The sequence below is a fragment of the Eimeria acervulina genome, genomic scaffold (genome assembly GCF_000499425.1).
Source record: "Eimeria acervulina Houghton genomic scaffold, Eah_scaff42, whole genome shotgun sequence".
NCBI lineage: Eukaryota > Apicomplexa > Conoidasida > Eucoccidiorida > Eimeriidae > Eimeria > Eimeria acervulina.
Genome location: NW_013547332.1, coordinates 1 through 103,063, shown reverse-complemented (window position 1 = coordinate 103,063; position 103,063 = coordinate 1). Strand labels below are relative to the sequence as shown.

General features: G+C 51.0%; 14 protein-coding genes across 14 annotated transcripts; 6 read left to right on the top strand and 8 right to left on the bottom strand.

Moving 5' to 3' along the window:
* Positions 1-2,477: 2,477 nt before the first annotated feature.
* EAH_00008860 (DNA mismatch repair protein, putative) lies at positions 2,478-11,466 on the bottom strand (the record flags this gene model as incomplete). The annotated part of the gene is made up of 10 exons (XM_013392011.1): positions 2,478-5,651; positions 6,311-6,368; positions 6,668-6,757; positions 7,173-7,289; positions 7,983-8,123; positions 8,347-8,519; positions 8,997-9,131; positions 9,527-9,600; positions 9,975-10,061; positions 10,962-11,466. The coding sequence occupies 10 exons, from the start codon at positions 11,464-11,466 to the stop codon at positions 2,478-2,480; spliced, it is 4,554 nt and encodes a 1,517-aa protein (XP_013247465.1).
* A 1,803-nt stretch (positions 11,467-13,269) lies between these two features.
* Positions 13,270-15,366, bottom strand: EAH_00008850 (pyrroline-5-carboxylate reductase, putative; the record flags this gene model as incomplete). Its single annotated transcript, XM_013392010.1, has 7 exons — positions 13,270-13,313; positions 13,593-13,768; positions 13,884-13,956; positions 14,140-14,476; positions 14,942-15,000; positions 15,154-15,243; positions 15,324-15,366. The coding sequence occupies 7 exons, from the start codon at positions 15,364-15,366 to the stop codon at positions 13,270-13,272; spliced, it is 822 nt and encodes a 273-aa protein (XP_013247464.1).
* Positions 15,367-21,594: 6,228 nt separating this feature from the next.
* EAH_00008840 (kinesin heavy chain, putative) lies at positions 21,595-29,290 on the top strand (the record flags this gene model as incomplete). The annotated part of the gene is made up of 21 exons (XM_013392009.1): positions 21,595-21,702; positions 21,887-22,085; positions 22,282-22,377; positions 22,579-22,790; positions 22,932-23,122; positions 23,505-23,702; positions 23,850-23,967; positions 24,094-24,281; positions 24,466-24,565; positions 24,668-24,780; positions 25,012-25,174; positions 25,288-25,877; positions 26,044-26,391; positions 26,566-26,710; positions 26,841-26,960; positions 27,119-27,298; positions 27,466-27,664; positions 27,783-27,919; positions 28,036-28,254; positions 28,370-28,628; positions 28,821-29,290. 21 exons carry the CDS (start codon positions 21,595-21,597, stop codon positions 29,288-29,290), a joined length of 4,353 nt encoding a protein of 1,450 aa, XP_013247463.1.
* A 180-nt stretch (positions 29,291-29,470) lies between these two features.
* Positions 29,471-31,203, bottom strand: EAH_00008830 (Prolyl-tRNA synthetase, related; the record flags this gene model as incomplete). Its single annotated transcript, XM_013392008.1, has 3 exons — positions 29,471-30,136; positions 30,257-30,640; positions 30,805-31,203. The coding sequence occupies 3 exons, from the start codon at positions 31,201-31,203 to the stop codon at positions 29,471-29,473; spliced, it is 1,449 nt and encodes a 482-aa protein (XP_013247462.1).
* Positions 31,204-32,307: 1,104 nt separating this feature from the next.
* On the top strand, positions 32,308-35,117 carry EAH_00008820 (glycosyl transferase, group 1 domain containing protein, putative; the record flags this gene model as incomplete). Its single annotated transcript, XM_013392007.1, has 8 exons — positions 32,308-32,497; positions 32,957-33,033; positions 33,180-33,288; positions 33,724-33,796; positions 33,924-34,031; positions 34,189-34,313; positions 34,505-34,788; positions 34,974-35,117. The coding sequence occupies 8 exons, from the start codon at positions 32,308-32,310 to the stop codon at positions 35,115-35,117; spliced, it is 1,110 nt and encodes a 369-aa protein (XP_013247461.1).
* A 1,248-nt stretch (positions 35,118-36,365) lies between these two features.
* Positions 36,366-37,439, bottom strand: EAH_00008810 (hypothetical protein, conserved; the record flags this gene model as incomplete). The annotated part of the gene is made up of 1 exon (XM_013392006.1): positions 36,366-37,439. One exon carries the CDS (start codon positions 37,437-37,439, stop codon positions 36,366-36,368), a length of 1,074 nt encoding a protein of 357 aa, XP_013247460.1.
* An 803-nt stretch (positions 37,440-38,242) lies between these two features.
* Positions 38,243-43,223, top strand: EAH_00008800 (hypothetical protein, conserved; the record flags this gene model as incomplete). The annotated part of the gene is made up of 9 exons (XM_013392005.1): positions 38,243-39,820; positions 39,928-40,195; positions 40,330-40,667; positions 40,970-41,294; positions 41,438-41,540; positions 41,719-42,105; positions 42,227-42,414; positions 42,566-42,718; positions 42,916-43,223. 9 exons carry the CDS (start codon positions 38,243-38,245, stop codon positions 43,221-43,223), a joined length of 3,648 nt encoding a protein of 1,215 aa, XP_013247459.1.
* A 599-nt stretch (positions 43,224-43,822) lies between these two features.
* On the bottom strand, positions 43,823-49,323 carry EAH_00008790 (hypothetical protein, conserved; the record flags this gene model as incomplete). Its single annotated transcript, XM_013392004.1, has 13 exons — positions 43,823-44,092; positions 44,333-44,446; positions 44,639-44,911; positions 45,121-45,235; positions 45,773-45,869; positions 45,986-46,418; positions 46,559-46,744; positions 46,912-47,240; positions 47,474-47,522; positions 47,670-47,998; positions 48,288-48,366; positions 48,533-49,062; positions 49,173-49,323. The coding sequence occupies 13 exons, from the start codon at positions 49,321-49,323 to the stop codon at positions 43,823-43,825; spliced, it is 2,955 nt and encodes a 984-aa protein (XP_013247458.1).
* A 3,654-nt stretch (positions 49,324-52,977) lies between these two features.
* On the top strand, positions 52,978-58,473 carry EAH_00008780 (DNA repair protein rad54, putative; the record flags this gene model as incomplete). The annotated part of the gene is made up of 15 exons (XM_013392003.1): positions 52,978-53,198; positions 53,326-53,496; positions 53,957-53,986; positions 54,150-54,451; positions 54,675-54,862; positions 54,988-55,052; positions 55,240-55,375; positions 55,664-55,728; positions 56,055-56,217; positions 56,322-56,465; positions 56,815-56,882; positions 56,980-57,062; positions 57,279-57,341; positions 57,614-57,858; positions 58,084-58,473. The coding sequence occupies 15 exons, from the start codon at positions 52,978-52,980 to the stop codon at positions 58,471-58,473; spliced, it is 2,334 nt and encodes a 777-aa protein (XP_013247457.1).
* Positions 58,474-61,489: 3,016 nt separating this feature from the next.
* On the bottom strand, positions 61,490-62,302 carry EAH_00008770 (hypothetical protein, conserved; the record flags this gene model as incomplete). The annotated part of the gene is made up of 1 exon (XM_013392002.1): positions 61,490-62,302. The coding sequence occupies one exon, from the start codon at positions 62,300-62,302 to the stop codon at positions 61,490-61,492; it is 813 nt and encodes a 270-aa protein (XP_013247456.1).
* Positions 62,303-70,418: 8,116 nt separating this feature from the next.
* EAH_00008760 (hypothetical protein, conserved) lies at positions 70,419-71,807 on the bottom strand (the record flags this gene model as incomplete). Its single annotated transcript, XM_013392001.1, has 3 exons — positions 70,419-70,653; positions 70,857-70,942; positions 71,067-71,807. The coding sequence occupies 3 exons, from the start codon at positions 71,805-71,807 to the stop codon at positions 70,419-70,421; spliced, it is 1,062 nt and encodes a 353-aa protein (XP_013247455.1).
* A 4,320-nt stretch (positions 71,808-76,127) lies between these two features.
* Positions 76,128-80,710, top strand: EAH_00008750 (hypothetical protein, conserved; the record flags this gene model as incomplete). Its single annotated transcript, XM_013392000.1, has 8 exons — positions 76,128-76,947; positions 77,122-77,264; positions 77,832-78,027; positions 78,613-79,136; positions 79,512-79,578; positions 80,145-80,242; positions 80,354-80,461; positions 80,576-80,710. 8 exons carry the CDS (start codon positions 76,128-76,130, stop codon positions 80,708-80,710), a joined length of 2,091 nt encoding a protein of 696 aa, XP_013247454.1.
* A 1,642-nt stretch (positions 80,711-82,352) lies between these two features.
* Positions 82,353-92,496, top strand: EAH_00008740 (hypothetical protein, conserved; the record flags this gene model as incomplete). The annotated part of the gene is made up of 10 exons (XM_013391999.1): positions 82,353-82,512; positions 82,666-82,815; positions 82,969-84,168; positions 84,315-84,634; positions 84,789-84,879; positions 85,085-85,188; positions 85,301-85,430; positions 85,918-89,271; positions 89,426-89,578; positions 89,852-92,496. 10 exons carry the CDS (start codon positions 82,353-82,355, stop codon positions 92,494-92,496), a joined length of 8,307 nt encoding a protein of 2,768 aa, XP_013247453.1.
* A 575-nt stretch (positions 92,497-93,071) lies between these two features.
* EAH_00008730 (hypothetical protein, conserved) lies at positions 93,072-103,063 on the bottom strand (the record flags this gene model as incomplete). The annotated part of the gene is made up of 10 exons (XM_013391998.1): positions 93,072-93,460; positions 93,744-93,866; positions 94,007-94,130; positions 94,246-94,401; positions 94,614-94,735; positions 94,848-94,944; positions 95,106-95,216; positions 95,325-95,439; positions 95,648-95,690; positions 95,834-103,063. Coding segments are annotated over 10 exons (8,510 nt in total), but the record flags the coding sequence as incomplete, so codon positions are not given.

Below are 103,063 nucleotides of genomic sequence, written 5' to 3'. Positions count from 1 at the left end.
ATTTATATGTGTGTCGATGTATCTATAATATAGGCATCCATCATATTGTATGTCTATATAATATATGTGCATTATATTTATTCATACACATCTACATGTATATTTTATATATACGCATATATATGTGCTGATTACACATATATATACATATATATATATATATATATATATGTATATTTCTATATATATATATAGAAATATATATATATACATATCGTCAACAATCGCCCTCCTCCTACCTTCAATTGAATATGTTAACTAAATATATTTATTTATTTATGTTTTTGTTGTTTTTGTTGCAGGCAAGAGGAAGAGGAAGCATGCAGACTCTTCCCCTGATAGCACACGCGGCTGAGTGAAGCAAAATGCATTTTGTTAGAACCCCCAAGACCCTTTATTTTAATTTATTTAATTGTCTTGCTTTTCGTCTTTGTTGGAGGGCGTCAGGAAAGTAAGAAGGTGGCTCGAGCCCGAATGCGGTGTCTAGGGTTTAGGGTTTAGGGTTTAGACAACTGGGGTTGCTGATCTATGTAGAACGCACTGGGGGTGCTATATATATATATATATATATATATATATATATATTTAGGTATATTTAACCTTGCGTACGTAGATACATGTATGCGCCTGCGTTAGTATACGTAACAAATACGTGTATATGCATATACATATTTATATACTGTTGCATATACGAATGTATGTATATACCTTTTCATATACATATACATATATATATAGATGTATGTATATATGTATCTGCATTGTATTAGCAAGAAAGAAAGAGGGCCGTTTCATAAACCCAAGAGACAGCTCTTCACAGCCCGCGGTTTGTAGGAGCTGAGCAGGCGCCTCCAACAAACCCTAAACCCTAAACCCTAGTGCAAGGAGGAATGCATTGTGTTTCTGTTTAAATATTCAAACCGCCGTTACTCCGACTAAATGAAATGAAGAGGAATCTTCTGCTTAGTCAGCAGACGGCGAAAGAGAATAACAAAAGGAAGAATGAAGAAAAAGAATTTTAAAAAAGAAGAAAAAGAGAATTTAAAAAAGAGAGCTCCTTAATTGTAACACCTGGATCTGTTTTTAATGGCCATTATTTTATTTATTTGTTTTTCACTGTCTTCTTTTTTGATATTCTTCGCCTTTACACGGTGAAGACATCAGATTCTTTTAATTCAATTTAAAATACCTATATTTTCAGTGGTTTTCTATTGAATAGAATGTCTATATACGATCACAGCATAAGGTATATAATATAGTATATTCTATTTTATATACATATACCATTACTTTCTGTATGTATCTCTATATATTTGGATAATGCATAATAGAGATATGGATATAGATATAGATATATGGATATATAGATATAGATGTATAGGCATAGATATAGATATACATACACAGGTATAGATATAAATATATAGATGCAGCCATGGATATAGATATGTAGAGGTAGATGTAGATATAGATAGATATGTAGGTATAGATTAGATGTAGATATATAGATGTCGATATAGGTATAGATGCAGATATATACGTACAGATAGAGATACATAGGTGTACATGCAGACATACAGATACGCACAAACACATACATGCATAAACAGACACGTATACATATATATATATATATATATATGCATATAGATACAGACATATCTATAAATACATATATATATACATATATGCATGTACAAATCACAGTACTGTTTATATAATATACAACGGCATTAATAATACTATCCTCTCGAAATGCTATATTAGTTTTAGTGTTTAATATATTTCAGTGAGCCATCTCAAGCGCTGCCTCCTTTTCTACTGCTGAGCACTGCATATATTGAATGCTTGTCTGCAGCATCCTTCTAACCCTGCATGCATGCAGCATGCTCCTAATCCGGCGTGCATGTATGTATGCATGCATGCAGCATCAGGCGCTGCACCTGCTGCAGCAGCAGTTAGAGCAGCAAAGGTCCTCAAAAGCATCAAATTATAACTAATCAGGCGTTGGTTTGCGTGATGCATACGCCAGATGTGAGGTGTACGTACACTGCAGGTTGGCGCGGGGTGCATGCACGCGGAGGGTGCATGCAGCTGCAGCAGCAGCACACTGTCAGTTGAGCGTACAAATAAAGAAGAGTTTCTTCTACCACCTATCACTATAAAAAGACGCACTGAAACGATATTCCGAGAGCAGCTCTTGCTTTACACTGCATGCGCTGCGATGCATGAGAAAGAATTCAAAGAAACGAAGAATTCAACAAACAAGGATATCTGCATCCTTTCTTAATGAAGGAGGAAGCAGAGATAACAGCAAACCGCGCTGCGTCAGCTAACACAGCAGCAGCAGCAACAGCAATCAATGCCTGCAGCAGCTGCAACAGCAGCTCCTGCTGCTGCCGCCACTGCTTACAGCAGCCACTGCCTGCAGCAGCCACTGCCTGCAGCAGGTGCTGCTGCTGCTGCTGCTGCTGCTGCTACCCTATGAAGGTCAGGCGCAGGCCTGCAAGTCCCATATCTTCGTCTGAGCGTTGTGTTATTTCTTCCACCTCAAACACGTGCCCCTCTTTTTGTTGATATTGGGAGTCGCCGGAATCTGCTGCTGCTGCTGCTTCTGCTGCTTCCGCTGCTTCTGCTGCATCTGCTGCAGCAGCAGCAGCTTCATTGTCGTCCATGCCTTCGTCGTCAGAGAAGAGAGGAGGGTGTTGATAATCAGGAGAAGGCACGGGAGGAGCAGAGCCTGAACCGTCAGTGCTAGCTGTGCTGTTAGCAGCAGCAGGAGTTGCAGCAGCACTTGTATATTTGCTGCGTGCAGTTGGGGTGTCTAGGCAGGTAGGGGGTGTTTCTGCTGCAGGTGTGCAGACACGCACTTTAAATGCTTCCTGTGTTTCCTGAGAAGTTCGCTGCCCGGATGTTCTCTTTCGGTCTTGAGGCTTAAATTGTGGTTCTGCTTCTTCCTTGCTGCTGCTGCTGCTTGCTGGGCTCTCTACCGGCCTTAGCGCTGCGTTAGGATGTCCAGCTGCATAGTAGCGGCAGTTTTGCTGCAGTCTGTGGTCATCCTGTTGCATTTGCTGCTGCTGCTGCTGCTGCTGCTGAAGTGGCAGCAGGCGTTCCGGGCAGACGATGCTGCTGCGTTGCTGCTGCGATGTCGCTGTTGGTGCTGCTGCTGCTGCGCCAGCAGCAGCAGCAGTTGGTATATCTACGAGGTGCCTCATGGTGGGGCGTCCATGGGGACAGTTAAAAGGCAACTGCAGCAGCGCCATTCTCCTTAATATAGTTTGCTGCTTCTGAAGAGACAAAGGGTCTCCTATCATTACTGCGCTGCGGCAGGCCCTACTGGCGAGGATATTCCAAACACGCGAGGGTCGGTACTGCAGCACGCGGTGGTGAGTGCAGGAGCTTCCCTCCGTCTTTGCTGCTGCTCCTGCTGCTCCTGCTGCTGCTGCTGCTGCTGCAGGTGGGGGCATAGTTCCTTTCCAAAGGGCTTTTCCTTGATCTTCGCTGGCTAAGGCAGAGAGAAATTCAACAAAGTCGGCGGCAGTCAGCTGCTGGCCTTCAATGACCGGCACCCCAGTAAGGAAACACTGGCGACCTTCTTCTTCTTCCTCATCTTCATCTTCATCATCATCAGCAGCAGCAGGCGATGCAGCAGCAGCAGCAGCAGCAGGAGTAGTAGTAGGAGTTTCTCCTCCCGAGGATTTGCTTCGGGTCTTGTTTTTGTTTTCTGTTTCATTCGCTCTGTCGTCTGTCACCTCAGGTGAGGACTTGGCTTCAGCTGCATCGACAAGCTGCAGCTGTTTCTGCTGCTGCTGCTGCTGTTGCTGTTGCTGCTGGGTGCGTGGAGCAGCAGGAGCAGCTGCTACTGCTGGGCGCTGCTGCGAGGCAGCGGAGAGCAGGCAAAATTGTTGAGTGCCCTTCAGGGGCCTCGAAGGGCTACTGGGTCCCATAAAGATGCATGCAAATCCGTTGCTGCTGAGATGAGAAGAAAACATCTCCACTGCTGCTAGCAAATGTGCTGGCAACGAGAGACGCAGAGGCACCAGCAGCGGCTGCATGCGGGGCTTGAACTGGGAGTTTAAACCTTCAAATATTCTCTTCTCGTCGCTTGCATGCTGATCGATAATAAACAAACTCGTCACCATTTCCTCCCCGCTGCTGCTGCACAAGCTGCTGCTGCTGCTGCTGTTCCTGCTGCTGTTGTTGTTTTTGCATGCAGAGGGAGAACTCCCCTCCGCCTGAGATTGAGGCAGCAGCAATGAGGCTTTTTGTCTTCTTCTGCGAAGTGCAGCAATTATAAAGCCTTCATTAAACTGCCCCACAAGCGTCAGGTCACGGAAGAAGTTCTTTTCAAACAGAAAAAAACCTGATTTATTTCTTTCCTCCCCTTCAGCAGCAAAAGAGAAGGAGGGGGGGCCCCCAGGGGCCCCAGAGGATCCCCTCGCCTCCGCACTAACAGAGAAGTCTGTAGGGGCGTCAGGCCAGGGCTGAGAGGCATCATTAGAGGCAGCAGCATCAGCGCTATGTCTCAAGTCAGCGCATGCATCTCCTGCTGGAGGGGACGACCCCGCTGCAGAGGCTGGAGACGACCCCAATGCTGTAGACGATCCCAATGCTGCTACATGCGATCCCACACTGTACATCTCGCTCCAGTCGTAAGTGCATTCACCTACAGCTGCCCTCAGCACTTCTGCTACTACTGCGTCTTCTGCCTCATCCGTATCAGGAGGAGCCTCAGCAGCAGCAGAACCAGCAGCAACAGCAGCAGAAGCCGCAGCAGCAACGACAGCAGAAACAGCAGCCTCAGTGGGGCTCCACGACGAGGTTACCGAACGGCTGTCTCCTAAGCCGGTGTTGTTGGTGCTGCTTCTCCCTTCCTGCTGCAGCAGCTGAGCAGCAGCAACACCCCCTGCCTTGTCCCTGCTCTCCAGCTGCTGCTGCTCTCCACAAAGGGGCGCTGAGGGAGGAAGAGGCGCATGGTCTTGCAATGCATGCGGTGTATGCACACCTCGTTCAGAAGCAACTACAGCAACTCCGCGCTGCCGCCGCGACAGAAGGGGCTGCCGGATGCCCAGGCCCTCACCCAGAGGCAGGGAGCCGGAGGGCTTGGCTGCCGTTGCTGCTGTTGCGGCCGTTGCTGCTAGTGCTACTGGTGCTGGTGCTGGTGATGCTGCTGCACTTGTGGAGGCTGTTGCTGCTGCTGGCTCTGTTGCAGCAGCAGCAGAAACTGCAGCAGCAGTTTCTGCTGCTGCTGCCCCCTCGGATCCTTCCTTTCTATTTGCAGATTCAAGTGATTTCGAATCCAGAGCTGCTGCAGTTACTCCTGGCTGCTGCTGCTGCTGCTGTTGTTCGTTCTCGCTACCCTGTGAGGAGACGGAGACAGCATGCGCAATGGGCAGCTGCTGCTGACTGCCGTCCTCCTGCATGGTAGCTTGTTCGTCCCGTCCCTGCTGCTGCTGCTGCTGCTGCCCCGCCTCCTCCTGTTGCTGCTGCTGCTGCTGCTGCTGCTGCCCCTCCTGCTGTTGCTGCTGCTGCTGAGATGGCGCTTGCTGCGAAGCAGGAGGGTGAAATTGAATTTCGAGCTGCCGCTGCTTCTGCTGGGAATCGAACCCCATCGAGCTGACCGAAGGAGCCAACACTCTCCCTACTGCCTCCTGCACACCCCCAGCAACAACACCGCAGAGCCTCCCTGCACTAATATAAGAAATGTATGTATATACATTATCAAAGCATGAAGCATATGCATGCAAGTAGAATACACTACATAATTTCCTAATATAAACATAGGCCTAAAAGACATATATATCGTTATATTATATACATATTTACATATTTATTTATTTATTTATTAATATATATGTGTATATAAATGCATGCGATTGTTTAGGCGCCACCAAACGATTAGCACACGAGAAAATCTGGAGGGGCGAATGTGTGAGCAAGACAAAAGAGAGAAAAAAATAAATTAACGGATATATTAATGCGTGCATTAAAATATAAAAATATAAATCTATAAACATGGATATGTGGCTACGTAGTAAATTGAGAAATGAATTAATGAATAAACTAAGAAATATGCACATGCATATATGCATATATAAATGCATATACATGCATATACATATGCATGAATATATAAACATGAAAAGGAAAGAGTGAATGAATTAATTTATTATTTCACTGATGAGTTGACCAACTGGATAGATAACCAGTTAGTCAGTTAATTAATTAATTAATGCAATATAGCACAGGCGCCGCTGCAACAAGAAGAGGCGAAAAGACAGCTGGGCATCTCTGATGTGTTTTCCTTTACCAAGAGGGCCTGCGCCACATCTCTTTCTACAGCGAGAAGAACTTCTTGTTTGTCTTTCCTAAGCAAACGCATGCATGCAGCAGCAACTCGATCAAATCATTTTGCTGCTGTTGCTGCTGTTGCTGCTGTTGCTGCTGTTTCTGCCGGCTAATCGTGCCGTGCATGTACAAATGGGTCGCATAAGAATATGCAACACTATCAACACGCAAGCAGAAGAAAAGCAGCAGCAGCAACAGCAGCAGCAGACAGGCACAGAGACCGGCATATTAGCCCAGCAGCTCGTGCTGCTCCCTGCATGCAATATGAATGACAGCAGCAGAACACAGCAGCAAAAGATATAAATATAAACTTAATCACCTTAAATTTATATCCAAGAGCGAGGCATCCAGCTCCAGGAAGCCGAGACAAACAGGGAAAAGGCCCCTACTGCTGACTTCTTTCCACTTCCTGAACAAAACCCTAGACACTAAACCCTAGACCCTCAACCCTAAGCCCTTAACCCTAAGCCCTTAACTCTAGAGCCTAAACCCTAAACTCCTAGCCCTAAACCCTTAACCCTCAGCGCCAAACCCTAAATCCCTACTCCTAACCCCTTAATTCTAAACCCTAAATCCTATCCCCTAGCCATGGAAGGCGCTGAGGGGCAGCAAGAATTCTGGTCTGTGTGCACCCCCTCCTTCCCCCTGTATCGGTAGTGGCTTAGAGCGACTGCTGCAATTATTATAAAAGGCAGCAACATTCAGGTTACTTAAACCGAAGATATGGTGTATTTCAGGCGTGTAGGAGCTGTTGAGACACCACAAAGTTATAGGGGTTTTAGGGTTTATCAAGCAGATGTTTTATTAGGGTTTAAATGACCCACTTATTGAGGAGCTTCTGTAGAAGAGGCGGAAACACAACGGGTCTCCTCTTCACAAAAAACTGCTGCAGCGCCGTTGAACGAATGCCGTGGGGAGGCCGAGAGATAACAGCCTCCAGGCTGCAGCAGAAGCAGCAAAAGCAGCAACAGCACCAAATGCAGCGAAGGCAGCAAAGAGAGAGTAAAGTGGATTTGCTGTTAGCAACAGACGAGACGGTGCTGCAAGCAGCGAACAAAAATTCATGTGCAACACAAACGCAGCTGCCGCACTGTACAGACACCCCAACCACATCGACATACAGCAGCCCGCTGTATGTACACCTCAGCCTCTTTTCAAATCAATAAAGGCAACAAACTGCAAACGCCCAGCAGACTCGAACGCAAGCACGCCGCTGAGAGGGTGGGGTTGTACAGCAGCCAGGTACGGAGTTGTAGCAGCAGCAGCAAACAAACAAAAACGGAGTTTAGAAATGCCTTAATATAAATTAGGGCGAGCGCCCCTTGCTGCGCACTGGTGCAACAACAGCAGCAACTACAGCAACAGCTGCAGCAGCAACAGCAGCAGCAACAGCAAAACTTCCAAAAGGCCTTCCGCTGCATATTAGAGTCGCTTTCTGGCCATAGAAGAGTGAGCCACAACAGAAGGTGCAGCCGCAGCAAGAGGGGGAGCAGCAGCAGCAGCAGGTGCAGGAGCAGCAGCAACAGGAGCAGCAGCAACTGCTGTATCAGCAGCAACAACAGAAGCAATAACAAAAGCAGCACCAACAGCAACAGGAGCAGCAGCAGCAGCAGCAAAGGCCGTCCCTGGCTCACCGCCACTCCCTCCCGGGTTCGTCTCCTGACAAAGTTATTTCAGTGCATGTAGCCAGCTGCTTCGGTCCATAGACACTCAACGCAGCCTCCAGCAAACTCGCACTGGTCCCCTTAGTAGCCAAGAAAGTGGTGCGGCCTCCCCTGCATCAGCAGCAGCAGCAGCAACAACAGCAGCAGCGGCACCAGCAGCGCCTGAATAAACCCGAACCCAAGCACCATGGCCCCTGAAATTCAACTTCGCGCATGGAAGCGTGTGAATGCACCCCTCGAACCGCTGCTGCTGTTGCTGGGTGCTTCTGCTTCTGCTGCTGCTGCTGAAGCTGCAGGCTAAGTTTGCAGCCCCAAAATGTGTCCCCTTGTTTACGTTTTGGAGTCGAAGTTCGAGAGAACAAAACGACAAGACGTCGCATGCAGCAAAGCAATTCTCTGCAGTAGCGCCAGCGCGTCTTGCAGCTGCCGCTGCTTCGTCTGTTCCATCGTCCGCCGCCGAAGAGGCAAACGGCCAAAGACATCTTCCACGATCACCGTCGTTCCCACCTGTATGCATGCATGCATGTACGCATGCAAGTGTCCATGCATGCAAGTGCCCATGCATGTAAGTGAGCATGCATGGTGGTGTGAATGCATGCAGGTGTGCATGCAAGTGTTCATGCAAGTGTGCAAGTTTGCATGCATGCAAGCGTATGCGAACTTCCCCAAGCCCCGAAGCTGCAGCCTGGAATGCATGCTTGCATGCATGTAGCACTTAAGTACTGCCATCTTTCCACTGCACTTTCAAAAGGGCTGCCTGCTGCTGCAGTTTCGCGTGTCTGTAGACCGAGCGGAGAGCATCTGCTGCCGCCTAAGCTGGTGCTGCTGCCGCAGCTGCTGCTGCTGCTACTGCTGGTGCTGTGAGGTGCTGTCCGTTTTCTCTGTGGTGGAGGGAGAGGGGGGGACAGCATCGAGCCGGCGTTTGCGCTGCTGTTAAAAGCAGCAGCAGTTGCTGCTCCTGCTGCTGCTGCTGCTCCTGCTCACCTCTCTCGCCGTTGCTTCATGTGCAATTTGTTCTCCTTTGTGGTTAAAGACGACACGCGTTGCAAAGTCAGCAGCGCGGCAACGGGTGATGATAGATACGGAGGCCACGTAGCAGAGAGAGGATATCGCTTCTCCCTGCAGCAGCAGGAGCAGCAGCAGCAAGAAGTGAGACCCGGCTGCTCACTTTTAGTATCTGCAGCAGCGGCAGAAAGCTACACACTGTGCACGGCCACTTCGTAGTTTCAAGGGAAAACAAATATTGGAGGGGACAGGTTTGTTCATGAAAATGAAGCACACTCTACAATTCATGCAAGCAAATACATGCATGCATGCATTTGCTAGCATTCGCATGCACTTTCATACAGCTGCATGCGTTTGCATGCAGGGGCATGCAGTTGCATCCAGTTGCACGCAGGTGCACGCAGTTGCATGTATTTGTATGCATGCGTGCATGCGTGCATGCAGATGTATGCAATAAGATACGCTGGTACTGCCACGGAGAAATGAAGCTGTTTTATTTCTTTTCTCACTCGGAATCCCAAAGAATCCAATTTGCTGTAAACGTCTTCAAATGTCTTTATCTTGGAGGTCGCATGGCGACAGCCTGCAAACGAAGAAAAAACGCATGCAGGACGGAAACGCACAGCTAAAATGTATATAGATATTGATGCAGATACAGGTAGCGGTATGCACATATGCATATGGAGATGCATGTAAATATAAACAAAGATATATATGCATATATGTAATTATACAGGTTAGCTGTAGATATAGATAAATCTAGATATTGATATAGATATATGGATATACATAGAGATATATTGATATAGAGATAAATATATATATATATATATGTATACAGACGTAGATATAGATAGATATATAGATATGGATATATAGGCAGATAGATATACGTATATATATACATATATATATAAAGAAATATATATATATATATGTATATATATATAGACATACCAAGGAGCTTCAGGTCTTCAGGCGATATGCCACTGCCGTTGTCGCGGACCTCCACACCCCCCAACCCGCAATCCATCAAACGCACCTCTGCAAGATAAACACAAGAGAAAGAAATAAATAATTAATAAGAGAATTAAAAAAAAACATTTTCTAGAAAATATTAATAAATACAGGGCAAAACGTATAAATAACTAAAATAAACAATGTTCAAAACACATTAAAACAAGATAAATAAACAGGAGGCAAAAGAAGTGAAATAAAATAAACAAAAAAAGATGAAATAAAAACAGGACAGCTAATTCCATTCGTTCTTTAAGGGGTTGTTTAATTAGTTGTCAGTTGTATCTTTATTCTGCTTCTCTATTGAATAATTAGTTATTAAATTAGCTGCCCAATTATTATTATTACTATTATTATTATTATTATTGGCTGTTGCATCGCGTAATTCTTTGTTTATTTTGCTTGTCGGTTGTTTGTTCGTTTAAAAACTTGTTGTAGGACCTGTTTGCTGCTATTACGTTTATTGTGAGCTAGTTGTTTGTTTACCTAGCTGTCGAGTACTTGTTTGTTAATATTACATGTATATTTCTTGCGTTTATTTGTTATTGGTTGGTTAAAAACTTGTTTATCATTATTATTGTTGATACTCGTCAGTTGTTTATTTGTTGAATTGGCTCTTTGCTATTAGCATTAATAGCCAGTTGTTCGTTTGTCTATTTCGTTGTTTAATTCTTTTCTTGTGCTCATTATTCTATCCCTACTATTATTTTTATTCTTATTCAGGAGCTTTTCTGTCAATTTAGTTGCTTAAGTAGGTGTTCTCATTAGTGTTATTACTTGTTTTGTGCCTATTTTAAATTCGTTTTCAAGTGTACTCTCGAATCCGCCTTTGCAGCCAGAAGAAAAATTCATTTTCCTCTTTTTGTCTGAAAACAGTATTTACGTGCATTTTGCGGTGTATATGCAGCTAGCTAGCTGCGTCCTCACCTATAGACGTGGCGCCTGCATCAAGGGCGTTCTCTACGAGTTCTTTGCAAATACTTTTAAGGTCAACAACAACCTGCTGACTGCTGATTGCCGCTGCTGTCTCCCCCGATATGCGAGCAATGCGTCTCCCGCGTGCTGACGCTGGAGGCAGGACAGGAGGAGCAGAAGGAGCAGAGAAGGAAGAGAAATCCTTCATGTCAAACTCACCAGCAGACACGCTACTGCTGCCGTTGCTGCTGCTGCTGCTGCTGTTAGTGCAGCTGATGACTGCTGTACCTCCCCCACCTGCCACGTTAGGCCCCTCTGCAGCAGCATCAGCAGCAGAAGCGGTGTCGCGTGCATCGGGTCTGTTGTCTGCTCTACCGAGTGCTAGGGCCTCGGAGACAGGTGACCACTGGTCACCTCCCCGAGGAGTTGTGCTGCTGCCTGAGTCTTCTACTAGTGTTGCATGAGGCTCATTATTGCTGTTTCCCCCCATTTGTCCTGTTGGCGGTGCAGCTGCCATCAGAACCAACTCAGACTCTCTAACCTGGGCAGGCTGCTGCAGCTGCTGCTGCGCTGCATGCAGCAGTGCAGTCAAGCGCTGCGTCTCAGGCCGTTGAACAATGTGACAAGATGCAAAAAGAGAAGAAGACAGGCAGCATCGGGGTGAGGGGTGCTGACAAGAAAGAGAGTTGTTGCTTTATCGTATAGGGCGCGATTAGTTCGCTGCGCGCCCTCCACCGCCGCTTGCAGCCGCAAACCTGTTGAATTAAAATGTAACTCAGGGATTTTTAATAAGAAAAATGCAACTGAAGGGCAGACAGAGGCGGGATAGAGATGTACACACACAGGGGGTTCCGTTGTGGGAGAGCAACTGCCAGCTACTCCTCCTTCAAAGCGACTGAGTGGAGGCTTTTCCGTTTTAAATATCTCAATAGAATGCGCATGCAGAATTTAGAAAGGCGAACTAAAGGCTAATCTTACTAATAAAAGTTTCTGGCTTCCAAACCGCTGTCGTTCGCCTTCTTAAGGGGCCCCCCCAGGGGCCCCTCACCCACCCACCCCCGCGTGGTGGTCGCTGTGAGGACTGCGGGGAGTTAGGCGGGGCCCAGTTAGTAAAATAATCACGCGTTAAACAATAAACAATACAACCATGATGATTTAAACGGTAGAAAAATTCGTTGTTGATATTTAATAAAGACCGCGCTTTCTCCAGGAGCCTCGTTCACTCAGCGCCGTGTTAGTTGGTGATATGAGCACTGATTCTTTATCTAATTATCTTTCGAGTAGACTCGATGAGACTGCAAAACATGGAAGTGAACATACACCGTATATCCCTACTCGCCGCTCTAACGGAGCGGCGCACTCACTCACCTCTGATAATGACGGGCCTGCAGCCCTCCGCCCCCCAAAGCCGCACGTTTAAAAGGAGAACGAATAAAGCAATAACTGTCCTTTACTGCATTACTGCACCTCCAAAGAGCTCTGTTTGCTGTGCATGCAACGCAGGTGCGGCCTGTGGCACACCCCCGTCCAAATATAGATATATATATATATAAGAAACAAGACATACGAAATCTCCTATGGGTGCCTCGACAGCACACCGCCTACCATACTCAGGCCAGTTAGCTATTTCCGTCATTGATGTTAAAATTCCCAGACATGCGTTTGGCTATCCTCTTCATGACAACACAGCGACAAACAGACGATGTTATTCAGAATATGGAGACGCCGACTCTTCGCTCGCTGCTTGGTGAACAAAAACAGTACTGTTGAGACAGAAGACTGGGTTCCTGACAAGAACAAGAGAGCACTCAAACGGTGTTTACGCTGTGCTGTCAGGACTGAAACAGCTAAAATTACTTTGGCATGTGCACCTTTTTACTGCCTGTATCCCTGCAAATCTCGCTGATGCACAGCATTCACTAATCTCCTCCACTCAAATAAATGCGTAAAGTTTTTCAGCGCCCATTTCTCGCTGAAATAAACTGTCTTTGACTCTGTTGCCTTTTCGCATTGTCACAACCAATCGTTTGGCGGCTTCTCTGCATCGTCATTCCTGGCCAACCGGCCATCCAGCGCCGCCGCAATAACTTCAGCTGTTGTTGCCTTTTTTAATTGTGTCATTGAAGGGCCCCTGCGCTGTATAGCGTTTGCATGTAGACACACTTCCACGTGTATGACCAGCCAGGGGTGCCTGTGGTCATTGGATACGTAGTACAGACAGGCCTGGCGGAACGCCTCGATGCCTCTTTGCACCTATTCTCCCCGTTTTACTGCTGAGGAATCCTTGTTATCGAGGTTCTCTGTCATCTCCACCGAGCGTTCATAGGTGGCCTGCACCGCATCTGCGACTGCGCCCCACAAGCACTGCACGGCAAAACGCGCAACCATAAACCGTAAACCCTAGATTAGCCGTTCACAGCACACGAGGCAGGGGCGCCGCCCACAACCGAACTACGCAATAAGCCTGCACATTACAGCCATCTTTCTACGCGTTCATCGGCGAATAGACAGAAGAGAGCAGCGCCCCATCTTGGTGAAGCAACACTGACGTCGAGGTTTGCAGTACGATGCCGCAAAACCGGTAGTGTAAAGCATACTCTGTTTGCGTCGCATACCAGCTAGCTCGGCCATCCGTCTGCCTACCTGCAGCTCTAAAGGCCCTCCTCTCCATCGCCATCAGGCCGGCTATGGTTGTGCCCCCAGGTGTGGTGATCTCGTCGCGAATGAGGGCGGGGTGTATTTCCTTCTTTTGTACCAAAGTCGCTGTGCCGCGCACGGACTGCAGCGCCGCCTCGGTGGCCAACTGCCGCGGCAAGCCGCTGCGACAAATTCAGCAACGCACAGACAGCAGCAACTCTGTGCAGCAACTCATCCTGCGCTATGTTGATGCAGCGCCTGAGCAGCTACAGTAACTTCCTTATCACTTCCGCATACAAGAAGGCCGACACCCACCACTTGACCCCAGCATCAATGAGTGCCTCAATGAACGTGCAGACGAATGCAGGGCCTGCAGCATTCGCAAGAGCTCTGGATGCAGCCGCCCTAAACCGTAATGGCATAACAAAGTCGAGCTGTGCACTCTTAGTGCAGCAGCACAGCCGCAGGCCAGAGACTAAACAGCATGCTTTTCTTCAGTTGGCGTTGCCATTTTGGGGCACTTGCGAGTTAAGCGCTATCTTCACTTGTTTACTCGAGCCGCTAATTGCGCAGTACGCATCGAAGTAGCTTTCTGGAACAGAGTGTACACGGCCGAAGGCCCGCAGCGCCCGCAGCAGCACCGCCTCGTTGTCCGCAGTCAAATGCTTCCCACAGTAACAAGTGGAACCTTCACCAACAGCGCACAGTACATTCGGCATTATGCGCGCGACAGGGGAGTTTAGCGTCGTCTCCTCTAGCCTTGAAAGCGAGACCCCAGCGCAAGCAGAAACGAGGAACGGAAGAGCATTTGACTCCTCCCTCCACAATGCGAGGGAAGCAAGCACCTCAGGGACATTCCAAGGCTTCACAGTAAGAAACAACAAACCCGCCTGCGCCCAGCGCACCACCTAAGCACCACAACCCCCCCTCCCCACCAAACACACGCATACGCACACATATATACACACCAGTATGAAAATGAAAAACAGAAAAAACGCGGAAACGCCAAGTGGAGGACTCCCCAGGCAGGCAGCCGTAGCATATCCAACAGAGCAAAGCAACGCAGAGCTCAGAGCCAACTTCATCGTTCTACACAGGATGAGAGTGCGCAGGGCGGCCTTTGTTGCAGCCTCGTTGCTAGGGTATTCCAGCGGCCCACAAAGGAACAAAACCCCGAGACGTCAGAAGCGCAGCGTATCTACGCATAAACAAGTACACATATAGTTACATATAACACGCAAGCTCGCCTCTTCATTTGTTCGTGTCGAGTACCCGAGAGCGCTAATGGCCTGACAAGACGCTTCCGTGCGTGCGCTCATGCAGATGTCCTCAGCGGAGCAGACTCGAGCCCGTACCAGAGCCACAGCCATCGCCTTCGCCATTTTCCCCCCCCCTATAAACCCAACTTTAATCGCTGCGAGAGAAAACAGCGAAATATCTGCACAGCGGTTGCTCCTTAGAGGGAGCGGATGCGACTGATAGCAGCCGAAAACGACCAAAGATTCAGAAATATGATAAGAAATGACCCCACATGCATTCAACAGGAAATGGTGGGGGAAAGACTCACTTGATGACTCCTGAGCCATGGTGGACGACAGACGCCTTCCCAGTGGCGCGGGAGTGGGAAAATTGAGAGCAACAGCAGCCTTCACTGAATCTGGAATACAACAGAGAACAGAAGGCAGAAATAAAAACACTGGAGAATCTCGATGCAGCGACTCAAAGTGTGTTTAGCACCACGCAGTGGTCCAAACGGTGATCGGCTGGCGGGAATGTGCATATTGCTCGACGATCAGCTGAAGTGAAGCGCCCGTCTCTGCTGTCAAAAACATAGCTTTTAAATTGCTAGATTCAGAACAAAAGGTCGCTGATGTCAAGGAACCGCTTCATGCGGTGAAGTTCACTTCACGGGGAAGCACGACTTCACCTGCCCTGGAAACGGGGCGAAGAAGGGGGCGAAGAGGCGGGCTTTTTTTAGTACGATAAATATTTCTTAACATGCAGGAAGGTTTAAAATATGCTGGTCGTTGCCTTAACGTGAAGAAGGGTTCAAAACATATTAGCATTTGCCTCAATATGCAGGAAGGTTCGAAATATGTTGGTCGTTGTCTGAAAATCTGCAGCAAGGTTCGAAACATACGGAAAATGCACTTTTCGTCGACTACAGGCTGGCTACTGAAGGTCATGTAAGCGTTTAACGATTGTCTACGGCATTAGGGGAAAAATGAATGGGAGGGCTAGCACGTGGGGTTACCTTGCAGCAAGTTACAGCAAGCTGAGTGCTATAGCTCAAGGCAAGCAGTCGCCAATCCACGCCGGCAGCAGGCACTTGTGCTGCTATGAACGCAACTGCTGGAGACTGGAGTGTTGCGCCGGTGCTCGTTGGAACGCTTGTCTAATGAATTTCGACTCTATCGCAGCTCACAGCGATATGCGGCACCACTTGGTAGAGTGGGGTAGGAGCGGTGACCGCGTGCCGCGAACCCCCTCCCGAAAAGTGCTCATCAGTCTTGAAAGCGCCCTTCCTGAAAAGAGAGGCGAGGAGGGATATTTCGGTAATCTCGTGAAAATTCTCGTCAGTGTGTGGGCGTTTTCACCCCCCAAGAACCAAGGAAAGCTCGTAGGATCCTCCGTCCGAAAAAAAAGGTGGCTACCTTCCGCGCATCCATTTGCCTTGGATGGAGAGCTACTTCCGCAACCCGTTCAACTGAAGAGCTCTTCATCTCGCAAAAATTCATTAAAAATGCCACATCCTCGTGGATCGTCGAAATGTGCCTGGAGCGGCGACGGGGTGCAGTAGAGAAACTTTTCGCTCCTCATCAGGCATACTTTTGTCTCCATGTCGCACTCAGAGAGCTACGCTACCTAGGAGCATTCCCGTTTTTCTGAAATGGGTAGCACGATATGGTGGCTAAGAAGTTCTACCGCCTTCGTGCGAATCCTGTAAACAACTAAAGCTCTTCGACATGAGCTGCAGGGTAGATTTATCCCCAGGACGCCAAGGGAGAATCTATGGGGGAATTGAGACAAACTAAAGAAAAGAAGCTTTCGATAGGGCGCTGCATCTGGGAGGATCAATCCTTGGTGAGCAAAAACCCAACGGTGGACTCGGAACGCCTGTACCGATGGTTCTCAGGTCCGTATCCAGCTGGGCAGCCGATAAGGACGTAGGGAGTGAACGCCTGGGACACTCTGAGATGACGTACTGACGAAAAGAAGCAAGAGAAAACTCGACTTCCGCTGACCTACAAAAGAATGGAGTGGGAGGCTTTCGAAAGAGCCCAGATATAGTACCGATATATAACCGATGGATATTGGGACTGTGAATGCCAGCACCTTTCAGAAACAGTCAAGAAGCTATAAAATACGATGGCCTGAAAATCCGGCATTCAGGAAGCGGGGGCGATGTACCGAGCGGCGCATCTGCATTTTTGGCAACAAGCAAGGGCATATAGTTCGAGAATGCAGAACTAGGGAAAGCGCTAAGGAGGTGGGGAAAAACCATTTATGCAGTGTTGTCAGGTGAGGCAACAATTCGGTCAGGGAAATGCAACAGTCCCCACGGGAGGTGAGGCAAACTGTCTGGCCAAGAGAGTTGACAGCCGCACAGGAAGATCAGCTTTGGAGCAGCCCTGTCCTTTTCCAAGCCATTGTGTTATGACCACCAGCTGCTAGTCCTACTTGATACAGGGTGCAAAGTGGATTTGTTGACTGATGCTAAGGCGTGGAGGTGCAGCCTATCCACCTATTCATTGGCGCCGTCTCTGCGAATAAGCTGTGCCGTTGGAAAAAAGTGCACAAGCATCGGTATAGCTACTGGTAATAAGTGCGTGCTCAACTCTTTAATGGGTCGTAACACAGTGATGCTGGAATTCTACATTGGGTTAGTTTCGCACGACATTGTCCTACGCATGCCGTGGGTAACCCAGCGGTGAGAGTCCCTCTGGCCTCCAAACGGCTAGACAGTAGTGGGAAATATACGCCTGGAAGCTATGAAAGAGTGCACCACTCATCCCTCCTAACAGCAATTTTATTCTCAATGGTAGAGAGAGCAGTATTACCTTCCCACGAAGAAAGGGGAGGGGGTAAGCCAACGCTGTGCAAAGGCAGTGCCGGCAACGACTGAGAAACGCATTCACTCCGTCGTGATGACCTCAGAAGGACCACAGGTTGAAGGGATTCGATGCACTAAACTCGCGTAAAACACCAGAAGTGAGCCCAGGTGGGAGAAATGTCCTCACATGCACGAGATGCCAGCTGGCCCACCATCCGCTGGACACCGAATGCACCCCAGAACACACTCCACGCCTCAATCTTTGTTTTGGAGTAGAGACGAGCCCCATGTCCTTGTGAAAACCAAGGTGGTGCAGCAGGCGAATTGCTAGGAAAAGTCTGCGTTCAATCGTCAACTAGCGCATGTGCAGACAGCCCGTGGCTGGCGAAGGAAAAGGTGTGATGCACAAGCACTATGATGGTACTCAAATTGAAGATGTAGAGGTGTATCTGGCAGAGAGAGTGCAAATAGTACAGTAGTAGAAATAAATGAAGTCACTGTAGACAATAAAAAAGGCTAACAGGGGAAGACTGCTCAAAAGATGCCCCGAGTCTGAGGCAGGCTGTGAGACTGGGGTTCGAGCCGTGGCGCCGACCTTCTAGCATCAGCAGAAGCATTATTATTACTTCCTCCGTCGGAGGACCATTAGACCTGGATACGAACGAGACACTGTTTTTTGACATTTTTAGGCTATTTTACGAGATATGCGCTGCGTGTAGCGTCTACCTAGCGAATGTGCATTTGCCTAGTTACGCATAGGACCGATAAGCAGTAGCACCAGAATTCACTACAAAAGGACACCAGGTGGAGCGTGCGGGTCGGCTTCAAGCCCAAAAACAAACAGTATTTGTGGGTAAACGAAAGTTTCTGGAGAGCGTGCTTGGCGAATTACTTCCCCTCATGCAAGTTTTAGCAAGCTATCCACCGTCTGACTTCGCCGAAGCACAGTTGAAGATTCGAGTACATCACGATGGCAGGCACAAGACTGCGCTCCACATTCGCTCCAGCAAAACAGTCCATTTATGTTCCCTGTGGATTTGTGATTGTGCCTGCTGAACTGCATCGAGGCGTCACTCATCATTACTTGTAATTATTTTGCATTATTATTAGCAGTGAAAGTGGATGGCGCTTGTAGGTGGACACCGGTGTTCAGTCAGAATACACAGGGGCATTTGCAGCGCTTGGAGCATGCACTGCAACTACTACTCACAGTTTTCATGAAAACGATTAATTTTTAGGGCTTCGTATTTTCTCCGCAGGGTTCGAACCAGATCTAACGAAGATAAATGACGCTGAGTCGTGATTTGCATCCCTGCACACACTTACGGTAGTCGAAAATTTCCTCTGCCGCTGGTGGACCGCCGTGCCTTTATGCTCAGCTTCTGTTTCATTGCCCCTGCTTACGTAACCTAACATGGATGATAGTTCAGTTACAAATTCTCTTTTCTTTCACGCCTTCTGTTCTGCACTTCGCAGAATGTGCAGAATGTGCGCATTTTCACGAGCACAATACATCACCCGCCGCCATGACTGTACGAAGGTTCAACGCATCAAACTGAGAAACTGCAGGGATCTTGCTTCCTCCTGCCATGAGCAGTCGTTCTCTGGCCTCCTGAATTCATATTCCGGTGTCAGTCTGTTCGAGCACGATTCGTTGCAGATGTTTCAAGTCCGTGTCGCTTTACGGAGGCCTGCCAGTTGGGGCGATGCTTGGACATTAAACGCCTTCAATTCAGCTTGAGTGTTTATCCTCGAGGAGTACTGCAACCATATTTCGCAATTTATTCCAGCATTCGATTGTGTAGCATTATTATAGATGGATGCTTCTTTTACCCAGGACGCAAGGCGGTGCTCCGTGATCAGGCACCATGCATCGTAACACAAATTTAGTTCACTATACAAGCTAAACTAGATGCGATGCGGGCTGCCCCTAGTGTTGTTTTAGCAGCATGTAAGTTTCCGCATCAGAAGTCTTTCCGTTGCCTACTGATGCGAATCTAGCACCAATAGTACTCAAAAAGCAAGCTTCGGAAGTGGTGATTTTACTTAGAACTCCACAAAAGTTCGTTCTTCAAAATATCCAGAGACCCTGTGGGAAGCCCTTTCGTGATGAATGACCATCTTTTCTGTTGATACACAGCCATGTATACACATTTTCGTACAGCTAGTGCAGTTGATCATCGTTTATACGTGAAAACTAGCATACGTTGATATACCAACTGGCTACATTGAGGCTTGGAGTGACAACGGAAGGCGACAAACCACAGCTCGCCACTGCTTATCGGTCTGGGAGGGCTCTAGAAACCACTTATTTCTTACCTTCGTTATTTGACAGTATTATATCATGCCGTGTAATATGTGGCAAGAGCAAATCGAAGTTCTGATGAGGATATTATGGAGATATTCGTGCGCCCTCAGAGCCAGGTGGAATCGGATTGATTGGGTCTACGGGAGTATGTTGCCCACTCAACAAGCAGTAACTGCTAGTGTCTGCAGACATTGTTTCCATTAACAAACCTTGCTTTTCCTGCTGGCTGGCTTACTTCTCCGTATGTTGCGTTGGACTTAGCCAAACAGCCGTGCGGCCATGCCAAATGCCAAAGCAGTACTGCACACCACTCTGGTGTTCATGTGCGAGACCCCCTTATCTCGGTCTGCACCAGGCCAGCAATTATAGATCAACTTTTGAGTCGAGCTGCAGAGGCCTTGCACAGACACGCGTTGCACTGTGAAGCCCATTATTGCTGGACCAAAAGCGTAGACCCGTCCCTTGTTGCACCACTAGTGCTTTCCCTGCGTATCCATAGGGACAAAATGAGCTTCATGAGCCAACAAAGTAAGTCAGTGAGTGACTTGGAACTGCTATAGATGACCCCTTTGGTCATTGTCTCTTCCCTGCCCGCACAGGTGTTTGCAAGCAACGGCGCTGAGCAAACGGCGGCTCGTCGCGCGAACACATTGAGCAAATTATCGACGTATTTCCCGGAAAATTAGTTGCCTTGACAGCTTTAGGGGAGAATATTGCCCAAGTTATGATTTCGATGGAGGAGCCAAATCGCATGCTCTGCGCCGTCCAATGGACGTCAACAACCGCTCGCACGCAGGCGGTAACATGTATGTTTGGCCATGCCCTGCGCTGGAGCATTTCCTAGCTATCCCTATAGTGAAGAATGAAGAAAATTTACATAATTATGTGTACTGGAGGTGTTGTTTGACTCTCTACGTGGATCTTCCCGTGGGCCCCGTGAACAAGCACAGGTGGCGGAACGGCGCCTGGTAGCCGCTAGTGTACCAGCATGCCACCAATGGTCCATTCAGCAGACACCGACTCCCCGTCACTTTCGAGATTTGTTTAAATTAGTCTAAAACGGCAGAGGGTACTTAGTCAGCAGGGGCAGCAGAGACGGTGACTTGCTGTCCCGCGGTCCCATCTTCCCGCGTTTGCCGAGTCGGCTTGAAACGCTGGCTTCTCAAGCGCGTAGTTCCAAGGGGCACATCCACTTCCTTTCAGTGTCAGAAGTAAGCGGAATACAGCAGGCCTCCGTCCGCTTTTTTCCTAGCAGATGGTGCCCTCTGCATCCCTGCAGACGTCGATGCCTACAGGTAGGGCATCGTGACCGGGTTCCCTAAGGGAAGGAGAGACGCAGTACTTGCCCAACAGCAGTATTCAGAGCCTGAGGACATTCTATGGGTTCTTGCGTCATCAAGGTGTCATTCCAGATAGCCCTGGACGGAAGGCCTCTTTGGCAGCCCCAAGCGCAACGCAAAGCGCCAAGAGGCCCCATATAGGCTTCGCGCTGGAATAGCACCAATAGGGCCTGCTGCATGCCGCAAAGCAGTACTTAATGCTTCTTTGCCTTTTATCTGAAGGCGTTGAGTCCTGCGTAGGGCCATCAGGCGCCGCTCGCCGTCCATCGGGTTAACTGTCACATACATGAGGCTGCAACTTCCAGGATGGCACTCGTTAAGCAAGGAACGGCCAAGGGCCGTAAGCTCAGGCTGGCCGACGACGCCCTGGAAGGCACGAATCTAGAGCCGGAGTCAGTGGAAGAGAGCATCAGGGTCTGCACGCGTATGCGACCCCTGTTTCCAAAAGAGGTGAGATAGGTGTTTTGCTGGGAAGAGAGAGGAACAAACAAAGCAGCTGGACGCAGCACCGCAGTTTGTCTGTTTGACACGGAGTTGAGGGTTCTTCTTGGATATGCGATATTCAGGAGTGAGTATATCGATAGGGGGTGTATTTCAGGTGGAAAGCGGTCATATTAAGGCATGGAAGGTGGAACAGAAATCGATGCAGTTGATAGTGGAGCCTCCAACGCAGGCAGAGATTGAAGAAAGTCGTCAGGGAAAGACGTCCACATCTAAAAAGGTGGTGGAAAAGACGCAGGCGCAAAAGGATCAGGTGCAACGGTACTACGCTTTTGACAGGTGCTTCGATGACGAAGGTAGGCTTACAACAAAAGCCCTCTAGGAATTAGGCTCTTCTTACGCAAGAGTCTATTGAATGCGTAGGTAGACTTAGCAGTTGGCGTACAGCAATAAAACGGGGGTGCAGCAGCAGTAACACGCGGCGCTTGGGATGCGTGGCCTCGCAGCATGTTCAGCACCTCTTGCATTTGCACGTGATGTTTGCTTATGCAGCGGAGAATGATGAAGTGTTTGCCTATGTAGCACGAGACATCGTCTTGGACGCTTTTAAGGGGATCAATGGATGCGTCTTTGCCTACGGCCAAACTGGTGCTTTTGCCTATGGCATTCCTTCGATACGAGTTCCACTGCACACTGCATCCAGGAAAAATACAGGATTTTTTGTCTGCAGCGTTGGGGGCTAGCTATATATCTGGCTCCTTCACCTGTTGTACTATCTTCTTTCCTGCTGTTTGGGTTTTTGAGAATAGCTTGGACATGCATGTGGTCGTTGTTTGATGGGCTCTTTAGGCTCCGGGAAAACCCATTCAATTATGGGCGTCGCAGAAGATCCTGGCATTTTGCCGCGGTCTCTTGCAGAGTTTTTTGATTGCATGTCGGATTCCTCTCTGTTGAGGGAGGAAATGGAGGATGCTGCTGCTGAAAAAGAGGAAGACCCAGGGGAAACTCAACTTGCTACGATGGAGTCCCGATCAGAGGGCCTGGAGGAAGGCGAAAACCGAGTAGGCTTTCTTCTTCCCCTGGTTTTGTTGAGACGTTTGTACACTAGATACTGGAAGGGCTTTGCTTTGATGGAACGATGCAAGCGTTTGACTCTTAAGTAAAGGTTTTTGCACGTACTGCTTGCGTGCGGCGCATTTAAGGAATATCTCATGAGGGTGTCGTACGTCGAAATATACTTGGAGCGGGTGAACGACTTGCTGCAAGAAGGCCCTCGAGGAGGGGCTGTAGAAAACCTTGACGTCAAAGAAGACCCGAAGAAGGGATTTGTAGTGGTTGGACTGCATGAAGAAGCTGTTGCCTCTATGGAGGAAGTAATGAACCTTTTATCCAAGTGAGGCCGAAAGTATACGTAGAAGCGGCGTTTCCACAACCTGCCTGTTCCCACACAGAAGAATGACTATCCAGCAATCCCTCTCCGAGTGATACAGTTAAATCTCCGTTGTAGCTGAAGAGTTGCCGCATTGCTTCCTTATCAGTGGGTGAGACGCTTTTCTTTCAGCTTCTTTTTTTGTACTATACATGCGTGCTTTCTTCTTAGAGCTGAACAGCGGCGTCATTTTGCCAGGACGAATTTCAACGAGACTTCTTCAAGGTGGGTTTCTTCCCCTGTTGCGTCATGCATTTGCATTTGTCTAGCTGTTGTTTTCTTCTTTGACGCTTTGCAGGGGGGCGAACAATTCACCGTTGCGTTGGTTGCCTGCTGTCTGTGACAGATCCCATGTCGTTTTCTCGATAACACTAGAGTCCACAAGCACCTTTGAGGATGGAACAAATGTCAGCCGACGTGGAGAACTGAAGATAGTTGACCTAGCAGGCAACGAAAAGGCAGGCAGGGCTTCTGAAGGCGTGGAAAACGCCAAGCTTGTTCTCGAGGAGGGGAAGGCAATCAACAAGTCTCTTTTTCTTCTTTCGTATGTCTCAAGTTCCCCTTTAGAGCGCGTTTAGTGTTCCTTCTCCGACTGCTGATGGCGTTTGGTGGTAGGTTCCCCAGCAGGGATGAGACGGCTTCCAATTCTCACTCAGCATTGCTAACACGTTCATGAGATTGTCTTGTCCAGGGAGGTCATATCCAAGCTCTCGAAGCAGGCACAGCAAGGTGATGACAAGACCAAGAAGAAGGGGGAAAAGGAAGTGTACATTCCTTGGCGAGACTCGAAGCTCACTCGTCTTCTCCAGGTATGCTACTGTGGTGGACTCAGCCTCGGCAATTTTCCATTGGCTCGCATTCCCGATGAAAGCAAAACGGCATTCGGGGTGTGTGAAGTCCACAGCCCATTTTGTCTGTTGTTCCGCTTTGCTCAGAAAGCACTTGGAGGTAACAGCCGTGCTGCAGTGTTGGTGGCTGTCCACCCGTCGAGCCTCTACTTGGACACCTCTTTTTCAACCCTTCGCTTCGCAATGAAGTGCAAGGAAATCAAGAAGAAAGTCTGCGCAAATTTCTTTTCTCCAGAGCAGTCCCTTATTGCACAACAGAAGAAGTTAATTGCAATGTAAGGCAGTGGTTCTAGGAAGGCTCGTAGTATCCATGCCACCTCCGGTCAGACTGTTAATTGCTAGAAACTCCTAGGGTGCGCCATATTTTGCCTACGGTTACTTAACAAGTGTGAGCCAGTAACGTGACCCTTTCTGCCTTCCTAGTCACTGCATCGCTACTCAAATGGGTGGCGTATTCAGGCTTCATGCGCAGCTGAAAGAGTTGTCGGAGGGAGGGGTAGTTCCGGGTGTCAAGTCGCAAAGGAATGCGGAAAACGATGAACAAATTCAAATTCTAAAGGTACGCTGCCTCCTTTCAGCAATTAGGCTAGCGAAGAGGCAAGGAGATGCAACTTTTGACAGGTGCTGAGGCGCGCTGCATGGATATGCTTGTTGGATTCAGAGCGACTTGGAAAATAAAGTGGCAAAGTTCCAGCAGTTCATCATCAAGGCGACAGCTGCCCCAACGCAAGCGCCTCCTGGAGGGGGGCTGCAACGGGCACGTACCATGCGTCAGTAAGCCTGCTTCTACGTCAACGTAGTTCCAGTTCGGTCTCTGAAGTTGTTAAGTGCTCCAGTGTCTCTCGCCGAATGTTCTTTGGCTACATAGACCGTGTTCTCGCCAGGAGACCTTATGGCTCCTGTGTAACGGGCTAACTGCTGTCGTGCGTGATGCACTTCCTTGGTAGTTCTGTTGAGCGTAATCGAAGCGACTATGGAACTGCTGCTGTTTATACTCCTTCACAGGTCGTCTGCATTCAGAAGGATGGATACCCTGGCCGCAGCGCGCTATGGGTTGAGAGACATTGACGGACTGAACCAAGCCGACTCCGAGGATCCTGCTGTGAGGGCGTCTATGACTCATGCGCTGAGCTTGTTGGATCGTTTTGGTCAGGATATCAAAGGCGAAGTAAGGCAGCGACCCAAAGCTGTGTACGTGCCTAACACCACATTCACGCAGGCGCATGCTAGCTTGCATTGCGCGTATGAAACTGTGTGTTTCACTGCATTTGTGCTTTGAAGGGAGGTGGGAGTTTCCAGTCTTTGTCTAGTGGAGACAATTCTGGGGGGGCAGTTTTGCGGTTTGAGACCCTGGAGCATTCCATTGAGGGGGCGATACACGAACTTGAGTGTATAGATGAAAACCCTCTATCCGCGGGTGAAGAGTCTCTGACTTGCGAAGATTCATCGGCGAGTGACGTTTCCGATCATGAAGCACCACTGGAAGCTCACGCGGATGAAGGGGGGCCTCCTGAGCAACAGCCAGACGCAGGGATTAGTGAGCGCAAGCTCAAACCAACCAAAGTCATAGCTGCAGCTGCTAAGGCGAAGGCCACGCGGCCCAAAGGAGAGAAGAAACAGAAAGCGAAAACTGCGAAAGCTCCTAAAAAGGCGAAGCCATCCTCTCCTGTCAAGCAACACAGCGACGTATCGCCCGAGCCGCCTCCAGCCACAATTACCCCAGACGAGCCTGCGGAACAGGAGCGCGACAGTAGTGAGTCGCGGAAAATCAAGGCCTTAGTCCTTAAGCAAAAGGCAGAGAGGGAGAACTGGGCTGCTAGGCTTAGGAAGGCAAAAGAAATGGGGCTGGAAGTCATATCGAAGGTTCTTTTGTGAGTCGATGCATTAAAAAGCGTATCGGGCCGCAATGCCTAGCATTACCATGCCCTCATAGATGACGTATCAAAGAAACTGCCCAGCGTGTTATACATGTTTAGGCGGTGCACATTCGACTGCCCCGTTAGTGCATCGTTACTCTTTGTATTTCTTTCCTTTCAGCCGGATGCAAGATGAAAAGGAAGCGCTGGTCAAGTCTAGGAAGCGCACCGCAGAGTTGATGACCCAGATTCGTCATATATGTGCATTGATGCATCGGCTGGGGCTTTCAGTGCTCAGCACTGCCTCTGCACCAGGAAAAGGAAGGAACAATGAGTTGCCTGCTAGAGATCAAGACAGCGAGTCGCTTAAGTGTTTCCTCGATCGTGTGAAGAAGGAGAGGGATGCGGAGCCATTAAAACTTTCTCTAGGCATTGGTGACCCCGTGGGCCAGGCAGCAAAAGCCCAGGGCTTCCCTGATATTGATCAGATCCGCCCTTTAGCATGCGCTGCAATTAGTAATGCGTTGTCGTAAGTTCACTCATTTGAGACACGTCGCTCAAGAAGGGAGGATAAGGCCAGCTGCCAGCACCGAACGCGACGCCGTTCCGTTGTCAATCTTCGTCAACCATGATACAAGAAGTCTTCGTCCGGGCCGGAGAAGTTCATTTTTGGTAAGCCTGCCTTTGTGTGTGCTTCGTATAGACGTGTTATGCTGGCGGAGGTATTAGAAAGTACGCAAGACAACGGGGAAATTCAACGTACGGGGAGCGATTCAACTTCGCAGCCGCCTCTTATGGCATTAGCTGCTTCGGTTGCATCTTCGGGAATACCTGCTAAAAGTGAAGAAGTGCGCTTCCCCTCTGTCCCGTATGCTTTAAGAGTCGCGACAAGCACTGCCACGTAGGATCCTCCAACAGGGCAGCCAGTAGCTGTATCTACGCCCACGTTAAACCGTCCAGTTGCGAATTTTCGCTCAGGCAAATACTCCAAGGGTCCCACAAAATGAGGAGGAGGCGGTCAGTGCGTTGGAACTGATCTTCACTAAATCAGCTCCTACTGAGAGTAGCATGGCAACAGTCGACGCAGAGACGGCCCAAGTGCGTCCCCCTTTACATAAATAAATTATGTTTGCTTTAAGCCACTTCGCAGTGGCTCGAATGGCCAGCAGCGGCGGCCTCACCCACTGCGGTCTCGGCAAAACAGGGGGCTCCATTGACATCCTCCTCACAATGATTTGTATGTGGCTGCGTTTCAGATGGTGGAAGGCAAGAAGGAACAAACACTAGAGTCCATTTTGCAGATCCTCCCCCCATGGGAGCAGCATATGCTGGCGCTCCTGTACGAGCAGCAAGAAATGAGGAGGGCGCTCGGCCAACTTAGGGACCACTTTGTGCACAGGCTTAAGGAAATCCAAGTGTCAGTCAAGAAGGGACTGGTATGTCCAAGTCCTTTTGGCTGAAGAGAGACGGAAAGTTGCATGCGTCGTGCAATGAATCTTTTTGACTGCAGATACAGACAGATGCCTTAAGCAGGGCACTCAAACGCAATTCTGAATAGCTCACGTTTAATGCAGTATTTTATTTGCTGTTAGTGTGCGCTCAGCTGGAGAAGCTCGAGCTCACTGAGCACTGCGACAGAATGCTGGCTGCCCTATGGAGCTTCAAGGCAGAGCTAACCGACTCGAAGTCACCGAACCGCGTCGATGAAGACACAAATGCAAAGTTTGCAAAACTGATGGCCAAACTTGAGGAGCTTTCAATTCGCCTTGCTGAGCGGGACATCGACTACAAGTTACTCTCCGGTACGGTTCTTTGATACGCCCTACACTAGAACTCTGGCGGGAACGCCCATAGTGATGTATCCTATAGCTGTTTTGTCTGAACACTCAAACGATACATGCTTGTTCTTTATTTGGACAGAGGATTACTTGGCTGTCAAGCAGGAGAACGCAACTTTGCAAGAAACGACACGGAGGCTTAAGGAGGAGAACAGAAGCCTACTTATGATACCTAAGACAATGACAAATTGGGAGGAGCTAAAGGGCTATGATGATGTGGTACGGCACGTGTGTAGGCCGAAACCCATACTCGACCGAACAGCTTTGAGAACTGCTCATGGGAAAATGGTATGCCTTGAGAGTAGGAATCATCTATCTGATTACGCTTCTTTCAGGAGAAGAGAGCTTTGGCAAGAGACGTCCAAATGCTGCAGGGCTATGCCTCGCATTTGCGCATGAAGCTCGAGGAAGGCCGTGCTGTTGAGCTTGACGTGCGACGACTGAACCAGGCGCTCTACATGGAGCTTCTTGCTGCAAACACGACAATAGCGGATCTGCAGGATCAGATAAAATTCTACACGAGCGTAGACAGAAGAGAAGCGACGCTTCTAGAGGTCAGTAGTGTAGTGTTGAACCGCAGCCCAATATTTAGTTCATTTAGTCGTCGACATAGTCAGGAATCCTGGTCAGTTAATTGCACCCTATTTGGGACTGCTCGTACTTGTACAGGAGCAATTAGCTGCAGCGAATGAGGCGGAGGCGGAAAAGAGTGACAGAATTCGAGACCTGGAGGAGGAAGTTGCGACGTTAAAAGAGCAGCTTGCTGCAGCACTGTCCAAGCCGGAAGCTGAGGAAGCTGAAGTGGAACTGCCTGTTGAACCCGTAGAAGTGTCGGCTGAAACCGAACAACAGGGACCGACCAGACGCTCGGTGAAGAAGAGTGCGCTAACGGCGAACGCCAAGGCAAAGCCAAAAGCTACTTCCAGAGGTCTGTCGCATGCCTTTGTGCACTGTTTTTGCAATTGGATGCGTGATGCCCAAGAACAGAAATAGAGCGTGGTTTTTGCTGCGCTGCCGTTGCACCTGAAGCTGGATTTGTTAAACCCAGTAAGAGTGTGCGCCTTTGCCCGTTAATCGGCTCAGTGAGGAAGCTAGAGGCGTCGTTTGTTGCCTCTTTCAGGTCCTTCCATGGCTGTGACTCAAGCTGCCGCCATTTCGCCGGCAAAGCAAAAGTCCCTAGGAAAGCGCAGCATCACGACTTCAGCTGGAGTAGATCGGGGGTCGCTGAAGCGCGTACCGCGTGCCCCATCAAGAACGAGCATCGCGAAGCCAGAAAAGCCTACTTCCGCAAAGGGCGGAGAGGGCGTGAGACTTGTCAGGGTTGTTGAACCAGAAGGCCACTCTAGCTCGACACCCACTTCGAAGGCTACCTCCTCTGTGCAGCCCCCACAATCCCTTTCCAAGACAGTTTCAATCAGTCTCCCAGCCGAAGAGTCCCACGCTACCCCAGATGCTAATAGCTCGACCGCCGAAGCACCGACAAAAGTAACAGGAAGGGCTCCAGCTTTCACAGGTGACCCGCGCAATAAGGGGCTAACTAACATGATGGCTGCTCTAAGCGGGCGGAGGCGCAAAGGGGGTGGCATTTGAAGAACAGAGGCTCTACGCTTGCCACTCACAGAAACGCATTGCCTGATGAACTAACGCCGCTGGGTTCCTACACAAGTATTGCTAGTTACGGTGAAGCGCTTGCTAAGCTGAGTTTGCAACGAAGCCGGTTGCTCTACACACCAGTTGAGCAACCCAATTGTTACGACTGGTAGTTCCCAGTCATCGTTTGCTAGACATCGCCACACCGAAGAGGATATTTTCTAGCCTGTTCAAGGCAGCCCTAATAGGCAAGATATCCGCCTTGCCGGCTCCGCGTGAGATGTAGAGCACGCGAGCCTTGCCAGGCGTTCGGAGGAAGTCTTCTTTTATTATTAGCTGGTGGGGGATTCCCACAAGATCTGCATGCGACTGCATTTGACGAAGAGTGAGGCCATGCCGGTCGTCCAAGACAACGTCCGCAGGCCCCCCTGCTTTTGCGGCAGTCTTCTGCAGAATTCTGAACAAGGCTTTGCCTAGGCGGGCCGCCCATTGGCCATCATTCCAGCGCGCGGCAGGCTGAGGCAGAACTGCAACACAGAAGGGCGCCACTTGGGGTGGAAATAATAGGCCTTTTGAATCTTGATGCTGTAGTGCCAAATGAGCAAGAAGTCGAGAAACTCCAAGTCCATAGCTGTTCATCAGGGGCATCCTTAATGCACCCCGAGAATCCGTGAAACGGGCACGTGCTTCTTGGCAATACGTTTCGGGTAGCTGAAAGCAGTGTCCAACCTCCAAACTCGTGCAGCTCTGGGGCATCTCTGGCCCAACAGCGGGAGAGCTGTCTCTGCTTTTCTCCGGCCGATCCAGCCCCGCTACTGCACGGTCACTCCCAAGACTGCTGTACACCTGCAGCACTCGCAGGAAAGAATGTAATCTCCATTATCACTACTGTGAATGCGCAATAAAGAACGGGTAAGCGATGCCATACGCATTCCTCGACAAATTCAGTTATAAAGGGTTTCTCACGTGGTATTCATGGCTGCAGGGGCCCCCCATTGCACCAGAGTCCGCTCGAACTCTGTGAACCGGCCCTGTTCCCACCCGAGTGAGTATCCGCCTGAAACATTCATCCATTTTCTCGTAAGTAGCCTCTCTGCACATTGCGTCTTGGTGAAAAGAATAGACTTCTAGCATGACAAATTCACGAGCGCGGAGGCACCCTGCCCTTGGGCGGGCTTCATCTCGGAACTTTGGACCTATCTGGTAGAAAATCTGGGGCAAATCCCTATGGCTTCGGATGTTGCTAGCCACCAGCCACGCCGCCGCTTCCTCGGAAGTTGGGGGCAGGAAGAACTGCCGGCCACGACGATCTTGTAGTCTGTAGAGAGATGGCCCAAACGAGCGTATTCGCTGCGGAAAACAGCAACAGACGAATTACAGATACTTTCACAATTGAGCTTTCCGTCCCCACGAATAGGAAATGATCGTGTAAATTCGGAAAGCAATTAGTTGAGAAGTGCGCCATGGGGCTGATAAGATTGCAATGCTGTGACACCAGCAATGGCAGGACTCACGTCTGAGTTCTGCAGCCAGTGTATCGGCATAATGTTAGGCAAAGATAACGGTGAGGCCATTCCTGCAAGTTCTTGGTGACACACAGCCTCAATCTTCTTGAGCACACGGAACCCCAACGGTAATATGCAAAACATGCCGGAAGACGTAGCCTGCACCAAACGGGCCTTCTCGAGCAACTGCCCCGCAGCAGCAGCAGCAGTAGCGTTCCTGTCGTCAGCAGGCGTGGAAGCTGTTGAGCCGTTGCCCCTCTCCACAGCCGGTGCCGCTGAACTGCGCTTGAATTCTGAGAGAATGCATGAGGCCGAGTCCCTAGCTGAGAAATCCTCTACACAAGGCGTGAGTCGTTCGTCGTATGAAGCTGTGCTGGATCCCAACTCCGTATGTACGGCGCCCGGCATGACCACGTTGGTCGCCAGACAAGCGCGTGGCAAGCCACCGCAATAATACTCTGCGCCTGTAGGCCCCTCGTTCAAACCAAGCGCGAAAACAGAGCCATTGCGGCGGAAGCTTGCCTTAAACCTAATAACTAGCGATGCAGGGGCTGCCAGGATCCTCCGTAGACGGCGCTCACAACCAAGGTTGCGTCCAATACGCTGACAGCGCGCATCGTTTCTGAGAAACGGGGCAGAGGGCAGCCAGTTCACAAACCCCAGTGAGATCGGAACCTGCCCATCCTGTGCGCAAGGAACTTGAGATGCCGCTGCAAGAGAATGGCAGCGGCGGGGAGAGCAGGGTATAGCAAGCTTAAGGCAAGGAGTCAGCAATTCAGGCACGTCGGTTTTCGAGGTGCACGTGGCAACGAGCGATTGCCCCAGCGCCTCAACAGTAAGCAGCAGGAAAAATAATTTACTCCATGGAAGAAGCTTTGCAGAGGTACAAGAAGACCAACGGATGGATGACTTCACCATCCTTGCCTGCGGCACTGTAGAGGTGACCACTGCTACTCTCCATGGTAGAAGACGCTTGTTAAGCGCTCATGCGCTGCCTGGCACAAAACCCTCAGCAGCTAAGGCGCTTTTGTGGTTTTGATGATGAATGTCCCAGGCTGAGGTGAAGAGATCCGGCTGCCACAGCCAGTATACCGTGCAGTTGCCCCTCCGTCGAGGGCAAAGGCCATGCAAACCAATATGCCAAAGACATCCTGTGAAAAGCATAAAATTATTATTAGTAAACTGTCCCTGGTAAGAACTGATTTGGGGTTCAAGATGGAAAGTGGAGGCTAGTCCCTGGAGCGTTATTGACTCCTGTTCTGAACGTGGGTCAATTGTATGCTGACCGCATGCAGCAGACCATCCCAAGGCATATGTACTGTTTACAAGGAATCTGCCATAAAATTTTAAAACCTTGGTTGTTTCTGGCTGCAATCGATATTGGGTGCCACAGAGGAAGGCCCGCGCCCCCCAGCAGACGCCCCCCAGCAGACGCGGCGATTTTGGTTTTGTACTGCGGCTCCCACAGATGCTTCGCTGACACCCATGGAATAAACGATTCTCTGGGAACAAATGCCCGCAAGACCAGCGAGGATCGCTTTCTTCCACCTCGATCTGGGCGTTGGTGGCGCAGAGCAACTCGTTTTGCAAACTGCCATTCAAACGCACACGGTCATTGTGGACTCAAGGCGCTTGCCGTGTACAGTCGATATGTTTACCTCTTACTACGATAAACGTAGATCTCTCGAAGCATCAAGAGACCGTGAGCACTGCCATGGTGCAAGCAGACTTTACTTGTTCCCAAGACAAAGGGGGGAGGCACAGGATGAAGGCATTGGGCCCTCTCTTCAAGGCAGTCTACTTAGACTGTTTGCTGGGGGCCGTCTTCACACCTGATGCGGGAAGGCCCTGCAGTCAAATTGCACCAATCCCTTCAGATATGGGTAGAACTGCTTGTTGCGTATTTAGGACCGTAGCCCATAGCCATGAAGCATGAGCCCTGTGTGCCATTTTCAGCGAGACTAAATATACACGTGTTTGGATCGTTTTTGCCGCATGCGGTTTTGGGGCGGTTTCGCATCGCTTGCTCTATCTTGCGTATGCTCTACCTTGTACTTGCGGCCATAGTCACAGGTGGGTGACGGACAGCCGCTCGCGCTCTTCCTCAAAAGAGCTACCGAGCAAGTGACTTAATGCGCATAGTGTCTACTTCTTGCCACAGGATATGCGGGCTACGACCTTGTGTTTAATGACCAAGTGGCAGTAGTGAATCCTCTTCTCCGCCTGATTGGTAGGAAGGTGAGGCTAGGGCGTTGCTACAACTCCGTTATGCATGCAGCGAGAACTTCACATATTTGGCATACTAGCTATTTGGCGCGAGTCAGGAAGTGCGTTCCAGGGGTTGCAGGATTCATTTTTGTGTTCCTAACCACTGTGTGCACCAGGTCATTTTCTACGGTCATTTCCCTGACCTCTTACTTGCCAGCCGCCAGCCGTCGCTCCTGCGCCGCTTGTACCGCTACCCCTTCGATATGCTCGAATCCTTGACAACTGGTAAGGACACTGCGTGCCACTGACATAAGAGTGTACTTCTGTCCACAATTATTCATAAATTTTAAACGTGCATACAGGGGTGCATGTGGACAAGTTATATCGAGATTAATCCATCTGCAAAAGCGTGGGAAGACGTTTAGGCCGAATAACTACAGAATTTTTGACTTTCTGTCGCGCAGTGATTATGGAGTCAACTGCTGAATGTTTCCAAGCAGTTCACTGTGTAAGAACATATTGAACTCTTTCCCGTCAAGGGATCTCGGCAGTTTCTCTGGCTCACCTTGTTTCGACTTTGCTTGTGTTCCCGGAAGTGAAATGCTTTGCCATTATGCCTATAACACTGGATTGTGGTGTGTGCGGCCGTGCCTTTCCCAACGTTAGGACTGAATTTTGCCGCACAATAATTGCAGCACAACAGCTGGGGTGTCAATGCAGGGATGTGCGACTTGGTGCTGGTCAACTCCAAGTTCACCGCAGAAACATTCTCTGAAACATTCTCATCCTTCAGGTGCGAATCGCCTGAGCGCGTATTTCGCCACGTACACATTAGACGTATTCAACTGCGTCAATCTACAAGAGCACGTACTTCTGTTAGTCAAATGTTTGATTCCTATATAGCCTGCTCTAACTTGCAGGAAGGCCAAGCCCCGTGTTTTGTATCCGCCGATAAGCACGGAGGTGGAAGCATTCCGACTGCGCGGCGGTAATGGCGACTCCAATGTTTCCTTCAGTCAGCTAGAAGGGTAGGTGCGTGGACTGGGAGGACTTTCAAGTATTGGCTTCTACGGTGTAGGGCATAGTTTTTTTGAGCCCCTTGTAACTTGTTCAAGCCTAGATATCCAGAGAAGTGTCGTTTTCGAATATATGCGTTTACCATGCAAATACGTCCCGTTGTCGCAGATTTGACCTATCGGTACCCTTTGCGGTTTCGCTGAATCGCTTCGAAGAAAAGAAGAATGTCGAGCTTGCAATAAGGGCCGTGGCAAGTCTTCCGGGACACAGAAAGTGCAACATGGTTGTAGCAGGTGACTCGTCAACCCTTTACAATGTTTAAACCAGCTCGGGTTCATCGAGACTGCATGGTATTTTCTTGTGTGTAGACCCAAAAGCTTGCCGTGCGAAAGGGTGAAGAAACACTAACCAGATTCGGCGGCGCTATCTGTCTTCCTTAGAGTGCCACAAGGGGGTCTGACTACATGCTAAGCATGACAGGCAGAATCTCCTGATGGGGTAGAGCTCTTGTATTCTGTAGGAGGCTTCGACCCGCGTCTACCTGAATGCAAGGACTATTTCCAGCGACTCGTTAATCTTTCAAGGGAGCTCAAGTTTCGCATTCTCAATTGTGAAGATGCTGTGGATGCCAAGCAAGCGGTCCAAGACAGTGGCTTAGGAGAGCGTTGTATTCTTTTCCTGAAGAATGTACCGTTGCCGTTGAAGTTGTTCTTGCTGGAAAAGAGTGTTTGCGTACTTTATACCCCTCCTGAGGAGCACTTCGGAATTGTGAGTGATGCGAACTCTGTCGCGGCGGACCTTTGCCCCACGCCGCAGCAGGGTTCCGACGTCCTTGCAGTGGAGTTTGAACACTCTTGGCCCTTTAGGAGCTTTTCAATACGGCAAACCCTTCGACTTGAAAACGTGTACAGTGCAGTTTTATGTGAATGAGTATTCCGTGTGTTCTGTATCAGGTGCCTTGTGAAGCAATGTTCATCGGTAGCCTGCCCGTGGCGTGCAATAGCGGTGGACCCCGAGAAACCATTATCGACGGGGCAACAGTAAGTATGAGACTCTACGGAAATGCCAGCTGCGTCGTCTCACGCTTGCTTTCATGATGCTTGGGAGAGGAAAAGCAAAAGGCGCAGATCCACGTATGTACGTAAGTGTATACACGACGTGGCTATTCAGAGCTTCTTGGTGCAAGGCATGCATACTTTCTCCTTTGAACGCTTCTGTCGTGTACAGGGCTTCCTCTGCTCCCCAACACCGGAGGCCTTCTGTGCTGCTCTCGAACACATTTTGTTGCTTTCGTTGCAGAAACCTGAAGAGCTGGCTGTAAGAAGTTAATGCACAGGGCTACCTGCCACGGTTACCATATGCCACCATATCCCTGCATCGGTGCACACCAGCTGGCCGGCCAGTGCGTTTTCAAAATTGCCCTCAGGCCCTGCGTTCCAAAGCTCAAACACATGCAGCAAGTTGTTTCTCACCAGGTGTGTATCAGCTCACGTTTCCTCTCCATGCACTCCCCTGGTGCATTTTTCGAAGGGTCCCTCTGCCATAGTAGACAATGCTCATGGAAGAATCTTATCATTTTAGCTTGTACATTTGGTTCCCCGCAGATGTATTTCGCCGGTCCCTTAAAGCCATTATTGAAGACGTCACGGGAAACTGGGGTGAAAACTTGTTGGAACTTCCCAAGACACACTCCAGGCGAGATTTCACGCCTCAAAGGAAAGGGCGCATTGACTAGCCCTAGTAAAAGGCAGGGCTCTAACAACAAAGGCACAATTTTTTCAGCCAAGAGTTGCCTCTGAAGCCGACAAGTGCCGGACTCCATGCTTGTGTATTCACGGCTTAGCTTGAGCAGATTAAGGTCGGTGCCAAGCAAGGGTAGGCCTGGAGTGACGCTAAAATAAGGCGATTCAGGCATTTGTCTACTTGCGTTTTACCGCTCCTCCGTGTACTACCTGACCACAAAAGTCACGGGTCCAGTAGTCTGGGTGCTTCAAAATGCGTCCCCTACGACTGGGACAGACGCTGCGCCCGGCGGGAGCAAATCTAGAAAGGATGCTGGGCGCGCATGATCCACTGTGTATACAACCGCAGATTTGGCACCAGCTCGTCATGAATGGTATAATACAAAAAAAGACGTAGTCTATTATGCGAGACCTCGCACACCCAATACCCCAATTAGACGCTCATTGGAGCGTCTAAATTGGGGTACTGGCTGCTCTCCATTCATGCAACGGCGTGGCACCAACTGAACGCATATAGCAAGGCTGATGCAACATACTGTTTTCGCATATGCACCATATCTTTTCACTTTACGAAAAAGCGCAGGCAGCGCAATCACGGTGCCCCTAGACCAACTCATACGCCGCCCGCACATCGTCGACTGCTTTAGATACAGCAGGGACGGCTTCCAATAGCAAGAGCCGTACGTCGTAGAGAGCTTTGAGCCAGTCCGACAGTTTTGCCATAACTCCTTGTAGTTCTTTTTCTGCTTCTCCAGCGTCAGGTGGCCCCACCATTGGGATCCCTTCACCAGGTGCTGCAGGCTGGTCGTCGGGCTGCTGGGTAGGTTCCGCCATAGGTCCTTCGCCAAGCTCAAGGCGCATACGGACTGTTTCCATGTCCATCTGAAGCTTCGGGTCACGGAAAGGGTCCAGGATACACGTCTGCATCTCGTCCAGTACGCTATCCAAGCGAGAAGTCGCCTGGCTGTCAGATAGCGGACGCTGCAAAGCGTCTATAGCGTGGTCTATGCCTTTTGCGGGGGCCGCCAACTTGTCCGTCGCTCCCAAAAGGAGCGGGACGACTTCATCCACCACCGGCGACATTGAGTCTGAAGCACTGGGGCTGTTCAGTAGACCCAATGCTGCACTCCGCTTCTCCAGCGCTGCGCCAATGGCCCTGCCCAAGTCTGCAGAAATCGTCCTCAAGACGGACTGCAAAACCAAACTGCTGTCCACAGCATTGGTGTAGTGTGACTCATGAAGGCTATCTAAGTCCTCTGATTCAACAGAAACCTCAGCGCCGCCTCCCTGATTGCGTCCTTTCTTGAAGAATGGGAAAGGTGCGTTCGCTCTTGCACTCCATACAAAAAGCAATGCGGCAGCCGCTAAAGACGCGACTAACAGAATACCTGGGGGGAGGATGAACTGAAACCCATGACGGAGACGACTGGCTTCGGTGGACCATTCAACCAGCATAAAGGGCTCTTCATTCAGTTCCAGTGGAATGTTGTATGTCTTACTAGGCTTTTCGGCGACATACTCTACTGCCGGATATGCTGCACCCCCAAGCCGCTCATCAAAGTCATCACCGACAGTCTGGCCTAGAAGGAACAGAAGGGTAGCTGCGCTGAGCAACGGCCACCAGTGGAGCTGCGCTACAGTCCTCCTAAGTATCATTTCCCTTGTGACACGGCGCATTTGCATTGCCCTGGGCCATTTGGTCCCCTGATCCGTACATTAAAAGCTCCAGCTCTCTCTGCTAGTTCAGAAACGAGAGTTTATGGACCAGCTCAACCTTCATCTGCCACAAGAAAGCAGTTGAGCGAATCTCCGGAACTGCTCCACGGCATTCGAGGGTACACTGCCGAGCTTCCCGAAGTCGTGTAGCTGCTTCAGGCAGTTACAGGTGTCATTTCTACCAAAATTCCAAAGAAGAGTGAGAAGTTGCCTTCTTCATGAGTCAACATGAGTAGGTATTCTGGAAAGCCCCAAGTGGTCAAGGGTCAATCTGTCAGCCCCGTGGATCTCATGGGGGGTCCCATTAGAAGCTCCCAGGTACACATATATCATCTCATGCAGTTGTAGTTAGAACTACTGTGTAATTCATGCTAGGGTTGGTGAGGCTCCTGCCGGGGCAGACTATCCTCCATTGCCGTCCCCGGTGGATTCACGTGTCCCGCCGCCCTGGTCCAAACCCATCTGCATCACTATTTGCTTTCATACTTGTTCAAAGCACCTTTGCTTTTAATTTGGACACAATAGAGAGAGGAGTGTATCTGTGCGTGAGCTGTGTGAACAGAGACCCACTCGCTTGCTGCTGCAGTGCGCTCAATATGGCAACTCTGCGCACAATATCCGCTAAAGGATTGCCCTTTGATATTACCTGCCTCCAAATACCAGACATTCTGATCCACTAGAACGCCGTTGCCTATGGGTTCTCTCTAGATGGGGCTGGAGATAGCACGTAAACCCGTTCATGGCACCCGGTGAATTCCGCTTCAATGGAGTCGAACTCAGCTGCCAGTTCAGTACTTGTCACCCCCTTGGCAGTTGATGATGTGTTTCGTCATCGGACAGTCCCTGAGGTGCAGGAGCTGCTCCGGCAACTCCAGCTGCAGCAGGCAAACGACGTGGAGGAGTTGCGTTCCCTTTTAGGCGTCCGTTACCTTTCTTTTCTCGAGGGTCTGCCGGAGATTAACCGCATGCAACAGTCGGCTGAAGAGGCGTTAGAGGATGCTAGAGCTTTTGGCGCTGGCCTCCGCCGCCTTGCAAACGCTTTGGGCAGTGCTGCCGCCGAAGTGGGGGAGCAGCACTCGCGTGAGCACCAGCAGTTGCGCGTGGAGGAGGAGCTATCGCTGCAGAACAGCACTCCCCTAGATGACTTTCTCTTCTCCTGCGAAGTGGACGCCTCCCCACCCGTCGGTTACCCTCTTCCCCATCCAGATCAGAGGAATGAGCCAGCTTCCAGTTTTCGTGTTTACTCTTGCGTAAGGGAAGAACAAAGGGCTCTGCAGGGACGCGTAGATTCACTCCAATATTTGCAACAGCAGCTCCTACTGTTGCCTTCCCGAGTGTGGGAAGCCGCCAGATGCCAAAAGTTCCTCGGAGCGCTCCGCCTCATATACATTGAGGGGACCGAACAAGCGGCAGCCGCAAGAGCTGCAGTCCGTGAACTCCAGCAGCAGCACCAGCAGGGGCTGATACCAGCACAGCAGAGTTTAAAACGGCAGCTCTCAGGTTGCTGGGCTTTGGCCCAGCAGGCATCTCGCATGTTGCCCTCTCTCATTGCCTCTCTGCGTGCCCTCGCACTTCGTCAGCTGGCGTGTCCGGAATTATCACTTCCTGTGGTGGCAGATGCAGCTGCGGCAGCGACGCTCATCTACCTCTTGGAAAATAGGCGTGATGTGGGAGAGACTTGTCAGGAAGCAAGGAAAGTATTGAGCGAGTCAGCAGCGCGGTGGTTGCTTGGAGTTTTCTTTTCGGCACGTGCTCAGGCTTTGGAGTCCATCATGGCGAAAAAGGAAGATGGGAAGGCAGGAGCAATGCCTTCGCCGGCGCCTGCGGATCGTGAGGGAAGCGACGCTGACAGGCGCTCAGACACGATACGGCCAGCAGTTGACGCGGCAGAGTCTATGTTGGTGGCTTTTTCTGCTTCTTTAGAGGCGGCATTTTTCCTCTTCTCTCCCGAAACAGCAAAAAGCCTTGTTCCGGGGACTGCCATTATGTCACGCGAAGATATGCCAGCCACTTGTGGTGTGGCAGACACCTTTGCAGCGATGCGTGCGGCGGAGGGTGCATTCGACGATGCCAATGTGGTCGACTCTCCCGATATCTCATGGGCATTGCGTGCTCTGTCAGGGGTCTTTGGCGTGTTTGCCGTCCAACCATGTTGCCAGAACGGCAACGAAAGGGAGTGGGGTTGCCCGTGCTGCTGCGGAAGCAACAGTGCTCTGTGCCCCAGAGCGAGGGTGGCCTCCTTTGTTGAACAGTGGAGCGCTTCGTTAAGGGTGCAGCTATGTTGTCTTCCCGCAGAAGACCCTCGGCGAAGTCTCAGGGACATCCGCGTCTTCTGGCTAATGGTGGGCTTTCCGAAGCACCTGCCTTTGCTGCCACAGAAAGAGGAAAGTAGAGTGACCGAGCATGAGTAAATAGCCTGCTCTTACCTGTTTATTTGTGCGTGTTTTAGCTTATGGAAAAACTTAAAAGACGCGGTACCCGGTGGCAGCTTCCCGAAGCTCCGCTGTTTTTGGTCGGCGAAGCTCCTCTTAGCCATTCCCCCATTTCCAGTACATCTCCGCGAGAGCACGACTGGGCCCTTTGTGACAGACCTCTCTGCCCCTCCGTTTTGAAGCTGCTGAACGCCCTTGGGGCGTCGTGTAGCAACACCTGTATTTCCATCTCGGAGAGATGTGTGAGAGCGTTGCCGCTTCTCAGCTGCAGCACACTACACGACGGTATGTCCGAAAGGAAGCGCTGCCGGAGGTCTACCCATCTCGAACCGTAGCAGTGGGATTTTCCCCCCATTCGAGCAGCAGCAAGTGAATATCTTGTTGGTGCGCAGGGGGTTCTGGGGTATCTACGCCTTTAGAAGTTAAGGATGAGCGGTCCCAAAATGTCTTTGAGAAGGGCCTTTGGCATCATTTGGTAGACATGGCTGAGCTGTGTGGAGGGGCAGAAGACTCACAGGATCGCCGAGCTGCTCTTCCACTTCGCGCTGCCATCGCTGCCTCATTTCTTCAGTCTTTGGAGGAATGTACGGCTCCCCTGGCAGGTAGAGCTAGCGCTGCTGTGGCAACAACTGTTGATTCACGGTCTAGCGATGGATATACACAAGTTAAAGACACGTGTTCAGCACTTATCGTGGATGCTCGAAGAGTTGAGTGGCTGTTTCTTGCTTATCGCGAAGCAGACACCCCTACAAACAATGTACGTCATAATCTTAACTTACCTCCTCCTGTCAGCTCCATTTGTTCTGGCCGCATGTTAGTTGTTGCCCTGGGTGAATCAGATACATTCTGCTCTCCTTGAAATTGCTTCTGCAGGAGGAGAGTGTCGTTTCAATTGAATTATCCGGTGTCTGGGGACAAGCATTGGAGGTATGTCTCATGAATTGGGGAAAACTGCTATTTTCACAGGCAGATTCAGTAGTCTGTGAGTTTCAGAGGTCCATCTGGACGAGTGAGTCGTGGTTATCTCATCGGATCCCGATGCCATTCTGACTGTTTCAGGATCCGAGCGGGGATGCCTGTCGACGGAAACTTGCCTCATTCCTGGCCGACTGGATATCTTCGGGCTCTCATCCCCAAGGTGTTCCAGAGGGACGCTCTGCAAGCCCCAATAACGGAGGCAGGGCAGATGAGGGGGAATGCTCCGACGTTGTCCAAGCGATTGCCGCCGCCAGGACTGCTGCGCATTCTCTCCTTCCTACCCTTTGCTTCTCATCATTTATTGGTTACGCTGTTGGGTTTTGGCCATTTGTGAGGAATTTGGTGGGAGAGTTGCAGAAATCATGGCAGTGGCATAGAAAAGTATCGGCTACTGTGGCTTTTGAAGGTGAGCCTTTGATATTCCTGTTTTCTTGATTCCATGCCGGCAGTCATCCTGATGAGTTGCGCTGAGAGTTTATTACTTCTTAATTTTGTTCGTTGCTGTTGGAAGATAATACCACGCGCCTTTTCCTGCATTGCTTGTCGCAGGTGCCGGCTCGGCCGGAGCATCTGCTGTAGACATATCAGGCGGTGCCATGTCATTCTTGCTGGAGCTTAATCGGCACCTATCATCAGTTTCACGGAGCGTGAGGTGCGAAGTAGCAGCAGAGGTTGTCTTCTACCGCAGAGATTGGGTGTTGGCACGACACTCCTGAACTTTAATCACCGCGTAGGGCTCAGAACTTGTGCAGCCGAGCCCTGGTTGAATTATGCATCGAAAGCAAAGAACACTTTCATTCCTGTGTCTATGCTGTGTGGTTTTGATGCAGAGTGGAGAGGATATCAGACTCGCCGCTCTTGTCCTTTGCAATGAAAGCTGTCGCTGCACAAGCAGTCGCGGAGGCTGCTTCTGCTGCAGTTGCTGAGATAAAGGACCTGGATCACCAGCAGCGGCAGGAAGGGGAGAATGCTTCGTCATCTTCTCAGAGCCACTTGCTGCAGTTACTAGTTGACATCGAATTGGTAGCCGAGGCATTGGATGAGTCATCACCGCTACAGCAGGCATATGGGCCTTCTTGTGGCGTTGGTGCGCTACCCCAGGCGCTACAAATGGCAATAAAGGCCGGGCTAGGCGGCGCGCGATGCGCAGATCCGTTAAGGAAAGCAGCAGAGGATGGACGGCAGTGGCTGCAGCCATCTTTTGCAAAAGTGCTAAAGTGAGAGCGTACCCTTGTGCTGCGGCAAATGCTACTGCGACAGTTCGCAAGCAGCCTTTTGTTGCACGTCGGCTGTGCTCACCCCGGGTTCTTGCCGTATGGTGCGTGGCAAAATCTTCAGGAGACGATTGGAGACGGGATTCACAGCGTCCAACTCTCTCATTTGGGGGCTATCGCTTCCAAGCAGATCTGAATCAGGCCGCATCCCAAGTGCCCCGACTAGCAGTAGAGGCACCGGAAGCGCCTTCCAGCTGCCACTCCTTGAGCCGCGTGAACGGCTCTCCCTCTTACCTGTTGCTCCACTTCCAGGTGAGACTTGTGCGTAGACCGGGAGGTTGCGTTACTTAAATAGATATTTTAGAAGCCGCAAACGAATCAAACCTTGGCTGTTGCAACCTTGCTGGCTGCGAATAACAGTATACTGGTGTCAGATGTTGCGTCCCCCTGTATATTTGCGCAGCCTTCGAGATGTTCCTTCGTTCATCGTCTTACGAAAAATGCGACACAGCGGCACAACATAAGCCTGCGGCATGCAATGCAAAGGATGAAGGGGAGCAGCAGCATGCGCCAAAAGAGGCGCCAAAACAGCTACACAGGCTGAGGCTGGATGACGGTATGATTTTGGCACTTGGTTTAACAGAATATGTAGATTCAGCACGTTATGTGACACGCAAACTAGACGGGAATTTTAGTTTAATGAGTGCCTCTGGTTCCGGCGCCGCAAATGTGTGTACATGTTTTGTGCTCCTGTGCTACAAATCTTGTTCAATTTTACAATCTAGTTTCTGTTCTGACATTGCTGTGCTGCAGCGGTGGACTCTGTATCGCGCGGTTTGCAGTCTTGGCTGAAGCGTGGATCTTCTGATACCGACGGCTCAGGCCTTTTCCCATCGAGGTTAGGAGGCAGTGCTTCTTCGGGTGCAAGCAAGGGTGTTACAGCTGTTGCTGCGGCTGGCAGCGGACTAGCAGAGGCGTGGGCTAAGCAGGTAGGGCACGTCAGTGCTCTCATCGGCCACCACGTCGAATCAGTGCAGAGAGCTTCGCAGGCAGCAGGCTCTGTGCAGAGGAATGGAAAGCAAGTCTCTGCAAACGTACCAGCAAGCCTAGCTGCCGAATAGGCGCAAGGCTGACCCGCCTGCCCAGGCTGCTGTTTGTGATGACTGGCACCAATTGAGAGAGCTGGTGAACAGGAATCTAAATTCAAAAAAAATGGATACTCCGCGCAAAGAGCACTGGCCGGGGAACCCCCACATGAACCTCAGGAGCAGGCGGCCTTACAACTGCTAAGCTTACTGGAAATGCGAAGACCAGCTCGCCTTTGCAGTGTTCCAGGTGGACTGCACTCAAGTGATGCTAGAGACAGTCAGTCATTGGCATACACAGAATACACATATCCTTCATCTGATCAGCAAGTACTACACGGTACTAAATACCCGAATGCGCACTAGTTGATACGCTTGCCTACATACGAATCCCATGCGTCGGGCTCGCCGAGCTTGTGCTCCTAGTGCAGCAGAAGCCTCAGAAGGGGAAGGCCTTACAAACGCTTTGGCAGGATAGTTACGCCAGATGTGCCGTTTTTACGCTACACTTGACACTGGCTGTTGAAGCCGTATGGGTAAAATGCCCCCTTTCATTCACCCGCGGCGAACCTTCCAGAGCGTCTTCAGTGAAACGTGATCACAGCTTAGACTGTAAAAAAGAATGGCCTATTGTCTCAAATCTCCGGCTCGTGGTGGTCCAACAGACTGCGTATTACTGACTTCACTACAGAAGCCTTCAGTGCCCGTTCTGCACTGCTTCTGCTGGGGCAATCAGCAGATACGTTCGGTAGCACGACATCTTGCAGCAGGGTGACAAGCGCCTCACATATGTCGCTCATTGACCCAAGGCATTTGAAATACGCAACTGCGGACTGTTCCCAGTCTTCCCTTGCTGGCAAGGGTGAGGCTGCTGCTGTGGGGCAGCACAGAAGCTCAACGCAGATCTGCAAGAGCGTGGACAGAATGCACGAAGCAAAAACATGCCAGCGTAGCATACGTATTCCTCGCCAAATCATCTATGAGCATCAGAGGTGGCAGGATAACCATGCACGCTATTCAAGTCAGTGCCTGAGATCACTAGACTGGTGGGCGAGCAGAACTCAAAATTCAAAGCAGTGGCCAGCATACACTTCAGCTAAACTGCTAAACATCTTTGCCGTTCCAAACCATCTGGAAAAACGTACCTCTCGCAGGAATATGCCAAGCTTTCCCGACAGTCCCATGGGGCCTTGCTTGTCTCCTGCGTTGTCGAAGTTCAAGAAACGGACGATGCGCAAATCCGCAACACCTAGCCGGATCTGAGATACAAAAACATACCAAATGGTAACGTGAGATGTGCCTACGGCAGTCTGCCACGAGTCCTACCACAACCGTTATGATAATGCCGCGCTCAGCAACCAGCAACCCAGCTTGTCCTGTTGAGGGGGGGCATAGGACCACGGGCTGGTTGGTTTTCTGTACCATTGCTTCAGTTAGACAAAATAGCTTACCAGGAATGCAGTGAGCTTTGCCAGGTTAAGAAGTCGTCTTACAGAGAATCCGTGGGCCGCCGAAGCCTGAGCAGCTAGCCCCCTTTGTATGGTGCGGCGGTAGCGAGCCGCTCCTTTCTCGTACATCAGGAAGCACTTGCATGCATTATTGCCATATTGCACCGCTTGGCATCCACAAATGCCACATAGGCGAGAAAGCACCATTCCGTAGAATTGGTTGTAAAATTTTTCTTGCAAGCAGCACTGCATCGCGACAGCAACCGTCTGAGTTATCTGCAAAATGCACAGAGCGCGACGAGGGTACCCGATAATGAGTAATGGACCTTGAAACTGATTCAGCTTCTACGCAAACGTGATGGCTTCCTGTTTGCTCTGGAACGATAAAATCAAGTGGTGTAGCCTATGGTTTTCTGTGGGAACATGTAGGCGCTCCTTTACGCTGCTCTACTTGCATATTGCACTGACTGGTTGGAAACACTTACAATGGGTTTTTTCATTGACAGGTGGCCGGAGTTCTGCAACAGTTGAAGGGCATCGTCAGGACTGTTCGCTGTAACGAAACACTCGAACAGGCTCTGTTGCAGCTCGGTGTTGAACCTGCGTGCAAGCGCAGTTAACGAAGCGCCACACGACCAACCTACAGGGGAATATTTGACCAGTTATCTTTGGCTATCAGGACGCCTTGAATACCGCCCACAACAACAAACTGCATCGGTACCTTTTCTACTCCTTTCATACCTAAGAAGTGCTGCCTGTTTCCGTATGATGTTCGCCGCAGCTCCACTTGCGAATGCATCTGGAGCGCTCTCAAAGTCTCCTGTTTGCAAGTGCTGCCGTTGCTGGCAGTGTGCAGCGGCGGCCGCTTTTGTTGATAATTTTGGTCGTTGTCCTTTCTCTAGTTCTTCCCATGATCCATCTATCTGGTACTGCGTTGAGAGAAAGCTGCGACCGAAAACAGTGTTGCTGCTCAACCAGCGCCTGCACCCTCCACAGCATGCTAATGGCGAAAGTGGCTATGGGACAAGAATTCTGAATGCAATTCCGTGGCAGGTACAGACAGCTACGCCTTCTATCTATACCCGCCAAGCCCACTGAGGGTAGCCAACCTCAAGAGCTCTTATTGCAACTTCTCACCTCAGGGCAGTCTGCGATGACTTGATAAGCATCAACCTTCCCTTTTGCTTTCCAGCATTTAGGTCCTGCAACTCTATAAGTAAAGATCTCAGACGGCCTGTGGGCTCAGCAGCACGACACAGATTGGCTGCAGAACCGTTAAGCAATCTTCATTTTCCGGCAACAGCAGGTCGTAGTTGCTGCAAAGGCACTGTGCAGGTTGTAACGTCTTACCCGCCTCACCCATGTCCCCCTTTAAAACTGCAAGGTGTTGCGGACGGCTGTTGTCTTGGCGCTGCACAAGACATACAAGCTCTTTCCATGTGTTGGTGAAGAGCGACGTGTCGTCGTGACGAAGCTTTTCGCCTCCCAGTCGGAGCAGCAGAAGCAGTAGTTCTATTCGGAAGTCTGAAAGCTCGATATTGTGCTCATCCACGGCCTTGGAACCCCTCCGGAGTCCAGAAATTCGCCAGATCAGCTCCACAAACAGACGTGGTGAGACGAAGCCAAAATCATACAAACAGCAAACCCCCACAACAACATGGCGAGTTGCCAACGAAGCTGTGCCTCCCGCTGAAGCCTCTCGCTGCTCACTGCGTTGCTCCAAGGCCCTCGCAAAGTGGCTGGAGAAGCAGACAGCCAGCGATCCCAGAAAGTCTAGGCACAGCTGAGCAAGCGCAGATACTCGCATTGATTGACTTCGGTTGAGACTGCTCTGGACTTGCGGCTAGAAAAAGCTGCATGCGCAAAAGTGTTGAAATCAAGGCACTTTACAGAGAAGGTAGAAGAGTTCCTCATCCTACTCACTTCAATATCCCACATCTTCCCAAGAGCGCAGCACATAGCTATTCGGGTAGCAATAAGCGAATTAGTTGAGGAAGGGCTGTGTATACACGACTGCACCAGCTGGTCACACAAGACCCCCCGCACGCCGGCAGTATAGATCCTCAACAACTCAGTCGCCTCTTCCTTGTTCTCCAGCAAGCGTCGAAGCTGCAGCAAGACAACTCAAACCAAAACCAGTAACAGCACTTGGCTGTAAATCCCGTCCTCCGGGGGCTCACGCACGTTACCACCTACAGGAATTACAGGATTTACTCTCCGTTCGCTATAGATTCAAAGTGAGAGGCATTCTTTAGACAGCACCGAGTTTCTGTCACCCAAAGTCTCTCCAGCGGTCCACTACTCACGTCAGCAGCACTTCTCCGTATGACATGCAGCAACTGACGAAAAACAGGATCCACATTGCCTTCAGAAACCCGGTTTAAAGCGCGTATGACCTCAATCTTGACCTTTTCCAGAGCCACAGCACTTGCGGCAGTCTCGGGGCCCTCTGTAGCTGTTTGGCGGCGGTGCGGGGCCACGTAGACCCTAGAAACAGATACGCCATCCTTTGTTTTGTTCTGTCGCACGGCTGTTCTAACATCGGACTCAGTTTCCTCAACCTCCACGAGCCCGTCGCTAAATACATCAGAAACGCAAGTAGACCCTGAGAGTGAATTGGCAGTCCCTCCAGAGGATCTGTTTGTGTCTGCCGCAGCCGCTCCGATATCTTTCGCCTCTGTAGCGCATCAAATGAAAGGCGACAACAGATAATAGGCTCGAGACCAAGCCTCATGGTTCATGCAGCTCCACCAGTGGTCCCTGTCCATACGACTCCGCTGCCCTTTTTCTGCGCATTTCTTCCTGAGCTTGACGTTTTCTGCCTTCAAGAGGGCTCACCAACAGATTCGCAGAGTTCGGAGCCTTCCACCCCCTCAGCGCCAATACCCTGCGAAAAAGTGGCAAAAAGTCACCCTGCAACTGTTAACGGGCCAGTGGCACCATGCCATTCAAAAAAGCGTTGCTCCGTGAACGCTTATAAATACACCAAAATAGCTCGAACTGCGTACAAGAAGCCAGACAAAGTGAAGCTCACTAGGATATTGTCCAGCACATCCTGCAGCTCCAAGTCAAAGCCATCTGCCTCCAGCTCCTGCCTCAGTTTTCTTCTTCTCTTTTCTCGGGCTTCCTTCGTCTTCCCTGAGCCACTCCGGCTTATGCCAAGCCGTTCTTCAAGTATGTTTAACTCCTCACGGAGGGGGTCGTCGCTTTGCGGCTGCTCTTTTTCCTGGTTCGATCTCATTGCCGCAGTCGCAACGTCAACATATCCACTATCCGGCGACGCTCCATACCTTACGCGCCCATCACCAGACACTCCCACTTCCTTCCATGTACGGAGGAAGGCCTTCCTGGAGGAATCGCCACCTGCGGAGGCAGACAGCCCAGGGGCATGGAGACGGAGCCGCATCAAAAGGCTTGCGGTAAAAAACGGCACAAAATGATGCAAAATAATTGTAGTTGAACTTGAAAGTAAAATAGGTGTAGCATCCCTTTGTGTCTTCATAGCATGGAGATCCTGGGTTTAAACAAGCAAGTTTCATTCTATCTTCCTCCCAGAGTTCCAAGAGCTTTGGGTACTGGGGCGATTATGTCTTATTCGTGCATGCGCCTTGAATGGCTATGTGCTTTTATATAAACCAGTGAAACGCCTAACCCGTATCTAGTCCTCGGTTGTTGTGCATACAGCTTTCGTTCACTGGATAACTAGCCATACCCGGGCTTTTGCTACCATCCTGCAAAGTAAAGCCGCAGCAGCACCACAGGCCCTCAGCTCACAGAGGTCGGTTGAATCTCAACAAGCATGCCACAAAATATGTCAGAGGGAGGAATCCACAGCGTGGAACAATACCGCTGATTTCCTCGCAGTGAAGATGAGTTGCAGAGTCACTGGGAGCGCACCAAGATGTCTTGTAGCTCTAAGTCAAAACCATCCGCCTCCAGCTCGTTTCTCAGTTTGGCCCTTGCTCGGGATGTTTTTACAGAGTCCCTTTTGCTGCTCCTAATGCCTAATTTTCTCTCAAGTGTCCGCAATTCATGCTGCAGCGCATCATCGCCGGATTGTTGCTGTTTCCGTACCTTCCGCAAAGCTGTTGCCATTACATCTATACTGCCGATGTCGTGTATCGCTCCAGAAGCGGAATACTTAGCGTCTAGACTGTTAACGCCTTCTTCATCAGCCTCTGTGAGCGCAGCACTCTTCGATCCCCCCGCTCGTTGCTGCTGCGGCTGTTCTTCCTCTCCCTTTCCACTAATTCGCCGCTGAGTGGTCACAGCACCAATTTCGTATTGAATTCTCTGCCTCTTTCTTAGCTCTTGATGCTCCTTTTTCTGCTGACGTTGCTGCGCGCGCAGCTGTTTTCTCCGCTCTTTTCGCGACAGCTGGGGGCGTTGCGCTGGCTGGGCGTAGGTCTGCGATGCCAGATCCGTTCCTGCAGCACGTGAGCCACACAATCACCAATGCTTGCATGGACTGCCCAGGCATGGGACGTATGAGGAGCAGCCCGTGGCATACAGTGGAAAGCGTCAAGTTCAGACTTGCCAGATGAGGATTCAGCAGAATCGTATCCGGCAATACTGTTCTCCAGATCTGCAAGTTCCTTGCGCAGAGATAAGGGAATGCGCGTAGAGTTAAGGCTTCTCTGAAGTGACTCTGCTCGCCCTCCCCGCGTGCGATTTCTCACAAACCCCATTGCCAGGATGCTTGATTGGGTTGCAAGAGCCAGAAGATAGGATGTTCCAGCCTAGTGGGGCTGCCAATTGCCTATTTAAAGGAAAATGCAAATGGTTGTATACCGGAGGCTGGAAGGATAGCACGCGTGTTAGTAAGGAAGAATGTCGATCCGCAATGCGTGAACCCAGCATTTAGACAACCTTATGCACAGAAGTACGTAATACTATGAAATCTTTGAAGCAAAGCATTTAAATAGAGAGCAAGGGGGGCAGAAAAGTTTTTTTCTAATGCCACACCAAGTGAAACTTTCCTTCGTTGGGCCCCTCTGCATGCACCACGATGTGACACCGATTCCAAGTCTGCTCATCATGTTTTTCTCGTAGCGTCACGAAACCCGATCTATTTCCGTTCTAAACGGCGGGGAGTTGGGATATATCTTAGAACAAGCTTTGCTCCTCTCCCATTCTGTCCCATTTCCGGGTTTTTCTCCCGGCGTGAGCCCGCGAACACTCCGCAAGGCTTGCGTCTCCTCTGGCACGTAGCAGTGGTAGAGATCCTCGGTGTAAATCGGCTAGCAATGAGATGCGCCGCAGTAATAGAATGGCCTCCCTGTTGAAGTACATTACATGTGCTGGCACAACCAAGGGTGGGCTTGTGCTCTGAACGGTGTGTTCTGAACGATGCGGGGGAAGGCAGTTTCAAAGTGTGAGGGAAATTACAGCTGTGGTATTAAGGAATTCTCATGGGGAGGAATGTGCAATAGCATATTCGGAAGGCAGCAAAGTACTAAAGAGCCTGGTCGCGCGTGTTAGTGTTATTGAATGGCGTGAAATGCTGGTGTTGTGATGCATTCACCGGTCAAGGCAAATTTCCACGCGAAAAAAAACTGGAGAAGTTGGCCTTCTAGAGGTTCACGCGGCGAATGAAGAGACGTGCACGGGTATGCTAAGTTGTGTAGAGCTTCGGTAGCTTGATATTTGGGTTCGCGTCCTATCCGTGGTAGTTTTCTGTTGCTTGTTTTTGGAAGACCCCTGGATTGTGCCTCTACAGCAAGTGGCCTCGGCTGTGGCTCTAATTTACCGTGCTGTTGCTGGCAAATGCTGGTGGGTAAGTTTTTGAGAAAACCCAACCTGCCTGTGGAATGGTGACTGCAACGGAGATGCTGCTCAATACTTCCCGCAATAACGAAAAACCAGATGCGTTCTGCCACCCTTATTATCCAGACCTGCAGCGCCGCTCCAGACGGGATATACTAAGATTGCAACAAACCACTATCTTCCACGAGGATACAATGCCACGGCATCTGCAGTGTAGCCATGTGCAGTACAGTGTAGATCTGCTTTTCCAACAACGATATCTCATTTTGTTTCAGAAACGATTGTTGTGTCTTTGAAAGGCTCGGGTTGTACTTGAAACCCGAGCCTTTCAAAGGCACAACAATCGTGTCTGTCTGCGTTCTGGAAATCATCTGTTGCCGTAGTCCACCAGAGTCATGTTCTGCTAGGGTACTAACGGGGCATGCCATTATGTGCCTGTTTTTTTCCGGTTAGAAGATCGCAGCGAATGCTCAGTATGTTGGCACCAGGTCAGATGGGCATCAATGACAGTGCAGGACAGAAAAGCGATTAGGTTTAGTTTGTAGAATGTGGCGCGCACATTCCTCCTTCCTGTATCTACGGAGGACTTGTTCAGTTGCTTTGGAATTCCCATCAGTTTAGACACGACGTTATGGCAGGTTCGACGCACGTGAGCAGTTATGGATTTCAGGGCCATACGTATTGCCACTGCTCACCAGCACAATTCCAAGGTACTTAGTCCGCCAAGAAATATTTGTGAATGACTAGAGAGTACTAATTATCCCCTATTTCCATTTCTGGTGGCACCAGTGTGCCACCTAGATGAGAGAGGCGGACGGCCTGACGAGACTGTTCTATCTTAGCCGAGCACCAATGTGAGCTGGGAAGACAAAATACGCCAGATAATTGTCCCCCAAAAGCAGCTAACCTCACTTGCAGTCTCCGGGAATGCTGTGCAGAGGGTCACACGCTCCTGGAGTTGGTGCGCAGAGCCTGCAATTTACTGCTGCGCACGTTGCATCAATTCTTGCTCCAAGTCAACCGCACACATACGCCTGCAGAAGCGTTACTTCCACACATTCACTAAAACCGCATACAACTGCACAACTCACTTGGCCCTCAGTAGCAGTCCCGCATGCAAGTAGGAATTTGCGTACAAACCTCTGACAGACCAAGCTACAAGAGCAGGTCCAGCACATGACAGTATAGCCGTTGCGGAAAATCTGCCGCTTCGAAGCTAACTGGCCCACTTCCAACTAATTTCTTTATATTTTCCAGGTAAATATTTGATGGCCGGGGCTGTGTTGCTATATTTGGCGGGCTGAGCCTTCACCTAGTGCATGTCATGTTTATCCCGCTAGTTCACCCCCCTAAGCGTGGGAGACAGGCCGCTGCTGTTGCCTATATGGAAGATAAGTCTACTATCAATGTCTGCCGCCTAAAATTCGATATTTTGGAGCAGCAGATGAATTACTTGAGGGCCCTAATTACGTGCATCACTACAGTGGTTTTGCTGCCCAGTGGTTTGAGGGGCCAAGAGGGGTCGGTGGGGTCGATGGTGTTTCCCAAGTTTCAAACTCTAGTGTTTCTCAAGAACCCCCTCACACAAAATAGCCCTCTTTTGTCAAAAACCATATATTAAGAAAGCAATATGGGCTATATCTGTTCGACTTTCCCCCCTCAGCTTTGTGGATGACCAGTTGCGCAGGGAACACTTTCACGGGCTTCTTCTACAGCTTCTAGTTTAGGCAACTTCTCCTCACGCAAAGAAAGAGATTGCAGTTCTGGCCTTTCTGGCGTGTCTTAAATGAGGGAGCCAGGCAAGGGACACGCAACTGTTTTTCCGAAACGCCGTCGGCATGCGAATAGTGGCACGGTTGGCGTCTGCAACTGAGGCTGAGAGCCATAAGAATGCATCACACGTAGTGTAATTCATTGCAACAGATAAGCTCTGCTGCAGCAGTAAAAGTGCTTAGACCTCGAGGGGACTCAGGGGCTTCGGCCTATCTCTTTTTTGCGTTTGCCGGACTTTCAAATGAAGTCGGTTTCTTTCTTTGCATTTCCGCCTGTTGGGTCCAGGAGGGTCGTTTAGCGGTTCAGCTCGAGCCGAAGCGCATCGACGACTCGTGCTCGGAAGGCTCCACCACCTTTTCAACAGGGAGATTCAATTTCACAATGCGGAGGGTCCTCAACCCCAAACCGACGTAAGTCATTAATTCCTTTCCCCGCATGCAGAAAGTCAGCAGAATGGTATCCCGAAACCTAGTTTTACTGTGTTTCCATGCTTCCTGTCCGTAGGGAGGGGGATGTGGCTCACAGCCGAGGAGCAGAGTCCGCTGGGATGTCGCTGTGCTTGATTAGAGCTCCATTAATGCCTCTTCTGACGGTCGAGGCCGGGTCTTCTATTTTATTCAAGCCCTTCAAGAGCCCCCTAAAGGGACATCATCCAGGCAAGCCATGAAGGGCCGCTGATTTTCCATCCCAACATGTGGAGGGTGATGTTACGGCCCATGAAGTCACTGTGAATGGATACCCTTTTTTCAGAAGGGTATATTTCATCACATACCAGATAGTCCTTGAACGGAGAAGTAGAAGACATGTGTGAGCTCGCAGGATGCAGCGAAGAGTCCCTTCGCAAGACGTTGGGGATCCGCATGAAACGTTCTGCATGCTTCCTTACCAACACCAAGCAATTCAAGAGTCCTCCGCCTCTTTCTGCGGCAGCCGCACCTGAAGTCCCCGCTGGCGAGCCCCTTATTCTTTATGAACCCAAGGAAGTAGGCGAACGTAAAGTGGAAGTTGACCCCATGCTGACGAGGTAGGCCCATTGCTCTGAGAGACGGTCATCTGTAGGAAGCTCCTGCCAGTGCCGTAGCAACCAATTTTTTGGGGGGTACAGAGGGCGCTTGATTTTATGGACCGTGACATATTCTCCGGGGGGTTAGATTAGACTCGCCTGGAGCACCGTATGCTGCAGCTGCTTGGTACCGTTTGCCTAATGCGGGACGTAGGTGGCTCCGCGAACATCAGAGGGAGGGCGTGCGCTTTATATTTGAATGCCTAATGGGACTCAAGGAATTCGACGGCTGCGGCTGCATCCTTGCGGACGATATGGGGTTAGGAAAGACTTTACAAAGCATTACAATCCTCTGGACTCTTCTGGAGCAGGGAATTGACGTAGTACCAGGCAAGCCGACAGATGCATGAACCAGGTGCTTCAACGCAAGCTCAGTAGGTGCCTATATGCACGTAAATGTGTGCACGGAAAGAACAACTGGACAAGCTGAGTTTTAGGAAGTGCCGTGAGTACATTGACGTTGGCTTCAAGCCGGGGGTGGAGGGTTTGTGCATCTGATGTGTTATGGCCTTAGCTGCAAGGCGAGCCGTGGTAGTGTGTCCTGCATCCCTTGTTAACAACTGGGCCGCGGAGCTGCAGAAGTGGCTACAGGGGAGATGCCCATGCACTGCTGTAGCTGACAGCTGCAAAGACAAAGTTGTTTCGAAATTTGAAGGCTTCAAATATGATCGCCAGGTACGAGAACGCTGCCATTGCATGGCTGTCGTTGTACTCACTAGGGTAAGGGCCTGTAACATTGCGATAGACCGGTAGCTCGTTGAATTTTGGGTTGCGAACTCCAGTAGCTTCCAACTCGAAGCGTAGGGTGTAGGGTGTTAACGACTCACACGAGGCAGTTTGAGCCCTCAAGATTGCCCGCGTGAAACAGGAGATACCTTCCCTATGTGCTTGTAGGCTGGTCGGTTTTACCAGGCATCTATACAGTTCAGTTAAGGTCAGGTGCCGAAGCTTTCCGTTGCATGCTTGCTCGCAGTCTCGCGTGCTCATTGCAAGCTACGAAACATTCAGAGCTCACGCACATCGTGTTGCATCCGTCCCAATTGATCTTATAATCTGTGACGAAGCTCATCGTCTGAAAAACGACAAAACGAAGACATCCGTCGCTATTAGCCAGCTTCCTGCCAAGCGCCGACTCCTTCTCAGTGGAACTCCTATTCAAAATGACTTGGACGAGTTTTACTCCCTAGTGTCCCTCTGCAACCCCAGTGTTCTTGGTAAGGACTCTGTAACTGCTCGGCACGTTTCTAAGAAACGCCCCTTCAGGCTTGTCTGGCCTTTCTCGGAACATCAGCCAAAGCCGCCACTAGCGAAATACACCAGTCAGTGAAGCCGATGATTATACGCGATTGCGTCTGCGTATCATCGCCGTCATTAGATCTGCAGGGACATACAAAGGAAGAGAAACATCGTTTGCTGCGAGGACACGCGTTTGTTTAGGGGATGCACATACATTTCGTCGACGGTATGCTTCCCCTATTCTAGTTGGAAGAGAGCCTGGGGCGACGGATTTTGAACAGGAACTGGCAGCTGAAAGACTAGCGGAACTCTCTTCTATCACGAACCTTTTTATTCTTCGACGCACGAATGCCCTACTTGCAAAAGTACTGCCCCCCAAGGTCATCATCGTGAGTTGCTCTCGCCGTAACCTGCTGTGCACGAAACATGAGTGCGTAGCCCCGTGAGAAGGCGTGTAGGCGTCCTTAGTAGCACTCGTAGGAGCGCCGGCATTTGTGTTACCTGTATGAAACAGAATTTGTTCTGCAACCTCACGCCACTGCAAGTTGCCTTCTACCAAGAATTTCTGAAGTCCAAATGGTGAGTTAAGCTCGTCACCGGCAGCGGAAATGGCAGGCCTTGGTGCCGGGATCAATGAAAGGCATTGCACCTTTTGATGCCCCTTGGAACAATTAAGCTGTGCTACCTTGTGGGCCACACCTATTTTGAAAGCGATGTATTGTAGAATAGTCTAGCCCCCTGCTGGTGCTTTTGGCCTGATACTTAGCTGCAGAAAGCTCTTAGACGCAGATGGGGGCGGTGGATCTTCGGCTGTCACCGGGAGGGTCCTATCATCAATACAAGGACTGATGAAGCTTTGTAACCATCCCACACTTGTTAAAAACCAGTCTCTGCTCCTCACGGTAAGCGAATTTAACAGACGTAGTGTTGCATGCTATGCCTTTCACCCACTGTTGCCTCTGGAAATACCAATGCCTCTTCCTGAATGGTGCACTAAGGTGTTTCATGCTTGCGCATCCATCCGATCACAATTGCCTAATGCGCTTGTACATAGTTTTATTGCCTGCAGTATATTCATCCTCAGCCTGCATTTCCGAGAAGTGCTTAGAGGAACTTTGGGCACTGATCTACCTGTGACTGCAATAAGGAATGTACTTGTGTTACTGCTCCGCTGTCCCTGTCTTCTGAAGGGATTCGAGAAGTGCGCAAAGCTCTTTGATGAGCTAGATATAGAGGGCACAAAGGCCCGTGTTCGGTCAATCCGGCCCGATATGTCTGGAAAGATGCTGCTTCTTGCAAGGCGAGTGCTCAGTTTGTGCCATTTTCCCCTCCACATTACACGAGCGTCAATGCTCTAGTGTATATGGCAGAGTGACAAAGGAACGCCTGCACACTGTTGCGGGCGGTCTGCAGACTGCAAGCCAAGCAAGCCCTACCACCCTTACGATGCTTGTGTGTGTCAGTGTTCTTCTCTACCGTCAGTATAGTATGGTGCAAGTGTGCATGCCCGGCTCCCGTGGCATTGGTGTTGGTGCCAGTGAGTTCAACTATTTTGCAGTTTGCGCGGTTTGTTTCCACCAGATTACTGCATGCCATTCGCGTGAATACGAGCGACAAGGTCGTCCTCATCAGTAACTACACGCAAACCCTCGACTTATTTGAGCGGCTGTGCAAGGATTCTGGATATCCTTGCGTTCGCCTGGACGGCTCGACATCTATTAAGAAGCGCCACGACCTTATCACCGTACGGCAGCTCCGTGGTGCTGTCTTCTGTATATTGTCTCCTCTCGGTGATTGGTATGCTTACCGCAGTGTTTTTACCCTTGCATGTGGACCGTACGTACGCAGAAGTTCAACGAACCTAGTGGCTCGGCAGCTACCAGCTTCGCGTTCTTGCTTAGCAGCAAGGCTGGGGGGTGTGGCGTTAATCTAGTGGGCGCCAACCGTCTCGTTCTTTTCGATCCAGACTGGAACCCGGCGAATGACAAGCAGGTATGCTTGCATTATCCAGGGAGAACTTTGTTGCCTAGGCAAGACAGCAGTCCTTCGCTCACTTGTTAGACTCAGGCTGCTAGAGCAAGTGGCCGAAGGTGATCCGCTGCACTGGGGACCGTGCGGATTATTGTGTTGCAAGGCTTTGGCTCGTGTTTGGAGAGACGGCCAGAAGAAGACGTGTTATATTTATCGACTTTTTAGCACGGGGACCATTGAAGAGAAGATCTACCAGGTTAGCTGACCTAATGCACAAAGCATTATGGCAAGTGGAATGCTACTAAACTGATGCAGTTTGCCGCGCAACTCCCATAAGGGACGCCGCTTGTATTGTGGACACCTTTTACAGAGGCAAATATGCAAAGACGGTCTGAGTGCCATGCTTGTCAGCGAAGGGGAAAACCAAATAAAGGACTCGTAAGCCATCGTTTTGCCCGCGTGACCCGCACCGCCGCCCCTGCATCTGCTTCGTTCGGCAGGCATTCGATCTCTGCATCACTCTGTTGGCGTGCAGGCTTTCGACCGACATAGTAAAAGACTTATTTCAGCTCCGCTCAACGCTATCTGATACGCACGACATGCTTCAATGTCAGCGCTGTAAACGTGAGGTTGCCCCCTGCCCGCTTACCTCGCTGCCACTGCTGAGTCCTGTGAAACCACACCTTTGAAATATGCAGCCGAGGCATTTACCTGTCCGGTGGAGGCGCAGTAGAAAATTTGCAAGGGCACTGCAAGCAGCTTGAGCTTGTCACTATGGACAAGCAGTTTTGGTTCTGCAAAGTTGTGAAGGCCGTGTGGAAGTACCATGCGCAGCTGATGAAGACAGTGAACCGCTGGGAATGGTCCCACAGCTCTCAGATGGCTTTGAAGAAGATGGTAAGAGAAAGCTAGAACCTCTTTTTTCACCAACGTCCCTTTCGTGTAGATGGTTAGAAAGAACTTGGTGGCTTTTGTCCCACGACCTAGCATCCCATCTTGAAAGATTGGGCAAGTTGATCATAGAACTGGACAGCACTGGAGAGCCATATGGGAAATGTTGGATTTTCTTTCTTCTAGTGGAGACTAAAAACGGTATACAGTTGGATAGGAGTTTACCGACTCTGCATAACGGATGGAATTGGGAATGTACCTTTGCGTTTTCTCTGCAGATCTCCTCACCTGGGCGCACCACGCGGATTTGAAGACAGTGCCTGATGCAATGCTGGTCAAGGCAATTGAGGCAGAGCAGGAGAATGCCCCAGAACATACAATGCTGGGACCAAGCATTTTCGAGGATGATAAAAGCTCCGGCAATCTGAAAGAGGCACCTGGCCATTTTCAACCGGTGTCATTCGCTATGTCTTGCAGGGTCGAATTTAATAGAGAGGCTGAAGAACATGTGGCACTCACTAAGGTGAGGATGTGGCACTGCGGCGTTAGTACCCAGTGGCTAACGTATGCTTTGAGCCCGATTGCACGTGCTTGGTTTTGCATGTAACACCAGATAAAAGTTCCTCAGCCGTGCTGGGATAGTTCTCGCATTACGCAGGGCACTAAAGGCGAACCTCAGATCATGCAACGGCGCATCGCATGCTAATAACTCGCAAGCACTTGCATGAGATGGTTGTGACTTTCGCAGGCAAATGCGAGTCAAGTACCCACGCTGAAGAAGAAGAAGAACGGAGATGGCTCTGGAGCAGCGGAGGCTAGGTCAAATTCAGCAGCATCAGCTCTTCTCGAGGCCGCTACGGGCCCAGCGGCGTCTGCGTGCTTAACGAATGCCCTCATTGCAAAGCCGGTTGAACGGAATAGTTCTGCAGCTTCGTCAGATGGCAGGGAGAACGCAGCTGGTGAAATATCCACAGCTTTGGGCCTAGCAGCAGCCCCTGCCGGAGAGCCCATCATTGATGATGGTAATGCCTCAGAACTTTCCAGCGCCAGTGAAGACACCACAACAAGTGAAGATGACACGCATACGGAGGACTCAGATGCGGTGATGGAAGATACCAGCGACAGCAGCTCCGATTAAACATACTTCTGCCGCTGTTACACGCGCCCGCGTCTTCCTTTTTGGCAGCACCTCCCGGGAACGGCACCCAGTAGTTTTTAGTAGGGAAGTCACGATACAACTCCTTTGGCATCAACAGTGTGCGGGGGTTTAAATGCAATTTCTTCAACAGTCTTCTTCTCAGGTTGCCCGGTTCCAGCGCACTGGGCGCATATACTGTAGGGCAAGAAAGACGAGCGGCGATTCTTAGCAACCTAGAATTCCTACAACAGCTGGCACTGTCGTGCTGAGACTAGCAACCGCATATTTGCCAGCTGAGTTGCTAAGTGCATGAGCTGCATTGTCGCTGCACGGATTTCTATTAGTTAGATCTAGAGAGCAGGAATGTATGCAACATGATTGTGTTGAATAAGCGCAGCGGTCGCGTAGACCACTGGTGCCACGCAGCATTCCACTTCAAAGGTGTGGAAGGCCCAGCAAGGGCAGCGTGTTGCGAGATTCAGCAGCCTTGCCCAAGAAGAGAGCGCAGGCAAGTAACAAGCTGAGTATGAAGGCATGATGACGCGGCAGCAACTCGTCAAGACCCATCTGAAGTGCATTATTACCTGGTCACCCCCATTCGTCATAGTTTTGGAAGTTGGCATTACAAAAGAACCCTCTAGACTGAGAAGATATTGCAAGCTTCTCTCCCTCTCAGAAACGAGCATTTACGACGCGCAGCCAGTAACCCATTGGGCTTATCGTAAGTGGTAGCATATTGTTGCACCACACTGCCCATCACCATCAGATGTTCTCAAGTCGCTCCAGAAATGGTGTTGTCCGTTTCCCGGTGCGGCAGAAGGATCAGCTCTGCCACTAAGAAATGACTTGGAGAGTAGGGTGCTGGCATCACAATGGCTGCCATGATGTGGCAGGGTCGTCAAAAGCAAGAGCGAAAATGTCTACTTGCTAGCATTACTCTCTGCTGGCTTTGTGGTAAACAATACTGACAACTCGACTGCGGGGAATCCTACCCGGTTGAGGCGCGCCTACTCATGCTGTCACTATCCAGTTATCGTCAACCACTTCAGAAAGATGGACGACTGGGCGTGCGACGGATTGGCAGTACGTTGCTTCTATGCAGTGAGAGAAGCACGCTCAACTCGACAAATCAACAACAGGGTGGCTCCACGCATGGAAAGAACTATAAAAAGAAGGGAAACTGTGGCAGGTGCGCATCGTAACATCGTAGACCTTGGGTTCACAGAAAAGGTCTGAATATGCAGTAGCCCGCCCAGCGGAGCAGCACAGAGCCGGGAAAGTCTTGAAAGTAGAGCTTTATAAGGAGAGGTAAGGAAGTTCTGGACAGGGCCGTCAAGAGCACATCGGCTCGTCCGTGTGAAATGGTTTTTGCGTTAAGTTGTGGGGCGAGGTTCTCCTTCGACGATCTCCAAGGCATGAAAACCTTCTAATGCGCACTTCGTTGTAACTCCCGTTAGAGCATCCTTGCCATATGGCGTTTCGTCGTCAAGTATTGCATGGCCAAATTGCGCATTCAAGTAGTGAGAAGCTCCTGAATGGCCCGCAAGTCAATGGCTGAAGCTCTCATCAGAAACGGTGACTGTAGAAAGTTGCCATCAGAAAGAGTACTGTAGTACAAGTGGCGGAGGGTACACAACACAATAATTAGCTGGATAGCCATATGTATCGGTTTCTTTCCAGTGCGCATGGTACCATTAGTACGAGGTGCATACTACCATTAGCATTATCTTTGCATAGCAGTGAGAGGGAAATTGTCCACTCTACTTTCAAGCTTTGGGAATAAATGATGCTCAAGCACTCCGTAGGGTGCAACAACTTCAGAGCCAGCATCTTTGCTTGCTGGCTTGTGCTCAATTATCACAGATGCCCCAAGGCAAGGCAGCATGATGGCCATTAAAGGAGGCGTTACCTGCAAGTGAACATAAAGAAGTCGAACTGTTCTGCACGACGGCCTCGCCCATTTACCGATAATTCGCTTAAGTGCTGTGAACTACTTTGAGGAGCCCTGCTCGCAGGTGGCTATCCTGCAGGAAGCTCCCTAATTTGAGAGAACCACGAAGTTCTTCGCAGACAGGCAGCTGGAAATGCCCTGCAAAACCTAGCTGTGGAGAATATACAATAGATGGCACATTTTGATCACTTATTAAAGGTTATACTGCACTATTTTCCAGTGAATGCTGAGTCCGTTTATTAAGTAGATTTCTTCGTGGCTGTCAAGCTGGGGGATACCTTAGCTGGAAGAAATTGGCAAATATTGCAGGTCTGGTTACCCCAAAAAGTAGGACGGCCTCCCTAACCCCCCACCGAACATTAGCGGCATTCGTCTGGAAGTGCAAATAAATCAAGGGCTCATTTCGCTCTCGAGCCAGGAAAAAGCCTAGCCCCGTACGTATTTCTGCCCTGCAAGGACTGACGGCTGGCTTCCTAGCCTAATAAAGTTGAGTGTCCCTCCAACCACTGTCCCTGATCGATGGAGGATATTATGACTCGAAGACCCCAGGCTAGCAAACAACTGCCACCATTCGCCGGCCAGAACTGTTCAGTGAATCTGTTCATCTAGCATGTTTTCTCATGTCATAGCTCCAATTCAAGCAATTCCACGGGCACGTTCCGAATCGCATTCTACCCGCTGGAACGACAGTTCCAACAGAAATGAACCAAGTGGCTAATGATCCTCCTGACCATAAATACCACCTGTAACTACTGCTGCCGCTGTACATCCTTCCTCATTCAAATCGTTCATCCTAATGAAAACAAGCCAATCCAATGCCGGTACAAAAGCTAGAAAAACTCCACTAGAATGCGCTAGACGACCGCGCTCAAAGCAGAAGCTCGCGCCGTAGATACGCCACTCCTTCAATTAATGTGTACTATTGCACACAGGTCCAAAAAAATTATCGTTGCCAAGACAATGCAGTGCACCGCTAGGCAGCACAGTCCGTGGCAAGCGGCACCGAATGCACCGCTGGGTAGCATAGTCCGTGGCCAGCGGCACCCAATTTTGGTGAGGTGGCGCTTACCGCGCGAGGCACAGAGCTATGGCAAAAACAGCAGCGAGCATCGCTGCTAACAAAATCCCCGTAATGAGTAGGATCAATGGTCCAAATATGACTATAAGCATCAGCGCAAGGATCGCACTTAACGCGTTGGCAAAGATTCTGCTCAGGCTAAACTCCCTCGACTTTGCACTCACGGCAGCATGCCTTGCGTCATCCATGCCGGGAGTTGCAATAATGAGATGAGAGTGCTCTGGCGTTCTCCTGAAAATGGACATTAACAGACTTACGGTCCAAACAGCCAAAAATGCACGACCCAAACCATCAGAAACGCCTTCGGCGACTGCACGGTGAGCTATGAAGATCCAACATATGATGAGGCCCAAAATCAACAGCTTCTGAATCCAAAATGCCTTGTCAGGCGGCTTGAGTTGCCTCTCTGTCATAGGCCTCACGACGTACGCTTCCGCGATCACCATGGACCGGGCACCATCTTCAGGAGGTCTCTGGGGGCTTGCTTGCTCCTCCACCATACCCTCCCGCACCGGCACGCTCTTAATGCTCGCAGGGAAAGGAAGACGACCTTCTGAGTAGCGAGATGGATGACCTTCAGGTATATGTAGAGGACTATCTGAGACCTCTTGGATGGGGTATGTCTCTCCGCTTTTCCCTAAAGAATAAAAATCCGAGACCTGGCTCAAGCCTAGTGGATGAGCTTCATCCGTGGAGGTCAGCTCCCCATATGCTGCATTGCTCCCAACAACAAGACTAGCCACTGTAACTAGGTACAAGCAGGTAGGGAAATATCTTCCTTTGCAGGGCTTGGAGCACATTTCCGTTGAAGGGAAGCAAAAGATTGCCGGTCTGGAGTAGTTCCGAGCTGTGATTCCACGGTTTGCAGGAATTTTTGTCCTACCCCTGGGCTTGAAGATGAACAAAATTGTAGGAAGACCGGAGAAGGGAAAGCTCTGCCGAGTTTGGCCTTATGATCTGAGCTCAGCATACACAGCTCAGTCTGAACGCGCTGACTGGCTGACCAACCAGCCGCCGACAAGGATGATCGATCACTCACCCTGAGTTGCACTGCCGTTTCCCTTGCTTTCTCAGTCAGCAGATGGTAAATGACTCGATTTTGTCATTTTAATGAGAGAAAAAAATGTCCCTGTCGCCGCGAAAATAATGTCGCCGTGAGAGTACCAACAGGCGCGCGTACCTCTTCGCCGCTAGGATCCTCTGGGGGGTTCCGGGATGACACGTCGAGTTCTGACTACACGTTCGTGGACAAGCCATTACTACTGCATAATTGCTATTGTAGTGTTAATTTTGACAGTATTAATCATATTTTCTACTATCGTTTTTCACAGAGGCTAACAGCCCCCACCAGTTGTTCGAATGCTCAGCCACCTATCTCCACTAGTCGTGCTTAGTACCGTATCCCTTTAGAGCTACGCCCTTCCCTAGATGTTTGAAAGCGCATCCCTCCAGTGGAACGCCTGTCCAGAATTAGCTAGCTCTTCTCGAACTTGTCGCCTTCGGGCTCCAAAGCGCTCCCAATCCTGCACCCTTTGTTACCCAAATCTGTCAGAATAGGTGCAAGCACTACGGTATATGTGCATTGCAGCCACTGCTTGCTGCTGGAGGCTCAGTATGGGTTTAAAAATTGAGCATGATGTTCGCACATGCATTATAAGTGGCTTGGAGGCATTTCTGTAGCAGTACATGCTTTGCTTGCAAACGGTGCTTTAGGGGAAGCCGAGCCTTTCCTATAGGAGTGTGCGTGATCTCTTTGAAGAGGAGAAATGCGTGTTAATATGGGTGGAGGTTGGCACCTTAGCGCCAAAGAAGCGTTTAACAATTCTCTACATTGTCACTGCACGCACCAAAATGGAGCTTGCGTATGCTTGCATCTGGGTTTGAATTGCAACGAAAATTGCGGCAAGGCGTGCTGAAACAAAGGAGAAACTGACATCTCTCCGTACCAGCATCAGCTGCTAGTGCCGCTGTGCCCACACTGCCTAGAAAATGGGTGGGAGTTTAGCTGCCTTGGGGGGATTCTGGCTTTTTTGTAGCTCACGACAATCCTCGGCTAAGAACACGGCCTCTCGCCACACATGAAAAGACCGAAAGGTTAAAAGGGGTAGGCGCATGCCGAAAACTCCACGTCCCCAGCAGGGCGATCTGATGTTTATCACTGCCTAGCCGTGGAGGCGCTTTGTCCAGAAAAAAGAGGGAAAATGTCTTCTGTACCCTCATTAAAATGTCTGTCACGGATTCGCATCTTTTTCTCCTTGAAAAATTGAGATTTATCAGCACCTACCCTTCGGCGGGGAGGGGACCAACGGCTGGACGCTCGTCGCACTGGAACGGCGCACCCGCCACCCATCCAACCGAAAACGTATCTATCAAGAAAATTATTTGTGAAAAATGTCTCAGCATGGGCCAACAGTCTAGATATGACAGTCGCGGGGATCCCTGCCAGGGACCCTCCTAACTGAAAAGCTACACATGATTAGTGGGAGGAAAAGCACGAGAGTTGTGGCTCTCTCTTTGCAGTGCAGCATTCTCAGCATTCTTACCGAAATACAGCCCATGCAAACCTGACAGGATGTGCTGTTACACAGGTTCGTCCCTGGGGAGGCGCGGGAACAAGCTGTGACAGAATCTGAAAAAATAAAGCATGGTACGAGACCGGTAGCGTGCTAGATCAAGAAGTTTCTATTTCTGATGATCTGCCTGAACCACGTCACCGCGAAACAATCTTGGGCATGGCGTGTGAGTCAATGGAAGCCGCATACCCGATTCTCAACAGCATGCTTGCTGAAGCACGCTCCCAACGCCCTACCGGTCAAGCACGTTGTTCATTAGTTGCTCTTGTATGTTTAACTTCTAGTTTTCATCGTGAATTGAATTCCTACTCCTTAGATATTTATGGGGCTGTGCTTCTTGTTAAAACCGACGGCGTTCGCTTGTGGTACCAACCGAAGCGAAGTGTATACCCATATTACGCTCCTCCTTCGCTTCGCCGTGAAAAACTAATTAGCTGATTAAGGCAATGTCAATGCAACGTTCCAACGGATTTGCATGGCCCACGACGATGTCCTTAGACGATGCGTACGGCGTTACTTATTCGGAATATCGTCAGCTTAAACTGGCGACGGTTTTCCATCCCGGCTTGTTGCAGAGTCTTCCTTACCAGGTAGTGGCTTGCTCTGCGGGCGCTGAAGGGAAAGTACGGAAATCCTGCACTCAAACAATTAGCTTCTTCGGGTTCAATGCACCTGTACCAGGCGTTGAACTAAATCAGGCAGCGATGGAGACTATTTCAACGTGGCCACTACTCCTGCACACTCATGCGGAAACCCAACAGTGCCTCAGCCTCGAGTCGTACTACCCCTACTTCCTCCCGGGATCTGCTGCGCCCTTATGCTTATCTAGGGGTGGCCATGAGCATAGAAGCCAGATGCCGAGTAGCGTGCAACGCTGGGTGGGCAATGCGAGACAGTACTTCCTTGGACGGGCAGAAATTGAGTTCGTCAAGAGGCTCACCAACCTTCTGAGGTGGTCTCAAGTACTTTCCGTATTTCTACGAGCATTGCTTCCTAATGACCGGAGCTAGCGATACAGGGATTGGTTGGTGCCATGCCCTCCCATCAAGCTGACAGGTTGGCTAGGACCCAAAGCAATCTCCCGCTATTCACTGCGTGTCGAGGAAAATATCGGGTTCTGGAGAACTAGCTGCAATTGTTCTGGTGAGATGCACAGCAATTTCGGCATTCTCGTAGTGTAGTCTTTTCCTTGTTCAAACTGATCATCGATCACTGACAAAGCTGGCGAAGGTCTTTCAGGCCTTTGATAACGATGTTTAGGTGGCGTAGGCGGCTGAACAGTGCTGCTTCACGGTACACGGCAAAACGTTTAAAGGGCAACAACAAAGTGTTATCTGGAGCACCCTCGAAACCCTAAAGATTAGGCTTCAGGCTGCGCAACTGCGATATGATGTAATGGTGCTTCTTCTCTAAGTTGAGCGCCTCTTTCTTTGTAGGGACTTATGCTTCCCAATCTTGTTTCGTATAGCACCGTTTAGCAAAGAGAGAGACAATGCCTTTGGTGGTCTTGGCGGGGTCAATACAGAAGCGCATCGGGTGTTCAGGTCCATCTGCTGGTGTACAAATAGGCCTTCAAACGAGGAGTAAGCCCTTTCTTTTCCGGCACTTCACCAGCGAAAGCCGAGGAATGCTCTGGGGCCCGGCTTGCTGCAGAACCTGCCTAGATCTGAACAAATTTTGGAAGATGTACCAGTGAACTTCATATCAAGTTCAACACCAGACAGACTCTCTGACAGCGCTCATGTTGCCGTGGATACACATCGCACAAATGCCCAGCTTATCCGTTCGCCTGATTCCGTTACAGCAGAAGCGTAGCCTGGTTATTTACGATGAATGCATGGAAACTTAGGGGGCTCCCGGTGAGGATCATGACTGAAGGGGATTCCAGCTTTCTTGTGCCTTCTGGAGCACGCCCATGCATAGTAAACGATCAGGGGCCTATCGGCCAAACGGGCTTTGTAAGCAGTATTTTTTGCCGGATTTGCCTCTCCAGACCCAGCAGAACCCACCACCTTGGTTTGATTTCCTCCCTTATTGGTAACGGCTATGCAAAAAAACATTGCACTTGTCGACCCCATGCTCCCTCGCCTCCCTAATTTACACGAGAACACACTGCCTAATAATCCGTTTTTGGATCTGGCAGTTGGCAACGAAAAATGCAGCGGCTGGTAGCGTAGGGCTACCAGCCGCTGCCTGCGTGGTATCGGAAATGCATGAAATAATCATAGGAACCATGAACAAGAGGCTGCGATAAAAGATGTCCGGCGGCCTGCTTTAAACGTGGTGACTTGTTCGTAGTGGATTCGCACACTCTGGAAAGGGCGTAGGAGTGCTAACCAGCAATGACAGTTTCGCGCGCGCTGGCAGGAACCTATTGATATTCGTTCTCGGGTTAACGCGCTTGCAAACACTTTACAACCTACTTAAAGCTTAGATATGTACTGAGTTGCTACTCAGTCCGGCCTTTCTACAGAGCCCATCTCATCGGTCCCCCGATCCTCAAAAATCGTGCTCAGCATTTAGCTGCTGAACGGCACCTGAGTAGTATTTGCTACTAGCTTCTGTTGGCGGCAGTTCCAGCGGCCAGCTGCAATGGATGTAGACTACTTTATTGCAATTTTTAAGTTGTATCGGCTAAATGGAACAATACGTTGTGAATCGCAGATGTGTAGGATGGGCTTTACAGCCGCTGAATCGAAGGGAGGTGCTTCTCCGTAAAGACGACAGGTTCCGCAAGTACTAGAGCTTCCCGGAGATGGCCAACAGTATACCCTTGTCAGATGCTAGTTCACGTAACTTATTGTTCTGCAGCAACATGCTCTATATACCCCGGGCGCGGCTTTTCATTGAAGGTCACCAATCTTGCTTTGGTCACTCGTGTAGATGAGCCTATTCGTAGCGAGATGTTGATGCTTTGGGGATTCAGAGGAGGCTGGATGCCTCCCATTGTGCTTGCGGCCCAGTGAACAATTGCAGCTGTTTGCCTTGCCCTTACAACAGTGCACACAACAACAGGCAGCAGAAATGCAAAGAACCAAGCAGATTAAACGCGCCCCAACCAGTTCAAGTGGAGCTGCTCTGATATGACGGGTTGTATAACTCACGAACGGGGAACGGAAAAATAACAATGCTGGGCCTCTCCGCCTTTCCCTCTGGTCCAAGAGATGACGAGACGCACCCGCACTAGCGTGGAGCCGGCTGTGTTTGCAAGCGGATGCTCGGACACCTACTAATTCTGCAGAATCAAGTAGGACAACTTTATATGGTTGAGCTTCTCCGAGTCTGATGCAATGCCCGGAAAAATTACCGGTGCCACGGCTACAACCCACGTGCACAGAAAAGGTGGCCTACGGGCGCCTGAGAGAGTTCAGTGCAACGTAGCGCAACCTAGGTGAAACTCGCAGGACTGTGAGCATCTATCGACAATCACAGTTTTCATGAACAATGCAAACTGTAAATCTCGGTAGAGCAGACAGTTTTGATTGTGCATGCTTCAAGGCTACACGGTTACGCTCCGTCGCTGAGAGCGACAAAGCCACATGGACCTTAGTTTCACGTACCGGAAAAGGCAAGTGCGATGGCTTATGCCCCTTTTAACATTTTCAACAAGAAGCTAGCTAGAAAGTTACGTTTTGAAGCTGTACACATCTGGATTGAGGGGCCGGCGGCAAGATTTGCCGCACGGAAGTTTTCGAACATCCCATGGCGAGGCGGTGCTAGGGCCCGTCAGGCGGTTGTCACCAAATGCTCCGATTGTCATTGAAAACTTCTTAGCGCACCATCCACATTCATTTAGCTTGATGAATCCATTTTCGTCGAAAATTGCAAAGTCAAGAAGTTTAGTATCGTATGCGCGCTTGTAGCGTCTGATGTCAAAACTCGCCGCTAAATTTTAGTCTGCCCATGCCTGCGCTCGGATGAGGATCTCAACTCAACTCATATCGCACTGACTTAAGTCCATGAGACACACCAGGGGCTTTTGCGGAACCCTCAAAGCACGAGATTGTGGGGACATTCGGCTGCAGCGAGCCACCGGTTACCTCATGAGGAAGGCATACTTTGCGCTCTCCTGGGACTCTACAACAATAGCATGTGGATGGTTGCGGCATTTTCATTGCTGAAATATTGCACTGTACTGTCTTGTCTATGGTTTCGAAGGACGCGTTTCTGAATCGCTTCCATCAAACACTGCACAGTTTCTGCACGACATAGTCAAATAGCCGTTTTCTTTGTACAGGATATTACACCGTGGAAGCCTGAGCAAGGAGGAGCTGTGAGAAGTGATGATGAGCAATATGCAGGATGTAGATGCCGACGCACACTTGCTTGAGGACGGCAGTGCAGCTGCAGAAACTGTAGACCTCAACAGCGTGTCTTCGTGGAAGGAAGCAGCCCAAAGGAGGAAATATATCCGAAACGCTCAGTACTTGTTGGTATTCAACTTGGGTGTGGGTCTCCTTCTTGGTTTAGTCGTGGCGTCTTTCTGCTTCAAGTGTGTTCGTCACCCCAAAATTCCGCAGCACTATCCACGCATCACCTTTTATGTAGAAACGAGCATTAAGGCGACCACCAAATTGTCGACTGCTGCGATCAGTGGTGCAAAATGGAAGGACGTGCGTGGAGTCTGCATGAGTTTACAGGCCTGGTCTGGGTTACCCTTGGATGCCGCACCGTCTTCAGCGTGTTTTCCTTCTTCTTTTTGCTTGGGAATTTCACCTTTTCTTCGTCGCCCCCCCCATCTGCTTGCTTTGGATGCTTAGCTCTGTGGGGAAGGCAAACCAAGGTGTGTGCCTTAAACACTATCCTGGGGGGTTGTGTGAACTGAACATCCCATGGTTCTGCTGAAGTCTACCGAAGTCTTCATCATAGCCTACTGTGCTTCCCGCTGCGTCTCTGCAGGCGCATCTAACGGCCGCGACTCAGTGTGCATCCTCCTTCTGGCAATATGTGAGTTTGGCTGCGGGGTCTGCGCGACTGCAATGAGCGCGTTCAGCATCTATACAGGAAAGGTACTTGCTCCGAGGGATGCTTCGAATGGGCTGATCACACTACTATCTTTCGGAATGGGAGCGTGTCTACTTTTCACCCTCTTTGGAAACCCGAAATTTCGCATTGCGAAGCGTATCAACAGCCGAGCAGTCCGGTAAGGCACGGGAGAAGGCGCTGGATGACCGCTCATCGGCTTTCCCAGGAGAAACCCAGTTCAGGTCGACTCAGGCGTCCCGCGGAATGCCCACCCCACCGTGCATATTATGTGGGGCGCGTGCCTCTGGCACCCGTTTGTTTTTTGAACATGTACCTGTAGTTGTGGGCATCCGCAGGTTGGAGGCAGAAATTTCTGTAACCGGAGCAATTTTAAATATGGCGTTAGCCCTCTCTGCTGCCTTGGCGTTCGCGCAGTCCAGCCTTCCCGGAAAGAAGTTGTCGGTGAGCGCATGAGGCCGTATAGCCTAATATATCATGACCATAATCGTCTGTAGAATAACGGAGAGCGCGCCACGTTGACCTGCTTTCGAGAGAAAAGCGTGCGTCACGGAGTGCTGCCTCGAGTGAGCAAGGAGTGGATAGTCTGCTGTGTTCTTATTCATTTGACCTTTGTGCGGTCGCAGGTAATTGGAGCGGCTGAGTACCCAATCATGTTCCTTGGTGCTTTGCTGTTGGTCAAGTCACTCACGCATCTGACAAGAGAACTCCTGTACCACCGAAAGGCAACGTCGCGAGATAGCATGGTGCACAGAAACTGACTTAGCCTGTGGCCAGTTGTGATTTTTTTTTGTGAGCAATTGACATCTCCAAAAGTTTAATACGACAGCTAACGAGGGCATGATACCGGATATTGGTGAAATTTGCCGTCGAGTGCCTTGGTTAAACTTCGCCAAACTAGCGTTTCTGAATGTTTACGGCTTGTGCCATTTCTACTGGTGGCTTCACTTTTGCGCTCAAAGCGGTAACTGTTAAGTCAGTTGCACAGTTACACTCAGTCGTATTTTCTACACGATTCCCACAATGGGTCTGTTCTTGCATGGCAACAGGAAACCATAGTCGCACAAGTCCAGCTGCTCATCGTCCTAAATCGAGCACCATATCAGCTAAAACCCGCCCAGCCCGTTGTGCTGGGGCATCGGTGCCAGTGCACTACATTGGTGTTGCGAGTATCTGCTTCCGTGCGATTGCACTACTTAAATCGTTTCGCCTCACCGACGGTTGGTGGGCCGTACCTTCACCATCGAATGCTGCTGCCGCCTATGAAGAGGAAACACTAGCCAGCATCGGGGGCACTGGAGGATGCTCATTCGTTTGTGCGCTGCGCAGTGTAGGGGCAGTCGTTGGCCTACTCTAGCTGTTAATCAAGAGCATGAATTTCAGCAACATCAAGCTCCCCAGGCTCTCGCTCCTCGCACAACGGCAGCGCGACTTCGCGCCGCGTTGGTGTCGGCGGCACAGCTACGTCCCGGTTCTCCATATGTGACCATAGTTCCCCTTGTGAAGTTCTTTGTCTGCGGATTCGCTGTCGCTTAAGCCTCCTTTGCTCCCTGTTTTGCTCATCCCATATGAATCTCTTGTCGTCTCGAGGAATCCTGTATCGGTGGACACACATGGTCTGGTCCTGTATCCAGTAACAATATATAGGGAGGTACGTACAGCTAGCATTGACTAGGTATCAAACCGTTGCGTGCGTATACTTCGTAATATCCTGTGATTTTGCTTTTCTGAAAGCATCATGAACGGAAGTACTGTTGTAGACAAGCCATAAGAGAGCTTCCTTGCCTGGTTCGCTCACCGATCCTGTAGAAGACGCAAAAAAACGCCTCCTGGTGTGCGACGGCGCCCGTCCTTGGTCAGCATCCCACCTTTGGATTCAAGTTGCTGTGGCAGCATAAACATATGCATATAGCAAATGCACAGTGCCAGCGCCACATGTGAGCTCTAGCTAATTATTCCAGTTCCGCACGTGCCCCTGCGTTTGCAAGAAAACTGCAGTTCCACTTACCAAAGTTTCCTCCAGTAGTTCTGCGCATTCTTCAACGCCCCTGCGGTGAATAGCACGCTCTAACAATGCAATATTCTTTTCCTTCAAGAGAGCGCACAACCGTACCAGGCAATCAATCTCCGACTCGTCTCGAAGTAGCTGGCGGACGCCATTTAAGATTTCAGCACGGATTTCGGCCTCCTCAGCGCCATCAGATTCGTAATTGCGGTGTATCTTATGAAACGAACTCCCCGTGATCAACAAATGGCTTCCGCGTTGCCGGCCAACAGCGGCTCCAGCTGTTTCATTCAGGTCTCTGCAAGTAGCCTCCTGAGGTACTGGGTCATTGCTTCCCCGGAGCTTCTGGATCCCCTTTTGATCACTTGATGCTTTCACACTGCACCCCCACAAGAGTGTTTCCCCTTCTGCTTCGTCGTCAGCATATGAGCGCTTCACGCCCCTCCAATATCCTTGATCGCCCCTGCTGGAACCAGCGTCCTTCAGTGCAACACAGTGTGCATTATCCGTCAGAACTGGGGGCCGTCGTACCACTGATATGCCAGTTTGGCGCCTGCGCTGGTGCATTCCCACAAAGGCTCGCCTTTCCGGCTGAAGTCTGTGTGAGGCTCCCAAAAGCGCCCGCCGACTGGTCAAGGCTGCCGGAGGGCCAGGCTGTCTACTGTCGTTTCTTGCGCGAAAGCTTCCAATACCCACTTCACTTGTATGTCTTTGCTCGGCTCCCCTCTTTCGCGGCCTTGACATCAGAATCAGGCAAGACTATGGATGTCCGAGTGGTGGAGAAGTAGCATGTAGCGGCGAGCACTTGGCGTTGGTCTGGGGCTCTAGTAAAAGGCTGAAGGCAACAACAGGTAAATAAGCATGTGAAAGCACGCTTAGCGGCTTAAGTATGTAGGAACTGGCCTCCGCGAGATACTAAGAAGGCACTTTTGGCTGTGTTTGGGGCCAGGATATGCCGTCGTACACAGCTTGGCAACGCGCGTGGCAGGGGAGTCCAGCAATGTTACTTAAATAATTCTAAATCTAAGAAGCGTTTTGGATTTTCATAGTGTTTTTGTAAGAGTCTTGGGCCTAGTTATGTAGCTTGTGCATCAGGGCGATTAGTTGTAGTAAGAAAGTACTGTGTTGGGTGCATGCCTCGTACGTGCGCGGGCTGCCAAGATAATTTATGGGCAATAATGCTCCTCTAGATGAATTCAAACCTCGCTTTTGCTGCTGAGGTGACAGAGGAGGAATGAAGGTGAAGGCCTTCGACTCCCCCCTGCTTCCTTGTACGGAGAACTCGGCTGATGCTCTCAGCAGGGTATATCGACACGTGCGTGCATATATATATATATATATATACGCGTACGTTGGCTTCTAAAAGCCAAACGAATGCTTCTGAATTGGCTAAGGTGTTGTTGCAAGCATCGAGCGATGTTGAGGGGATGTTTGCTCGTGGACTAGAGTGTAGCATGGTGTGCCCGAAGTTGGCACGTATAATTCCACTCGCGTAGAGGTTGAGTAGTGTGGGTCAGCTGCAAGTTCAACAACTGCCTATAGAGTCAGTTAATGCACAGAGAAGGGGGGGATTATGCATGCTTTCACGTGGGGTTGCCTCGTGGGGGTAGTTGGAGCAAACAGTGCTGCAGCTCAGTGCAGGCCGCCTCCTCCAGCTCCAAGCCCTTCTGCCGGTTTGCCCAGGAGGTATTCAGACTGGATGGCTGCCCATCTGCATTTTGGTAACTCTTGCTAAGCATTTAGACTCCACTGCAGCCCACGGCGGTCCTCTCCTAAGATCGAAGACTTGTTGTATCTTGTAGAACTGCATGCTCCAGAGGGAAGGAAGAGAGCAGCAGACCTCACGCGCACCGCACGGTGGCTTTTTCTATAGCGCTGTTTAGTGGTGAAGGCGCTTTGCGGAGAAAGGAGGACACTGCTGTTATTTTCCCTCAAATCTCCGTCAAAAATTCAGTCCTTTCACTTCTCGAGTAACTGAAATAGGTGCGGATCTAGCTCATGTCGAAAAGAAGAAAAACGAGGCGGCACGTCTCTCTGGAACGAGAACAGTGTGCAGCCCACGCAGCCGAGAATGTTTTCACCGTCGTAGTGATTCATACAGAGTGATTCCACCGATACCGATAGTCCAAATATAATGAGGGCGGCGGTGTCGGGGCAGTGGAGGAGCTCTTTGCATCGCTGTTGGTGTATATTCATCTTGGAAATGCACCCGAGGGGCTGCAGTCGTACTGGCACTCCCTAGGTAGTAAAATGAGATTCACGATAATGGTGGTTTACATTCATACACGCGTATCACTTTCCTGGATAAGGAAACATTTCCACATGTGCTGATATGCAAGTTTATTTTCAAGACGGCGAGGTAACTGGCTATGGCAGAACAGCAAAAGCGTAGACAAGGGAAGCTGTCGATAGAGCGCTAGATCGAGCAGTATGAGGTCTTTGGTGAACGGGGATCTCACTGTGGAGTTGGACCTTCTGTAGCAATGGTTCAGAGTAGGGCTGTTCCCCCTGAAGCGAAGCAATACGTAGCTGGGTGTGCCGAGGTGAGGGCGAGTGTATAGAACTGCTAGAGTTGATTGGGCACGGCCGTATCAAAGTGCGAAAAAGCGTAAGCGCTCCCTCGATTGTCCTGTATGGGGCAATCGAGGTAGCGCTTACGCTTTTTCGAATATCAACCGGCTCTATCTCTAGGTCGCTTCCAAAGCTGAACAGCTTTGGAAGCGACCTAGAGATAGAGCCGGTTGATATTCGGGCTGTTATTTCTAGACTGTTAGAACAAGATAAGAAGGGAGAACAGATGACAGTAGGCGAAACCTGTACTCGAAAAGCGTACTCGAGAAGCGGCAGGGGCGGGGGGGTGGAATACCAAACGACGTGTATGCTTCTTTTGCAAAAAGAGAGGCCACAGAAGTCGAGATTGTGGATGCACGGCAGTAGCTATGGAAATGGAAGAGCAGGATATGGAGCAGCACAACTAGATGAACCCGCAAAGCGATCAGCGAAGCGCCTTGGCGCTTATACAACGCGGGGTGCAGTAATGGGGCCGCAACTGGTGGCACCCGCACCTGCAGACCCGCTTCGAGCCAACTCTTTTCTTGTCCTCAACAACGGGGCTCTCCTTTCGGTCCACCCAACCCTGGGCTGGCGACCAGCCGTTTGTTTCTTGGGGAAGGTGCGGGGCAGACGCAGCGTGGTTTGTCCAAAATTCGTACACATTTGCCCATGCACACAGGTTGGTCACTGAGGGCTAAGAAGTGTTAAATAATTCCCCGGAGCTTAATTGCATCCATCGGAAGTGACCGATTGCTTGTAGAACTGCCTTGCAGCAGGACTTGCAGCAAGGCACTTTGCAACTGATGTGACACCTGCTCCACTCCTCCCAGCCGGGCACACTTGAGCCGTTGTGACCAGGATGCTTGAAGAAAAAAACGGAAGGTCAACTGATTTGGGGGAGCTCCCCTCTGTTTGACTTTGTTGCTGCTCACGAGGGTACTTTGGGAAGATTGAGGGTTCTCTTCACACTCACAGCTTCTGCTGCTTGCTACAGCTCCAGCTGCAGCGCCTGCTACAACCCCACGTACAAACGTACCCAAGTCCCCATTGCTGCATGTACTAACAATGTAGACAATTGATAAACACTTATTTGGCCCTCAGTAGCCAGTATGCTTGAGGGTAGAACCCTGAGCCAACATGAGACAGACCATGCAACAGTGTGACTGGCAAGATGCTGATTGGTTCAGTCCCCCACATAGGCACAACAAACTGGGGATCTGAGGTACACATCGAAGATTAATTCATTGCAGACGAAAGCTCACTCAAGGCAATTCTGCGGCATACCCCACTGTGGCCGACAACCTACGGGGCCGACGCCGAGCGGCGGAACGTGGTCGACAATGAAAAAGCCCCTAACAAACTGCGAACAAGCCAGTGTACCCATACAAGCAACAACCAACCGTGACTTGTTGAAGACAAAATTGCACGCTTTGCGCCCAGCTACTTTGATGTAGGGGCGTTTCAAGTCGCTCACCGTAGTACGAAAGGGCTGGGCCCGGGCCCGGCAGGGCTGACTATGCGGAATCGAGTAACTTTACTGCTTAGCATTAACATACCAGAGGAGGTAGTTTTGTATGCACTATATCGAGTCCCCTTTGGTTGTTCCACCTTGGAAAGGTTCTCTTAGCTGGGTGGAGAAGCATTCACCTGAGCTTAGTGCTTGCCCTAAACAGAACGCAAGCACTAGTTCGCGAACTTCATCTCCTCCTACTGACTTTGATTTTGAGAAGGCTCCCCTATTTGAGCCGGTGCGGGCAAAAGCTCCTAGCGACAGTGTAAGAGCCTGCGGGTGAATGCCAGACGCTACCGCGCTTAGGGGAAACAGAGCAACAAGGTGGAAGGCACATTCATTCACAGGGAGTTATTTCATGGTGTTCACGAGGCCCAGATGACTTGGAATACGGGACAATGAACCTTTTACGCAGGGCAGCTGCTCGCCGTTCGAATCTACGGCCGTTCGTCTCAAGGGGTCGCCTTGGCAATACCATTGGTTACAGCGTAGCAGGATCCAATAGGAGAAACCCCGGGAATGCATGTGATGGTACTTCTCTTGATTGCCAAACCCAAGTAGAGAGGGGCGTCGCTCATGCCGAAACGTCTCAAACCAATACTTGTCCGACTGCGAGAAACTTAAGAATTCACTCTGCTGGACATCTGCATTCATGGCGAGACAACTGTAACCACCTTCCCAGGTGCGGTGAGACAACAGACACTTCCATTCGGAATTTCCATCACGAATGTTTAACAGCGTGCGCCTACGTGGGTGAGATCCCACTGCAACGTGGAATGGCAGGCTTCGGCTGTGTCCGCATCCTGGAGACTCGCAGGAGGGCTAAAACCTGCTGGGGGATCGGAGTCGTGGACTGTCAACCTCAACTGATACGAAGGGCTTTTATTTCTGTAGCAGCAATGCATAGGTCGTTCTGCTGTGATGCGGAGCACATCTCTTCACAACACAAAAAGCCACTAGAAGAGGGAAAAACAGTTGCTCCGTCGGCAGCTTTCCTTCAAATGGCGGTGCGTTCAGCGAGTGCAACAGCAGTAACGAGCCCATACGATCCAACGCAGCTTCCATTGGGTTGCTTTACGCCGCACAGTGATTCTCAAACCAAGCGTAGTCCCGCTGCAAACGCCCTACCAGCCCTTACAATCGCTGCTGCAGCTGCCATTGCCTTCCCAATCAAGAGGGGCAGAAACGGAGATGCGTCTCGCGAAAACGAAAACGCGAATGACTCGGATGTAGCTAAGCCAGGCAGCGAGTCAGCGGCCAAAGACAGAACTGCTGAATATGACCATGAGAGCACGAATTGCCTAAGTCATGGGGCTTTTGCAACTTATCCCTGGGGACCAGTTCTCCATGGACTCATGCTGATAGGTAGTGGACTAGAGGTGTTGCAGCAGTACTTCAGCCGCCTGACGCAGCAACTTCAAGGTGCGAACGGAGGCGTCTCAGCAGGTTCTCTGCGCGCAGAAAACGGCACAAAGCTTCTATGGTTTGTTTTGCAGTGCCATCTCAAAATTGTATGCTCGGCAGTTAATCAAGCTGTTGGGATGGCCAGACTAACCAAAGTTTACAGTAGTGACAGGTTAGAAACCAAGCAAAACATGCAGCCTGTGGAGAGAGACCACTCATCTGAGGCGGCGGGAGTTCATGAGAAACATGCGGACGGGGAACGTAATATTTTTGCGGGAGGTTGGACCTGGGCTACTCACTGCGCTGCTTCCTGTCAAAAGGCTTTGGTGGGAGGCGTAGCCGAAACAGCAAAGTACTCATCTGGGGCCCGGTTTTACCCAGGGCAACCGAAGCTGCTTGACACCAACGTAGCGTACAGTGAAACTGAGGGAGCCCCTACGAATTGCGTATGGTTGACGGCATGGTATAGAGCGTTTGCGCTATTCTTCCGAACTGTCGGATCTGCTTTGATGAGGCTACTCTATGTTGTACCTTTAGGGATCACTGCCGCTACCGCAGGATTGTGGCTGCTTGGGTTGCCGTACCTTTCAGCTTGTTTGCGGAAGCTGGGCGTAGGAGGCCATTGGGTACCCCATTGGGAAGCTATTGCTCAACGCGAATTGGAAGAGGTCATCTTCACCGCCGTCACCGCGGCGGCGTCCGCGGCTGGGCCAACATACGTTAAATTTTTGCAGGTGCTGGACATTTCCTTCCTCAGTTGGCTCAGCAAATCAGCAGACATCTGACCTCATGCACGGCTTTGTTAAGCAGTGTAATATCTTTGGACTAGAAGTGTACTCTTTTTGTGCGTTGCGTGCAGTGGATTGCTACACGGCCGGACTTATTTCATGAATCCCTCTGCTCGCGCTGTGCAAGGTAAAAATTGTTTACCAAGTTGTTGAACATCGCGTTGCTCACGAAGATCTACACAAATTTGAAGTTCCAAGGGTGCGGCCTGCTTATTTTTGCGAATTGAAGATTGCAGACATCAGTTCGTCCATTTTCGTACCCCCGAGCCGCTCTCCTTCTTCGCGAACAGTTTGGCAATGATGTGACGCGCCACTTGCTGCTCGACCCGACGTAAGCTGCCTCCAACCACCCTTGGTTGCCTTCAGCAGTGCTCATCTTCGGATCTGCATTGGTTTTTTTAAACTGGTGAGTATTAGTCCTTAATGCGTGCTAAATCTTTGGAAGCAAGATGAGCGTTGTAGAACTTTTTACCTTCTGCATTTAGGCCGGTCGGATGCGGCTGCATTGCCCAGGTTTACCGCGCATACCTGCTGCTGTCGAACGAAGCGAGTGAAAAGTCAAAACGCACTTTCCTCGACCATGCCTTTGTTCTAGGTGGCAGCTTGTCAAAATCTGCAGCTGCAGAAATCGGCAGCGGAGATAAGTTGCCTCCAGTCGCTGTTGCAGTGAAGGTCATGAGGCCTGGAGTGCGAGAGGCGATGGAATTCGGTGTGACAAGCCTTCCTGTCCGCATTGAAAAGCGCAGCTGCTCCACAAAAGCTGCTTCGTCCACCATCAGACAATTAAGTTTTCAGTGCCTTTTTCGTTCGTGCGACCTCTTTGCAGACCTCCGTATGATGCTGCTCATCGCCTCGATACTTCAGTATCTGCCTTCATTTGGGTTTGTTGCTGTGAAAAAGAGGTGAGGCGGCAGCCAATCGAGTGTAGGGGTGAGGGGTTCTCCACGTGTTGAGGCAGTTGCTTGGTGGTGAAGCGCTTGCTGCATTACGCGGCGGTATTAGGGGGGGGGCACATTTCATAGGCGGCAGCGAAGTGCTATTAGTGACGCAGCAATCAATTTTATTGTAATGCATAGCCACTGTTCACCCGATAGGCCTGAACAACGCTTGCTAAGGTGCGGTGCGCTGCTAGTTTGGTACGGATGCCGTGCCAAATGAGCAGGTTCTTACACGCGCTTCAAGCCAATGCTGATTGGCTCGATTCACGTACAAGATTCATCAAGACCAGCGATTTTGCCTTATCCCACTTCAGCATCTGCTCGCTTGCGCGTTCTTGTACTGTGAAATGATAGAGGCGTGCTTGTCTACCGCAGCGTGGAGGAGTTCGCAGTGGCTATGCGGCGGCAACTGGATTTTGGATTGGAAGAAAAACATCTGAAGCTCTTCCGCGCAAATTTTGGGCTTTCAACGATCCCTCTTCCTGATGATCTGCTACCGATGCGTAACAGGTGCAGGCGGGCTAGCCGGCCAAGGCAATGCGAAGCTCCCATGGAAGACGGGAAGGCAGAGCAGAAGGCAGAGCAGTATCACACCAACATACTGGGTTCCTTGTCGCGTAAGATACTTGGGATGCGTCGTCAGGTTACGTTTCCGTACCCATTTGAGGCTCTAAGCAGCAGCGAAGTGATTGTCATGACTCTAGAGTCCGGCTTCACTCTCAACCAGCTATTTAAAATCAGAGCTGAACCAGAGGAGCTAGAAGAGTCTCCACGCAATCAGCGGGACCTTCGCGAAGATCGAGGCCTAGCAATGACTAAACGGGAACAGGGTGACTCCCCGGTGTCCTTTCCCAGCCTCGCCGCGAAGAAGATTATAGAGGTATTGACTTCCAACCGAAAGGAAGGTCCCTAGGGGTTCTTTGTGGGAAGCTGTTCGTTCACTGTGTTGTTTTGCATCTGCGTGCATACTGCCTCCTGCTTTCGCGAAATTTCAGCGTCTCAGCAACGTTGGGATGATCTGCCTCCATTCATTCCTCCAGATGGTGTTCCTGGACAACTTTTTTCATGGGGACATGCACAGCGGCAATCTATTGTGCCGGTTTGCACACCAAAACAAAGAGGTATCGTGGTGCCCTTGCAATATGTGGGGGCAGCTATCCCTGAAAATGTACGGGTCAACTGTATTTTGCGGCATATATTAGACGTTTCGATGTCCTTCAGTTTTGTCTTTATGGGGTGTGGTGTGGCAACGCAGCTTATATTTCCCGTCTTGCCGGCAACCCTGCCAAGTCGGTTGCTCACAAATGTTCCACACTTTGACGGTCAGCCTTCCCTCTTCCTTGAGAAGTTTGATGGGAGGCTGTAACTGAATCCGCAAAAGCAGGCTCACCTTGATTCTCCTCAACATGAGCTTAATCGAAAAAGGCTGCAAGGGCAGCTTGGTAATTTTCGTGCAGGGTGCATTTTCCTCGACTGCTGTAGTGGATGCGCTTCAGGCCCATTGGAATTGGTTGTACTGGACTGTGGTCTAGCTGGCTCTTTAGATCAAGCTGATCGAGTGAATTTTGTCACTCTCCTGGAAGCCATAGCAAGGAAACGCGGACGGGAGGCAGGTTGGCGGACACTCAAGCCCACTTATCAGGAAGCAGGGTCCGCCCATTGGCGGGGAAGTGGCCAAACCGCAGAGCCAATGCCACACTCTACACGTTTGTAGGGACCAAGGTAGAAAGAATGAGCTCTGCGTTTCGTTATAAATCTCTCATATGCCCCTTAGGTTTCTTGAGGTATGAACGCGCTAATCAGGGGCTAATGTGCTCGTCTGCTGAGCAACTGTCTCTAACTAGGTCCGAGGCCTGCTAGTGTGTGATTATGTGCGGCCATGACACAGCTTTAGCCATGCTTCAGAGGGCTAAGAGAAGCTCCTGCCAGGATAAAGAAGGATTTTGCTCCGAGGTCGAGCAGCTAATTGATGAGCATCACTTTGAGGTGGGTCACATGAAAGGAATTACCAAGACGATTTAATCTCCATCTATTCCCTTCTGCTCAACTCATGTGAGCGAATTGTTGCTGCGTGTGCTGTGAATCGTCGCTTATCAGGAGGGCAACTCGCTGCAGATGAGTCGCGTCCGGCTTACGTCGTTGATGGGGCATATGCTCTCTGTGTCGAAAAAGTATTGTGTGGAACTAGACCCTTCATTCGTTTCCGTAAGTTACAGTTCGTTTTTCGTAATGAACGTGGCAAAACTGGACCAGCGGAGTAAAATGCGCGGAGTAGTCAGCAGGCAATGCTTCTCTACATCTTCCTGATGTGCGTCGCAGATTGTGGTGGCGATGTCTGTTTTAGAAGGTGTCGGGGCGCAACTCTGCCCTGATGCGGATGTGTTGAAGGCTGCGTTGCCCTACAGTCTGATGGCTGCGAAGCTCCTCAACCCTGACAGCAGCAGGAAAGCCTGAGGCGGAAGCTTCCACTGCGCAGCACTGAATACGCAGGCTAATAGGGGAGCTGTGCGCCAAGAATTTGGCCAAGTAGACAAAACTTATGGCTAGTGCCGGCGTGAATTCGCGACTTAGGCTGCTCACACCGTCACATATTGTTCTCGTTTTGGACAGTGGTACTTTACACGGTGTGCTTTGGCTGTGCAGAACCAATGATTTGCCTTTTAATGATGCCAGTCATCACGCCACACGCACTTTAACAGCTTGAAAACTGCGTTCTGCTCTGACTGGCCGGTGGTGCATGCCCCTTGCACAGTGAAACCGTCTTGAGTAGTCGTAGGGGAGGCATATGAAATGTGCATTACCACGATTTGCCGTGGTAAGCCACAAGTCAACAGGCTGATTGCTGAAGGGTGGGATGAGATACTTCTTGAGGCACATGCCTAAGTGGGAGGACCCAACTCCACAGGAACGGAGGCCAACTAGCTGGTCGTGCAGCGGTGGATGGAGGCTGGTGGAGCCTGCCCCGCAGTTACAAAAACTCCGAGTCCTCCTACCAAAGCAATAAAGGAGGGGAGAGCTCTGCCGCCGCCAGGTTCTCCATAGCCACTGACGACATCCATCCAACAAGGGGGGTACAACGAGCACTGCCAACGATTCCCCACACATATATAGATATGCCTTAAACGTGCTAGTAAGCACGGAATCCTTTTCAGTATTTTAGTAATGTTCCTCAGTTAGAGACATCCGGTGAACTGGAAGCTGGAGGACAGAAGTCAAGCGCAGCATCGATCCAGGCGGTGGTCCTCTGGGTGGATCTCTAAGCAGTGGCATATATTGCCCATTGATCCTCCATGATTTTCGTTTATTTTTTGGGAATGGTACATCTAAAATTGCTCACGACTGGTGGAACTAAGATATAGAAGGTCTCTTACTCTGATACGACGGCCAAGCATGCACGAAAATAGCCCCATGCAATTGCAACTAATACGAACTTCCACTGGTCTGCCTGAGACATTGAAGCTCTTTTGTCACTTGGATCGAATATGGCCTGAGCTTTCTGCACTAATATAGACGGGAGAGAACTTCGCTCCTGTCGTTTTGCCCCAGCAGCGGACCAAACGACCATCCGCATGTGCCGGTTCTCCTTCACTGGTATTCAAACTCCATTACTCAAAACCAAAAATGTTCTAATCTCATGTACCATCTGTGTTTTAAAACGTTTAACTTTTGACGGCGAAGAAATACCCATCTTCGGGGTCACTCTCGGGCAATTTATCGGCTGGGTGGTAAGCGGCGTGAAGCTACCTGTCACCCGGGTCACTTTCTGGCAATTCATCTGCTGATCAGCTGCATGAGAAGCCAATAAGAAGCGGTGGCAGTGCTGTATCCTATGAAGGAAATATGAGATGTCCGGCAGCCGGTAGTGCTTCTGCACCCGATACAATGTTGGCCCCAACAGGGGACTTTCCATGGGTAGCCAGTTGGCGAAGAGAGCCAGGTGGCCACCCAGAACGCCTTCCACTGCTCCAGGACAATCCTTTTGACTTCAGGCGTCTTTTCGGCATGCAGGCGAGTCCACATCCACGTAGTCTCTCCTGTGAACTTTGCATGCTTGAATCACTACTCACCAAGTGCAAGCAAGCTTTGTGGGGCTCCCATGCAGCATTCGATATGTTTGGCCATTTTGCAGTTTCCACCAATACACCTCACAGATTCCGTGGAGGCCGCAATCTCGTCTGACCTGGCACTTCCTGCATTGCGAGTTGGGGCAGAACTGCTGAAAATCATCCGATCTAATCTTGTCACAGTTGTCACCGGTAAAGCTAAATGATTTCGTTTATATCGCAGGACATTTTAGCTTATGGCATCGCGCCAATGCTGATGTATTCAGCATTCTTATCCTTGCTGGTTTTATTAGGTTCTTGCTTTGTGGGCCTGACAGGCAGTCGTGTTGCCTTGTGCTTCGACAGGTTCAACGGGGTGCGGAAAGACGACAATCGTACCGCTACTTCTCTTGCTGCAGCATAAGAATGCGCGGGTCCTGATAGCGTTACCTCGGCGCATTGCGACGCAGATGGCTGCTGAGCGTCTCAGGCAGCTCCTCGGAGACGAGAGACTCGGTACGCGCAGAGCATAGGTATAGGCAATCGAGCTGCGAACAGCTGCCTCTTCCCAGCAAAAGACGCGCTTTCAGTTATAGAATGGACGACGAATTCGCTTTGTGGGAGGGCACCATAGCATGCACCCTGCGCGCCACTATGGCTTGCTTGCAGGTCAAACCGTTGGCTACCACGTGGGCCACGAAGAAGCGTGCAAGTCGGATGAAACTCGTTTACTGTTTGTGACGGCCGGCATGCTCCGTAAGTATGTCACTGGCGCTCTCCGTCAGCTGCACATGATTGGGCAGGCATCCTTTGGCGGGGGTCCAACAACTGAGGAGGTGGTTCCAGGTAAAAGGCTGGGGTCAATCTTCCCATACGATTTTGTTCTAGTGGACGAAGTGCACGAACGTACAATAGACTGCGATATGGCCTTGCTGTTGCTAAAGTGCCTTGTTGCGAAGATGACAGCTGCCGCTATTCGTGCTGGAATGCAGCTGCCTGTTTTTCGTATAGTCGTTATGTCAGCAACTATCAGCGCCAACGATTTCTCTACTTTCCTGGCGGGGGATAGTTTGAACATTTTCGAGGCCGAACATGCAGAATGGATGGAAAAGACATCCCTGTTGCGAGTGAAGGGGGCGCTGCAGGCTGAAAGTCTAAATGGAACGCATTCAGCATCCTCCACGGTCGCGGCGGACCTAACACCCGCGGAGGTGCAAGAATACGAAATGAGGGAACGGGAGCGTCTTATTAGTTGGGCTAGGAATTTGGTGGTGCCCCTGAATGAGCTGGCGCGTTTGTGGAAAAGCCGCCGATCCAAAGATTCCGCGGCTATATTCCAAGAGCGACACCGGCCGATGCCATCAAGTGCCCCGTGCAAGAGACAGCATTGGAGGCAGATATCGGGAACAGCAAGTGCGAGAGGGAACTGTGTTGAAGTGGCGAGACGAACCAACTTCGAGGTAGAGGAGCTTTTTTGGGACGACATCGTGGATTTAGCACGCTCTAGCATGACTGCCACAGTTACAGACCTTCTGGATATTGCAAGCCCTACACTACTACGCTATATGGGCATAGATCCGGAAGGCGGTGGAATTTGCTCTATGGTGGCACAACAAAGCTCTGCGGATGAACGAAAGGCACGAACAAATCTCAGCAGGGGAGGGGCACTCCCTTACGACTCTTGTCACGGGGATGCTGGCAACGAGTTGAACCAAGAAGATGTGCATGCCGGGGGAGGCGTTTTTTGCCTTGACAAGCCCAGACTAAATTGGTGGTGTCTCGAGAGTGCAGCACGTCTCCTGCTGCTGATACACGTTCAGTGCCTACTCCGAAATGTTCCCCAGCCGGGCGTGCTCGTGTTCCTTCCTGGTACGTTCGGTGACACTTTGAATTACTAGCAACTACATCGTACACAGAAATGCACTGCATGGGCGCGTAAGGATTGTTCGAGTAATGCCAGTTGAGAAATATCCTCTGGGAAGCTTCCGGTTGTTCGGTCACTACTGGTGGTGCAGGGAAGCCTGAGATTTCACGCATGGAACAAGCGCTGGACCAAGCGAAAGCAGAGGCTGCTGTGGCTCTATGCAGTGTTCGGGATAATCTGCAAGAGCGAATTAGACCTGACAGTACGCAAGAAAGTGCAGGGCCAGTGCAGCTGAGGGTAAATCTGCAGATTTTGCGAATTCATCGCGACGCTGAGACAGGAGACTTGAAACGCGCTAAGCAGCATGCTCCAAGTTCGACGTGCATGAAGATTATCCTCGCAACTAACATTGCGGAGAGCAGCATTACTTTCGTGGACGTGTGCATCGTCTTGGACTTTGCGCTTGTCAAGGTGGGCCTGCGTAACTTGTACAATGGAGCTTTTAACGCTTTGCGGAGTAGTGACAATAAAGGCTAATATCGGACTGTTCTGTGCTCTAAGTCAATCCTGCTATCAAAACTTAGAGTTCAACACCTTGCGAGATGCAAATCTGGTTTCACCACAGGAGAAGCATGTGCACGCCGTCACCAAAGCCCACCGTCTACAGCTACGGTGGGCGAGCCGCGCTGCCTTGGACCAACGAAGGGGAAGAACGGGTAGGCAATGTTCACCAGTCTTGCCAGCGTCGTGAGGCTAAGCGTATTGCTTTTCTGCACTTTTCTGCCAATCACCTGCAAAAATAATGTCTTGGTGTGATGGGTCGGAGGTGCTTTAAGAATAGCCCACATGACCTGTTGAGGAATGTTAACGAATTCTTCAAGGCAGATGCAGGCAGCCGAATACAAGTTGCTGCTGCTACAGGGCGGGTGAGAGACGGGACATATTTGTGTCTGATACCACGGGAACTGTACAATTCCCTTGAGCCATTCCCCTTACCTGAGCTTCAACGGCTTCCTTTGGAGGACGTAAGTAAACCCTTCTGCAGTCTGCTGGATGCTCTCTACTGTTGGCATTTTTGTAGACTAGGGTGTTGGTAGCACCACTGTGACTCCCGCACTGGCGCATGCTGCCTTCCAGGTGCTTGTGGACATCATGGCAGCTCTTCCCGGTGAGAGCACTGACGCGTCTCTCTTTTTCCTTTCGCAAGCTCAAGACCCACCGGATGTTGGTAGAGTGTACGAGGCTCTATGCAGCATGGAAGCGTCAGGTAAGCAACGAATATAATCTTCGTGATACTTATTATACCATTGTTCTGAAGCATCGGCCCTGTTGCGCTTGAAGGGTTGGGCCGCTTGCACAGACCAACGGCAACATTGCCCCCACAGAAGGCGTTGCTACTCTGTTTGTGCAGGTGCCCTCAAGATACGGTCTCCATCCTCTTTATTTTCGCAGATGACGCCACTTGGTCACTTGGCCTGCTGTCTTGCATTGCCCGTGAAGGTTGCTCGGATCATTTTGCTCTCAAAAGCTTACGGAGTCTTGCCAGCAGGCTTGTGGGCTGCGGCTCTTCTTCTTAGCGACAAGCAAACCATTTTCGAATGCCAGCGTGAGAAGAAGAATTTCCTGAGTTGCTGTTGTCTACAGCCGACGGAGTCCTCTCGCAGCACGGTCTGTTGGGAACAGCACGTTCCCCATTGAGTGAGGTGTGAGGCAGTATTAACGAGTTTTGCTTGCGGTTTGGGTGTGTGCTGCAGCGAGGGGAGTCGACAAGAACAAACTGCCTGATGCAGAACTGCTGCGCTGGGTGGTGGCCCGCTCAGCGAGACTTGCTTTTGCTTGCCGCTTGAGAGACCGTCTATTTCCTGAGGCAGCTCACAGAATGCACCTACAATCGCGTTCAAAGAGCGAGCTAGGGGAGTGGCCCACCGTGAAGACCGACAAATCTGAGCAGGCCCCTTGGTTGCAAGAGCCACAGTGCACTGGTTCCGAAGACACAAACAGTTTCATATGGGGCGAATTCATTCCTTGTGACATATGTGTCGATGTTGTGGCAATGCTGCACCTGCACAAAATACATGGTAACCGCCTTTACCAGCTTCAGAATCATTTGACATTAAGTGCAGACAAATTGCAGCGGGGAGACGCAGTGCAGCCGAGTGACAGTAGATTTCCGTATTCAGTGCAAGCCATGAGGCAGCTTCGGAGATTTCTCGCAATGAGCGGCGTATCTGTTCAGGGAGTTGCTGATGTGGCTTCGCAACACCAATCCATCTCCCGTAAACTAGCTCGTGTTGGGATTTTGAGGTGTACTGAGTCCTGCAGAGCGATGCCGCCCATGAGCACGGTCTCGCATTGCAACGAATACAAGTTGAAGGAGCCTTTGGGCTGTGGCATTGAAAGTCTTGTTTGGCGTCTGCAGTTAGTCCTTGCCTGTGCATGCATGCCCTTCGGCTTTAGCAGAGTCCGGGACAGCCCTATGCAGGCACCATTTAACTTGGGTCAACAGCCCAAATCTCACTTTGCATTCAATGTTCTGTGTCATGAGGCTTTCCAGGAGAGGCCGGATTTGAGGTGTCACGACGCACTGGTCGAAGCTGCGAAACAGAGCTGTTCGGAAGCTACTAAGAGCTGTTGGCGTTTCCCGTCGAGGGCATGGGACTCTCCGCTCACGTTCTTGTGTATGGAAGCACCAGAGCGTTCTTCAAGGAAGCAGTTGCAGCGCAGATATTCTCAGGGGGCTGGGAAGTTCTGCATCAGCGATTCTGCATCAGGCTGCGTGTGTTCTGTATCGTTTGCGGAGGGTTATTCTGAAGTTCCTTCAATCCGTCAGGGTCACTTGGAAGGTGAGGCCAATTCTCGTTTAAGCTGTGACACAGAATTAAACAAGCAACGTTGGTCCCAACAATTTTTTAATGGAGAGATGGGGCTACTCCTGCGCAGCAGTTGTAGCACGGCGTTCTGTCTGAGGCTGGCCGTCGCACTGCTGAGGGAAACCGACCCCTTGGCTTTTTTCTCCGATTTGGCCTGTACTGGACAGCTTTCGAGGGATGCGGGACGTGGTACAAGAGTTCTCCTTTACAACTCCTTCAGGACGTGGGTGGACCGGCAGAGGCGGTCCCATGCAAAACTGTCTGAAGAGTTCGAATGCATGTGCTCACGACTCAAAAGTTTTGGCGTTCTCGAGGATTCTCATGTTGACGGTTGGTGTGCTGGGCAGTCTCGGAGCTTGGGGCTATCGAGGCCTACTGCATGCGCGCCAAGAAGTGTACCTCTGCGTGACTTTCTGCCAGTGGGGATGAGCAAACGCATGAGCTCATCACCTGAGTGGCTGGATTCTGTGAGGGTTCTTGAAGGGTTTATATGCCGACTTCTTCTCTTCGCTGCTCATTCTCGAACGACGCGACGGTTGGTTCAGTTGATGTACACCACGTTGTTGGAAAGACCTCAGGGGCTGCGGCAGCTGCTAAGTGAACAGCAGGGAAACTGGCCAATTGCTCGCTCGGAGATGGATATGATGGATAGGGCTAGGGAGGAGCTCACTTCAATATTTATGCATCCATCAATCAGCGGACGGCTTGCTAGCTTCGTGGGGCCGTTGCAATTCTTTTCTCTCAGTGTGAAGGGCTGTGTACCTCTCTCTGATCTGTTACTCTGTGAAGGGTGGGATTTTGACTTTAAGGGGATTCGCCCTGGGGTCCCCTTTGGGCCTCTAATTAGAGTACAGGAGCTGCTGGGCCCTCTGCTTAGTAGCGGCTGCCGCGCGCTGCTCCCCACAGACGTGCAAGGAGTTGCAGAAGCTGTTAACGAGTTCTATAGCAGCAAGCAGGTGCAGGCTCGACAGCAGCAGGCTCGTGGTAACTCCAAGAGGGCAAAGGGTGGTGGCCTTCTTCGCCATTTGGAAGAGCAGAAGCAAGGCCACACGCCCACGGTATCTGTGTGGACGTCCCTTGTGGAAGAGGCAGTTGACAGTCTAACAGCTGCAGCAAATGCTGCGCTGGCACGCCAACGGTCCACGAAATCTGGAGATGGGACTGCAGACCCAATTCAAGGCGTATGCAGGCTGCTAAGCGCAGCAACGGAGGCGACTCAGATTGTGAGTGCCTACTGGAGGTGTTGTGGTCTAGTGCACGCACAGCCCAACGCCAGAAGGGTTCAACTTCTTGCGTTCGGGGATAGCCACCGCAGAGCATTGTTGCAGTGGATTCACAGAGCTACAGGCGGAATCGACTTAAGGGCAGCTGGAAGGAGGCAAGGAGAGTTGAGGGGGCCCGAACTTGAGTGTATTAACCAGCCTTTGTGGGCATCGATGATGCCTTTCGCCGACGAACAGTGCCCTCCAACGAGTGCTGGCACTGGGCCATTGCCTGAATTGCAGGTGCCGGATGCAGTACCGCGGGTTGTGTCGGTAGAGGAGGAACAAATTGAGGAACGGCTGCTGGAGGCAGCTGAGAAAGCCGAACATGCTGCAGGGGGAGGCTTCGTGAGCGCAGGCTGTCTAGGAGAGATAGTAGCACTGGCGATTGTAGCGGCAAATAGGCTACTGGACTTCCAGAAGGAGGGATGGGATGAAGCACAGCACCATCGAGAGAGCAGATCAAAGCCACGGCCACCGGCGGAAGCTCCAGCGAGCCCAGCCACTACTGAAGATCCACCTCTTGGGAGGGTTTCTACAGGGGGGGCTGGAACTGACTCGAAGGACACCTTGCAAGACTCATCAAGCATAAGGAAAGCTTCCTGGTTTAATAGGAAGGGCAATTCCTCCCAATTGTATTCAGTAAAGGCGGAGCCTAATTCGCTTTTCGGGCCGTGGCACCAACGCGATTCATTCCATCAGCAGGAGGAAAGCAGAGCACACTCGCATACTCTTGAGTCATCTTTTGCTGGTAGGAGGGAGGTAGCACAAAGAGATGCTGGTAATACGGGTAACCTCCATGATTTACACGAAGCGCCTTTCTCGAGCGTATCGCACAGCTTCCTGAGGGCATTTTTAGTCCTAGATGAAGAAGGGAGAAGCCGCAGGAGGCAACGCGGCCGCCCGAGTACAGCCCGTGTTTGCCGCATCTCAGAGCAGTCGATTCTTCACAGCAACGGACCATTTTACCCATCAAGTAAGACGAATGCCACCGTATTTTCCATACAGGGCAGTCTGTTTTTCCTCCTTCATTGAGTATGTCATTGTGTTGCACTCAAGTTGTTACGAGCTACGCTGTAGTCAACACACTCGTAGATTTCTTGTATTTTGAAACTGTATTTTGTTTTAAGGCTACTCGCGGGAGTTCTTGCTGCTCGGTCTGAGCGAATGGGATACCTCAGCTGGCCTTGCCAGCGGGGGTTCGGACTTAGGCGCGGCCTCATTGCTGCCACCGTTGCCTCATCTAGAAGAGTTACTTCTCTTCATGTTGGCACCGGTTGTGTGTATCTTTCTGTCGAGGCGCTGTTTGTGCTATTGCTGCAAGTGTTGCCCCTGCAATCCTGTTCAGAAAGCGGAGGGAAGATGCAATTCAGCGGAAGGTTGTGCTCATTCCCCGTCAAGCACTGGCGGGACGGGTCCTTCCCACACTTGTTCTGACTCAGCAAGGGCTGACTGCTGTCCATTTTGCTTGCGGGGAGCCGTGTGCTACGCTGTTGTGTCTTTCGGGGGATTTCGGGAGTTTGGCTGGGTTCCTCGTTTCCTGTGGAAGGGTGCAGATATCTTACTGCTGAATGATGCCCGATCCATTTTGAGTGACGTGTTTAACCACCCCGATGTTCCAATCACTGACAATTGCCGCACTGGTACCACGAAATGGAGCGTAGCAAGTTTTGAAGACAATGATGACGGCGCCGGGGACAGCAATGATAACAGGATGCCCTCTGACAAAGCGAAGGGGGCAGCTGGCGGATTGGATTCTCACGAGTCGGCTGCTGGAGCATGCCTAGACAATATTTTGGGACAACTACTGCGCCCCAAGATTCGATTGCAGTACAAACAGCATTTAGGGGCTACGACAGCTACTGCACGTCTCCGGTCACGAGCCAGGAAGCCACGCAATGCAAGCGAACAGCCAAACATGAGTCCGCAGAATTACACTGCATCTGCCTGGGACAGAGATGCGCCCTGCTGGAAGAAGCTGGACCATGCAAAGCAACAACAAGGGCAAGCTGAAAGTGCAGTAGAGGCGTCGCTATCACCTATTGTCGTTTACGACTTGCAAGGAGCAGCAATGGACATTCCTGAAAGAGCAATGACTCCACCATCCGGATGCCCTACACGGACTTCTCGGTCACCAGGCTTACAGGAGGGGGCAAAAAAGCATCACCACCAGACGCAAAAAAATAAGTCCCAAGGATGCGTGCATCTGGATTCCTTGGCTATGATTATAACAGAGTCGGTGACGTCTCTGCACGCCCCTCAAGCAGAGAAAACAGCCGTGCTTCCTGAGGGGGCCAGACCTAGCATGTGGGGTCTGCCAGTTTCCCTGTTGATGCTTAGGCACATCCCTCAACATCCACCTCTCTCTGAAGTGCAGCCAGTGGAAGCCTGGAGAAGCTTGCCAGCAACTCTTTTGCCTGACTATGCAGGGAAATTGCTCCTTCAATGTGCCAACAGCTGTTGCAGGGTTCCACTGGGGCACGCTGGGGATCTGAAGCGAGTTTCCAGGCGGCATCCGCTTGCTGACGGCCCCCCATGGGCAAAGTTAGCCTTTAAATACTTCCTGGAAGAACTCGCTTCATCTACAATAGCATCGGCAGAGTCAGGCCTTCCATCTAGACGAACTAGTGTGGGACGTTATGTACCTGAGAGTGTACCTGGTAGGGGAACTTCTGTTCAGAGCAACTTCGGAAGTCCTGTAACCACGCTGGAAAATACCCTTCTTGAGTGGCTGCAAGAAACAGAGTTGCTGAGACCTGAAGGGGTGATGGAGATCCGGACAGACACTGAACCAGCAAAAGAGCGTGAGCTTTGGGTGATGAACACCGCGAAAGTTCTCCAAAGACAGACGGAATGCAAAGCGTGCTACGTGAATGGTGTACAAGTTGCGGCACCAGGGCGTCCGTGCAACAACTGGCCTTGTGTGATGGGCCGCTGTTTCCGCCAGCAGCTGGTGCCTCTACTTGACGATGAACATGCTTCTCTTGCAAAGCTGAAGCTGGAAAGCCGGTTATTGCTTACCCCGTCTAGTCTAGCTTTCGTCTCCACATATATAAGGCCTCTTCTGCGTACGCGCCGGCGACTAGAAAGCCTTCTCAAGGTAAAACAAGAAGAGGCATTTCAGACGGAAGCCAGTTCAGCAAAACTCACTCAACAAAACCGGATGAAGCAGCAGCACAGCCACATGGTGGACAAGTTTGTAGAATGGGTTCTGTGTGGTGGACCCGTCCGACACATCGTTGGTTTTCGCATTTTCGAGTTTTTCGTGTTCCCTCCGGACTCACTGGTGGAGATAGCAGGGCACACGGATGCGCAGCGCGTGTACTTCTGGAGACAGGCTTCTTCTAACATTGTGCCGCGAAATCCGGTTGACTTTCCAAGGAAGCTGAGTGGCGGCCCTCTCCTTTCGTTCTTCGATGCCCTAGAGTTGGGCCGTAACAATGGAAATCGAACGGCGGAACATGACGGCGGAGTACTGCAGTCACCAGACGTATTCTTCGCAGCTGCAAGATATATTCACAGCTACGAGAAGGGGGTTCAGCAGAAGGACTTGGAAGCGTCAATTACTTTTGTTGACCATTTAGCCGAAGTAATTGCACGACATTGCATGTGGACAGCAGAAAAGATTCACCTTAAGGATTCGGAGATGTACCAGAAGTTCTTTGTAGAGTCGTGGGACATCTTGAGGCCAGTTTCAATGGGGACAAGTGCAGCTATTGCCCAACAACCACGCAGTCACTCTCAAAGTTATGGACACCAGAATGCGAGCGAAGGAGGACAACCGATTTCTTCAGAAAGCAATGGGCATCTGAGCAGAACACTGCAGACTCTGCTGACCGTTGCATCACCGAACCTGCAAGGAGCCCTGATCCCTTCGGACCTGTTCGACTGGCAAACGCGTCTGCTGCAAAAGCAGCGAAATGCAATACTCAGGCACGTGGACACTGCTCTACTGTCGCTGCCAAAAGAATGGTTGGAAGGCAGCTGGACAATCAGCCGAGTCGTAGAGGAACAGTCTCCAATCTGGCGATGGTCGCCAGATGAAGAGGAGACGAAACAACAGCAAGAATTGAATCAGGCTACGCAGGCAAAGCGGAAAGCTGAGGAGAAAGACAGAAAGATGAAGGAATCCAAGGAACTAAGAAAACGGCTGGAAATGGAGGCCCTGGAGTCGTCGAAACGTATTCGGCAATTTCGGTGAAGCTGCTATGCATCTGTTCGGGTCGGTCTTCACACTTCGATAGGGCACTCTACACCAAGCTTAAGGAGTTCTTCGTCGTGTATCAATGCTCATCTCTTGAAGGTCTAACACGTCGGCACTCCACCATTGTCGAACGACAAGGAAACTATGGTCCTTTCGTACAGTGGCATTACCGTACGCTGACAATTTTGAGCCTACTCGTAGCCTTCGCGCGACTTGCTCACATTGTTGTGGGTTGCCGTAGGTGGAGTGGACGTTTGGCGTGCGCTTTCATATAAACTAGTTTTGGGATGCTTTTTGCACAAGCATTTCCATATCCGAGCGGGCTGAAGGCCGATACAAGGGAAGGACCAATACTACGGCAAATTGCTGCAGAAATATGTAAAGTGTAGTTGTTTCACCAATGCCGAAAATGTGCATGACTAAACGAGGAAAATGCAGTAAGCTCCTCGGAAAGCCAAGGTGCGGAGGTATGATGTGTTTACTACTGGTCAACGCTTTTTATTCATGCGGACTGCTCATGCGGTTCTCAACGACATTCCAAAAACGCTGTGTGGAGTATTACCACACAGAAGTCATTCATCCAGCACTTTGCTGGCATGAGATTCTGTTTCTGCCAACCACCGGTGGTGGAATTTTTCACGAGACGAGGCACGTTCAACTGACGTCTGCCGAGGTGCTAAACGGGAGTCATGCGCCAGCATCCGCTGAGCGGCAATGCTGCTAGCTCTACTGCCAGCAACAAAAGGGACATGCACTGGATTGCAACAGTTACGCGCGGCGCCGAGGTTGCCCTGGAAATTATGTCCATGAGCCTGGCTCCTCTCTACATTATGCCCCGGGGGTGAAAAACTGGAAGCAACGGCATCGCCACCAAGCCTATGTGCTCCGTTGGGCTCATTGTCGCGGGCATCGAGGTGGTGTTGGTGACTTCCGGCATGAGAGCCACGGCTATTTAATGATCCTACACATGTGCCACATGTGGGACAGCAATATAAACATCTGTGATACAACCACTTGATGCTCAGCAATATGCGCATCTGGGATACAATCACTTGATCAACATTCTTGGTACTTGTATGCAAATTCAACGGTACGTCGTTAGGCGCAGTGTTGCCCTGAAGGGAAGAAGCTTCATGGGTGATCCGCTGCTCCTTCATGCTCACTACAGCATTCCGGGTGAGCAAGTAGGGCTCTTACGGATCTTTTTCCGTCTGCATTTGGCCGCGTCTACTCAAGCCACCCACCGCTGGTGCGTGGTTCATTTCGTTTGCGATCGCCTGATTCCCGTAGAGCTATCTCCCTGTAGACCTTGCGGATTGATAAGTTGACGAGGCGGAAATATTCTTGCATTTGGGCATCCGACAGCTCTGCAGCCAGAATTGCAACAGTGCAGGCAGGGCGAGCTGCTGCTACACTCATACTCTAGGCAAACCTTGGAAGCTAGTGAAATTGTACATGCATGAACCATTAATCATTTTCCACAGAGGAGGAAGATACTATAACGTACCCGCATAGTTTGCGTCCCCGTTGAGAAACAGGAGCCTACGCAGTTTTTCTTCCAAGTTTTTCTCTATAGCGATTAGCCTTTGCAGGTCCACGTCATAGCTGTTTATTTGCTGGGTCATGGTGCCCTGAAGCATGCAATAGAATCAATAAAAATACATGCCTACATGCTCTAACAAGATGATGAAGCGATAAGCTACTCGACATAAGGGGTGGGGGCAGTGAAAATATAGTCGAACTCGCCTGTAGCCTCTTGTAAGCCTTTTTGTACTCGGAATGAACGGCTTTAATATGTTCCAGATCGTCTCCTAAAGCCTTGATTTCCTGTAAGGCTGACTCTTGTACCGCAGCGCACTCTTCAGGGCCAATTCTGGCGACAGGCTCCTCGGGGATGGCAAACTGAGCAAATGTCAAGCCACAGGATATACATACAGGGACTTCCTCAACCATCTTGGAACGTTGGCCAGGAGCCTAGCGGGATAAGAGATGGGAGGAACGGAAGGGCAATCTAAACAGTTAATTTTGATCAACCGCTCTGCAGACTCTGCACGCAGAACCCCACTGCCGATGGCATTTCTGGGCCATGAAAAACCACGTCCACGAATACTCACTGAAGACTTGGGATCTGGAAGGCAGCTGGAGGAGTACGGCAGCAGTTGTTTTGGTTTCTTGTGGCTTTCTTCTGCCGACCCGCCTGCTCTCTGCGCCTGGACAACTGTCAACTTGTACTGGGCTGTGCATGCGCAGACCAAATATATAAAGGATAAATACTAATCCAAATAGCATCAAAATGAACTGTAGCACGGGCTACAGCTGAAATATACAAGCGCACAAGACACAAATACCAGCCCTACTCAACGGAAAATGTTTGGACACACTTCCTTCCAATTCTTGCGCAAGCTCTTCAAGCTCGTCCACGGAACAAGGATGGAGATCTTGGGCCTAAATTGAAAAACGCAACAATGGAGACAGTCACGACGAGATGACACGCCTGCAAATGCGTGAAGATGGATGCGTCCACCCCCTAGACAGGCCCACGATCTGCATGAGAAATGTCCTAAACAGCAGCGAACATAAATGGAACTCTGTTGTTCACAAATCACCGTCAGGACAATGAGACGCTTCTCAACCTCTTGCATTTGTGTGTGTCGTCTTCCGTAGCAAACACGGCAATCGGCGGCAGTCTGCTGCAGGGAGCTGTGAACTTGGTCAGCCTAAACAGCGCACCGTTCAACAATAGCGAGAAATTCATCAGAGTGCATCGTTGTGAATAGGCAAGGCAAATATGACAACACTGCACAAAACGCAGGGCGCAGACGTACCGCTTTGAGAGCACTGTAGTAACTTGTCACCTCCTGTGACTGCACCTCCAGTTGTTGCTGGAGGGTCTCAAGCTTCATTCGAATCTTGGCAAGCTTGTCCAAAGCCGTGGAGAGCCTAGAAGGCAAAATAATCGCAAAGCAACTTGGTTTGGAAGCTTTTGCTTTTCCGTCAGCTCCCAAAGGAGCCACCAGCCGGAAAAAACAGAATTTCGTACCAAGCGTTCACTCTTGGTTTCAGCTGCGTGTGTGTGTGTGTGTGTGTGTGTGTGTGTGTGCGTGTGCGTGTGCGTGTGCGTGTGCGTGTGTGTGCAGTATGGACTTACGCCATTGAAGGATCAGTCTGCAAATCGTCTTGAAGGCTCAAAGCTGAAACAAGTAAGAAAAAAGTACGCAAGATGTCTGCAGTGAATAGGACGCATGAAAACTGAAGTGCGGGCCACCGTAACAAGAACAACAACCCTCACAAGTACGGTGTATCAAAGTTGCCGGTTGCTCGCGAGGCGACGTACCAGGCTCTTTCTCATCATTTGTGTCAACGCTTGCTGTGCGACTAAAGAAGCGAGCACATGAAGCTGTGGGGTGGAGAGATTGAGGACGGCCAGCTACTGCGTTCGACGCCTTTTCTTCTGTGCCATCTGCATCCACTGCCGAACCACCATGCCGTGTGTCTGACTGAAGCTCGCCAAAACCGGAACCAGTAATGGAACGAACGATATTTGAAGTGGACGTCGTATGCCGGATAGGAGGGCCATGCTGCGTACGAGCCGCTGTATTCCGTGGAAGATCAAAAGCGTCCTCCGTATTGTTAACTGGCAGCCTCTCCGGGCTGCCCTTGCCGACACTGCTGCTTGACTCAAGTCCTCTACTCCTGCCCTTGGAAGTTGCCAGCAGCTGCGCATGCAGCAGCTCCTGTTTTTCCTGCTCAAATGCTTGCCGTTGCTCTTCCAGGCGCTCTCGCTGCTCCTTCAACTGCTGTCTCTCCAGCTCTAACTCCTCCCTTAGCTTTTTTTGCTCCTTCTCCAGTTCCTCTTGTCTTCGCCTCAGTTCGTCTGCCTCCTTCTGTTGTTGCTCTTGCTGCACCCGGAGTTTCTCGGATTCATCAAAACTGACGTCCCTGCTTGAAACTGCAGATATGGGGCTTTTGCTATGCAACGGATCGCGCGTTGGCGTATCTGAAGGAACGCATGCCTGCCTTCCTTGGGAATAACCTTTTTGATAGTTTTCGTCTGCTGTGAGAGGATAGCTGGCCGATGGGTGGGAACTCTGTGTCTGCCGGACAGGCTGGTTGCAGGAAACTGTTTGCACGCGCGGTGTCTGCAGCCCTTCAACTGGGTAGACCGACTGCACTGTGGGAATTGAAAACTTCCCTCCTTGGTGATCAAAATAGCTAGGGGGTGCCGTGACACGTTCACCCACGCCGTACTGCACGCGAGTCGGCGACTCGACTCGGATGGCGTTTCCGTTACCAGGCCCATAGCCTGGGTAGGGACCCAAAGGTGACGAAAAGATACGCATTGGAGAGGCTGCTGCATAGCCACCTGGTGGAGAAGGTACTACTGGAAGTCCTGCCTGAAGTCGAGGAGTTGGAATTTCAAGAGAAGAGTATGTGTCCCCATGCCGTTCAACGGGTGCGCCTCCCGAATGTCCCGCCACTCCCCACGCCGGCAAACAAAGTGAGCACCTGCAGCCCGGCCTGTGAATGTACGTACGAACGGCCGATCTTGATTCATCTTGGGCTACCGAAACCGGCTCCCCACACGCCCATGGTCTCCTTGGCTTCGGCATAGTGTTGGAGTTCAATTCGCTACTCTCCTCCCTGGCCTGGCTCTGTGACGTCTTAGCTGTTGGGCAGCCACTATGTTCCACAACAGTGGATCTTCGGATATCCGGTGCCGAGCCAAATTCGTACGAGGAGAAACCAAGCAGTTCTTGCACTAAAGGATTGAGCGGCGAGCACGAGAGCCGCTTGGCTGGTTGCACCGAAGGGGTTGGCAGGGTCTCTCCCGATGAAGCACTTCGAAAGGTCTCCTCCTGTGTTGAGTAGCCTTCGTTTTGTTGCAAGCCTCCTCTACCAGACTCCTCTTTCCCGAAATCTTCCGAGGAACTTCGAGAAAACAACTGTCTTTCACCTTCTTCACTGGCGAATGGCCGCCTCAGCTGCAGAGTCCACAAAGACGAGGCAGACAAAAAATTACCACAAAAAATATTGAGGGGCATCCTGCAAGCCAATGCAGGTTGGTGAAGCGCTAGTCGCTTTTTCATCGTTCCCTTATACACAATTGGGGTATGATGGGCCACTAGCGAATCAGCACTGGCGGAGGCCGGAACTCCCGGTCTGCGCGCCTTGGAGGGCTCCTTATCTCCCGCTCCCCCCAACAGCATTTTGAGCTTTTCTTTCCTCAACCGGTCTCCACTTATTTGACAAGCCCTGCCTTGTGGTTGTTTATGCAGAGCGAATTCCACTGCACTCTCCAGAATACGGTGTGTTGCCGCCATATCCAAAGGCTCCGAACCTCCCCAGCCGATGGAGTTGGCACGAGCCAACATAGGCACTGACGAGTCTGACTGCCGTGGACTTGTCGGCTGTACCGCGTAGCCATTCCCTGGATGCATCCTTTGAAAATCCATGTGGGGGATTGCAGCGCCTCCATGGGCTGTCCGCAGGGTCCCCCATGAACCCCATCGAGTATGCGTCCTTCCGTCGAACTGGAAGTCAACGTGCGTGGCAGAGAAACTTCTGCGCCCTGGGGGATCAGCAGTGAGATGCCGTTTTGCTGCTCCATCCGGAACTAAATGGAGTCCACACCCGCAGCCAGTCTGGCTGTAGTGTGAGTCTTCAGAGCTGATGCTCCTCTTTCGTGCGACAGGTCTCTCCATGTTGCGAGACAGAACACATCTGGAATCTGCTAACGGCAACGTTCTGTATACCAAGCAAGACCTGTCTCCGTCAGCTACAGCATAAAGTTTAGACAAGTCCCCCCTATCAGAAGAGAAAGATGAAACTTTTTCTGCGGATGACATGGAGCTTTTGAATAAGTTACCATCCGAGCTGCGGGGGCCCGAAGAGTTGACCCCACCTTCGGCAAGCCCTTCTGAAAACTTGGAAGTAAACGATTCACGAATTTGCCGTCTGTCCACGTTTGAATGGGTCGGCCCAAATGCGCTGCTAGATGTTGCTCCCCGCCTCGGTAAAACGAGGGGCCAAGGCTCAGCTGTAAACTGTTCACCTTCTGCAGGCATACTGCTGCACATCCACTGGGCTTTATGAGGCAGATGCAAACTTCCACTGTGGCGCCATAAAGCTGAGTCCTTTCTACCAAACCCATGAAGCATCGTCAGAGCGTTCTGCCGCTTGCTCAGTTGGATCCCCTTGCGGGAGCTGCTGGTGCTGGTGCTAAAGGAACGCTTCTTAGCGTCGTCTGTGGATATGTGATGTCCCTCGCTTCCTTCCCGGATAGCAAGACACTCCTCTGCAGCAGCTGTTTCTGGCACACTGTTGCCGCGCAGTGCTACTCCAGCACCAAAATGCCAGAGAAAACTTTTAACGCCGTCCAGTTGTACATCCCGCAATCGCTCGCCTATGAATCTGCCTCGTAGGCGGCTCTTCAAAGACCGCCTAAGCACACCAGTTTCTGCATTGGAGGCGGAAGCAACGTCTGCTCTGGAGGGATCTTCCTCAAGCCCGCGAGCAGCAAGCCGACCGTCGTTAGTTGTTAGCTTCTCTTGACAAGCTCCAAAGGCCCCCTGCACTCGAGAGTGGGCGTCAGCAGAAAGATGCTCTTCCTGGATGCGCTCCTCCGGCGCAGCAGCGGTTAACCTGTCGTTCACAACTCCTCTCGCCTGTGGGAAAGGTGCCTTGCCTTTGACGCGGGTGGGGCTAGTGCAAGGTTCCCGTGAAGTAAACACAAGTTGCGCCAAGGACGAAAGCGCAGCGGCGAGGCCCAAAGCAGGAGCCGACCAATGACTCGCTCCCAGAGGCTGCCGCGAAGAGAGACTTGCCTGGGAGCTGGAAGCAAACACTATTCTCGGCACCGGTGAGGAGACGCAAATGCCCGCATGCACTTCCTGCCGCTGGGCCGCTTCTTTACCTTCCAGTCCCTCAACGTGCAGAGGTAGCACGGTGGGCCGTTCCTCATAATTTGCGTATCGGGGAGATATCTGCGCTTGAGTCCTCTTCAACTCATGCAGGGTTCTGCTCTCCTCGTCAAGCTCGGTGTTATCCTGCGACAAGGCCCTCGATGCAATGGACACCACAGGGGACGATAACGGGCAGCTGGCAGCTCCTAATGAAGGCTCAGCGTCTCCTCCCTGCCCAAAGGCTCTGCTAGGAAACTCTCTGCAGGAACTCCACTTTTCGTACACACTGGAATCTCTGCTAATATTTGTCTGGGCGCTCTCGCTACTCTGATCACTTCTTTCCTCGCTGCAGCAGCTACTGCAGCTGCTCCTGCTGCTATCATAGCTGCTGCTGCAGGATTCACTGCCACTGCAAGAGCCTTCGTGGTCGCTGCTGTTGCTGCTGCTGCTTCCCTCGCTGCTTCCCCTACTACCAATGTAGTACTGTTCGGTAGCCTTGCAGATGCAGCAAGAGTTTGTATCTCTGCTGAATGCACGGTCGCTGTTCAGAGTATCGTCATGCCTACGGTTGCAGACTTCATGGCTGCTAGCGCAGTTACATGAAGATACTGTTTCCGAGCGTCTTGAGGGACTCCCAAAAGGACAGCTGGGTGGGATTTGTAAGGCAGATGGTTCCTTCTCGCCTAGGCATCGCACCTGCCGTAGTTGCTGTTGTGCGTAGTTTTTCCGTGGCTCGTGGTCTGTAGACTGGGCTCCACTCAAGAGTTGCGTCTTATCGTCGCGACAGCCGAAACCATGTGCCTCACGGAAAATGCGGACCGACGGATATAGAGAGCCTGTAGAAAGCATAGTTTCCCCACAATGTTCCATTTCTGAATTGTTATCCTCGCCACAACCATCTGGGGCGCACTCACACCAATCGGATACTGCCCCGCCATTGAAGGAAGCCACTCGCAGTCTTGGATATCCTGTAGGAGCCTCTGTCCGGTTCTGGAGCGTCTTCTGCCCCGTTTGCAACTCTCCAAGACTTGAATTTCCATTGCTCCCAGATGGCGATTCTGAATTCCCGAAGGCGGCGTTGGAAGCATCCTGTGGTTCCACGTTCTGCTCGCAACCCCCCCCTTTTACAAGCGTCCCCTGCCTCTCCCCTCGCTCCCCTGTTTCATCACAACGGGCTCTACCCTCGCTGGCAAACGACGCCTTGAGCTTCAGCTCTTCGGCCTCCCCTACACCCAAGCCAAACACATTCTGGATGCCTTCGTCCAACTCCACTGCCTCCCGCGAGAAACCTAAACTGCTGCATGATGATACACAAGCTCCACCCCCACTCTTTGTCAAAGACTCTTGCCTTGTCTGGGGCTCCTGCGTATTCCCGCGATCTCTGCCACCCTCGCTGGCGCGCGACGCCTCACGCTTCGGCCCTTCGGCCTCCCCAACAGCCACGCCTGTGGCATCATGGAAGCTTTCGTCCGCCGCTCCATCCTCCCCCGAGAAACTGACAGGGCTGGAAGATGACGCACCGGCCCCATACACAGTCAGTGGCGGAGCCCCCTGCCTTGCCCCCACCTCAGATTTATCTCCAGAAGACCTTCTCCTCTCGCTGCCACGCGGGGTCTCGTGCTGCGGCTCTTCCGTCTCTCCTCCAGCCCCATTTGACGCATCGTGGAAACTTTCGTCCAGCGCTGTATCCTCCCGCGCAAAAGCCAAACTGCTACAAGGCAAAGAAACTGCCTCATCCACACCAACTAGTAGAACGCCCGGCTGTGCCCTTAACTCCGGCCTGTCCCCAGATGTGCTTCTACAATCCCTGACGCTTGCCCCCTCACGCTTCGGCTCTTCCTCCTCCCCTCCAGCACCGTTCAGCGCATCCTGGAAGCTTTCCTCCACTCTTCCAGACTCCCACGCAAAACCCAAACTGCTCCACAGTGACGCAACTACCCCTTCCAAACTGACTGGCTGCGCGCCCCGCCTTGTCGTGACCTTCGGTGTATCTCCAGATGACCCTCTCCACCCGCTGCCAAGTGGAAGCTCACGCTTTGGCTCCTCGGCCTCCCCTCCAGCAACGTCAACCGCATCGTGGAAACATTCTTCCGGTGCCAAAACCAGCCGCGAGAAATCCGAACTGCTCCGGTGTAATAGAGCAACCTCTACCAGATTGACTGGCAAAGACCCTTGCCTTGTCTGGGACTTCTGCGGATTCCCGCGACCCTTGCCACCCTCGCTAGCGCGCGAAAGCTCACGCTTCGGCTCTTCGGCCTCCCCAGAAGCCTCGTTTGCCGCATCCTGGAAGCCTTCGTCCGGCGTCGCAGCCTTCCCCGCGAAAGCCAAACTGCTGCATGAGGACGCACAAGGCCCATACACGTTGGCCGGCAAGGACCACTGCCTTGTCTGGGGCTCCTGCCTATTCCTGCAATTCACGCCACCCTCGCTGGCGCGCGAAGTCCTACGCTTCGGCTCTTCGGCTTCCCCTCCAGTCACACCTGAGGAGTTGTGGAAGCTTTCGTCCGCCTCTCCATCCTCCCCAGAGAAACTGACAGGGCTGCAAGATGACACACCAGCCCCGTACGCACCAACTGGTGGAGTGCGCTGCCTCGCTCCCACCTCAGGCCTTTCACCATATAAGCATCTTTTCTCAATGCCAAGCGAGGCCTCGTGCTTTGGCTCTTCGGCCTCCCCTCCAGCCTCATTAACTGCATCCTGGAAGCTTTCGCCCGCCTCCACAGAATCTTCCGCGAACCCCAAAATGCCCCATAGTGATGGGACTGCCCCCACACTGACTGGCTGAGGCCCCCGCCTTGCTCCGAGCTCCTGCAACTCTCCAGATAGCCTTCCCCCCTGGCTACCACGCAACGCCTCACGCTTCAGCTCTTCGGCCTCCCCACCAGACCCATTCAACGCATCCTGGAAGCCTTCGTCCGCAACCCAAGCCTCCCCTGCCAAACCTAAGCTGCTACAAGGCAACGATCCCGCCCCCGCCAAAACGGCTGGCAGAGACTCCTGCCTTTCCTGCAGGTCTTGCGCATCCTTGCCAACGTCACCGCCCTCGCTGCTACGCAACGCCTCACGGTCCCGCTCTTCGGCCTCCCCAACCGCCCCGTTTATCGCATCCTGGAAGCTCGCGTCCGCCTCCTCAGCCTCCCGAGAGAAACCCAAAGAGGTCCAGGGTAATCCCACTGCCCTCGCGTCACTGGCTGGCAAAGACCCCTGCCTTTTCTGGGGCTCTTGCGTATTCCTGCGACGCCTGCCACCCTCACTGGCATGCGATGCCTCACGCTTCGGCGCTTCGTCTTCCCCAACAGCCACCCCTGAAGCGCTGTGGAAGCTTGCGTCCGCCGCTCCAGTCTCCCCGGAGAAACTCAAACAGCTACGAGGTAATGATCCTGCCCACGCCGAAAGCGCTGGCGGGAACCCCTGCCTTGTCTGGAGGTTCTGCGTATCCCCGCCAACGTTTCCGCCCTCGCTGCCGCGCAACATCTCATGGTCCCGCTCTTCGGCCTCCCCAACCGCCCCATTTATCGCATCCTGGAAGCCTTCGTCCGCAACCCAAGCCTCCCCTGCCAAACCTAAGCTGCTACAAGGCAACGATCCCGCCCCCGCCAAAACGGCTGGCAGAGACTCCTGCCTTTCCTGCAGGTCTTGCGCATCCTTGCCAACGTCACCGC